The sequence below is a fragment of the Trachypithecus francoisi genome, unplaced genomic scaffold (genome assembly GCF_009764315.1).
Source record: "Trachypithecus francoisi isolate TF-2019V2 unplaced genomic scaffold, Tfra_2.0 Lachesis_group5, whole genome shotgun sequence".
NCBI lineage: Eukaryota > Metazoa > Chordata > Mammalia > Primates > Cercopithecidae > Trachypithecus > Trachypithecus francoisi.
The window spans coordinates 83,296,135-83,435,422 of record NW_022681470.1 but is presented as its reverse complement, the minus strand read 5'-3'; the positions used below and the strand labels follow the sequence as shown (position 1 = coordinate 83,435,422).

Here is a 139,288-nt window from a genome sequence, read left to right as displayed (position 1 = left end):
TAAAACACAGGGACAGGAGCATGACCTGGATAGCCAATTTCAGCACTAAGCTCTCTCTGATTTTACAAACTAGCAGGTGAAATAAAGAGGGTAAGTCGTCTGGCTGGACAAACCCCTCCATTGGTGCTAAATGTTCCCAGGCTCCTCCACCTAAGGGAGGTCCCCAATATCAGGAAGGGATCTCAGTTTCCCAATCGTGGACCACTTGCCTAGGCTACCAGCGGCCCCAGGGCCACCCTGAGCACTATGTCCCAAACACCCATCCCTTCAGGTAGGATCGGTCCTTTTAGAGAGGCTGGATATTGACTGTGTAGTTTCACTTCCCTTTGAGGGTCCTGTGCTAAGAGGCCAATGCATAAATATCAGCGAGACATCTGGAGGAGGCAGGGAATCAAGGTGTGTGTGGGGGGTCCCTCCACTTTACTATCTTCTCTGGAAATGAGGTTTCAGTTTAGCTGGTCTGTTACCCCAGGTATAGAAGGAGCTCCTGAACCCCCGGGGACTTCTAGAGGTTCTCAGCCCTTTGGTGTTTCCTAGCTGGAAGAGAACCTCGCGTGGGCATCTGCAGGTCAGGGAAGCAGCAGCACCAGGGGCCTGGCCTCCCTCAGCCCTGGAACAGCAGGTCCCTGCTGAACCAGAACGGGGGCCTGCGAGGTCTCATTGTGAGCATCCAGTCTCAGGGAGCTCCCAGTGGGTCTACATGTTGGGTTTTTGGGGAGGGGGTAGTGGCATGCAAGGACAGCCTGGGTGTTATATCCTTGGCACCAGTGATAAGCCACAGGGCTTCCTGTCGCCCAGTGGCAAGGGTAGTGGACTATTGCATATTTATGAAACACCAGCCCAGAATAGCTTCCAGAGACTGAGGCCCACAGGTCCTGGCTTGCCTGTAAATGTGACACTTCTGCACCTTTTGGCCTGACTTAAGACCCAGATGTTTGCACCAAGTAAGTCCTTCCCCTGTTAATCACTTGCAAAGGAAGGCAACAGCTTCTCTTTTGAAGAAAGCTACGCTTCTCACAGAGAGAACAGGAAGTCCTGTTTGAACCGGAAACAGTGGTGGGAATTTATATTTCACAGGATGTTCCAACTATGGGAGATGAGTGCCAAGATGGGATTTGAATTCCACCTTGTGAATTACACAAATCCCATGGAAATACACATGGGAGAGAAAAGAAAAGGGAAACAGAGAAGCAGCTGAGGTCATGCGTGATTCTATGACCCCAAGGGTCTCCTTTTCCCACCCTGGGGTCAGCTGTTAGGATTTCTGTATTTCCTCTTACCTTGGCTTGTGGACACATGTGACCAAATCCCTGTTCTTTCTCTTCAGATACCCTGAGCTCTAGCACCTACTATCTGTATGACCTTGGGCTAATAAGACAACAGTTTTATGCTCAGTTTCTTCATCTATAAAATGGAAATAATAATGGCAACTTCCTCCTCAAGTTATGGTGAGAATAAAGAGTTAACAATAAATATAAAACATTCAGAACAGTGCATGGCCCACAAGCACTATTAGCCATTGTGGTTATTATTTATGCTTATCTGTAGAGATGGGGTCTTGCTATGTTGTCCAGGCTGGTCTCGAACTCCTGGCCTCAAGTGATCCTCCTGCCTTGGCCTCCCAGAGTGCTGAGATTACAGGCGTGAGTCACACCACACTCAGCCCATTACGATTATTATCAGTGTTATTCTTATCCCTCCCCCTTCTCTGATGCTAAACACTCCCCCAACACACACACTACTAAAAGCCCCTTCAGACAGTAGAATAGTTCTGCAGTGTGCTCTCCCCAGTGAGCTGGTGGACTGGCTCATGCCACCAGCACTCAGCTGGAGCCCAGGTCATTTCCAGACACAGAACAAGAGACAGAAACCTAGAAAGCAGAGGCCAGAGCTGCCTAGAGGCATGGCCTGTCCAAAGCCACAGGTACTGGGGGCAGATTGAGGTGGGAGCCCCCCCTCGCCGCCTCCTCAAACACACATTTTAGACTGGCTGGGTTCAAATATGAGACTTCCATATACATATACATAAGCAAATGCTTATGTATATGTATATATATATGGTGGCATGAAGTCCCTGGGCTTTCATCCAAAAGAAATTCCAGCTTCGAGCAACAGAAGATTCCCTCTTCCTCTGCCTGAAATGTTTGAGGACAGAAGCAGGGGGATGACATGGAGGGACCTGTCAGTGACACAGCATTCCCAAAAAGGGGCCAGAGTGCCCCCACTTAGAAGGTGAAGGGGGATGCCCCTTGCCCGCCAGCCCCCTCGGCCCAGGGTCCTTGTCCTCCTCCAGCATCCTTACTCACCTTGCATGTGACAGAACATGGGCAAGTGAGGCTGTGGAGTTTTGGGAAGAGCTTTCCCCCTGCACATCCTCAAATCCCCTATGCCAGTGCCAGGAGGAGATACCTACAGAGACAGACACTCCATTTAGCTCCCAAGCCCTTCATTGAGGTTTGGGAGCAGGTCACTTCCCCAGGCAGTACTCTGATGTTGCATCTGCAAGATGCACCTGAAACTGACACCTGCCTCCTAAGGGCTGTGTGAATACACATTCAGAGCTTAGAACAATAACTGGCACATAGTGAGCACTCAGGAAATGTGTGCTATTATTATTGTTGATAGTTTTATAAAAAGCCACGACCTGGCCAGGCATGGTGGTTCATGCCTGTAATCCCAGCACTTTGGGAGGCCGAGGCAGGCAGGTCACCAGGTCAGGAGATTGAGACCATTCTGGCTAACACGGTGAAACCCCATCTTTCCTAAAAATACAAAAAATTAGCCAGGCGTGGCATGCACCTATAGTCCCAGCTACTTGGGAGGCTGAGGCAGGAGAATCACTTGAACCCTCTGCCTCCTGGCAGAGGTTGCAGTGAGCCTAGATCACACCACTGCACTCTAGCCTGGGTGACAGAGCGAGGCTTCGTCTCAAAAAAAAAAAAAAAGCCACGACCCTGTGATTGCAGAATTTAGGCGGATAATAATGATGGCAAACCCTTACAGAGTGTTTACCTGTCACTAGACACTGGTGTTAGCGTCTAGTGAAACAGTGAAACATCCTGCATGTATTAATGCATTTAATCTTCACACAAACCCTATGAGGAAGATCTCACTATCATCACCCTCTTTCTGTAGATGAGGAAACTGAGGCACTGAGAAGTTAACTAACTTGCTAGCAGGTCAAACAGTTAGCAGATGGCAGGTCTCATATGTGAAGACAGTCAGTCTAAAATGTGTGTCTGAGGAGACACAGGGGGGATCCCACCTCAATCTGCCCCCAGTACCTGTGGCTTTGCACAGGCCACACCTCTGGGCAGCTCTGGCCTCTGCTTTCTAGGTTCCTGTCCCTCGTCTGTGTCTGGAAATGACCTGGGCTCCAGCTGAGTGCTGGTGGCACGAACTGGCCAGCCAGCTCACTGGGGAGAGCACACCCCAGAATAATTCTGCCGTCTGAAGGGGGGACTCCTTGCTGTGGTCATGTGACTGCAAAGGCACTTGCTGAAATTGCTGTTCCTGGGACTCCCAAAGAGAGTAGAGCTGCCAGATTTGTGTCCTGACAGTGTCTAGCATCCTCTGTCATGCGGGGAGGGCAGGGATGGTGAGACAACCCTGAGGGACCCCTGGTGCGGGGAGAGGCAGGGGGTGTGCAAGGAGTGTGGGTTGGAGAGAGATGACCAAGGGGCTTCTGTGAACGTGGCCCAAACCAGCAGAAAGGCAGAATCCTTCCCGCCCTTCCTTTATGATTTGGAAACCTGGACCCAGCCCAGGCTCCAGAAGAGACTCTTTTTTTTTTTTTTGAGACAGAGTCTCGCTCTGTCGCCCAGGCTGGAGTGCAGTGGCCGGATCTCAGCTCACTGCAAGCTCTGCCTCCCAGGTTTATGCCATTCTCCTACCTCAGCCTCCCGAGTAGCTGGGACTACAGGCGCCCGCCACCTCGCCCGGCTAGTTTTTGTATTTTTTAGTAGAGACGGGGTTTCACCATGTTAGCCAGGATGGTCTCGATCTCCTGACCTCGTGATCCGCCCGTCTCGGCCTCCCAAAGTGCTGGGATTACAGGCTTGAGCCACCGCGCCCGGCCAGAAGAGACTCTTAAAGAGATTTAAGCAGCTGGCTAGCAGGACTTTCTTTTACACAGAATAGACTAACTTTTTCATAGAACGGGGGTGGGGTAAGGCCAGGAAAATTAAACAAGCACTAAAAATATTGTCAAGCTGCTGACAGCACAGTCACAAGCCCCAGGCCTGGGTGGCATCCAAACAGCCCTGGTCTTTCTAGACAGCCCCCTCCTCCAGGCTCAGGGACCTGTCTGGCTGTGAGCTCCCAGGAGGTCCCAGGGGTGTGACCTCCCTCCCTCCCTCCCTCCCTTTTCCCTTCACCCCAGGCCAGTCCAGGGCCAGCTATAAAGCTGGCCCAGCCTGGCTCTCAGCACGCCCAGCTGCCTAAGACCCTCCTTCAGTCTCCTTAGAGGACAGCTCCATTCTGCCTCCTGCTCCTCCAGAGCAGTACCATGCGGCCCCTGTGGCTCTGTTGGGCACTCTGGGTGCTGCCCTTGGCCGGCCCGGGGGTGGCCATGACTGGAGAGCAGCTCCTGGGCAGCCTGCTGCGGCAGCTGCAGCTCAGCGAGGTGCCTGTACCGGACAGGGTCGACATGGAGGAGCTGGTCATCCCCGCCCAGGTGAGGGGCCAGTATGCGGCCCTGCTGCGGCGCAGCCATGGGGACCGCTCCCGTGGGAAGAGGTTCAGCCACAGCTTCCGAGGTGAGGCCCTCCCTCCCTGCTGCCCCCAGTCCCATGGTCAGGGGCAGGCCGGTTGTGCCCACTCTGGTGGTGCCAAAGGGCCCCTGGCCTTTTGGGACTCTGTGGGAGGCTGTGTGAGGGCCACGGTCCAAGGAGCAGTGAGGAGGGGCCAGGCCTGGGCCCAGGGTCTCCAGCTGTGCACTGAGGGCCCCCCTCTAGCCCAGGGGAGGTGCACCAGGCTAGACCTGCTGGAAAAACCAAGGCATCAGAGAAGGGGAGGGTAGAGGAGAAAAAGTAGAGCTGGGGGAGCGGGTGAGTGTGTGCCTCAAGGCACTTGGTGCAGCTGGACTCCCGGGGTCTGTTTTCACACTGCCACTCTAGTCTGAGCCTGACCTTGAGTAAATGGCTTTAAAATCCTCTCTCCACCATGTGCTCATCTGGAACAGGGGTATGACTATGTCTTAGCCATCTCCCAGCACTGTGAACATCAAAGTGAGTTCTTGTGGATAGAAGCATGTTTGGATAACTGAAAAATACCTAAGTAGACTATCTGGGTTATACTTGGCTGTCAGGGGTGCAACTGGGCCTGAATCCTCCCACAGCCTCTCGCCTCCCTAGCTCCTCAGTGCCCAGAGCTAGACCCAAGGCCGGGCACCTGGGTGAGGATTCTGCTCCTAGCATCTCAGCTGAGGCAAACTTGCTAGCCTGGGGTCCCACAGTCGCCCCTGCATGCTGGATGTAAACTGTTACTAAACAAGGCCCAGATCCAAGGGAGATTTTTAAACTGAGCTTGCCCCAGAGATAGAACAGGGACGATGTCTCCTGGCCTGGCTGCCAGCTCATTGTCCCTGCCATCGTCAGAGCTTCCCTGGAGTCCGGGGAGGCTCTGCTGACCCTGCTCTTGTCCCCAGAGGTGGCCGGCAGGTTCCTGGCGTCGGAGGCCAGCACGCACCTGCTGGTGTTCGGCATGGAGCAGCGGCTGCCGCCCAACAGCGAGCTGGTGCAGGCCGTACTTCGGCTCTTCCAGGAGCCGGTCCCCAAGGCCGCGCTGCACAGGCACGGGCGGCTGTCCCCGCGCAGCGCCTGGGCCCGGGTGACCGTCGAGTGGCTTCGCGTCCGCGACGACGGCTCCAACCGCACTTCTCTCATCGACTCCAGGTGGGGGTCGCGCGGGCGCGCAGGGCAGGGGGAGGGGGCTGCTCGGCCTGGCTTGGGGGCGGGGACGCGGGGAACGGGGCGGGGCCCTGGGGGCCCGTCCCAGTCCCCGCCCTCACGCGGCGCTGGGTGTCTGTCGTGTCTCAGGCTGGTGTCCGCCCACGAGAGCGGCTGGAAGGTCTTCGACGTGACCGAGGCCGTGAACTTCTGGCAGCAGCTGAGCCAGCCCCGGCCTCCTCTGCTGCTACAGGTGTCCGTGCAGAGGGAGCACCTGGGCCCGCTGGCGTCCGGCGCCCACAGATTGGTCCGCTTTGCCTCGCAGGGGGCGCCGGCCGGGCTTGGGGAGCCCCAGCTGGAACTGCACACGCTGGACCTCAGGGACTATGGGTAGGTGCCGGACTGTGCAGACCAGAGACAAGCAGCCACTGGGTGGTCCGGACCCCCGTCCCCAGGACTGTCTGGGGTACCGGATGGTGGCGGTGGGCGAGCAGTAGGGGGAGCGTGGTGCAGACTGTCCCAGGATGCCAGCGATTGCCCACTACATGTCAGGGTTTGTAATGGTAGAAATTGTATTATTGGCCAGGCGTGGTGGCTCAGGCCTGTAATCCTAGCACCTTGGGAGGCCAAGGTGGGTGGATCACCAGGTCAGGAGTTCGAGACCAGCCTGACCAAATGGTGAAACTCCGTGTCTACCAAAAATACAAAAATTAGCTGGGCGTGGTGGCGCACGCCTGTAATCCCAGCTACTCAGGAGGCTGAGGCAGGAGAATCGCTTGAACCTGGGAAGCGGAGGTTGCAGTGAGCCAAGCTCACACCACTGCACTCCAGCCTGGGGGACAGAGCGAGACTCCATCTCAAAAAAAAAAAAAAGAAAAGAAAAGAAAAGAGAAAGAAATTGTATTATTCAGGCCAGGCGCATGGCTCATGCCTGTAATCCCAACACTTTGGGAGGCTGAAGTGGAGGATTGCTTAAAGCCAGGAGTTTGACACCAGCCTGGGCCACACAGTGAAATCCTATCCTTAAAAAAAAATTTTTTTTTTAAGTTTTAAAAAAACGACAAAAAAAGAAAAAAAAATGTAAGGCCAGGTATGGTGGCTCACGCCTGTAATCCCAGCACTTTGGGAACTGAGGCCAGCGCATCACCTGAGGTCAGGAGTTCCAGACCAGCCTGGCCAACATGGTGAAACCCCATCTCTACTAAATATACAAAAATTAGCTGGGCATAGTGGCGGGCACCTGTAATCCCAGCTACTTGGGAGGCTGCAGCAGAAGAATTGCTTGAACGCGGGAGGCAGAGGGTGCAGTGAGCCAAGATCGCAACATTGCACTCCAGCCTGGGCAACAAGAGCGAAACCCTGTCTCAAAAAAAAAAAAAAAGAAAGAAATTGTATTATTCATTTTATTTAAAAATATCTTTGATAATTTTCAATGGATTTTTATGTTGCCATTGACTCATATACACTTTATTGTAATCACCTACTTTCACTTTATCCTTCTCCGTGATTAAATTTTTGAAAATCCTAGCTTTAGCGGTTACTAGGGGAGATGAGATTCCCTCCTGCTTTGGTGAATTCTTTCCTTATGGACAAGTTAGCTCTCTGGAGCAGACAGGGGCTGCATAGCACAGTGGTTAAGAAGAGGCCTTGGAACCAGTTGGCCTGGCCTCCATCTAGCTCTGCCTTCCACTGGCTGCAGGTCCTCTGGCACGTCACCAAACACCTCTGGGTGTCAGTGGCCTCAGGTGGAATGGGGATAATGTTGGAACCTACCTGAGGATGAAATGCAGGCATCACCTGAGATAATACATGTGAAGTACCCAGTTCAGTGTCCGGCCTGTTAGGAGACCTTTAATTAATAGTAGCTGATTTAATTATTTATGTTTCAGATATGTTTATTCATTCATCTTCTCACAAATGTCCAGCTTTTAAAACAGTGACAGCTGGATCATAAATCTCCCTCCCAGGTGTCCACTGAGCTGTGCCCCAGGCCTTCTGACCTCAGCCTTCCCAGCTGACCTCTGACCCTGCTCTCCTTGCCCACACAGAGCTCAGGGCGACTGTGACCCTGAAGCACCAGTGACCGAGGGCACCCGTTGCTGCCGCCAGGAGATGTACATTGACCTGCAGGGGATGAAGTGGGCCAAGAACTGGGTGCTGGAGCCCCCGGGCTTCCTGGCTTATGAGTGTGTGGGCACCTGCCAGCAGCCCCCGGAGGCCCTGGCCGTCAAGTGGCCATTTCTGGGGCCACGACAGTGCATCGCCTCGGAGACTGCCTCGCTGCCCATGATCGTCAGCATCAAGGAGGGAGGCAGGACCAGGCCCCAAGTGGTCAGCCTGCCTAACATGAGGGTGCAGAAGTGCAGCTGTGCCTCGGATGGGGCGCTCGTGCCAAGGAGACTCCAGCCATAGGTGCCTGGTGTATCCATTGAGTCCTCTAACTGAACATGTGCATAGAAGTGGTCTAATGTAGGTCTTAACTTTATACTTAGCAAGTTACCCCATCCCAATTTAGTGCTCCTGTATGACCTTTGCCCTGTGTCCTTCCATTTCCTGTATTTCCTATCCATCACCCATCCTAAGCACTTACATGAGTAAATAATGCAGCTCAGATGCTGAGCTCTAGTAGGAAATGCTGGCATGCCAATTACAAGATATAGCTGAGCAATGCACAAATTTTCAGCTGGGAGTTTCTGTTCTCTGGCAAATTCTTAACTGAGTCTGGAACAATAATACCCTATGATTAGACAGAACTGAATTGCTCTATTATATAAAGAATTAAAATTTTCAAATCTCTATTTCCCCCAAATACTGACCCATTCTGGACTTTTGTAAACATACCTAGACCCCTGTTCCCCTGAGAGGGTGCTAAGAGGAAGGATGAAGGCTTCAGGCTGGGGGCAGTGGACAGGGAATCAGGATGCCTGGTTTCTGGATCTCACAGGGCCACAAGCTAGGGTCTCAAACAAACGCAGAAGGCTTTGGGTTGTCATTTCTTCTTAAAAAGGAGGAGCTGGGCTTCAGCTCTAAGACTTCATTGCCTTGGGGATCAGATAGCCCCTACCTACCCCTGCCCACCCTTCTGGAGACTGAGCCTTGCCTGTGCATATTTAGGTCATTTCCCACACTGTCTTAGAGAACTTGTCACCAGAAACCACATGTATTTGAGTGTTTTTTGTTAATTTAGCGAAAGCAATTGAATGTAGATACTCAGAAGAAATAAAAAGTGATGTTTTACTCTGTGTCTATTTTTAATTTCCAGGAGCAATAATGGGGAATGAGAGCAGCATAATGATCTGAAGAAAGGACCCCCCAATCCCTAAGGGGCACTGAAGACTATAATAGCTAAATTTAGATGAGGACTTCATTTATTATATTTCTATTTTCTCACACAACTCTCATTCCAAAAATAGTAAACAATCCCTCACATATGCCTCCTCTTTAGTTATTGTGCTGTCAAAGCGAGCACTGCCGCCTCTTTTTTTTTTTTTTTTTGAGAGGGAGTCTCGCTCTGTTGCTCGGGCTGGAGTGCAGTGGCCGGATCTCAGCTCACTGCAAGCTCCGCCTCCCGGGTTTACGCCATTCTCCTGCCTCAGCCTCCCAAGTAGCTGGGACTACAGGCGCCCGCCACCTCGCCCGGCTAGTTTTTTGTATTTTTTAGTAGAGACGGGGTTTCACAGTGTTAGCCAGGATGGTCTCGATCTCCTGACCTCGTGATCTGCCCGTCTCGGCCTCCCAAAGTGCTGGGATCACAGGCTTGAGCCACCGCGCCCGGCCTATTTTTTTTTTTTTTTTTTTGAGACAGAGTCTGGCTCCGTCACCCAGGCTAGAATGCAGTGGCATGATCTGAGTAGCTGGAATTACAGGCATGTGCCACCATGCCCAGCTAATTTTTTTTTTTTTTTTTTTTGAGACGGAGTCTCACTCTGTTGTCCAGGCTGGAGTGCCGTGGCATAATCTCGGCTCACTGTAACCTCCTCCTCCTGGGTTCAAGCAATTCTCCTGCCTCAGGCTCCCGAGTAGCTGGGACTTATAGGCGTATGCCACCATGGCCAGCTAATTTTTGGGGTTTTGTTGTTGTTGTTTTTGAGATGAGTCTCGCACTGTCAGCTGGGCTGGAGTGCAGTGGTGTGATCTCAGCTCACTGCAACCTCCGCCTCCCAGGTTCAAGTGATTCTCCTGCCTCAGCCTCCCAAGTAGCTGGGATTACTGGCGCCCGCCACTATGCCCGGCTAATTTTTTTGTATTTTTAGTAGAGACGGGGTTTCACCATGTTGGCCAGGCTGGTCTTGAACTCCTGACCTCGTGATTTGCCTGCCTCGGCTTCCCAAAGTGCTGGGATTACAGGCATGAGCCACTGCACCCGGCCCTTGGCATTTTTTTAGTAGAGACGGGGTTTCACCATGTTGGCCAGGCAGGTTTCAAACTCCCGACTTCAGGTGATCCGCCCACCTTGGCCTCCCAAAGTGCTGGGATTACAGGCATAAGTCTAATTTTTGCATTTTTTAGTACAGACGGGGTTTTGCTATGTTGGCCAGGCTGGTCTCGAACTCCTGACCGTAAGTGATCTGCCCGCCTCAGTTTCCCAAAGTGCTGGGATTACAGGCTGAGCCACCGTGCCCGGCCTGCCTCCTCTTTAGAAAGCACCGTAACTCCTACAATAGTGGTGATGGGCAATGGGGGTTGACAATAGTGTGGTAAGCGAGCTAACATTTCTTGAGCATTCACTATGAAACAGGGAACTGCGCTAGGCATTGTCACATGTCACTTAATTCTTGCAGCTATCCCATGAGGTGGGTATTATTCATCCTATTTTTTAGATGAAGAAACAGCCTGAGGTAACGTGAGTGTGTTGAATCTCTATCCCACCGAATGGGTTATAAACTCCTTCCCATGCCAGTCCCTGATAAGCTGCTCTGCTGATGACAGAAGCATTAGGTTAAAATGTCATTTGGGAGCTGTCTTATGCAATTCCCCGCCATTTAGCTTTCCCATTCAGCTAGGTTTCCTTATGCTTGTCTATGGAGAAAGTTAACAGTCATGTACTGCAAAATGATGGTTCGGTCAATGACAGACCATATACACAATGGTGGTCCCATAAGATTACAATGGAGCTGAAAAATCCCTATGGTCTAGTGACATCATAGTCATTACGATGTTCTAGCACAACCCATTACTCACTTGTTTCTGGTGATGCTGATATAAACACACTTACTGTGCTGTCAGTTGTATAAAAACACAGCACGTGCTAGGCCGGGCATGGTGGCTTACGCTTGTAATCCTAACACTTTGGGAGGCTGAGGAAGGTGGATCACCTGAGGTCAGGAGTTCGAGACCAGCCTGACCAATATGGTCAAACCCCATCTCTACTAAAAAAATAAAAATTAGTCAGGCGTGGTGGCGGGTGCCTGTAGTCCCAGCTACTCATGAGGATGAGACAGGAGAAGAATCACTTGAACCCAGGAGGCAGAGGTTGCAGTGAGCTGATATCACACCACTGCACTCCAGCCTGGGTGACAGAGCCAGACTCCATCTCAAAAAATAAAATAAAGTAAAATAAAATAAAGCACAGCACATGCAATTATACATAGTATATAATACTTGATAAGTGACTGTTACTGTTATGTATTTACTATACTTTTTATTATTTTAGAGTACTCTTTCTACTTATTAAAAAATAAAAGTTAACTGTAAAACAGGCTCAGGCGGGTCCTTCAGGAGGAATCCAGAAGAAGGCATTGTTATCGTAGGGGATGATAGCTCCATGTGTGTTAATACTCCCGAAGACCTTACACTGGGACAAAATGTGGAGGCGGAAGACAGTGATATTGATGATCCTGACCCTGTGTAGGCCTAGGCTACTGTGTGTTTGTGTTTTTATTTTTTAACAAAAAACTTAAAAATTAGAAAAAAATTAAATTTTTTAATAGAAAGAGCTTATAGAATAAGGATAAAAGCTTATAGAATAAGGGAAAAAAAAGGATAAAAATAAGGATAAAAAGAGTGCGGTGGCTCACGCCTGTAACCCTAGCACTTTGGGCGGCCACGGCGGCAGATTGGCTGAACTTAGGAGTTTAAGGCCAGCCAGGGCAACATGGTGAAACCCTCTCTCTACTAAAATACAAAAATTACCTGGGTATGGTGGCGCATGCTACTCGGGAGGCTGAGAAAGGAGAATCACTTGGACCCAAGAGGCAGAAGTTGCAGTGAGCCGAGATCACACCACTGGACTCCAGCCTGGGTGACAGAGCGGGACTCTGTTCCTCTCCAAAAAAATAAAAGAATAAGGATAAAAAGAAAAATATTTGTATACATCTGTACAATATGTTTGTGTTTTAATTGTTATTACAAAAGAGTCGACTAGGCATGGTGGCTCATGCCTCTAATCCCAGCACTTTGGGAGGCTGAGGTGGGCGGATCACCTGAGGTCGGGAGTTCAAGACCAGCCTGATGAATATGGTGAAACCCCTTCTCTACTAAAAATACAAAATTAGCCGAGCATGGTGGTACATGCCTGTAATCCCAGCTACTTGGGAGGCTGAGGCAGGAGAATTGCTTGAACCCGGGAGGTGGAGGTTGCAGTGAGCTGAGATCACGCCATTGCACTCCGGCCTGGTGACAGAGTGAGACTCTGTCTCAAAAAAAAAAAAAAAAAAAAAAAGAGTCAAAAAGTTTCTTTTTAATTTAGAGTTATAAAAAAGTTACAATAAGCTAAGGTCAATTATTAAAGAAAGAAAAATTTAGTTTTACAAATTTAGTGTAGGCTAAGTATACAGTGTTGATAAAGTCTACAGTAGTGTACAGTAATGTCCTAGGCTTCATATTCACTCATTACTCACTCACTGACTCACCCGAAGCAACCTCCAGTCCTCCAAGCTCCATTCATGGCAAGTGCCCTATAGATGTTGTGCCATTTTAAAATATTTTATGCTATGTTTCTACTGTACCTTCTCTATGTTTAGGTATGTTTAGATACACAAATGCTTACCATTGTGTTACGATTGCCTACAGTTTTCAGTACAGTAATATGCTGTACAGGTTTGTAGCCTAGGAGCAATACGCTACACCACACAGTCTAGGTGTGTAGTAAGCTCCACCGTGTAGGTTTACGTGAGTGTACTCCACGATGTTTCCACAGCAACGAAATCGCCTAACAGTGCATTTCTTAGAACATATCCCCATTGTTAAGTGAGGCATGCCTGTACTTCAGAATAAAGGACTATTTCTAACCTACAAAGCTAATTAATAGTAACTAAATAATATGAGAAAAATAGGCTGGGCGTGGTGGCGGCTCATGCCTGTAATTCCAGCACTTTGGGAGGCCGAGGAGGGTGGATGGCTCTAGGCCAGGAGTCCAAGACCAGTCTGGCTAACATGGTGAAACCCAGTCTCTATTAAAAATACAAAAATTAGCTGGGCGTGGTGGCACACACCTGTGATCCTAGCTACTCAGGAGGCTGAGGTAGGGAATCACTTGAACCTGGGAGGTGGACGTGGCAGTAAGCCAAGATCACACCACTGCACTCCAGCCTAGGTGACAGAGCAAGACTCTGTCTCAACAACAACAACAAAAATTAAAATTAAATACTAACAAAGAAAAATAGAGCTAAAAAATGTCTAAAGACAGCCAAGATTTGAGATTTGGCAAGAATATTGTTGAAGACAGTGGGAGAGGATTTGGCTCTGACTTATAACTGGCCAGATCACTTCCATAAGACATCAGAATGAAGCCTTTCCACTTGGGGTATTATAAATACCAGGGCATATGGTTGCTTTGTGTACTAGAATGATATCAATATCCACCTGAAGAACTCTACCAGCTACACAGTGATATATCTGTGGCTCTAAAAGATCCATGGATTCCCAGGCAGTCACATGCAATCAGTGGCAAAGATGGGCCTGCTCACACCAGGCTGAGTGTGAGCTAAAATTAAAAAAAAAAAAAAATGCAGGAGATTGACTTCATTTCAAAATGTAAGGTATACTCATTAGGGCAGGGAGACAGTGTGGTAGACAGAACGCTCTCCCCAAAGACACCCAGGCCCTAATCCTTGCAACCTGTGACTATGTTATGTTACATAGCAAAAAAGACTCTGCAGATGTAATTAAGGTTACAAACCTTAAAATAGGGAGATTATCTTGGATTATCCGAGTGTGCCCAATCTAATCACATGAGCCTTTCAAAGCAGACAACTTTCTCTGGCTGGAGGCAGGAAAGATGAGGTAGAAGGGGGACGTCAAAGAGATCTGAAGCAGGAGAAGGACTTGCCCTGCCATAGCTGGTTTGAAGATGAGGGAAGCCATGAGCTAGGGAAAGTAAGTGGCCTCTAAAAGATGGACTGACTCCCAGCTGATAGCCAGCAAGGAAAGGGGACCTCAGGTCTACACCCACACGGAAGTGAATTCTGCCAACACTTGAATGAGTCTGAAGGTGGATCCTCCCCCAGAGCCTTCAGATAAGAGCCCAGATCATCAGCTGACATGGGGATTTGTCTTTGTGAGACCTGGAGCTGAGAAACCAGCTGAGGCTACTCAGACTGTTTTTTTTGTTTTGTTTTGTTTTGCTTTGTTTTGTTTTATTTTAAAGACAGGGTCTTACTGTCACCCAGACTGGAATACAGTGGCACGATCATAGCTCACTGCAGCCTCGATCTCCCAGGCTCAAGTGATCCTCCCCTCTCGCCCTCCCCAAGTAGCTGGGACTACAAACTCACACCACCATATTGGCTAATTTTTAAAATTTTTGTAAAGACAGGGGTCTCCCTATGTTGCCCAGGATAGCCTCAAACTCCTGGGCTCAAGCGGTCCTCCCACCTTGGCCTCCCAAAGTACTGGGATTATAGGCGTGAAGCTACTGTACCTGGCTCCTACTCAGACTTCAAATCTACAAAATGTGAGATAAAGTTGTTTCGTTTTAAGCAGCTAAATTTGTGATGAATTAATACAGCAGCAATAGAAAATTAATAAGAGATAATGGGATAAGTAAGCCAAATCCCATTAGAGGTGGGATGTAATTACAATTTTTTTCACTTAAAAGGTGAAATAAAGGGCCAGGTACAGTGGCTCAAGCCTGTAATGCCAGCACTTTGGGAAGCCAAGGCAGGCGGATTGCTTGAGCCTGGGAGTTCAAAACCAACCTGTACAACATAGTGAGACCATCCCCATCGTCCATACTTTAAAAAATACAAAAAATTAGCCAGGAGTAATAGTTGTAGTCCCAGCTACTTGGCTGAGGTGGGAGGAGTGTTTGAGCTGGGAGGTTGAGATTGCAGTGAGCTGTGATGGTGCCACTATACTTTAGCCTGGGTGACAGAGCAAGAACTTGTCTCAAAAAAGAAAGAAAGAAAGAAAAAACATGAAATAATTTTTAATGTATTGAAAACTACCCATAATCCCACCATCCTAAAACAAAATGCTTTTTGCATATCACATGTTTCCATGCAGCATGAGTAAATACTTATTTTAAAAATCAAGGTTTTGCCTGGGCGCCATAGCTCACGCCTGTAATCCCAGCACTTTGGGAGGCTGAGGCAGGTGGATCACGAGGTCAGGAGATCGAGACCATCCTGGCCAACATGGTGAAACCCCATCTCTACTAAAAAAAAGAAAAAAATACAAAAAATTAGCTGGGCGTGGTGGCGGGTGCCTGTAGTCTCAGCTACTCGGGAGGTTGAGGCAGGACAATGGTGTGAACCTGGGAGGCAGAGCTTGCAGTGAGCCACAATCGCGCCATTGCCCTCCAGCCTGGGTGACAGGGCGAGACTCATCTCAAAAAAAAAAAAAAAAAAATTAAGGTTTTGACCAGGCATGTTGGCTCACCTTGTAATCCCAGCACTTTGGGAGGCCAAGACAGGTGGATCACCTGAGGTCAGGAATTCGAGACCAGCCTGGTCAACATGGTGAAACCCCGTCTCTACTAAAAATACAAAAATTAACTGGGTGTGGTGGTGCACACCTGTAGTCCCAGTTCTTCAGGAGGCTGGGGCAGGAGAATTACTTGAACCTGGGAGGTGGAGGTTGCAGTGTGCGGAGACTGCACCACTGTACTCCAGCCTGGGTGACAAAGCTAGACTCCGTCTCAAAAAAAAAAAAGGGGGGGGTTCTTTCTTTTCTCTTTTTTTTTTTGAGACAGGGTCTCACCCTGTTGATCAGGCTGGAGTGCAGTGGCAGGATCTTAGCTCACTGTAACCTCCACCTCCCAGGTTCAACTGATCCTCCCACCTCAGCTTCCTGTGTAGCTGGGACTATAGGCACGTACCACCACACCTGGCTAATTTTTTATTTTTATTATTTATTTATGTGTTTGTTTTGGTAGAGACAGGGTTTTGCCGTGTTGCCCAGGATGGTCTCGAACTCCTGAGCTCAAGCGATCCGCCTGCCTCAGCCTTCCAAAGTGTTGGAACTACAGGCATGAGCCACCGCGCCCGGCCAAAATCAAGTTTTAATGTGCCTACTGCATAGGAAAAAGAAGTGAAGAGAGTTAAACTCCAAAAGGGTCACATTGGTTCTAAATCTTTGTGTGGTAGGATTGAAAACAATGTTTTTCCATTTGTTCTCTCTCTTTTTTTTTTTTTTTTGGCAGAGTGTCACTCTGTCGCCTAGGCTGAAGTGCAGTGGCATGATCTCGGCTCACTGTAACCTCTGCTTCCTGGGTTCAAGCGATTCTTGTGCATCAGCCACCAGAATACCTGGGAGTACAAGCATAGGCCATGATGCCCGGCTAATTTTTGTATTTTTAGTAGAGACAGGGTTTTGCCACATTGGCTAGGCTTGTCTGGAACTCCTGTTTTCAAATGATCGCCTGTCTTGTTCTCCCAAAGTGCTGGGATTACAGGCATGAGCCACTGCAACTGGCCTTCCATTTGATCTCATTTCTATTTTTTCTAAAATAAACACATATTATTTATGCAATAACAAAAAGAATGCAAAAATGCACTCAAAAATGTGCCTCTTTGGAGAGGCTCCTAGGACAGGGAGGATTGAGGGCCAAGGCACTCGCCATCTGTTTATCTGGGAGCAGCACAGGCTTCTCTCTCATTTCCTAGGTCATCTCAGTTCTTAGGAGAGACTGGCCTGCTGTTTAGAGATAGGAGAGACTGGCCTGCTGTTTAGAGGGAGGCCCTGAGGCTCTGATAGTGAAGAAGCAGAAGAACTAGACAGAAGTGAAGCAGCATCCATTTTGTCTGAGACAGCTGGAGGGGGCCATCAGGCAGGACAGAGGGGAGTGAAGAGGGAGGAAGGGCACGAACAGTTGAACGTGACTGGTGGATGAGAGGATGGGAGTAGAGGGGTGAAGGTGGGCAGTCCTGGCAGCCTTGTGGACATGTCTGTTCAGAGACAGCAAAAGAGTAGCAGGTGCCCAGGAGACAAGTGCCAGCAGGGACTGAGTATGTCCCATGGCAGGATGGCAGTGCAAGGCTAGGGGTGTCCTTTAGGGTGGCTGGGTGGGAATGAAGGGCTTCCTCTCTCCTCTCCTCAACTTCGGTTCAGAGGAACTCCACAGGTATCAGATGTGATTGCCTTAGAAACCAAGGCAGAGGCCACAGCACCAAGGAAATGGGTCTTTAGAGTCAGCAAGGTCATTAAGAGAATAAAATGGGCTTACCTACATATAAAATAGGTAACAGACTGGGTGCAGTGGCTCATGCCTGTAATCCTAACACTGGGAGGCCGAGGAGGGAGGATTGCTTGAGGTCAAGAGTTCAAGATCAACCTAGACTGACATAGTGAGACCTCATCTCTACTATATATTTTTTATATATATATATGATATATATTTGTTTTCTGTTTTCTTACTTTGTTTTTATTTTTTGTCATTGTTTTCTCTTTTGTTCTTTTTTATTTCCATTTTATATTTTTTAAAAAATAAAATATAATAGATAAACTTTGTATATATAAACTTTAAACTTTGGAGATGAAAAAATAATAGATCAAAACTACCACAGGAAAGAACAGTTTGTGGTCAGTGACTCACTTGCTGCCCTAAGTGCAAACTGAGGGGAGCAAGTGCCTTTGCTACTCTGTCTCTTATGTGGCCAGTCCTGGCTGGGGATCAAGCCAACACTGGGTGTCACCAACATGGCCTCTTTTTTTTTTTTAGACAGAGTCTCACACTGTCACTCAGGCTGGAGTGCAATGGCACGACCTTGGCTCACTGCAATCTCCACCTCCCGGGTTCAAGCAATTCTCCTGCCTCAGCCTCCTGAGTAGCTGAGATGACAGGTGCCTGCCACCATGCCTGGCTGTACTTTTAGTAGAGATAGGGTTTCACCATGTTGGCCAGGCTGGTCTCGAACTCCTATTCGCCTCAGCCTCCCAAAGTGCTGGGATTACAGGCATAAGCCACTGTACCTGGCCATCCTTTCTTAGGCTTTTGCAGTTCTCCTATTTCACCCTGGCTCCTGGAAGCGGAAGCGAGAGATATCAAGGCAAGGCAACCAGGTAAGGGATAGGTTTTTGTGAGGGGTCGGAAAGCAGTGAGACACAAGTGTCCCCCGACCCCACTCCAAAGCACACATTCAGCTTCAGCACAACCTCGTGGATTGGAGATCAGATCCAGAGCTCCCCACAGCCAGGAAAAGCAAAGGGCCCTGCAGTGCCCTGGCGGACTATGGGGAGGGTGAGTATCCTGCAGAGGAGCAGGTAGCATTAGGAAGCTGTGAAGGAGGGTAGACCCCGAACTTCCTCACTACCTGACAAAGACTCCTCTGTAACAAAAGGGAGGCCAAATGCAGGCAAACAGAAATGAGACAAGGAGAAGAGAAGTGCTGGCAGCACAGTGTTCTAGTTCCATTTCTGAGGTCCTGTACTCTGTAGGTGCCCGTTCTGGTCTGTGAGCGCCCCTGTGCCTCTCCCAAGCACTGTACAGAAGTCCCCCTTTTCCTTCAGCCAGTTTGAACTGCTGGGTTTCTGGTTTCAGAGCTTTATGCTGGTAACCATTAGGCGATGTCACAACATAGCAGCTATGAGAGCTCTTAAAGCCCCAAACCACTGGACCTTACAAATCTCACTTCTGGGAGTCACATTAAGAAAATAATGAGTCAGGCAAAGATTTTATCACAATAGTATGAACAAAACTTTAAAAAATTGAAGGCCGGGAGCGATGGCTCACGTCTGTAATCCCAGTACTCTGGGAGGCTGAGGTGGGTGGATCATGAGGTCAGGAGTTTGAGACCAGCCTGGCCAACATGGTGAAACCCCATCTCTACTAAAAATACAAACTTTGGCCGGGCGTGGTGGCTCACGCCTGTAATTCCAACACTTTGGGAGGCTGAGACGGGCGGATCACGAGGTCAGGAGATCGAGACCATCCTGGCCAACATGGTGAAACCCCGTCTCTAATAAAAATACAAAAAATTAGCCGGGCGTGGTGGCAGGCGCCTGTAGTCCCAGCTACTTGGGAGGCTGAGGCAAGAGAATGGCGTGAACCCGGGAGGCGGAGCTTGCAGTGAGCTGAGATCTGGCCACTGCACTCCAGCCTGGGCAACAGAGCCAGACTCCGTTTCAAAAAAAAAAAAAAAAAACAAACTTTGGCCGAGTGTGGTGTCGCATGCTTGTAATCCCAGCTACTCGGGAGGCTCAGGCAGGAGAATCACTTGAACCCGGGAGATGGAGGTTGCGGAGAGCTGAGATCGTGCCATTGTACTCCAGCCTGGGCAACAAGAGCGAAATTCCGTCTCAATAAATAAATAAAACAGAAATAGAGCATTATTTTCCTTAATAGTAAATATTATATTTGGTCCTCACTTTAAAAGGTGCACAAACTGAGGGCCTGGGGACTTGCTCAGGGAAGCTCACAGAAAGCAGCCCCTCGCCTGGAAGTGGGGGTGTGCATTACACGAAAAGGACTAGAAATGCTAGTAGAGAGACCATGGGAACTAAGGGTCCCCAGCTCTTCTGAGTCCCCTAGGAACGCCACCTTCTTCCTCTCCATTTCTGTCATTTTTCCCTGCGGCCTCTTATATTTACTACTGATGGAAAAGTAAACATCACATTCGTGGAGCTTTTTAAAGCAAGAGACAGGTCGGGCGCGGTGGCTCATGCCTATAATCCCAGCACTTTGGGAGGCCGAGGTGGGCGGATAACCTGTCAGGAGTTGAAGACCAGCCTGACCAACACGGTGAAGCCCCGTCTCTACTAAAAATACAAAAATGATCCGGTCGTGGTGGCGGGCGCCTGTAATCTCAGCTACTCGGGAGGCTGAGGCAGAAGAATCGCTTGAACCCGGGAGACGGACGTTGCAGTGAGCCGAGACAGCGCCACTGCACTCCAGCCTGGGTAACAAGAGTGAAACTCCGTCTCAATAAAAAAAAAAAAAAAAAAAAAGGCAAGTGACAGCAAGGGGCTGAGGGCGCGGGCTCGCGAAAGAGTCGAAGACTCGAACTTGTCCTTCTTGTATCTAGTTTGGACAAATTCGCGGGAACCACCCAAGTTCAAGTGAATAAGCCGTGGCTGACCACCCTGGTGCCGCCTCTCCGCCACCCTGTCTGAACCTACGCCAGGAGGGCCTCGTTCATCCCCGCAAATCGGCAACCTGGAGAATTCCTCTGGGCCATGAGGGGCATCTGATGGCCAGCGCCAGAAATAATATTAGCCAGGCCTGGGTCGGGCCTCAGCCCTGCGCCCGAGGTGGCTTAGGGACAACGACCTCAGCCTTGGGGTGGGGTGTCTGGCGTCCCTGGGCCGGCGGGGGCCCGAAGCTCACGCCTAGCTGCCACAGGAGCTTCCGGGACTAGAGCCCGGAGTTCCGCCCTCCAATTGCGAGCGGAAGAGGCGGATACGCGGCCCGTGCGCGGCCGCGGATTGGCCCACCCCGAGATCCTGGCCGCGGACTGGTAGTCCGGCGGGGCGGGGCCACATGGCCTAAGGCGCCATCTGTAGCCCGAGAGATACCCGCTGGAGGAGTCCAGTGTTGCACCATCCCGGAAACCGCTGTTAGCTCGCCCGCCCTCGGCGCGCCGCCCGTTGGCCACTGCGCTGTCCGCCCTTCCCCTAGCGTTATTTCCGGGCCCGCGCTGAGGGGGTTCCTGCGGCTGCCAGGGGGTGTGAGCCGCAGGCCATGAGCGTGGGCATCATCGGAGCCGGCCAGCTGGCCTATGCTCTGGCGCGGGGCTTCACGGCCGCAGGCAAGCGCGTGGAGGCGGGAGGCGGCTTCGCGGGCGTCCCGAGGCCCGAGCGGGCCTCCGTCCCACTGGCATGAGAGAATGAAAGGGGAGTTTGCGTCCGGTGTGGTAGATGAGACTCTGGTTGAGCAGCAAGTGCGTCTTCTGTCCTCGTAGAGGGTTGATGGGGAGAGGGAGACTGACACTGTTAGGGCGGCTCTGGGTTTTAGAGCCAGGGAAAGCGTGATAACAGGCTGGACCGCGACCCCTAGTTAAAAATCTCTGTCTTCTGCAGGTATCCTGTCGGCTCACAAGATAATAGCCAGCTCTCCGGAAATGAACCTGCCCACGGTGTCCGCGCTCAGGGTAGGTGGAGCGGGGCGGACTGGGAAGCGGGTGGAGGCCCTGGAAAAGGATGACCTGAGATGAAGTGAGTCCGTCCGTCCCTGCGCCCAAGTGCTGGTCTTTGGCCGGCAGTGACATTCACTCCAGGAACATCACAAGCTTTCCACCTTCTCTTGGGCAGCTCAGTGTGGTGGCAACACCAAAGCAGACATACTGGGGGTCAGATCCAGACACTGGAGTGGTAGAGGATCAACTGAGGTAATATGATGAAAGCACCTGGCACATAGTAGGTACCCAATAAACACTCATTTAAAAAACTTTTTTTTCAGACAGGGTCTTACTCTGTCGCCCAGGTTGGAGTGCAGTGGCGCGATCTCAGTTCACTGCAGCCTCCGCCTCCCGAGTTCAAGCGATCCTCCCACCTCAGCCTCCCAAGTAGCTGGGATTACAGACACTCACCACGCTCAGCTAATTTTTGTATTTTTAGTAGAGAATACTGTTGTCCAGGCTGGTCTCAAACTCCTGGCCTCAAATGATCTGCCCGCCTTGGCCTCCCAAAGTGCTGGGATTACAGGGGTGAGCACCCTCAGCCATTTTTCTTAATAGACTAGTTATATGACCTTAAAGTACTCAGCCACTTTGAGGCTATTTCCTCGTTTTACAACAGTGGCCACTTTGCTGTTATTCTGAGTTGTGAATGAGCATATTGGGAAGAATCTGGTGAGTTAGTTGTTCTGCTCTCCAAAAACATATTCCAAGTCTTTACCCAAAACCTGTGCTCTGTGGGAAAGGATGGTTGATGAGGCAGGTGACAGGCAGTGTCTGTGTCTAGGGTGGGCTGATGTCCCTAGAACTGGAGGGTCTTACTTCTCAGTTTGGAGTCATAGAGGAGTGGATGACTTCCAGCCTAGCCCTGGACCGCATGGAGACTGTGCGTTCCCCAGGAACAAGCGGCCAGAGTTAGGATGGGGCCTGACTCAGCTATTCTTCTGATGACCAGGTATTAGCATTTCCCTTTGCCCTGCCACTTTTCATCATAGGGCCTTCTTACCTAGCAGAGGAGTGCCTTAGATGCCAGAAGATTGGCAGGGAAGAAGGGCAGCCACTTCGTGGTTACCATGGAGAAGCTTGTCATCCTCCAAGCCTGTGCTTACTTGTCCAGTAGCAACAATAGGAAACTATATCATTTGGGATAGGGGCAGAACCCTGAGGGCATGCAGCTAAGAATTCCAGACTGCATCTGGCAGAATGGGTTTGGCAGGGGTTCAGCTGCTCCCTGGGAGGCCTTGGCATAGCCAGGCTGCTCCAGCACTGTGAGCTGGGAGTTTCCTCTTGCAGAAGATGGGTGTGAACCTGACACGCAGCAACAAGGAGACAGTGAAGCACAGCGATGTCCTGTTTCTGGCCGTGAAGCCACATATCATCCCCTTCATTCTGGATGAGATTGGGGCCGACATACAAGCCAGACACATCGTGGTCTCCTGTGCGGCTGGTGTCACCATCAGCTCTGTGGAGAAGGTGCCCATCTCAGCCCTGATGCCCCTTGTGTGAGGGGAGGGTTGACCCAGGAATGGCAGCTAATGGGTGGGTGCTGATGGGAGCTGTGCCTTGGCCACTCACGTGGCTCTCTCCCTCACCCTAGAAGCTGATGGCGTTCCAGCCAGCCCCCAAAGTGATTCGCTGCATGACCAACACACCTGTGGTAGTGCGGGAAGGCGCTACAGTGTACGCCACGGGCACCCACGCCCTGGTGGAGGATGGGCAGCTCCTGGAGCAGCTCATGAGCAGCGTGGGCTTCTGCACTGAGGTGGAAGAGGACCTCATCGATGCCGTCACGGGGCTCAGTGGCAGCGGGCCTGCCTATGTGAGGCCCTCATTTGCTCACTCAGCCTTCCAGGAACCCAGGCAGCAAGTTGGGCTGGCAGGCAGGCTTGGACTGGGGGTGGCGCCCGCCTCTTGGTCACAGCTGGCTGGTACAGGATGCTGACCCTTGGAGCTAGTTCCAGTCATCAGAAAGCAGACCTTAGGAAAGGTCCTTCAGTGCCTTTCGCCTGGGTCTTAGTGAGTGTCTCCACAGGCATTCATGGCTCTGGATGCATTGGCTGATGGTGGGGTGAAAATGGGTTTGCCACGGCGCCTGGCAGTCCGACTCGGGGCCCAGGCCTTGCTGGTCAGTATCTTTCCCCCGCATGTTCAGGACCAGGGTGTGGAATGGGGGTTCTTGGGCGTCACTGAGCTGGGGCGAGAGTTGGTTGGGAAACTGGGGTAGCAGTTGGGCAGGAGCAGTGGGTGTGGGGAAGCCTGTTCCAAAGTACACCAACAGCTTTCTCCTAATGTGCCCTTCCCCATAGGGAGCTGCCAAGATGCTGCTGGACTCGGAGCAGCATCCATGCCAGCTCAAGGACAATGTCTGCTCCCCTGGGGGAGCCACCATCCACGCCCTGCACTTTCTGGAGAGTGGGGGCTTCCGCTCTCTGCTCATCAATGCAGTTGAGGCCTCCTGTATCCGAACACGGTGAGTCCATCCCGCTGACCTCTGTCCCAGGCCCTTCACTCCTAGTTGGTCCCTGGGCTGGGTTGAGCACCATTGGCAGAACCTGCTGTCTTGGGTCCCATTTAGCAGTGCTGGAGTCTGTGCTCTGTTAATAACCACAACTTAGTAGATTTTGTTTACCTAAGAGTTTGCAAGCCTTACTTCACTTAATTCTCACTGCATTTCAGATGGCCAGGATTAACTTTGACTTATAGATGGGAAGTTGAGGCTCAGAGACAATTTTCCCAAGGTCAAACAGCTAAAAAGTGATGGAGACAGGATTCTAATTTGAGTCTATGACTCCAAACCCTGTCACTGTCCCCATATGATCACAGATACCACTTGGGGCTCTATGTCTAGCTCAGATCAAACAAGATAAATAAGACAAACCCATACTTAGTTAACTAGTACTTCTTAGAAGTACTAGTTGGGAAGTGTTTGTCTTGGGGCTCTAATTTTTGGTGGTGTCAGATCAACAAGCTTGAGGGTTGTGTGGATAGTGGAGACTCAAAGCTCTGGCCCAAGGGTTTATTGCCTTCCTTCAGTCCTTCTGGGGTTTTGTCTGCAGAGAGCTACAGTCCATGGCCGACCAAGAAAAGATCTCCCCAGCTGCCCTTAAGAAGACGCTCCTAGACAGAGTGAAGCTGGAATCCCCCACAGTCTCCACACTGACCCCCTCCAGCCCAGGGAAGCTCCTTACAAGAAGCCTGGCCCTGGGTGGCAAGAAGGACTAAGGCAGCATCTACCCCCTCTGTGATTTAGAGCCCTCAGTTGAGAGCCCCTGCCCCACCCCCTCCATTGCTCCTCCTCACCTTTGCAAGGAGAAAGCAGGCTTAGGTAGTTTTCAGGGCTTTGTGATAAAACCTCCTTAAATCTGTTCAGACCAAGCAGTGCGAGCTTCCTCTCCTGTGCCATGTTGGAAGATGTTCTGAAGGGGTGATAGATGCTGGAAGCCAGACACAACCCTGCATACCCCACTCAGTTGGCGGAGGCTGGGGCTGGGACTGGAGTCAGCCCAGCTGGGAGGAAGGGCTAGGGAGGATCTGCAGCTAAAGCCCAAGGCAGGGTTGGTTTGATGCCAAGGCAAAGTGGTGAGAGAGAAAATAGGAAAGGGGCTTTTCTCTGAATTGGTAAATGGGAACGAAGGGAGCAACTTAAGATTGTCACAATCACAAGTATACAGGATTAGACTGTATTTATATTTAACTCTTGCTTCATAGGTGTACCATTTAAAGAGTGTACCATGTAATGCTAAGTTTAACTGCTTTAATAAAGTTTGTTTTTAAATATCTTGCTTTTGTTAGGCTTAATCTTAAATAATCATCCTGGAGAACTCGATGCCCTTGTGAGGTCCTCGCCGCTTCTCTGCAAGAGCACTGTCCAAGGGCTAGAAGTAGGGATGAGAGGAAGAAGGGGCCAGGCCCTTGGTCTGGATCAAAGTGTTGTTCTCGAATGAGCCAAAGCTAGTGGCAGGGAAGAGCCAAGTGGGCTGCATGAGCTGTGGGTCAGCAGAGCCCAGAGTAAAGGGGAGAGCCACCTGCTTCGGTATGGGGCAGGCACTGCTGAGCATTTGATCCTCACAGCTGCCCTCTGAAGGAAGAACTGTTCTTTTCTCACCTTATAGAAGATGTCGAGGCTGGCTGGGCGTGGTGGCTCATGCCCATAATCCCAATACTTTGGGAGGCCAAGGCGGGCGGATCACGAGGTCAGGAGATCGAGAACATCCTGGCTAACACAGTGAAACCCCGTCTGTACTAAAAATACCAAAAAAAAAAAAAAATTAGCCGGGCGTGGTGGTGGGTACCTGTAGTCACAGCTACTTGGGAGGCTGAGGCAGGAGAATGGCGTGAACCTGGGAGGCGGGGCTTGCAGTGAGCTGAGATCACGCCACTGCACTCCAGCCCAGGTGACAGAGCGAGACTCCATCTCAAAAAAAAAAAAAAAGATGATGTCGAGGCCTAGAGGGATAAGCAACTTATCCCTAGTTGTACTACTGGTCAGTGGTGGGACTGTCTGTGTTCTTAGCTATCAATTCTGCAGCTTCCCAGAAGTAGCTGGGCATGCCATTCACACAGTCAGACATCCAGTGTTTCTCTAGGCAGGCCGGCGTGTGCCTGGTACTTGTTCCTGGGAGCTCCCTGCCTGTGCAGCGGGGCTCTTTGAAAAGGCGTGGGAGGCTGGGCACAGTGGCTCATGCCTGTAATCCCAGCACTTTGGGAGACCAAGGTGGGCATATCATGAGGTCAAGAGATCGAGACCATCCTGGCCCACATGGTGAAACCCCATCTCGACTACAAATACAAAAATTAGCCAGGCGTGGTGGTGTGTACCTGTAATCTCAGCTACTTGGGAGGCTGAGGCAGGAGAATTGCTTAAACCTGGGAGGTAGAGGTTGCAGTGAGCCAAGATTGTGCCACCGTACTGTACTCTACCCTAGCAAAAGAGCAAGACTCAATCTCAAAAACAAAAAAAAAAGAAAAGGCATGGGCATTGGCATCAGCATCAGCTCTGGGTTCAAATCTTAGATTCTCCTGCTTTCTACTCCACAGCCCTGGAGAAGTTACCGAATTTCTCTGATCTCAGGGTTTCATCCCTTATAAATATGGAGCCCATGCTTCATCAAAAGGTTGTGGTGGGTGTTAAATGAGATCGTGTGGCAGTGCTCAACAGAACATCTGGAACACCATGGCCCCTTTGTGTAAATGGTGTTCTTCCTTTACCCTCCTGCTGAGAAGAGAGGAGAGCCTTGTTCCATTCCACTGAGTCAGGGCAGCCCCCGTTCTAACTCCAAAACTGAGAGCACATGGGAAGTCCTTCTTCTGGGCCGACACAGCAAATGCAATACTAAAAACTCATTTAAAACCCCCAGTATGTGGCAGGCACCTTGCAGACACTTCACATAGAATCTCATGGCCTTAGGAGCTGGATATAATTTTTTTTTCCCCCAGAAAAGTGAGGCTCAAAGAGGTTAAATACAAGTTGCCCAAAAAGATTTGAACAGACATTTCACCAAAGAAGATAAACAAATGGTGAAGAAGCACATGAAAAGATGCTCAATCTTAAAATAGTTATTAGGGAAATACAAATCAAAGTCCAATGAGATAACACTTCACACCCACAAGTATGACTGTTCTTGGTTTAAAAAATATATAGCAAATGTTGGCAAGCATGTGGAGAAATTGGAACCCTTGTGCATTGCTGGTGGGGATGTATAATGATGCAGCCACTTTGGGAAACAGTCTGGCACTTCCTCAAAAGATTAAATAAGCTGGGTGTGGTAGTGCACCCCTGTAGTCCCACCTACTCGGGAGGCTGAGAAGGGAGGATGGCCTGAGCCCAGGAGTTCAAATCTAGCCTGGGCAACATAGCAAGAGCCTACCTCTTAAAAAAAAAGAGTTACCAAATGACTCAGCAATTTCACTCAAAGTTATACACTGAAGAGAAAGACTTGCTTGTGAATGTTCATGACAGTACTATGAAGTAGCCCCAAGGTAGAAATAACCCAATTGGTCATCAGCTGGTGAATGGGTAAATGTGTTACACCCACACAATGGAATACTCAGCAGTAAAAGAGATAAGAGTAGAGACACATGAACCTGTAAGACATGTTGAGTAAAAGAAGCCAGTCACAAAAAGGCCATGTATTATATGATTCCATTTATATGAAATGTCCAAAAATTGCAAATCTATAGCGACAGAAATAGAGGTTGCCAGGGACTGTGGTGGCAATGGGAAGAGCGCAGAGTTTCTGTTGGAGTCATGGCAATGATGTAAAATAAGATCACAGTGATGGTTTGCACAACTCCGTACATATGGTCATTGAATTGTACACTTAAAATGGGTGAATTTTATGGCATGTAAATCATACACAATAATGTTTTAAAAATGAAATAAGCTGCCCAAGTTTTAATTAGCTAAGAAGTGGTGCCAGGATTCAAATCGGTATCTGATGCCAAATCCTATCCTCTCTGTGCTAGGCCTGCTGGCAAGTCATCCTAGATGACAAGAGATTGTTCCCCACATTTTCCTCTCCTCCATCCCCTGCAAGGCCACCCCTTTCCCCAGACCTAAATATACCAACATACATTTACTGATGACCTACTAACTGCCAGGCCCTGTCTTATGTCTTGGTGCATGGGGTCACCCTGGCTGAGGTGTGTCCTCACCTGCGGATCACTGCTGCCCTTCCCTTCTGAACTTCAGTCAGGTGTGATCAGGGCCAGATGGGAATGAGGGTGGCTGAGGCCCTGGTCCTTCTTCAGGGAGAGGAGGAGAGGGCCATTCCTTGGAGAAAATTTTCAGTCATCTCTCCCCAAGACCTCAGGCCTGTCTGGGGAGGTCAGAAAGTACCCAGGACTTCCCCCTCCCAGCTGCCCACCTTCTCACGGGGCTGATGAGCCTTGGGGCCAGAGCTGCCTGCAGTCAGTGAGGGCTGGCAACTCCCTAAGGTGGTCAAGAGAGCCCCCAGTGTGTCAGGCCCCAGACAGAGGCACTAGAGCTTGCATTCTAGTCTCATCAGGTGTCCAAGCCACCAGGAAAGCATCCAGATACCCCTGCAAGAGCTGGCATTGGGGGTTAGCACAGCCTTTTCACTAAGGATTTGCTGAATGCTCCTCTCAGTGCCCTGTGAGGCCTGGGTCTGTCCTAGGCAGACCGTCTTGGCCCAGCGCGATGGCTCACGCCTGTCATCCTAGCACTTTGGGAGGCCAAGGCAGGCAGGTCGCTTGAGACCAGCAGTTTGAGACCAGCCTGGGCAACATGGTGAAACCCTGCCTCTACAAAAAAAAAAATTAGCTAGGCATTGTGGTGCATGCCTGTGGTTCCAGCTACTAGGGATAGAGGTAGGAAGATCGCTTGAGTCCTTGAGGCAGAGGTCGCAGTGAGCCGAGATGGCATCACTGCACTGCAGCCTGGCCCACACCTGTCTGAACAACAACTAAAGACTGTCCTTGTTCAGAGTTGTACAAGGGCTAAGAATAGATGTGGACACCACAATGTGGCAAACATGGGAAGCGAGAGAAGGCAGCCTGGAGTGGACTGAGAGTAGGGGAACATGCCGTTGGGAAAGGCAGCCTCAACCTTTCTGCCTGCTCTGAGAGGCCACATGAGAATGGGCCTGGAGCATTCCTCACAAAGAGCTAAAGCATTCTCAATTCTGTGGTGGACTTGTCACTTTGCATGGGCGCGTCTTTGCTGTTTAGACTTGATGTATATTCCTTTAGTCTGCTTAAGTGTGCATCACATGGCACCTGGCCAAGCCCACCACTATATCTGTTCCCTCTGGGGAGGGGCAAGGTCCTTCTGCTGCAGCACAGAGAGGTGTGTGCAGGCCAATGGTCCTGGGTCAGTGCTGGGAGGGACCTGCTGACCATGGGGACCGACACCCACCACCGAAGCCGTGTTCACTGCTCTTCTCTAATGTGAGTAAAGTGGAGTAGCCCGGGCTTGACTGTGCTGTTTCCCCTGGCAACTCCAGTAATGAGACTCAGTGAGCAGAAGTGCTAGGATTTCTTCTCCGATAATAGGCAATAGATGCCACTTGCTCACAGGAACCAGCCCCCTCTCCCTGTTCCCAGCTCCCTGCACTGCCCTCTTCTCAGGACCCGTGAGCAGCCCAGCCTTGAGTAACCCCCAATCCCGATTTCCCAGTGGGTGTCTCTTAGGACCCCAGAAAAACGCTTCCTTGCCCATTGCCTCCATGTTAATCCCCTGTAAAATGGGGCAAACTACTGCCCCAACTGTTAATGATTCTTACTTTGGGGAAGTGGGATTGAGATTGACTTTTCACTTAATTTCTTGATGTCTTTATTTTACTTTAGATTGTTGATTGCAGTAGGCAGGCATGATTTTGGTGGTTAAAAGATCTAAAGATTTTTCCCACTGCTCCCACTCATGGGGCATGCTAGAAAACAAACGCGCCCTCCCTCATCTCCTTCATCCTTCTTTCATCCCCTGTCTATGTGTGTCCCCTGCAACTGTTACTAAGCAACACTCTCCAAAGAAACACCGAGAGTCAGCCTGAGCCCAAGGGGCTGGCTGTGCTTTCCTTCACCATTCTAGGCAGGAGAGCTAGTCCTTTCTGCACATCTGAGCAAAATACTTGTAAAGCCTTGACTTGTGTTCACTTTTACCAATAAACTAGATGGAACACAGAAGTGGATATTATGATTATATGAAGTCAGTAGCATTTTGAAAATGAAATACCCCTCTTTTCAAGGCCCAAGCCAGTGTGGGTAGTATACTACCTTTATGTAAGAAAGGGGGAAAATACAAAATTGGATAAAGAAACTATAGAAGGATACACAAGAAACCACTAAAACAGCACCTGGTCGTGGGGGGCCAGTGGGAATGTGGCAGATGGGGGCAGGGCAGGAGGGAGACCTTTCGTTACACACCTCTTTGTACGGTATTGATTTAGGAATCACATGAGGGTATTGCTTAGTTACAAAATGCATTTGGACAGCCTTTAGGGGGTGCCAGGCTGCCCTGGCCATGCAGTACTTAAGCAGGATGCGTGGCCCCACGTGGTCAGTCAAGGTGGGAGCACGTCCTGTGTGCCCTGCTTTGGCCTCGAGCTATGTCTCAGAACACTCCAGCAGGAACACTTAGCACGAGAGCTGGGTTGCAGGCCATCTTCCCAGTCCTAGTACATGGTACCCAATAAACACAGCTGAACAAATGCTTGAATGAATGACAGCTCTCCTTCTTGAATGTCAGGTTGGGCTGTTGCCTCAGTGCCCAACGAGGTCTCTGGTCTATTGGGATGAAAACTCTGTGCAGCTCCCAGACTGTCCTTGGACCTGGTCATTCCTGGTTTGGTTTTTAAAATTATTAATTAATTAATTAATTATTTTTTCACATGGAGCCCAGGCTGGAGTGCAGTGCAGATCTCGGCTCACTGCGAGCTCCACCTCCCTGAATCAAGCGATTCTCTAATTTTTTTGGTAATTTTAATAGAGATGGGGCTTCCCTGTGTTGGCCAGGCTGGTCTCAAACTCCTGACCTCGTGATCTGCCTGCCTGGGCCTCCCAAAGTGCTGGGATTATAGGCATGAGCCACTGCGCCTGACCCTGGATTGTTTTTGACTTTCTTTTACAATCAGCAGGTGTTGACTGAGCACTGAAGGGCTGTGCTTGTGCCCGACTGGCTGGGATGTAGAGAAGCCTAGTACATTTCTGTCCTGGCCACTTTGCCTCAGGGGTGCTCTATGAGTGTGCCTGCTCCTCCTGCTGTGTGTTGCCCAAGAGCCTGTGGATACTTTAGAGGCATCCTCCCAATTCTTACAGCTTTAGGCTGCTTCAGGTAACAGGGAAGTACCTCAGGAATATTCAAGTAAAAAGGGATTGGGAGGCCGGGCGCGGTGGCTCAAGCCTGTAATCCCAGCACTTTGGGAGGCCGAGGCGGGTGGATCACGAGGTCAGGAGATCGAGACCCTCCTGGCTAACATGGTGAAACCCCGTCTCTACTAAAAATACAAAAAACTAGCCGGGCGCGGTGGCGGGCGCCTGTGGTCCCAGCTACTCGGAGGCTGAGGCGGGAGAATGGCGGGAACCCGGGAGGCGGAGCTTGCAGTGAGCCGAGATTGCGCCACTGCACTCCAGCCTGGGCGACAGAGCGAGACTCCGTCTCAAAAAAAAAAAAAAAAAAAAAAAAGGATTGGGATGGTTATCGAATTTATAACAGTTTTCCGTTTTAGGAAGGATTATGTGGCTAAATGTTCTGTCCTCCTTGAAAATAAGTGACTGAAAACACATGCTGATGGACTGCAGCAGAGCATGTGAGGTTTGGCTGGACATCAGAGACTTGTCAATTGAGGTACTTTGATATTGAGTGACGACGAGAGGCTGATAAAACAGTGTGGGGTCCAGGCGCAGTGGCTCATGCCTGTAATCCCAGCACTTTGGGAGGCTGAGGCGGATGGATCACTTGAGGTCAGGAGTTTGAGATCAGCCTGGCCAACATGGTAAAACCCCGTCTTTACTAAAAATACAAAAGTTAGCCCGGTGTGGTGGTGGGTGCCTGTAATCCCAGCTACTCAGGAGGCTGAGGCAGGAGAATCACTTGAACCCGGGAGGCTGAGGTTGTGGTGAGCCGAGATCGCTCCATTGCACTCTGGCCCAGGCAACTGAGCAAGACTGCATCTCAAAAAACAAAGCAAAACAAACAAAGAGAAACCAGTGGGGGTATGTACCTCTCAGTTACTGCTCCACCCTGAATTCTAAGATGTGTGAATATGAAATTGGAATTTCATGTGTAGTATATTTTCAATTAAATTGCAATAAATATTGTTTTTCTTCTACCAGTGTAGTTAATGAACTTCTGGTAACAATAAGAGCAAAGGCCTGAGTTCTAATCCTCACTGCCCAGGTGACCTCAGGCAAGTCATTAGTCTGCTTTGGTTTCAACTTATTTCATTAAAATGGGGAATAAATAATAATTGCTCACCCTTCTCTCAGGGTGGTCAGTTGCTTTGGGTAAAGCCTTTGGGTAACCTGGGTCACTGTGCAGCCGGGAGGCCCCTGGGCAGGTGACCATGTTGCTGTGACACAATGCCTCCCCCTTCTACAATCCCACACGCTGCAAGCTTTCGTCTTTCCTAATATGGGAAGCCCAGCCAATGCTCCTTGTCAAGCAACTTCTCATATATGACTTGAAGTGTAGAAACTTTAAAAACAAACGTGTCTTTTTACACACCAGATATGGTTTTATGCATGCAAGGCCCATGATCTCATTTAATCTTTAATAATTATGATATCATTATTAGGAAAACTGAGGCTGGAGAAGTTGGGAGCACAGCCAGTGAGGGGAAAGGCCTGGGTGCCAATCCAGGTATGTCTAAACCAAGACCCGTTTTCCAGTGCACTGACCTGACCTGCCATGTGCAGGCATTGCTGCCCTCACTGCTCTCACCGAGGGGTCCTCTGGCTGGAAAACAAGGAATGACCCCCCCCAAAACTAGGCTGGGTGAAAAGGTGGAGGTGTAGGCAGAGGGTGATGCTGTGGGGGTCCCTGGACAGGTGCCTGGGAAGAAGGCCCAGAAAACAGAAGGGGGTGGGGACTGGCCTCCATCTATCCTGCAGTGGTGTGGGGACCTTGCCTGAGTCACTGGGAAACCCACTCAGAGAAGCAAATATTTTAATTATTTTTTGTTTTATGGAAACAAATATAACCGTCATACTATCTGCTCTTTGAATTAAGGGAAAGGAACAAGAAATGAGCATTTATAAAGTTATGTCATTGCCCTGATCCCTGCATAATGCTCCCTTTGCCCTAAACAGTGTATCTCTCTGCTAAACCCCACAGCCTTCCCCAGTGCCCCACGCTGTCTTGCCCACACCCCCTCTCCAGGGCTGCCTCCTCCTTCTCTCCCCAGCTCCTTCCCCCAGGCCCAGGGCCATTGGTCTGTGGCATCCTGAACTGTCAGTTATTTTCTCATGAACACAAGTCTTTGCTCTATAGTAGCGCTTCTGGGCTGACAAGGGGCTGTCACTCGTCTCATCCAGCAGGAGTCCCACGGCGATCTGGAGGCAAGTAGAGAGGGGGCATCCCCATCCCTGTCCCCATCCCCATCCCCATTCCTGTCCCCCATAGGAAGAACTCAAGGCACCCATCCAAGATGACTGGGGAAGCTGGTGCCAAAGCCTCAGCCTCCAGACTCGAGTCTTCTTTCCTGTTTTACCCACTCAGCTCATGGACGAGTTCCTAAGACCCTCGAGGACAGCATTTTATTTTTAGTAGAGGCGGGGGTTTCACCACATTGGCCAGGATGGTCTCGATCTCTTGACCTCGTGATCTGCCCGCCTCGGCCTCCCAAAGTGCTGGGATTACAGCCGTGAGCCACCGCGCCTGGCTAGTGGCTCCTAAAAAACGTCCCTTCGCGGCTAGCAAGGAAGACCTCCCCGCGCCGCCAGAGGGCGCCAGGCGCCACCGCCGAACTCCCCAGGCCACCTGCCCGGGCCGGGTTAGGGAGAAACCGGATGCAAACCCTAGCCCCGGCTGGGTGCCCACCTGCTAGTTGTGGCGGGTCATTTCCTGAGTTCACATAGCAAAGCAGCTCAGAGTTGGGTCGAGGGAAAAGCGCTGGAATCCACGCTCCGCTTCCCCCACGCAACCTCACCTGTGGCTCCGGCAGCGCCCTCTGCACACCAGAGGTCAGGCAGCGTAGCGGAACTCCCCAGTCAGGGACTCAGGCCTCACCAGGGGCCCGCGTGTCCAGCCTGCCGTGGGCCATCTGAGTTGACACACACCCATCTTGCTAGACGAGGCCTAGCGAGTTAGTCACTTTAACGACAGGTGACCTTGGGCGAGTTATTCAACCTCCAAGAACTTATCTGTCAAGTGAGGGTGAGAAGGGTCCCCACCTCGTGGGCTGAGATGAGGATTCAATGAGATAAAGGCTGGGCTTGGTGTCTGGCAGGAGGACAGCACTAATAACCAGGGGCTGCTGTTGTATTGATTATAACCGTTAGGGAAATTGAGGCCCAGAGAGGTTAACTGGAAAGACAGGACCCAGCACCGGAAGTGGGTCAGGCTGCAATGTGGGAGGGTTCAGAGTCCCTGTTCCCCAGGGCACCGCTGGCTCCAGACGTGGTTCCCAAACCTAGTTGATCATCTGCCTTTTTAAATTAAGGGAAATATAGAGGAAACTAGCATTTATTGAGTTCTGTTTCCAACCTTATTACCCTTGACTCCTCAAAATGCTTTTTCTATCTGAAAACTAGACCTGTGCTTAACTGTATGACGCACTGTTTCTAGTCACCTCATTTTATCCACCAGAAATGCCTTCTCCTTGTCTTTTCTGCCTCTCTGAATGTGACAGACCCTCATCTCCCACCCCAAAGCTTGGAATCAGAATCTCTGGAGGTTCCACTGTAGATTCTGACCCTCAGCTGGGTGTGGGGCCACTGCCCGGCACTGCCTGTGGAGCTTGATGAATGCTTGTTAAATTGAATTGAGCTGGTTGTGGCCTGCAGCCAACATTCCTAGGTGTCCAAAGAGAGACCAGAAAGAAGGTGAAGAGGAAACACTGTAATTACCAGTCAATATATATTTACTTAGATCATGGGCACATAAAATGCAAATTATTCATGGACCAGGACCCCCTATGTTAGGGTGTCAATATCCTGACACATTCAGGGCCAGCCCTGGGAAATGGAGGTCCAGGCAAAGAGAAGCCTCAGGGCATTGTGGCGGTAAGGCTGGTGGGGAAGATAGAGAGAGAAGCTGGCCTTCCTGTAAACTTGAACTTCCTCTGCTATGTGAAAATTCAGTGGGGTGAGGTGCAAGAAACACCTGCCTCAACCCGCCCTGCATGCACACATTCATTCATTTATTTCGATCCTCACCTACTGAGTGTCCACTGTGGGCCAGACCGAATGCTACACATACAATCAGACCTGATCACTTTATTCCCCACTGGAGTTCCTGGTCTGGTGGAGGAAATCAGGATACAAAGAAGTGATTGCAAATTCCATATGACAAGGTAATAAATTGAGGCAGTGAGGAGCACTGGGAGCAGGAAGGAGGTGTTCAGGAAGATTTGGCAGAGAAGGTCATGTTGGACATGGGTTAGAAAAGATAAGGGGAATTTTCCAGCTGGAGAAGTGTTAAAGTGCCAGGGTGCTGAGGAGTGGCACCCTGGGTGATGGGCACTGCTTGTGCCCAGGTAGGGTGGCGGGAACCAGTGCCCAGTGTTGGTAAAGTCCTTCACATGACTTTGTGAAGACTGAGTGTGTGCTGGGTGAGTGTGTGCTGGGTATGTGTGTGACTGGACAACAGGTGAGTCTGAACAGTGAAGATGCTGGACTTGGCACAGTGGAAGGCAGTTGAGGCCGCAAGAGGTTGTTTTATTTTGTTTTGTTTTGTTTGAGAAAGTCTTGCTCTGTTGCCCAGGCTGGAGTGTAGTGGCGCAATCTCAGCTCACTGAAACCTCTGCCTCCTGGGTTCAAGCTATTCTTCTGCCTCAGCCTCCCGAGTAACTGGGACCACAGGTGTGTGCTACCATGCCTGGCTAATTTTTGTATTTTTAGTAGAAATGGGGTTTCACCATGTTGGCCAGGTTGGTCTCGAACTCCTGTCCTCAGATATCTGCCCACCTTGGCTTCCCAAAGTGCCGAGATTACAGGCATGAGCCACTGAGCCCAGCCTAAGAGGTTTTTAAGTAAGGAGGGATCAGGCCTAATTTTTGCTTAAGAAAGAAAACTCCAGAAATGTTGGAAAGCAGTGCCTTGAGTCTTAAGATGAGGGAAGCCAGTTGAAAAGGGTAATCCATAAGGCTTAAAGAGCCTTGGCTTCCCCCAGTATATCCCCCTAATATCAATTACTTGTTTAAAATTCAATTTGTTTAACGCAAAGATAAGCTGAAGCCTCCGCAGTCTACAGGGTTCCTGCTGTTTGCTTGGTGCAGAGCACAATGGCTGTTGTTTAGCAGGTATTTAATGGGGATTGTTGAGCCATGAGATGAGGGCAGGTGAGAAAGAAGCAAGTGTGGAAGCCAGGCCAAGGCTTCTGCTTGGTGACACCATTAACTGACCTGGAAAATCCTGGAAGGGGATAGGTTTGAGAGAAATAATAAAAGTAAAAGCTGCATTCATGGAATGCGGGTGAAAGCTGGACTTCCCCAACCTTTCCCAGTCCCCACAAACAACCCTATCCAGTGGGTGTTTCTATCCGACCCCCACTTTCACAAATGAGAAAAATGAGGCTCACTGGGTTGCCCAGGGCCGAGATGAGATGAGCAGCATGGCTGGAGAGTGCACTGAACCCCACTGCCATCAGGAGTTCCTCTTTGAGGGGAGGTGGGCCCCCCATTTTCAGTCCGTAGGGACAGAGGCAGGGCCTCAGAAGAGTCTGGAGGCATAGGTGTGGGTTTGCAACCTGGCACCGTGACTGTGGACTTGGAGCTGAGTCCACATCGGTGCAGGCAGAGTGGCACATCACATTCCCGGGCTGCTACAGCAAAGCTGAAAGTGACCAAGCCTGGGTTACTTAAGCAACAGAAATGTATTTGTCAACCTGGGCACAGTGGTGGCTCATGCCTGTAATCCCAGCTACTCAGGAGGCTGAGGTAGGAGATTGTTTGAGGCCAGGAGTTCTAGACAAGCCTGGGCAACATGGTGAGCCCCGTCTCTACCAAAGAAAGCCGGGTATGGTGGCTTGTTCCTGTAATCCCAGTGCTTTGGGAGGGAGGCCAAGGTGGGAGAATTGTTTGAGGCCAGGAGTTTGAGACCAGCCAGGGCAATGAAGCAAGACCCCATCTCTACAAAAAATAAAAGAAAAAGAAATTTATTTTCTCACAGTTCTGGAGGCTAGAAGTCCAAGACCAGGGACACCAGTCCTACTGGATTAGAGTCCATCCTGTGACCTCATCTAACTTAATTTTCTCTTTAAAGGCCCTGTGTCCAAATAGACACATTCAGAGGTACTAAGGGTTAGAGTTTAAGCATATGAATTTTAGGGATCCACAACTCAGCCCATGACAAGCAGCCTGGAGATCATGAAGAGTCAAGGGATAAGGGAGGAGAAGGAGAGAGAAGGCCTGGGGAAGCAGGGGGAGGACTGCAGGGCAAGGGTGGAGTGGAGGCTCCAGCTGGCCTGGGTGAGAGGGGCAGAGTGAGGAGAGCCACATTCCTGAACCCAGACCCCCGAGATAGGAGGATGCTCAGGAGAAGAATGAGGCTGCATGGCAAATGCACCCGTCAGGCAGACCTACTTCAGACAAAGGTCAGTGTGGCTATGGAGGCCCCGCTGGTCATCCCCAGCCAGAGCTGTGATGCCTTCATCATGGAGAGTAAAGGCCACTCCCCAGAGCTGTGGCATGTGGGGCTCAGGCCGCACTGACCCCTTCCTTGCTGGGCTGAGCAGCCGGAAATCCAGGCTGCAGGGAAGCAGCTTTCTCAGGGAGCCCTCCCACTCCTCACACAGGGTCTGCTTCAGGCCCAGGCCACACCGGGGACAAAGGCAGTCACGACATCCCTGAACCCCTGGCCATAGGACCCAGAGCTCCAGTCAATCCCCACTGCGAGCCACCGTGAGCACTCCTCATCTTGCCTGCCTCTGAAGGGGCCAGTTTTGTTCTTTTCCTTCTCTTTGCTGCCTGTCTGGAATCGGCCTTTGGCAGCTCCCATCTGGTGGTCAAAGGACCTCGGGCTGTAAGATAGGAAAAGGCTGAGCTCTGTTGTTGGACACATTCTGGGGTCCTCCAGGTACCAAGCAGGAGGATCAAACCTTCCCAGGGACCAGCATCTTTCATTAACAAAATCCAAAACCATGTCGCAGGACCCTCAGGAGCCTACTCCATGGGCATGGGGCAGCCACAGAACCAGCCTTGGCCTCAGTGTGCCCTCGGTCAGCTCGTGGTCTGGGAAGGGATCATACACACTAGCACAGTCACAACCTCACACTTACACATGGACACACCCACACATACTCCCACAGGCGCGCGCACACACACACATGCACACACACACACACACCAAAGGATGCTTCTGTTTTGACACCAGACTAGCACATCTTGGAATCTTCTTATGGAAACACCAACAGTAAACATGGAAAGTAGAAATAAAACACACACCCAGGATGATTCCTAATTAGCGGAAACAGCCCTAGTCTAGATTCAGAGACTCTGGAGGGACAGGAACGTGGTGCAGGTCAAATCCCCCATTGTCCAGTGAGGGTCATGGGCTGCCCAAGGCCACACAGCTCACTGCCCTGTGCCGTGTCCAATCCCCTTGCAGGCTCCCTCAGCTCATGCTCAAGTCACACAGGCCAGCCCGGGCCTGCTCTGTCAACGCTGACCCACAAAGAGGCTCACATAATTCTCCCTTCCAGGGGCACAGCAGCCTCGGCTTTGCTCTGAGGTGGGGCCTTTGTGGCCTGAAAGGCGACGTGGCCAACCTTCAGCCTGTCCCCCGTATCACCATCTGCTTTTGGAGACCCAGGGCAGGAAGCTGAAGCCTTATGTAGGAAAATAAGGGCTGTTCCCACAGCAGCCCTGGGGACCAGCTCTCTCCTTCACTTTAGGTATTATTTCATTTTTAATCACAGAATCAAGGTAGCAGAGCCTCTCAGGCTGAGCCAGAAAATAATCAACTTTTTAATTTGATTTTTTGTTCTCCCAAAGGAGAGCAAGGGACTCCAGGGGCTCCATGAGGCCTGGACCTTGGAGATGTGGTTGGATCCTCCAACCTATAGACGCTTGACTCCAGCCTGGCTTACCATCTACAGTGGGGTGACCTCCACAGGCCCCGGTTTCCCTCTCTGTGAAATGAGCGGTTGGACCAAAGCTTCCTCTCAGGTCCCTTCCAGCACCAAACCTCTCTGAGCTCTGAGCAGTCCTCACCACAGATGCATGGCTTTGCAGGTTCTCCGGCCTCTCTTCCATTTCTGAGCTTTCATCTTTTTCTGTAACGGTATAAAAATATCCTCCTTACCTCCCTGTCCCTGATTCTAGCACCAGTCTGTGGCTGTCCAGGGATGGGGTGGGGAGGGTCTCTTCCTGCCTCTCTCAGTTCTTTTCTGTCCCAATTGGTTTTCCCCTTCTTTCCCCAAACCTCTAGCCACTAGTTATTTCCCAGAGTTTTTCCTCTGTGGCCACCCACCAGTATCATCTCTGCTCTTGTCCCTCCGTAGCTGTGCCTGGCCATCTCCTCTCCCTGCTCTCTTACCTCCTACCAAAGACCCCACATCTGACTGTCTGCAGAGTCCTGGATGTGGCCCCTGGACTTCCCATTGGCTCCTCAGACTGTCCCTGTCCAATCTTCTTTCCACTCCCCACTCCCGCACCTGCCTGTCCTCCTCCCTTCCCTGCCTCAATGAATGGTGCCCCTCCTCCTCCACCTGGTCTGTGCCATGGGTCCAGGCAAGTGCAAGGTGTGGCCCTGGGACCAGAAGGATGGGCCTTGACTCGGGATGAGGAAGGACCCTCTTCCTAGCTTCCCCCAAGTAGCTTGATTCACCTCCCTTCTCAGTTACACTGTTCAGCTTTCTTGCTCCAAAAGGTTGGAGACAGTTACTTACTTTTGAAATTGTAGGATCTCTGTTCCTCAGACCCAAGGTGCAGAATGTCTTGATTATGAGTTGGTGACGGAGCCCTGCCAAATCCAGGTCTCTAGACTCCACTCCAGGGGTCTTCCTGGTCTGACACTGCAAGCCGCGGTCCTCGCCAACTTCCCAACATCTGGACTCACTGGGAGCTCCCTGGAGCTGGAAGCATGGGCTGGTTTCAGCAAGGACCTCCTGTCACCGGGCTAAGGAGTCCAGGCCACTGGTGCTGCCCCTCACAGGAAGGTCCATGAACAATGCACTAGGTACCTTCCTGTCAGGAGATGCTCTGGGAATTCCTGGATGGCCAGAGCCCTCCACCCTGGGTGTAGGGAAACCAACACTTAAACTAAAAGCTAGCCAGGCACGGTGGCTCACGCCTGTAATCCTAGCACTTTACAGGGCTGAGGCGGGTGGATCACTTGAGGCCAGGAGTTCAAGACCAGCCTGGCCAACATGGTGAAACCCCGTGTCTACTAAAAATACAAAATTTAGCCTGGCATGGTGGTGGGCGCTCGTAGTCCCGGCTACTCAGGAGGCTAAGGTAGGAGAATCCCTTGAACACAGGAGGTAGAGGTTGCAGTGAGCCCAGATTGTACCACTGTATTCCAGCCTGGGCAACAGAGCAAGACTCCATCTCTAAATAAATAAATAAATAAATAAATAAATAAAAGCTTATTTCCAGAGAAGGAGATGGAGTGGAGCCCACTTATTAAGACCCAGCCGGCAGATGCTGGTCAGCCCAGGAAGGGAGAACCAACTGATGTGCTGTATGGACTCTGAATCCTGTTCCTTGCCAGAACTCAGCCTTGGAAGGCACAGAAACTTCCCAGTCCACACCAAGATTGCTGATTGAGAAACAATCCGGCCTGCAGGCATGGGTCTGGAGCTCAGAGGGCTCTGGACAGCTGACTTCTGGTTGGGAAACTGATTACCCTTCTCAGTCCTGGGAGACCTTCCTTGGCAGAGGCCTGGCAGCATTTAGCACCAATGAGAGTTTATCCAGAGAGAAGTCCCAAGCACCCCTTTTCTCTCTCCTAGTGATTTAGAGCTGAAAGGAATCATCTCGTCTATCTACCTCATTTTACAAAAAAATTGAAATCCAGAGAAGTTCACCAAGCTTCCACAGTGAGAATGCACATCTTTCAATTCATTCAACAAACATTGACAAAGTATCTACCGTAATACCTCATTGTGCTGGTCATTGTTCTAGGCACAGGGACATAGCAGAAAACAGGTTAGACAAATTTTCTGAGCTCCTGGAAGCAACTCTCCAGCAGGGAGGCAGTCAATACATGGTTAAAGAGGTGGAGAAGAAAATTTTAGATAGTACTGAGTACTATGAGGAAGATAAACCAGAATGATAAAGAGAGATAGTAATTGGTAGAGGCAGGAAGGAACATGCAGATATGTATGCACAGATAAAAGAGGCCTTTCTGAGGAGGTGACATCCAATCCTGAATGATAAGAAAACCTGCAAAGGTCTGGGCAGAGACCCTTGCAAGTAGAGAACAGCTTGTGCAAAGGCCCTGAAGTGCAACTGGCATGTCACGTTTGGGGAGAGTAAAGAGGCCTGTGTGGATTGTTCTTAGGAAGCAAGTGAGGAGAGGATGAGAGGTAGGACCTGAGGTAGAGCAGGCGAACCTGGCCCAGGTCAGTTGGGCTTTAAGGACATGGGAAGAAATGTGAAACATGTAATAGGCCGGGTGCGGTGGCTCAAGCCTTTAATCCCAGCACTTTGGGAGGCCGAGATGGGCAGATCACTAGGTCAGGAGATCGAGACCATCCTGGCTAACATGGTGAAACCCCGTCTCTACTAAAAAATACAAAAAACTAGCCAGGCGAGGTGGCGGGCGCCTGTAGTCCCAGCTACTTGGGAGGCTGAGGCAGGAGAATGGCATAAACCTGGGAGGTGGAGCTTGCAGTGAGCTGAGATCCAGACACTGCACTCCAGCCTGGGTGACAGAGCGAGACTCCGTCTCAAAAAAAAAAAATAAATAAAAAACATGTAATAAGAAGTCATTGGAGTTTTTTTTTTTTTTTTCTAATAGACTTTATTTTTTAGAGCAGTCTTAGATTCACAGCAAAATTGAGAGGAAAGCACAAAAAATTCCTATATACTTTCTCCCCCTACATGTATAAACTCCCCGACTATCAATGTCCCCACCAGCCTGGTACAGTTGTTAAATTTGATGAAACTACACAGACACATCATTTTGTTTGTTTGTTTGTTTTTTGAGACAGAGTCTTGCTCTGTCACCAGGCTGGAGTGTAGTGGCGCAACCTTGGCTCACTGTAACCTCTGTGCCCCCCGGGGTTCAAGTGATTCTCCTGCCTCAGCCTCCCAAGTAGTTGGGATTACAGGTGCCCACCGCCACGCCCAGTTAATTTTTGTATTTTTAGTAGAGATGGGGTTTCACTATGTTGGCCAGGCTGGTCTCGAACTCCTGACCTCAGGTGATCCACCTGCCTTGTCCTTCCAAAGTGCTGGGATTACAGGCGTGAGCCACCGCGCCCGGCCACAGACACATCTTTATAACCCACAGTTCAGAGATTACCTTGGGGTTTGCTCTTGGTGGCGCACATTTGATGATTTGAACCAATGTATAAAGGCATGTGTCTACCAGTACAGTAACACACAAAGTAGTTTCACTGCCCTAAAAATTCTCTGTGCTCTGCTGGTTCATCCTTTCCTCCTCTCTAGCCTGTAGCAACCACACATCTTTTTACTGTCTCCATAGTTTTGTCTTTTCCAGAATATCATATAGTTGCAATCATATATATGGCCTTTTCAGATTGACTTGTTTCACTTAGTAGTATGCACTTAAGATTCCTTCATGTCTTTTCATGGCTTGACAGCTCATTTCTTTTTAGCATTGAATAATATTTCATTGTTTGGATGTACCGCAGTTTATTTTTCCATTCACCCAATGAAGGACATCTTCCAAGTTTTGGCAATTATGAATAAAGCTACTATCAACATCTGTGTACAGTTTCTTGTGTGGACATAAGTTTCCAGCTCATTTGGGTAAGTACCAAGGAGCATGATTGCTGGATCATTTGATAAAAGTATGGTTAGTTTTGTAAGAAACTGCCAAACTATCTTCCAAAGTGGCTGTGCCATTTTGCATTCCCACCAGCATGAGTGAGAGTTTCTGTTGCTCTGCCTGTTGCTTCATCAATGTTTGGTGTTGTCAATGTTTTGGATTTTGGCCATTCTAATAGTTATGTAGTGATAGTTGATTGTTGTTCCCCACTGACATATTCCTTAATGACATATGATGGTTAGCATCTTTTTTTTTTTTTCTATCTGTCGCCCAGGCTGGAGTACAATGGTGTGATCTTAGCTCACTGCAACCTCCACCTCCCGGGTTCACACCATTCTCCTGCCTCAGCCTCCTGAGTAGCTGGGACTACAGGCACCCGCCACTACACCTGGCTAATTCTTTTGTCTTTTTAGTAGAGATGGGATTTCACCGTGTTAGCCAGGATGGTCTCGATCTCCTGACCTCGTGATCCACCCGCCTTGGCCTCCCAAAGTGCTGGGATTACAGGCTTGAGCCACCGCGCCCGGCCAATGGTTAGCATCTTTTTTTGGTTTTGTTTTCTGTTTTGTTTTTTTGAGACGGATTTTCGCTCTTGTCGCCAAGGCTGGAGTGCAATGGCGTGATCTCGGCTCACTACAGCCTCTGCTTCCTGGGTTCAAGCCATTCTCCTGCCTCAGCCTCCCAAGTAGCTGGGATTATAGGCACGCACCACCGCACCTGGCTAATTTTTTGTATTTTTAGTAGAGAGGGGTTCGGGCCTGTTGGCCAGGCTGCTCTCGAACTCCTGGCCTCAGGTGATCCACCCGCCTTGGCTTCCCAAAGTGCTGGGATTACAGGTGTGAGTCAGCGCGCCTGGCCGGTTAGCATCTTTTTATATGCTTTCTTGCCATCTGTATATCTTCTTTGGTGAGGTATCTGTTCAGGTCTTTTGCCCATTTTTTAATTGGGTGGTTAGTTTTCTTATTGTTGGACTTTATGAGTTCTTCAGGTCAGGCACGGTGACTCACACCTGTAATCCCAGTACTTTGGGAGGCCAAAGCAGGAGGATAACCTGAGGCAGGAGTTCAAGATGGGCCTGAAACCCACCTACAAAAAATACAAAAATTAGCTGGGCACCATGGTGCACCCCTGTAATCCCAAGACTTTGGGGGGCTGAGGTAGGAGGATCACTTGAGCTCAGGTGGTTGAGGCTATAGTGAGCCATGGTTGTGCCACTGCACTCCAGCCTGGGCAACAGAGTGAGACCCTGTAAGACCCTACTTCAAAATTGCAAGAAAAAAAAAAGAAAGAAAGAAAGAAAAAAGAGTTATTTGTATATTTTGAATAACAGTTCCTTATCAGCTATGTCTTTTCCAAATATTTTCTCCCCGTCTGTGGCTTTTCTCATTCTCTTGATAGTGTCTTTTTCTTTTTCTTCTTGAAAGGTATGACTGAGGGAATGACAGTGTCTTTTGCAGAGCAGAGGTTAATTTTAATGAAGTCCAACTTTATATCAATTATTCCTTTCATGGGTCAAAAAATGTCATTGCCAAACTCAAGATGATCTATGTTTTCTACTATGTTCTCTTTTTGGAGTTTTATAGTTTTGTGTTTTATATGTAGGTGTATGATCCATTTTGAGTTAATTTTTGGAGAGTTTTGATGAATGGAATATGTTTTCTGATTAAAGTTTGTCACAGACCACTGTCGAATCTGAGGATGGAGAATGGGAGCAGGAGGAGGCAGTTGCAGTTGCTCTGGCAGGTGATGGAGAGTCATGAATGGGTATAAAATGTGTTTTGGAAGTGAGACCAAGATACCTGCTGGGGACTGACTCTGAGGGATGTGGGATAGGAAGGAATTAAGAATGTGCCCTGGCCGGGCACAGTGGCTCATGCCTATAATCCCAGCACTTTGGGAGGCCGAGGTGGGCAGATCACCTGAGGTCAGGAGTCCGAGACCAGCCTGGCCAACATGGTGAAACCCTGTCTCTACTAAAAATACAAAAATTAGCTGGGTGTTGTGGCATGCGCCTATAATCCCAGCTACTCAGGAGGTTGAGGCAGGAGAATCGCTTGAACCTGGGAGGTGGAGGTTGCAGTGAGCTGATATCTCACCATTGCACTCCAGCCTGGGCAACAGAGCAAGACTCCATCTCAAATAATAATAATAATAATAATAGTAATAGCAACAACAATAAGCCCCAGGGCCGGGCGCCGTGGCTCATGCCTGTAATCTCAACACTTTGGGAGGCTGAGGTGGATAGATCACCTGAAGTCAGGAGTTTGAGACCAGCCAGACCAACATGGTGAAACCCCACGTCCACTAAAAATATAAAATTAGCCAGGTGTGGTGGCACATGACTGTGATCCCAGTTACTTGAGAGGCTAAGGCAGGAGACTTGCTTGAACTTGGGAGATGGAGGTTGCAGTGAGCTGAGATCATGCCATTGCACTCTAGCCTGGGCAACAAGAGCAAAACTCTGTCTCAAAAATAAAACAAAAACAGAAACAAAAAACAACAGAATGAGCCCCAGGTCTGGAGGTCTGGCTGGGTGTACTGAGATGGGAACAGGTGGCAGTGGAAGGGCATCTGGGTAGATGGTTCTGGTGCCCAATGGAGAGGCCAGGCTGGCGGTGGGAGCCTGGGGAACAGCTGTGAATGGCTGGCCTGTAAAGTGGCACTTGGTATAGAGGAGAAGAGAGAAGCAGGCTCTTTCTATGACCTCTGGCTATTTGCAACACGCAGTTCACACCCTGGGAAACTTCTGGCCAGGGGTTGGAAAGAGAGTGAGACACAATTAATTCACGGTACTGACTGGGTGTAGACCAGGGGAAGGGGGATCAGTAGGGGCAGACTGAGGGCAAAGCCCTCAGACCTATTATCCCTCTGCAAACACAGACCTCTTTCCTGAATGTAGATTTCCAATGGGTTCAAGAATTTTGCTGGGGAAATAAAATAATTGGGCAATCAGCCAGAAGAAAGCATATGTGGATTGGGAGACTGTTTACAATGTACTGTTGCCACCTCAGGAGGGAGGGCAGCCCCGTCCTTTGTCATGCAGAGGAAGGAGCCTGGCCTCCTAGGCCTGTGGGTGGGTGGGGGTGGGGGATCTGGCTGGTCTGCAGGATGTGATAGGGCCCAAAAGGCCAGGAATTGTGAAGTCATCCTGAAGCCAGATCTGCTGTCCTGGAGGGCAAAGGGGCAGGGAATGGGAGAGCGAGAGGAAGCTCACCATCCTGACGGAGGGCCCAGCCCTGGGACTGAACTTGAGGACATGATGCAGGGAGGAGGCAGATGAGTAGTGGGACCTTGTGCCCTCGGGCACCATCCTGCCCCTGATAGGCCAGGATGTGACCCCAACCAGAGGCCAGGTTGCCAGGGGAGGGCCATGGGAAAACATGGGGGTTAGAGGTCATCCTGGGACCTCCATGGGTAGGGCGAGCTGGACTCAGGCCTGGGCTCTGAGGTCAGCAAAGCTATGAGTCCAGGAGTGGAGTGGCTTCTAAGTCAGACCCCAGCATCTGGGGTCTCCAGGGTGGCTTTTGTCCCCTCCCTGGGCAGGGGCAGACACTACTGAGAGTGCTCAGGAAATGCCAAAGGCCAGTCCAGGTGTCTTGGGCTGCTCCAACCCACACCATCAACCTCCCTGATCCCAGGCCTGGGGGCCCATGTGGTTTCCAGACATGCCCTGTGTGGGCCTTCACTGTTGTCCTTGAGTAGCTCAGACTCCCATGGAGGACAGTGGTGAACAAGGCAGGAATAAAGACCCATGTTTCAGGTCATCCAGCCCCTTCCTGGCAAGAGTGAGAGTTCTGAATTCAGTCTCCAGTGTGCCACTCACTAGCTGTGTGGCCCTGGACAAGTCGCTGACCCTCCCTCTGATAGGCCGTCCACAAGTCAGTTGGTGAAGCCGGGAGAGGCTGGATTCCGAAAGAGCTGGACCTTGTTGCCCAAGATGGCTCCGTGTGGTTGGCTGGCATGCAGGTAATCTTCACTACGTGCTCGGGGCATAGATAGAATTGATGCCCCCATCTCATAGATAAGGAAGCTGAGGCACTGGCAGATGATGAATTCGTCCAAGATCACCCAGCTAGGATTGCTCCTTCCCTGCCCCCCATAGTGCTCTCGTTAATAATCTGCAACCTTGGGCAAGGATCTTAGATGCTCTGGGCCTCCTTTATGAAATGTCAACAATGCCTTCCTCTCAGGGCATGGGGGACAGTGAAGGAGAAAAGTGAAGCGAGGGGAGAAACCAGGCTTCCTGAAGGTGACTGCGGAACCAGCCACTGCAAGGGCAGCTCGGGCACCTGTGGGTTCCGGAACTCACCTTTGAGGAGTGCCTGCCTGTCCCAGGTCCCTGAAATGCACCTGTACTTCCTGTTGTTGAGGTTGCCCATGTCTCCTCAGGTTCATTCAGGATACTGAAAAGGGGCAAAATCATCAACAAATATTTGCTTAAGTAATTGAAGAGAAGGGGAGGCCAGAAGAGGAGTTTATGGAGATGGAAGGCTTCTAGAAGTTCCTTCTTCAAGGCAAGATTTGAGGACAGGGACTGGTTTATGTGAGTGTTTTTTTTTTTTTGAACTTTTTTTTTTTTTTTTTTTTTTGAGACAAGTTCTCCCTCTATTGACCAAGTTGGAGTATAGTGATGCGATCTTGGCTCATTGCAATCTCTGCCTCCCGGGTTCAAGCGATTCTCGTGCCTCAGCCTCCCAAGTAAGCTGGAATTACAGGCACCTGCCATCACACCTGGCTGATTTTTTGTATTTTTAGTAGAGACAGGGTTTTACCATGTTGCCCAGGCTGGTCTCGAACTCCTGACCTCAGGTGATCTGCTCACTTTGGCCTTCCAAAGTGCTGGGATTACAGGTGTGAGCCACTGCACCTGGCCTTCTTTGTCATTTATCAATCCTGAAAAGTCTTTTCTTTGAAAAGGGAAAGGAGATGTTTTTGGACGGAGCCAGTGGGAAGCAGCAGCTTTCAGGAGGTGTGGAAGGAGGGAAAGTCGAGGCCAAAGTGTCAGATGTGGAGAGAGTGGCAGGAGCAGCCATCAATCATGAAATCACTTTTACTCTGGCACAAGGTAGTGTGTAGCTGCCACAGAGATGTGGTGGAATCAAAACACCATCTAGGTGTTTTTCCCAGCAGGAAGTGGTTCACTGATAGGCAGAGCTGAGGTATGACTTAAGCCACAAAGAGAACAAACAAACCAAGCCTCACTGCATGAGCCTCGGCAGATGGGGGCAGCTCCCCACACAAAGGGCAGGCCTGGATCTAGGGAGATCGGGAAGCCAGTGGCACCCACTTCATCTGCCAGGGGACAACTTGCTTCTGTTGCTGCTGGGTGGTGTTGAAACGCTGGGCTGGACTGTGGTCGTTCAGGCAGGAGACAGACGTCCCATTGAGGCCCTGGGGCTAGGAGGGCAGAGTGTTGGTGGGATAGGTCCCTAAATAAAGGGGACATAGGTCCTCTTATAATTTCCACCTCCAGCTCTCTGCATGCCTGAGGGTATTTCCTGAAAAGTTTGTATACAATGACTGCAAATAATCAAAATGAGTAACTGTAGAAGAAAATCAGAGGTGTAAATATTAGAAACGAGGAGTAGAGTTATCACTACTAATTAGCAAATGACTTTTTTTCCTTCCCACGAAAGCAAACAAATCCATCTCTACACACTCTACTTCTGCATGGTTTTGAATTTTAAATAAATGGAATCATATTCATCTTTCATGTCTGGCTTCTGTTCAATGTTCTGTTTGTGACATTTGCCAATGTTGTAGACAGTTTTGGTTCATTTTCTTTGCCACAAAGTATTCCATAAGACTACACTACATTTTATTTGTGCTTTACAGTGTTGATGCATATTTTTGGTGAGTTGCTTCAGTTTGGACTCATAAACAATGCTGCTGTATCATCAGTCTTATGCATGCATTTCCAACTGAATGAAATGACTGTGCCTTTTTTCTTTCTTTCTTTTTTTTTTTGAAATGGAATCTCACTCTCTTGCTCAGGCTGGAAGTGCAGTGGCATGATCTCGGCTCACTGCAACCTCTGTGCCACACCCCCCACCGGGGGTTCAAGCGATTCTTTTGCCTCAGCCTCCTGAGTAGCTGGGATTACAGGCACCCGCCACCAGGCCAGCTAATTTTTGTAATTTTAATAGAGATGGGCTTTCACCATGTTGGCCATGCTGGTCATGAACTCCTGACCTCAGGTGATTCGCCTGCCTCGGCCTCCCAAAGTGCTGGGATTAGAGGCGTGAGCCACTGTGCCCTGCCCCTTTTTGTTTTTAAGAGATAGGGTCTTGCTCTGTTGACCAGGCTGCTATATTGTAGTGGTGCAATTATGGCTCACTGTAGCCTAGAACTCCTGGGCTCAAGCAATCCTCCCGCCTCAGCCTCCCGAGTAGCTGGGAGTACTACAGGTGTGTTCTACCACACCTGGATGATTTTTTTTTATAATAGACATGAGGTCTTGCTCTGTTGCTGAGGCTGGTCTTGAACTCCTGGCCTCAAGCCATCCTTACACCTCAGCATCCCAAAGTGTTGGGATTATAGGCATGAGCCGTGTTGCCTGGCCACTGGGTCTTAAGTTTACGTGGTATCTTGAACTGTAGTAAATACTGCCGAGTTCTCTATGTGGTGTAGCACTTTATGCTCTCACCAGTGATATTTGAGAGTTCTCACTGCTCTAGATATTCATCAAATTGGTTTTACTCAACATCCATTATTATTATTATTATTATTATTATTAATTATTATTATTTAGAAACAGGGTCTCACTCTGTCACCCAGGCTGGAGTGCCGTGGCACAATCATAGCTAACTGCAGCCTTAAACTCCTGAGTTCAAGTGATCCTCCTGTCTTAGCCTCCTGAGTAGCCAGGTGCACACCACCACACCTGACTAATTTAAAAAAATTTTTGTAGAGATGGGGGTCTTGCTATGTTGCCCAGGCTGGTCTTGAACTCTTGGCTTCAAGCAATCCTTCTGCCTTGGACTCTCAAAGTGCTGGAATTTAAGTCATGAGCCACCATGCCTGGCCCGTTCTCAATTTTTTTTTTTTTTTTTTGTCACCCAGGCTGGAATGCAATGGTGTGATCTCGGCTCACTGCAACCTCTGCCTCTTGGGTTCAAGCGATTCTCCTGCCCCAGCCTCCCAAGTAGCTGGGATTGCAGGCGCACGCCACTACGCCCAGCTAATTTTTGTATTTTTAGTAGAGACGGGGTTTCACTATGTTAGTCAGGCTGGTCTCGAACTCTTGACCTCGTGATCTGCCCGCCTCAGCCTCCCAAAGTGCTGGGATTACAGGCGTGAGCCACCGCACCCAGCCCGTTCTCGATTTTTAAAAACTTCTATTATGGATTCTTCCTTACCATGATAAAATATATTTAGCTCAACCATAAAGCTCATACTCAATGGGTAAATAGTACAGGAGTCCTATTAAAACCAGGAATAAAACAATGCTATCCACTGTCATCACTTTTACTGACTATTGTTCTAGAAAAGCTACTAACTAATGGAGTTAGACATAGAAAAAAAAAAAAAACCCAGAGGAATAAACTTTGAAAAAGAGGAATTAAATTATTAGTAGCAAATATTAAGATTTTGTACCTAGAAAATGCAAGAAATCAACTAAGAACTATTACAAACAATAAGAAGTTCCAGTCAAGTCTTCTATGTACCAATTTTGAACTCAGTTTACTGGAATGTCTCATTGTTTGTAAGAAATTTGAAGAAGACTTCTATGTACCAATTGGTACCATAGCCTCAAATCTTCAGGCTGGGCACAGTGACTCATGCCTGTAATCCCAGCACTTTGGGAGGCCTAGGCTGGTGGATCACTTGAGGTCAGGAGTTCAAGACTATGAAACCCTGTCTCTACTAAAAATAAAAAACAGCCAGGTGTGGTGGTGTGTGCCTGTAATCCCAGCTACTTAGAGGCTGAGGCAGGAGAATCACTTGAACCTAGGAGGTGGAGGTGGCAGTGAGCAGAGATCGTGCCACTACACTCCAGCCTGGGTGACAGATTGACTCTGTCTCAAAAAAAAAAAAAAAAAAGAAAAAGAAATCAGGCCGGGCGCGGTGGCTCAAGCCTGTAATCCCAGCACTTTGGGAGGCCGAGACGGGCGGATCACGAGGTCAGGAGATGGAGACCATCCTGGCTAACACGGTGAAACCCCGTCTCTACTAAAAAATACAAAAACTAGCCGGGCGTGGTGGCTGGTGCCTGTAGTCCCAGCTACTCGGGAGGCTGAGGCAGGAGAATGGCGTGAACCCGGGAGGCGGAGCTTGCAGTGAGCTGAGATCCGGCCACTGTACTCCAGCCTGGGTGACAGCGAGACTCCGTCTCAAAAAAAAAAAAAAGAAAAAGAAAAAGAAGTCAAGTCTTTAATGACGCAAACAATACTTAAGCAGTGTGATGGTATTAAAAAAAAATCCCATCTCCAATACAAATTAAAAGCAAACTACCCAGGAGATGATTTAACAAATTATATATAAGATGTTTTAACAAGTTATATGCAAGACATAAGACAAACAATGAGGAAAGGCAAACTGTGTTCTTAGATGAGAAAATGCCAATGCTTCCTAATCTGTGAATTTAAAATAATTCAATAAAAACATTAGAGTATGACTAAAAAACAGCATAAACAAAGTATAAAACACAAATTATACATGAGAGAAATATTTGCAATGCATATAACAGAGAAAAGGCTAATGTCCCTGATATATAAAGAGTGTCTACAAATCAGTAAGGAAAAACAACTCAATAGAAAATTGACACAAGATATGAACAAACAGTTCTCAAAAGCAGAAATATAAGCTGAGCATGATGGCACACACCTATGTTCCCAGCTTCTCCAGAGGTTGAGACAGGAGAATTACTTGTGCCCAGGAGTTCGAGACCAGTCTGGGCAACACAGCAAGACTTCCTCTCTATGAAGTATAAAAAATTTTGTCTGGGCACGGTGGCTTATGTCTGTAATCCCAGCACTTTGCAGGGCTGAGATGGGCAGATCACCTGAGGTCAGGAGTTCGAGACCAGCCTGGCCAACATGGTGAAACCCCATTTCTACTAAAAATACAAAAATTAGCCAGGCGTGGTGGTGGGTGCCTGTAATCCCAGCTACTTGGGAGGCTAAGACAGCAGAATCTCTTGAACCCCAGAGGAGAATCTCTTGAACCCAGGAGGTGGAGGTTACAGTGAGCTGAGATCCTGCCACTGCACTCCAGCCTAGGCAACACAGTGAGACTCCATCTCAAAATAACAACAACAACAACAACAACAACAATAATAATAATAATTCAGCTGGGTGTGGTGGTGCACATCTATGGTTCCAGTTACTCGGGAGACTGAGGTGGGAGGACCCCTTGAGCCCAGAAGGTTGAGGCTGCAGTGAGCTGAGATGGCACCACTGCACTCCAGGCTGGACAACAGAGTGAGACCCTGTCTCAAAAAATAAATAAATAAAGATAAAATAGAAATGTGCAGATGAGGAACAAAAAGAGACTGACATTCTTCCATATTCCCTTTCCTATCTTTTGAAAGTTGTGCTATTTGTATTAATTACAAACAAAAACAAAACAATTCAGTTTCAACACCAGAAGACAAAAAAGAAAAAGGAAACAAAAAAAAAGAGAGAAAAGAAAAAAAAGAAACAATGCTAACACACAATTTAAAAAATTTAAACATTTAAAAAATTAGTAACAGTAAGAGAAACTCCTACTATTTATTGAGCACCTAGTGTGTACCAGGAGGCTGTGCTAGGCACTCTGTAGACATCTCCATTAACACAAACACTGCAAGAAAAATACATTATTCCCATTTTATAGGTGGAAACGTATTGAAGAATGTGGAAAACCTGCCAGTGGCTGGGTGTGGTAGCTCACACTTGTAATCCTAGCACTTTGGGAAGCCAAGGTGGGAGAATGGCTTGAGGCCAAGAGTTCAAGACCAACCTGGCCAACATAGTGAGACCCCCGTCTCAGAAAAAAAAATTTAAAAATATGGCCAGGCGCGGTGGTTCATGCTTGCAATCCCAGAATTTTGGGAGGCCGAGGGGGGCAGATCACTTGAGGCCAGGAGTTTGGGACCAGACTGGCCAACACGGTGAAACCCCCGTCTCTACTAAAAATACAAAAAAATTAGGCATGGTGGCAGGCACCTGTAATCCCAGCTACTCAGGAGGCTGAGGCAGGAGAATCGCTTGAACCCAGGAGGCGGATGTTGCAGTGAGCCAGGATCACACCATTGCACTCCAACCTGGGTAACAAGAGTGAAACTCCCTCTCAAAAATAAATAAATAAATAAAAAAGAATAATTAAAAAAAAAATTTTTTTTTGAGATGGAGTCTTGCTCTGTTGCCCAGGCTGGAGTGCAGTGGCGCGATCTCCACTCACTGCAAGCTCTGCTTCCTGGGTTCACACCATTTTCCTGCCTCAGCCTCCCAAGTAGCTGGGACTACAGGCGCCCGCCACCGCGTCCGGCTAATTTTTTAAAATGTATTTTTAGTAGAGACGGGGTTTCACTGTGTTAGCCAGGATGGTCTCGATCTCCTGACCTCGTGATCCGCCCGTCTCGGCCTCCCAAAGTGCTGGGATTACAGGCATGAGCCACCGCGCCCGGCCAATTAAAAAAATTAATTTGAAAAAGTAAAAGAAAACCTGCCAGAGGCCACACAGCTAGTAAATGTGAGTGGCATAGCAAGGTTTGAACTCGCTCTTGCCAAGAAGGGTGTCATGCTGGACCCCCAAGCAGGCAAGCTGGGAAGGTACCACCTTGGAGAGACCAAAGAAAAGACCCAGAGAACAGCAGGTGAGACATGAGTTTTATTCAAGGGACTTACGCACAGGGGGAAGTCCAGGAGAGGCAGGTTGGACAAGAGCAACCACTGCTATTTGTGAAAAGCATGCAAGTTATGTAGAAATCTTTACATTGCAACTTTTGTTTGTTTGTTTGGTTGGGTTTTTTTGAGACAGAGTCTCACTCTGTTACCCAGGCTGGAGTGCAGTGGTGCAATCTCAGCTCACTGCAACCTCTGCCTCCCGGGTTCAAGCGCATCTCCTGTCTCAGCCTCCCGAGTAGCTGGGACTACAGGTGTCCTCCACCAAGCCCAGCTAATTTTTGTACTTTTGGTAGAGTCAAGGTTTTGCTATGTTGGCCAGGCTGGGCTCGAATTCCTGACCTCAAGTAATCCGCTCACCTTGGCCTCCCAAAGTGCTGGGATTATAGGTGTGAGCCACCATGCCCAGCCCAAAACCTTCACATTGCAACTTCCATCTAGCAACCTCTACTTAGCAGCCTCCACCTACCTCAAAACAATGGACCTCTGTTCCTTGTACAGACTGTGTTTCAAGTAACGGGCCAGGGGCCTGATGTTCTTCATAGTTAAACGGAATTAAACATCCAGGTTGGCCGTTCCCAGGGTCCATAGCTTGGAACACTGAACAAACATCACCAAGAGATAGAAGGTCCTTGCCAGGCCATGCTTGAGTTGTTGGTGTCTCACAAGATGTGCCCACCATACAAAGGCGCTGGATGAACTAAAATGAGTCCCTATTCCTGGTTTGTTTCCCACCCTCCTCAGCCCAGATGGAGCCCCAGGGAAGGCCCCCCATGATGCCAGAGTCTGAGCTACTCTGGGAGAAGAGGAACGGCCCACACAGGGGGTGCCTGGAACCACCAAGGAGCCACATGGGCCCCCAGGCCTGGGGTCAGGGAGGTTGATGGTGTGGGTTGGGGCAGCCCAGGACACCTAGACTGGCCTTGGGGCATTTCCTGAGCACTCTCAGAAGTATCTGCCCCTTCCCAGGAAGGGGGCAAAAGCCACCCTGGAGACCCAAGATGCTGGGCTCTGACTTAGAAACCACTCCACTCCTGGACTGTTAGCTTCGCTGACCTCAGAGCTCAGGCCTGAGTCCAGCTCGTCCTCGTCCATGGAGGCCCCAGGATGACCTCTGACCCCTACATTTTCCCATGGCCCTCACTTGGCAACCTGGCCTCTGGTTGGGGTCACATCCTGGACCACCAGGGGCAGGAGTGTGGTCGAGGGCACAGGGCCCCACTCCTCATCCACCTTCCTACCTGGGCCCCCTCCCCCTCTCCCCAGCATGGCCAGCCCACTGCCCTCCAGTGTCCTTAGTTCTGGGCCCAGAGCCAGGTCCAAATGTGCTCTGAGTCAGGGTAGGGATCACTCATTCCCCTGCCCCGCTCTCCTCCCATAGAAGATCTGGTTCTGGGTCCACTTTACCATCTCAAGCCCAATCTGGGCAGACCCAGGTGGGGATGGTTGGGGAAGCCAGGCTCCTTCTTCTGCATGACAAAGGGTGGGGCTGCCCTCCCTCCTGGAAACACTTCAGACCACTGTAAACAGTCTCCCAATCCACATTCGCTTTCTTTTTCTGACCTCTGGCTAGCGTTGCCAGATGTGAAAAATAAGGGCGAGGTGGCTCAAGCCTATAATCCTAGCACTTTGGGAGGCCGAGACGGGCGGATCACGAGGTCATGAGATTGAGACCATCCTGGCTCTACTTTTAAGTGAAACCTCGTCTCTACTTAAAAAAAAAAAAAAAAAGAAAAACTAGCCGGGCGAGGTGGCGGGTGCCTGTAGTCCCAGCTACTCGGGAGGCTGAGGCAGGAGAATGGCGTAAACCCGGGAGGCGGAGCTTGCAGTGAGCCGAGATCCGGCCACTGCACTCCAGCCTGGGCGCTAGAGTGAGACTCCATCTCAAAAAAAGAAAAAAGAAATAAAAATATAGGACTCTGGTGAAATTTGAATGTCAGGTAGACAATGAAGAATTTTTTAGTATAATTATGTCCCAAATAGTGTCTTGTATTTTGTCTGGTAGCCCTACGCCTAGCTGATCACCCAATTGTTTTATTTCCCCAGCAAAACTCTTTAACCAGATCACAAATCCACATTCAAGATAGAGGTCCTCTGTCTTGGGGGATTGTCCCCCTGCCCCAGCCTAGACCTGATCACCTGGATTGAGACCACCTGACTCCCTTTAGGGCATAGGTCAAAACTAGGCTGTAAATAATTTGAGTGTGCCAAGAACTTTGTGAATTGCAAGACCTGACTTTATATGGACATTGATCATTAACTTTGTGAGCTTCAGGAAGTTGACACGTCTCTGAGCCTCAGTTTTTTTTCAACTCAAAAATTGGGAGAGGTTGCCGTGAGCCAAGACTGCGCCATTGCACTCCAGCCTGGGCAACAAGAATGAAACTCTGTCTCAAAAGAAAAAAAAATTGGGGGAGAAGGTAGCCTGGATATTCCTTTCAACTCTAAACTTTAATTCTGTGAACAGCAGGGATGAGGGAGAGGATGAGGCTCCTTCCTTATTGGACAAAACCCCATGGGTACTAAATGCTCCCAGGCTCCCTTGCCTAGGAAGCTCTCCCCAGAACAGTGGGAAGTCTGGTTTCACAGCTGGGGACCACCAGCTCAGGATCTCATGAGGCCCCAGGACCTTCTGAGCAGGGGCCCAGATGCTCATCCCTGCAGGCCGGATTGGCCCTTACATTGCCCAAGTCGTTCTAGTTCCTGTCGATTGGTTGGTTGCAGCAAGGAACAAGACTCTAGGTCCACTTACCAGCAACTGGGGGAACTGAGCCTCTTGCAGAGAATGAGAGCCCCATGTCTACTCTAGGAAATGAGCTTTTTAATTTAACTGGTCAGGCCTCAACCCACATTAGGGGTTCACGACCATTGTACAGACAGCCATACCCAGCTGTTCACAGCCCAGACAGACTTGTCCTATCTAGACAGCCCCTCCTCCCAGCTCCGGGACCTGTCTGGCTGTGAGCTCCTAGGAGGTCCCAGGGGTGTGACCTCCCTCCCTCCTTCCCTCCCCACTCCCTACCTCCTCCCTCCACCCCAGGCTATAAAGCTGCCCAGGCTTGGCTCTCAGCACATCCAGCTGCCTGACACCCTCCTTCAACCATCTCAAGGGACATTCCCATTCTGCCCACTGCTCCTTCCAGACAGTGCCATGCGACCCCTGTGGCTCTGCTGCGCACTCTGGGTGCTGCCCCTGGCCGGCCCGGGGGCGGCCCTGACCGGGGAGCAGCTCCTGGGCAGCCTGCTGCGGCAGCTGCAGCTCAGCGAGGCACCCATACTGGACAGGGCTGACATGGAGGAGCTGGTCATGCCCGCCCACGTGAGGGCCCAATACCTGACCCTGCTGCAGCGCAGCCACGGGGACCGCTCCCGCGGCAAGAGATTCAGCCAGAGCTTCCGAGGTGAGGCCCTCCCTCCCTGCTGCCCCTGGTCCCATGGGGCAGGTCAGATGTGCCCACTCCGGTGGCGTCAAAGGGCTCCTGGCCTTGCAGAGGTCTGTGGGAGGCTGGGTGAGGGCCATGGTCTAAAGGGCAGTGAGGTGGGGCCGGGCCTGTGAGGATGGCAGGGCCTCAGCATGCAGTGGTGGACGCAGTCAGGACTCCCGGGGTCTGTTTTCATACTGCCACTCTGGTCTGAGCTCTACTTGGAGTATATTGCTTTAAAATCATCTCACAACCATTCGCTCATGTGGAACTGGGGTATAGCTATGTCTTGCCCATCTTCCAGCATTGTGAACATCAAAATGAGTCATTGTAAATAGAAGCGTGTTTGGGTAACTGGAAAATACTGCACTTAAGTAGACTACCTGGGTTATACCTGGCTGTCAGGGGTGCAGCTGGGCCTGAATCCTCCGGCAGCCTCTCACCTCCCTAGCTCCTCAGTGAGCAGAGCTAGACCCAAGGCCACGCACCTGGGTGAGGATTCTGCTCCCAGCATCTCAGCTGAGGCAAACTTGCTAGCCCAGGGTCCCACAGGCGCCCCTGCCTGCTGGATTGAGATGATTACTAAACAAGGTCCAGATCCAAGGGAGATTTTTAAACTGGGTTTGCCCCAGAGATAGAACAGGGGCCGGTGTCTCCTGGCCTGGCTGCCAGCTCAGTGGCCCTGCCATCCTCAGAGCTCCCCTGGAGTCCAGGGAGGCTCCGCTGACCCTGCTCTTGTCCCCAGAGGTGGCCGGCAGGTTCCTGGCGTCGGAGGCCAGCACGCACTTGCTGGTGTTCGGCATGGAGCAGCGGCTGCCGCCCAACAGCGAGCTGGTGCAGGCCATACTGCGGCTCTTCCAGGAGCCGGTCCCCAAGGCCGCGCTGCACAGGCACGGGCGGCTGTCCCCGCGCAGCGCCTGGGCCCGGGTGACTGTCGAGTGGCTTCGCGTCCGCGACGACGGCTCCAACCGCACTTCTCTCATCGACTCCAGGTGGGGGTCGCGCGGGCGCGCACGGCAGGGGGAGGGGGCTGCTCGGCCTGGCTTGGGGGCGGGGACGCGGGGGGCGGAGCGGGGTCCTCGGGGCCCGTCCCAGTCCCCGCCCTCACGCGGCGTTGGGTGTCTGTCGTGTCTCAGGCTGGTGTCCGCCCACGAGAGCGGCTGGAAGGTCTTCGACGTGACCGAGGCCGTGAACTTCTGGCAGCAGCTGAGCCGGCCCCGGCAGCCGCTGCTGCTACAGGTGTCGGTGCAGACGGAGCATCCGGGCCCGCTAGCGTCCGGCGCCCACAAGCTGGTCCGCTTCGCCTCGCAGGGGGCGCCGGCCGGGCTTGGGGAGCCCCAGCTGGAGCTGCACACCCTGGACCTCGGGGACTACGGGTAGGTGCTGAGGGTTAAACTGGTGAGCCGGAATAAAGAAACAGAGAGGCAATTAAATTTGTTTTGAAATGGACAACTTTTCAGAGTGCTCTGGGAATGAATGAGACAGTGTATACAATTCTTCCTCTGACTCTTAGGAGGTCCTCAGTAAATATCAGTTATTAATTTTCAAGTTATTTGTAACTGTCTATCCTATATCACAAACATCCAGCTTTTTGAAGTTGAGAGATGGATCATAAATCTCCATCCCAGATGACTGCTGACCCTGCTCTCTTTGCCCACACAGAGCTCAGGGCGACTGTGACCCTGAAGCACCAGTGACCGAGGGCACCCGTTGCTGCCGCCAGGAGATGTACATTGACCTGCAGGGGATGAAGTGGGCCGATAACTGGGTGCTGGAGCCCCCGGGCTTCCTGGCTTATGAGTGTGTGGGCACCTGCCAGCAGCCCCCGGAGGCCCTGGCCTTCAAGTGGCCGTTTCTGGGGCCACGACAGTGCATCGCCTCGGAGACTGCCTCGCTGCCCATGATCGTCAGCATCAAGGAGGGAGGCAGGACCAGGCCCCAGGTGGTCAGCCTGCCCAACATGAGGGTGCAGAAGTGCAGCTGTGCCTCGGATGGGGCGCTCGTGCCAAGGGGACTCCAGCCGTAGGCGCCTGGTGGAGCCACTGAGGGACTTGACTTGTGTGTGTTTCTGAAGGTTCTAGGGTACCAGGAGAGCTGGCGATGACTGAACTGCTGATGAACAAATGCTCTGTGCTCTCTAGTGAGCCCTGAATTTGCTTCCCTTGACAAGTTACCTCACCTAGTTTGTGCTCAGGAATGAGAATCCTTGGCCACTGGGGAGCCCTTGCTCAGTTTTCTCTATTCTTATTATTCGCTGCACTATATTCTAAGCACTTACATGTGGAGATACTGTAACCTGAGGGCAGAAACCCCAATGTGTCATTGTTTACTTGTCCTGTCACTGGATCTGGGCTAAACTCCTCCACCACTATGGACCTAAGACCTGGGGTTAAGTGTGGGTTGTGCAACCCCAATCCAGATAATAAAGACTTTGTAAAACATGAATAAAACACATTTTATTCTGTAATTTTGTAATTTTCTATTTTATTTTAGTTAATTAATTATTTTTGAGACGGAGTCTTGCTCTGTCACCCAGGCTGGAGAGCAGTGGCCGAATCTCAACTCACTACAGCCTCCACCTTCCAGGTTCAAGCGATTCTCATGCCTCAGCATCTTGAGTAACTGGGATTACGGGCATGTGCCACCATGCCAGGCTAATTTTTTGTATTTTTAGTAGAGATGGGGTTTTGCCATGTTGCCCACACTTGTCTGGAACTCCTTACCTCAAGTCATTCGGCAGCCTCAGCCTCCCAAAGTGCTCGGATTACAGGCATGAGCCACTGCGCCCGGCTGTAATTTTCCATTTTAATCAAAGCTCTGTAAATTGAGGAAGGAGCAGAAAGTTCTACAGAGATTAGGTCAACCTAATTGTAAAACTAAGGAAAGAGCTTGAGTTGGCCATGACTTGGTAAAGATCTTGGTTAAGTAATACGGGAAACTAGGATTAAAATGCTTTCAGGGCCAGCACCATGGCTCACTCCTGTAATCGCAGCACTTTGGGAGGCTGAGGTGGGCGGATCACTTGAGGCCAGGAGTTCAAGACCAGTCTGGCCAACATGGCGAGACTGCGTTTCTACTAAAAATACAAAAATTAGCTGGGCATTGTGGTGTGTGCTTGTAATTCCAGCTGCTTGGGAGGTTGAGGCATGAGAATCGCTTAAACCCGGGAGGCAGAAGTTGCAGTGAGCTGAGATCACACCACTGTATTCCAGCCTGGGCAACAGAGCAAGATTCTGTCTCAAAAATAAAATGAAATAAAATAAAAATAAAATGTATTCTGATTCTAGTATCTGTGGTGCCTGTCCTCTCAGAATTGATACAGAAATCTTTCTGTTCTTGACACTTTGACTTTCCTGGGCATAGTGATTGGGCTTTATTTCAATCCTACTTGCATCATAATAAAACCTGTGATCAAAATAATCATCTATAACTTAGAGAAGAAAATAAAGCTCCAGAGGATCTGGAATTTATAGCTATAAGAGCTGTGCAACTGGGCACGGTGGCTCACGTTTGTAATCCTGAGGCTCACCTGAGGTTGAGAGTTTGAGACCAGCCTGACCAACATGGAGAATCCCTGTCTCTACTAAAAGTACAAAATTAGCCAGGTGCGGTGGCACATGCCTGTAATCCCAGCTACTCAGCAGGCTGAGGCAGGAGAATCACTTGAAGCCAGGAGGTGGAGGTTACAGTGAGCTGAGATCACACCACTGCACTACAGCCTGAGCGACAGAGCGAGACTCTGTCTCAATAAGTAAATTAATTAATTAATTAAAAATTAAAAAATAAAATAGTGATTTTACAAACACTTCACACAACTGACATAACAAAGGTTGTGGCTATCTTAACTCACATTCCGATCCATCAAGGCCTTCTCTTGATTTTGAAATAACCTTAACCTACTTAAGAACAAATTTAGAAATCCTTTCTTTCTCTGAAATCTTTGTCAGTGGCTCCAGCATTCTAATTACCAAGACCGGAACCTTGCACTTGCCTAGACCCTGCCCCAATGAATGGTGCCCCCACAGATCAGACGTGGGGGCACCATTCATTGAGGCAGGGAAGGGAGGAGGACAGGCAGGTGTGGGAGTGGGGAGTGGAAAGAAGATTGGACAGGGACAGTCTCAGGAGCCAACGGGGAGTCCAGGGGCCACACCCAGGACTCTGCAGATGGTCAGATGTGGAGGTAAGAGAGCAGGGAGGGGGGATGGCCAGGCCCAGCTTTGGAGGGACAAGGGCAGAGATTATACTGGGTGGGGGTGGGCACAGAGGAAAAACCCTGGGAAATAACTAGTGGATAGAGGTTTGGGGAGAGAAGGGGAAGCCAGATGGGACAGAAAAGAACTGAGAGAGGCAGGAAGAGACCCTCCCCACCCGACCCCTGGACAGCCACAGACTGGCGCTAGAATCAGGGACAGGGAGGTAAGGAGGAATTTTTTTTTTTTTTTTTTTTTTGGAGACAGAGTTTTACTCCTGTTGCCCAGGCTGGAGTTCAATGGCGCGATCTCGGGTCACTGTACCTCCGCCTCCCAGGTTCAAGCGATTCTCCTGCCTCAGCCTCCCTAGTAGCTGGGATTACAGGCATGTGCCAACACACCTGGCTAATTTTGTATTTTTAGTAGAGACGGGGTTTCTCCACGCTGGTCAGGCTGGTCTCAAACTCCCGACCTCAGGTGATCCGCCCGCCTCGGCCTCCCAAAGTGCTGGTATTACAGTCATGAGCCATGGCGCCCGGCCATAAGAAGGATATTTTTATACCGTTACAGAAAAAGATGAAAGCTCAGAAATGGAAGAGAGGTCGGAGAACCCGCAAAGCCGTGCGTGTGGGGAGAGGACTGCTCAGAACTCAGAGTGGTTTGGTGCTAGAAAGGACCTGAGAGGGAAGCTTTGGTCCAACCACTCGTTTCACAGATATGGAAACAGGGGCCTGCGGATGGGGTGGTTTGCTCCTTGATTCCCAGGGCGCGCGGTCCTCCCCGAACCCAGCCTCGCTTCCTGCGCAGCGCCCAGCAGTCCCTGGCGCGGCGGACTTGCGAGCTTGCGGTCCAGTTGTAGAGGCCACCGGCTTCCGGGAAACATCTGGCTCCGGGCCGCGAGGCATGCCGCGCTCTCGTAGCTGGGCTGGAGTAGGTGCCCTTGGCGGCCCTGGCTCGGGCAGTAAGGGACTTGGCCCTAAGGAGCGTTGGAAATGCTGCGACCCGCCCCCACATTTTTGCCCGAACGAAGACCCTCCGGGCTTTCACGGTCCGGCCTTCTACAGCGGCGGGGGAGCCGCGGCCTCTCGCAGGGCGCTCCGCGCGGTCCCCGACTGCCCGGAGCCGAGGTGCAGGCTGAATCCTGTTGAGCTCCCCATGCTACCACCCCGCCACCTCCACTCTCCTGGGGCGGGTCTAAGAGCTCTTCGCGGAAATTCAAAGTACCACCACCAACGTTTGCAGATGCTCTCTCTGCGCTGCGACCACCGTGTGCTTGGCCCAGGTCTCCCGGAGGCGTCCAGAGACTGGGCTCGTGCAGGGGGACGGAAGAGGGTGCGCCCCAACGGATCCCTTCTCAGCCTCTGGACTTGAGCTGGCCGGTCCGGGGCTTGCAGACCTCCGGGAGGACCTGCGGGGCTAAGCGACGATCAGGAGGCCAGGCCAGGGCAGAGGACCGCTGAGGGCCACCGCGGAAGGCGCAGTCGGCTGCGTCCAGGCTCGCGCCGGCGCGGGCGAAGGCTCCAAATTGGGCAAGCTGTGGACGCAGCTCTGCGCATGTGCAGGAGGCGCTGGAGTTTCACTTTGTAACTTTTAAGTGGTCGGAATACGCCCGGCCTGGCTGGGTCCCGCCAGACACGCCGCCGCCGCCGCAGGTACAGGGGACAGGGGGCGTGAAGTGGGGAAACGCGCCCTCCTCCTTTCCCGGGACGTGCGGGGCCGGGTCCACGTCGGGGTGCGCGCCAAGTGTCCGGTTCCGGAACGGCTCCCAGCCTCCGCAGACACCAAAGCCCCCGACCCCAAGCAAGGGGTTGACGACGCCGGATTGGGTGGGAGGAGAGGGTCAGGGCAGGGGTCGCCGCGCCCTCATTCCAGCCCTGCGTTCCTCGGGACTTTCTGGCGGCTTTTCAGGACTTCCCTCTCCGAGGCTCCGACTTTTCGCTTTCAGGACTGGTACCACCTTCACCATCCCTCTCTTTGGGATTTGTCGGCGGAATCCGACCTCTCACCTAACTAGGAGCGCAGCTCTGGGCTCCTCCGACCCTAGACGAGGCCGGGCTGGGAAAGGGCCAGGCGTCCGAGTTTCCTGACGCCAGGAAGGCAGAGGCCACCCTCGGGCTGTCCCAGGGTGACCACTTCCTGCAGCCTTGGCGGAGTCCTGAGGACAGAGGCTGGGGACTCGGGAACTGGGGGGAAGGGCGGGGGCGGGACAGGTGAGGTGAGCTCTGCTAAGAAACCAAATCCGCAAAGGTTCCAGCACCTGGTAAGAATAGCTGCCTGAGTCCCTGGAAGGGCCTTGGTCATTCAGCCCCAGGCAGGTGGTGTCCTCTTCAAGGGCAGGGGTGGACAGCGTGGTGGACCCCTTGACCCTCCCCTGACACCTGTCAGGTCATCCTCAAGTCTGCTGTGCCTTCAGGGGGATATGAACGGAAGCCGGAAGCCGAGGCTCCTTTTCTCTTCACACGCCCCCTTCCTTTGTTTAGTATGGGGGCAAAGGTCTCCCCTAGCTGTTCATTGGGCTCTAACAGAGAAGACGTCAGGTGGGGTCCTGCCCTTGTGTTTCCCATTAGCTGGAGGGGTGACTTAAAATAAAGGCAAACAACTTCTAATTGCTTGCTAGGGCCGGTCCTGGGCTAAGTGCTTTACAGGTGTTGTTTGGGGTCTGTGCCTCCCAACAGCCCCGTGAGAGAAAGTGATCACTCGCATTTCCAGGCCAAGGAAGCCAAGGCATGGAGTGGTTAGGCTGCTGGTCTGAACTGCGTGGTGCTGAGACCCTAACTCCAGAGCCTGCTCACATAATCCCTGAGCCACACTGCCTCTCATTTCAGCCAGGGGCTGTGTCATTTCTTTTGTGCTCCAGGGTAGAGGTAAACAGTTGTCTGGGTTACTGGGTCCTGTTTGATGTTGCCATAAGGTTTACTCTGCAACCTTATTCTGCATCTGAAAGACCAGAGTTAGCTCCTGCGGCAGAAGGCCTGGAGCAGCTTGTAGTTTTGCTATGGTCATCACAGGATTGAAAGATTTGGTGATGATAAAATTACTCTGAATTTGTACGGGCCTTCTTGCAAGAACCAACAATATCCATATACTTCCTGCAGCATTGTGCTGGCATTTCTAGAGCTTGTCAAGTTGGTCACTAGGCCAGTCTTTGCTGCCAGTGGAGACTGGGCAGTGGGTTAGCATAGGTGGTTTACTTTGGCAAGTTCAGACAGCTGTTGGATTTAGCCATCTCCCACTGGCCACAGTCAGACGCTTGCATGCACATGGGTTGAACTTTGGGTTGGCAGCGTGAAGTCACCTGCTGCCCACTCTGGCTTTTGGGCCTCAGCAGTAATTCTTGGCTTTCCTACCCTCAGCATATTAAGTGGGAATAAGGGGATGAATGGAGAATTTCTGGAAGGCACAGATACGTGCTAGGCGTTCACATACATCTAGGATGACTGAATATTCCCTGGGGTTCTCAGCCAGGCGGTGCCACCGCAACCACAGTGCCTAGCTGCTGGTTTGGCCTCCTCCACATAGCTGCCAACTGGGTGCTCCCCTCCCCCTGCCTTCTCCTCAGTCTGGCAGTGCTGCTTCATGGTGTCTGTGTTCTCAGCTGCCCGTGCACAACATGCCTGTTTGTGAAGATGCAGAGGAGCTGTCCTGTTGAGAGCCAGAGGGATGGAGCTGTTTCAGTGGGATCTGGACTTTACATGTCTAATGGGCAGGCACAGGCTGGGACTGAGCTGAAGGGTCTAAGAGAGACTGTGGATCCCCAGAGCTGTGCCCTAACCTGGGTGCTCATCGGAGAGGGCAGACAGGACTGGCCACCTGAACTTACCTCCATCTCAGGCTCATAGTATTTGCTAGCCACCTCCCTGAGTTCTTACCAGACTTTGTCAAACCACCCTGGGAAGCCTATTTGGCAAGAGACAAGTGACTTAGAGGCATAACTGGGGCTGGAGGGGGAAGAGGAGGCACAGGTATTTCCCTTCGCGGAGGCCTCTCTCCTTCTCTGCAGTCCTGGGGAGGGTTTGCCACTCCCAGCACCGCCACAGCACCCTCCCCTTTCCAGGGACAATGTTCCCTCTGTGAGCATTTTATGGGATGTTTTTTCTTTCCACTTCACTTCTCAAGCCTTCCTTGTTCATGCTGCTGTGTTCCTTTTTCCTAATTCTAGCTCTTGGGGAACCTTGGGGAGCCTCCCCAGTAGCACTAGCCCTTGGGGCCCAGGTGAAGTCCTTTGCTTGGGGTCCTACCATGAGCCCACAGCCTCCAGGGCTTCTGTGGGAGAGGGCTGCTCCCCTAGCCCCAGCAGGTCCTTGAGTTATTGGTGAAGAGGAGAGAGGCTGGGTCCGCAGGTGGTGCTGGCTGAGGAAGGAGGAGTAGGGTCGCACAGAGGAGCACTGACGGATGGAGAGCCAGTTCTGGGAGTTTGGGGAGAGATCCAGGCAGGAGGGAGCCCACTGGGCAGAATGTAAAGCTCCATATGGGCAGCATGCATACACGGGTGTGTGCTGGAGGGTTTCCATCCAGACCCCTACGCTGGAAAAGGGTGGCTCCCATGTGATGCTGGGTGTCTGTGATCCTTCAGGAAAGTCTACAGGCTGGTACCCCAGGACTTCCTGGTCAGGAAAGCCCTGCAGGAAATGAGTGTTAGTTCTGAGGCCTGGCCCTTCGCTGCTTAGGAGGTACTGGGGCTGCTTTTGCCTTTGCCAGAGACAGCTCCAACTGAGGACCTCCCCAACGGGTCCATCCACAGTCCTTCCTTCCCCTAGCATCTGGTAAGTGTGGGGACAGGAAGAAGGAGGGGTAGGTGGTGGCCTCAAAGTGTTGGGCTGGGGTGTTCCATTGGGCGGTACCACTGGGTGGTGTTTAAAGGGAAGCCAAGAACATCTGTGTTCCAGAGGTCACTCTTGTGACTGTGTTCAGAGCCAGCAGCCCCATGACTCTGGCATCACAACCCCTACTACCTCCAGCCATTGCCAAGTCTCTTAGAAGGTTGAAAAAGTGACTTGGCTCTCTGGGGGATGCTCCCATGCTCTTGGACTTTCCACTTATTCACCCTTCCTATACTTCCTGTTGTGTGTGTGTGTGTGTGTGTGTGTGTAGGTGTCCATGTGTGATTGTCCCCAGCACTGCAGGCCTAGGGGTTACCCAACATACCCTACCAGCACTACTGGTATCCAAACATCTGTTTGGGTTCTCTATATCTTTTCTTCTTGTTCTCAAGATCTTTGTCCCTATAACAGCTAGAAGCACCAGACTTAGCAGAAATCCCCTGGGAATTCTAGATTTACCAGATTTGGGCAGACGGGATCTTAAGCAAGTCCAGGTTGAACATGTGTTCTGGCCCTTCAGCCACAGCGTGAGAACTTGGACACTAACTCCCGGGCCTCAGGTGTCAGGGGACAGACACTGGAGATTTCTGTTAGCTTCACCAGGGGCACCAGGAGCCTCAGGAAGGAAAAGTCAACAACCCAGCCTGGAGCAGTGTTTGCTTTGGAAATGCTGGGCCTTGCAGTTAGACTGATGGTACCCAGGAGGGGTATGTATGTGTGAAAGGGCAGAGCTGGCAGACCCAGAGGTCCCTGAGAAGGCCTTGGAACTCCTGACTCCCTCCCCCTCCCTACCCTAGACCACCCCCTTTGCTTTCTCCTCTGTGGCAAAGTAAAAAGAGAACTGGCATCTGAGAGTCAGGACACTGGGTTTGGGATTCAATTCTGCCCTGACCAGCTCCTTAACCTTAACCTTGGGGCAAGTTATTAAACCTCTGAGGCTTGGTTTCCAAGTATAGCAGATGGACCCATCTCTGAGGTCCCAGCTCTGACATTCTGTGAGCAGTGGGAGTGAGGTGTTGTCTGTGGTTCGTGGATGGACCATCGTGAATACTTGGATGTTCCCTTCTTCCCTGTTTATCCCTGTGTTTTCCCCTTGCCTTTGTGTGCCTTTCTCCCTCTCCCCTGCCTGTACTGCAGATCTGCCAGTGGCTTCTGCAGGAGTGACTTTCCCAACATGAGTCCTTGAGGCTAGAGGAGCTTTAGGACTTTTTTTTTTTTTTGTGAGACGGAGTCTTGCTCTGTCGCCCGGGCTGGAGTGCAGTGGCCGGATCTCAGCTCACTGCAAGCTCCGCCTCCCGGGTTTAGGCCATTCTCCTGCCTCAGCCTCTGGAGTAGCAGGGACTACAGGCGCCCGCCACCTTGCCTGGCTAGTTTTTTGTATTTTTAGTAGAGACAGGGTTTCACCGTGTTAGCCAGGATGGTCTCGATCTCCTGACCTCGTGATCCGCCCATCTCGGCCTCCCAAAGTGCTGGGATTACAGGCTTGAGCCACCGTGCCCGGCCTAGGACTTCTTAAGTCAGCAGCTGCAGCAACTCTGTCCCTCCCTTACTCCATGTCACCCCCTCTGGGGATCTGTCCACTGTGTCCTGGATGAGCCATCCACTCTGACCATCTGATCCCCCGAGATTGTCCCATAATGGAGCCATTCTCTGTGGACACCACCAGGCACTCAGAGGTCCAATGTCTGGCTCTCCTGGACTCCTTGCTGCTGGCTCCCTGTGCCCGACCAGTCCCTGGAGAAATGCCCACCTTTGGTTCTGCCAGCACTGGTGGGAATCTGCAAGAAATTTGAGCGCTGAACATCTGTCTGCCTTGTTCTGTTGTCCTGTGCTCCAGGGAAGACAGGCACGATGGCGGACTCTCCATTCCTGGAGCTGTGGCAGTCCAAGGCGGTGTCCATCAGGGAGCAGCTGGGCCTCGGGGACCAGCCCAATGACTCCTATTGCTACAACTCGGCCAAAAACAGCACCGTGCTCCAGGGAGTCACCTTTGGTGGCATCCCCACTGTCCTGCTCATAGACGTCAGCTGCTTCCTGGTGAGAGCCCTCACGAGTCGTGTCCTACTGCCTCAGTTATTTGTTTAAATCCCCCGCCAGGGCCTTCTGGAAAACTTAGATGAGAAGTCAGACGTAGCTGGGTTTAAATCTCTACTCTGCTGCTTACCAGCTCTGTGACTTGGACCTGTTACATAGCTTCTGTGCACCTCCCCTTTCTGCTCCGGAAATGGAGATCATAATTCCTGCCTCAGAGGATTTTGGAGATTGGATAAGGCCAAAATACTCACATAGCTACGCCTGTGATTATTACCATGATTGCAGAACTCTCTGCCTGTCATGTCTTTAAGGCCCTTGGGAAGGGTCATCTCAAGGGGTTGAGAAATGTGAATGGAGAGTACGGACTAGAATAGAGCAGCTGCAATTCCCAAGTGTCACCTCCTGTTCCCCTCTGGCATCCCTGGGGTTTTTAAAGAATCGGAAGCTGGGCTGGGTATGGTGGCTCATGCCTGTAATCCCAGCACTTTGGGAGGCTAAGGCGAGTAGATCACCTGAGGTCAGGAGTTCGAGACCAGCCTGGCTAACATGGTGAAACCCTGTCTCTACTAAAAATACAAAAAATTAGCTGAGTGTGGTGGCGCATGCCTGTAATCCCAGCTACTCTGGAGGCCGAGGCAGGAGAATTTCTTGAACCTGGGAGGCGGAGTTGCAGTGAGCCAAGATCGTGCCACTGCACTCCAGCCTGGGCAACAACAGCGAGACGCTGTCTCAAAAAAAAAAAAAAAAAAAGAATCAAAAGCTGATTCTCAGAGCGTGCCTTCAGCAGGTAGCCTTTCTTTAACGTAGATCTCCTTGTTCACAAGGATACCTCCAATTTGAAACATGTCATTATTCTTCCTTATGTAGACTCAACGTTAGCTGGCTGAGATTTATTGGGGTTAAAGTGCCCCTTCTTTTCACAAATGCCATGGGCTGGCCAGTGCCTCTTGATGCTGTCTCCTAACATGTAGCAGAGACCATCTGAATGAAGGGGGCAGATGGCTCTGATGGAGTAAACATCCTTGGACTGCTTGGAGCTGGAGACTAGGCTTGGGTGGGGAACGTGGGGAGGGTGGCTTAGGGTAGCAGGGAGGAGTAGACAGTGGTGTTGGGCTGGATTTCAGAGTTGGTGGGATTAGAGGAGGGTGGCCCTGAGTCTTCAGGGTGGGGAGAGTTTGGCCAAGGTAAGGAGTAAAGAGAGGGGGGCCTGGGCAGGGACCCTAGGTGGGCTGGGTGGGTATTGTTACAACAGTGTTGGTTGAGAAGAGAGTCACCCTCTACTGGAGTGTGCTACTGAAGGTGAATTTTTTTTTTTTTTTTTTTTTGAGACAAGGTCTCACTCTGTCACCCAGGCTGAAGTACAGTGGCATAATCACAGTTCACTGCGACTTCCTCCTCCTGGGCTCAAGCAATCCTCCCACCTCAGCCTCCTGCATAGCTCGGACTACAAGCACATGCCACCACATCTGGCTAATTTTTGCATTTTTGGTAGAGATGGGGTTTCACACCATGTTGCCTAGGCTGGTCTCAAACTCCTGAGCTCAAGTGATTCACCAGCCTTGGCCTCCCAAAGTGCTGGGATTACAGGAGTGAGCCACAGTGCCTGGCCAGGGGTGGGTTTTTATTGCAGTAAGTTTTGGGGGTGGGGGAGCAGGGACACATAAGAGCCAGAGGGCCCTGGAGAGCATGGGTTTGTGGGAAACGTCTGCACTGCACAGGCCAGGGTGGCAGCTGCTGTGGACAGGAAGGGCAGGCACCTGCTGAGCAGGTTTCATGGTTTTCCTACAACACAACTCACCTGCCTTTGAAAATATGTCACCAACTTCCTGATTCACCTGAAGAAAATTCCACGAGAACTCAGTGCCTCTGGGGTTCAGGTCTTCTGGATTTCCTTTAGGAAAACAAAGCCCACCTTCAAAACCCCTGTTTCTGATCAGAGCAGGCAGAGATGTGCTTACTAAGATTTATTTCTCTACCTCCCTGAACCTCAAAGAGAGGGACCCTGTCTAGGGAGGGAAGAGAGGCAGGAACATGGCAGGGAGCCTGCCAAGGTGGACTGTGGGGAGTGAGGACAGTCTAGAGTCTACAGATGTCTAGAGCTAACCGGCTTAGTCCAGCCCTGAGGTTGCCGTTGGACACAAGCTTGCTGAGGTGTCCCAGCTTATGAAGGCTGAGCCAGCCTGAGCACAGGTTCTCGTGGGGCCTTGCTGCCTGCATGCATGCTCTGTGCCTGCGGGGCCTGCCTTCAGGGGAACCAAACTCAGAGGAAAAATCTGATGTTTCTGGCTTAGCCTGAGGAGGCTGTGCTACCTTGGTTCTGTAATTTAAAATGAAATTTCTGGCCAGCGTGGTGGCTCACGCCTGTAATCCCAGCCCTTTGGGAGGCTGAGGCAGGGGGATCACCTGAGGTCAGGAGTTCGAGACCAGCCTGACCAATATGGTGAAACCCTGTCTCTACTAAAATACAAAAATTAGCCGGGCATGGTGGCAGGCATCTGTAGTCCCAGCTACTCTGGAGGCTGAGGCATGAGAATTGCTTGAACCAGGGAGGCAGAGGTTGCAGTGAGCTGAGATCATGCCATTGCACTCCAGCCTGGGTGACACAGCGAGACTCCATCTCAAAAAAAGAAAAAAGAAATTTTCTGTAAAGTGAAGAAGGATACTGGTTCCTGGGACTGCTGTGAGGCCAGACCTTACCCTCCTGCTTAGGGGCCACTGAAGGCAGATCAGGGCCTGAGACTGGGTCCTCCTTGTGGTATCACTGCTGCCTTGAGAGCAAGAGACAGGGCTGACGTGCATAACCAGGCAGGCTCCAGGCAAGCTTGGCATCAGCGCCGGCAGCCTTGGTGGCGTGGGCACAGGTGACAGGAGCTGGTGAAAGGGTGAGCAAAGCATCTAGGCTACTGAGCTGTGTGGCCTTGGGCAGCTCAGCGCCCTCTCTGAGCCTGTGTGTTTTCCTTCTAGCCCTGCTGAGTGCAGGCAGGTGGGTTTTACCCCTGAGACCACTGTGTCTTCTAATGAGAAGCCATCCAATATGCTTTTACTTGGTTTATTTTCTATTTTTAGTTCTTAATCTTGGTGTTTTCCATTATAAGAAGAAGATTCTGGGACTATGGCCGCATTGCTCTGGTGTCAGAAGCAGACAGGTAAAGACATATCACCTAGGCTATGAGCATGCATGTGCGTACGTGTATATGAGTGTGTGTGTACATATATGTGTGTATAGTGTGGGTGTGTCCCTGGAATGGGCTGGGGGCTTATGAAGCCCTCCATGTGGGCAGGACCCACACGTGACACTGCTATTAGATTGTGTTCACTGAGTGTATCTACCTGGCCTGTACCAATAGCTATTCTCTTTGCTCTTCACCACAGACCCATGAGGTCAGCCTCACTACCCTCATTGTGCTCACAAAACCAAAACCAAAACAAAAACAAAAACCTAGGCTTAGATGCTCAGCTCCCTCAGGGCTTCTGTTGGGCCAAGGCTGTGAACCTTATTGGCCTCGAACAGGTTGCTTTAGATACTGAGGGCTTTCATCATCCTCTGAAGAGGATGCCCATTTTCTTTCTCACCTTGAGTGTTTTAAGTGATTATCTTTTAAATTAATTAGCTTGGGGCCAGGGCTGGGTGAGGATCAAGAAGGGCAGCAGAGCCGTCAGGGAACTGCCCCACCCTCCTGCCAGGTCAGTGCCGGCTTTGGATAAGTCTGTTACAAAGCACAGGCTCCCTCGGCTGGGCCTCGGGTCCTTCTAGTTCTGCGTGAGGCTCTAGGATTCTCTGTTCATGTCGCCTGAAGGGTGACAGTGAATTCTGGATCTGCACAACCTGACATTCCAGCTCCAGCTGGCTGTTTGCACCCAGGATCTTGTGTCAGATGTGGCAATAGGAAGTGAGTGATGAAAACTCAGGCACTGGCCCCAGCTGCCACCCAGAGCCTCCCCTGGGGCTCTTCAGGCAGACCCTCCACTCTCGGGCCCCTCCTGACATGTGGCCTGAGTGGCAGGATCCTTTGAACTGGGAAGAGGAGAGGTGTACCTGAAAATGCACCATCCTTTCCCATGATCTCTGCTCTGGGATTTGCTAAAGCCTGAGGTGATGACCTTGGGCTGTTGGGGAGAAACTTTTGGGACATCTGATGCCTTTACGGCACATTCAGCTAGAAGTGGGGGCCATGTACTCTGGTTGAAAAGACCACCTGGGGATCAGAGGGCCCTGCTGCATCTCTGGCTGTGCAACCTTGGTCAAGGCCCCAAACTTATTAGGGTCGGTCTCCTTCTGTCGTCTCTTCCCCATGAGGTCACCTTGAAGGTCACAAGGGACAGAGTCTCTGCAAAGGCTTTTAAAGTTAAGTCTCGTCATGTGTTTTGTCTTTAGCAGGGGAACAGTAGAACCAGGAATAGGAGACTAGAGAAAAGGAGTCACAGCCAGGCATGTTGGCTCACAGCTATAATCCTAGCACTTTGGGAGGCTGAGGCGGGTGGATCATGAGGTCAGGAGTTCAAGACCAGCCTGGCCAAGATGATGAAACCCTGTCTCTATCAAAAATAAAAAAATTAGCTGGGCATGGTGGCGGGTGCCTGTAAGCCCAATTACTCAGGAGGCTGAGGCAGAGAATTGCTTGAACCCGGGAGGCAGAGGTTGCAATGAGCCAAGATTGTACCACTGCACTTCCAGCCTGGGTGACAGAGCCATCTCAAAAAAAAAAAAAAAAAAAAAAGACCGGGCGCGGTGGCTCAAGCCTGTAATCCCAGCACTTTGGGAGGCCGAGACGGGTGGATCACGAGGTCAGGAGATCGAGACCATCCTGGCTAACACGGTGAAACCCCGTCTCTACTAAAAATACAAAAAACTAGCTGGGCGAGGTGGCAGGCGCCTGTAGTCCCAGCTACTCGGGAGGCTGAGGCAGGAGAATGGCGTAAACCCGGGAGGCGGAACTTGCAGTGAGCTGAGATCCGGCCACTGCACTCCAGCCTGGGTGGCAGAGCGAGACTCTGTCTCAAAAAAAAAAAAAAAAAAAAAAGAAAAGCAGTCACATATTGCAAACACCTCAGATTTATAGCACATGGGGTATTTTTATGGGAGTACTCGCAAGAAAGGATTTGATTACAATGCCACAATATAAAGTGCCATCATTTGTCCACTCTAAAACATATGTTTTGACATTTTCTCATCTCCGAAATTGGGAGGCATCTTGTTATTGGTGGGTGGTCATAGGTTATTTGGCAGCATTTTTTCTTTAGCAGTTCATAAAATAATTATGCAAATTACAACCAGTGGTATCTTAGATTTGATAAAATATAGTATTTATTCCAAGTTTTATTTGATAATATTGGGAAATATGCTATAAATTGGCAACCCTTTGAAGTCACTTTAGCTAGACCAGTCACAATGGTATGGTTTCTGAGTGTTGACCCCTTGCTGTTCATCCCATATAACATAGAGTTTTATACCATGCCTGGGAATGGTCATTGTCCTTGTCTCTGTCTTTTACAGAGTGAGTTATATTTTGTCTCAGCCATTGAGGGCTGGTAGCTTTGGTTCTGAGCTCTAAGAGTCAGCAAAATACTGGACATGATCTTTTTGACTCTTTGACTTTTTTTTTTTTAAGGAATTATCTGTCATTGTTTTTCTTTTTTGTGTCTCTAGCGAGTCCAGATTTCAGAGATTGTCATCGACTTCCTCCTCAGGGCAACAAGACTTTGAAAATGAGCTGGTTGGTATCTAAGGAACAGTTGTGGTCATGGCCAGGTGGTGGGGACTGGCAGTCATGGTTTTGGGGAGGGAGCAGGGTGGATCTTGAGTGCCAAGTGCTGGAGAAAGTGCTTTTCTGCATCCACGAAGGCACCTGAACTTGCGAAGTACCACAGGAGAGATGGCAGCTGGATGACCGGGGATCTTGAGACTGGATGAACTTGCAGGCGGGAAGGGCTATGGAATCCCTTGGGCTTCCCCAGCACTTCTCTCTCTTACATGTATGGCTTTGTGTGACAGTTAATTATGGACTTGCCGGCTGGATTATGAGCCAGATGTGGGCAAGAGCCCTGCCTTCTCCAGCCCTGTTCCCCAGCGCCTGATGCCTAGTAGGTGCTTAGTCATTGTTGAATGAATTATTGAACAAATATTTGTCTTTCCTAGCTGGATAACAGCCCAGCTTTAGGGGTATTAAGTTTAAGAGATGTGAAGGACAATAAAACCTACAGACACCCTTTCCCCCTAACAGCCACTCCAGCAGACCATCCAATCCATTAGGCTTGTTTCCTCTCTTTTGCCTCACCTCTTGGTCAGTGATTGTAAACAATCAAACAGCAGCCCACATCACTTTCCCCAGAGCTGCCCTGAGCTTTCATCCGATTTGATCTAAGTTTTGTGATTTGACCACGAGGTTGTCAAGAGATTTTAGCAGGAATTCCAGGCGTGTGGTGTATATTGTGAAGTACTGGGCGCATGCTTGCTGAATATGGGATAAAAGCACTGTTTTTTGTACAACAGGAAGTTAAATGGTTATTTAATGTCAAAGACAATAGTTACCTCTGCCTCCCAAAGACACAGATGTTGGAAGCTAATCCCTGTTCTCTCCGTTTCCAGGGATGCTGTCCCTGGCTGACTGCCATCTTCCGTCTGCAGTAAGTACACTATGGGGCAGCTGCTGGGGGGCCTTTGGGCTGGTTTTTTTGGGTGTTTGGCCAGTCAAGAGGCAAGAGCCAAGATACTTGATCTTAAGATGGGGTATCTTAGATACTTTTCAGCTAATGTCCAAAGCAGTATGTGAGGGGTGAGAATCAAGGTGGCCAGGCAGCCCCCGGGGGCAGGGGCAGAGGAAGGAGGCCTGTAGGATTGGAGCCTCCATGCTGGAGGGCACACAGTCCCTGCTGGAGCCTGGAGCTTCCCAAATTGAGGTGGATCCCAAAAGTTCTTGAAGGTAGAGATGAACTTTATTTATTTCAACATATTCAGTGGAAATCATATGTTCATCTCTCATAATACTGCACAAACTAAAGCTATTTTTTTGCTTTAATTATTCAACTTAATATTTAGTTGAATAAATTAGATGTCCGTGGAAGCTCTCCTAGGCAGGTTTGCCTGTCTTTGAATTAGTGAAAAGTGAAGAAATATAATACATTCAATTCATTTGGTTACAAGTTTTCTTTTTTCAATGGGGCCCATGGAGAGAAATCGAAAAGATTATTAAAGGTGATTAAGAGCCAGTTAGTTACCTCTCATGTGGTGGAGGGAGCCAGGAGGCGGGGACTGATGTGAGTCTTGGTTCTCACCTGCTGCCATATTCCATCGAATCTAAGAAGTCATTGTTGTAAGATGCATGTTGTTTTATATAGCACTAAGAACAAGAAAATGTTGCCAGCTAAGCTACCATCAACTATCACGATAGGATACACCTCATTTCAGAGGAGTTGAAATATGCCTGGCTGCGGTGGCTCACGCCTGTAATCCCAGCCCTTTGGGAGGCTGAGGCAGGCAGATCACGAGGTCAGGAGTTCGAGACTAGCCTGGCCAACATGGTGAAACCCCGTCTCTACTAAAAATACAAAAATTAGCCGGGCTTGGTGATGGGTGCCTGTAATCCCAGCTACTTGGGAGGCTGAGGCAGGAGAATCACTTGAAACCAGAAGGCAGAGGTTGCAGTGAGCCAAGATCACCCCCACTGCACTCCAGCCTGCATGAAAGAGCAAAACTCCGTCTCAAAAAAGAAAAAAAAAGAAATATGGAAATGACATCTTAGAATTGATGAAATGTGGTGGTTATAGGATGTTGAGTAAGTCCCTCTTTCTGGACTTCAGTTTCCCCAACTGTAAAAGGAGGCTGAGGATAACATGTGCTCAGGCTAATTCAAAGGAATGAATATATGCGAGAGCATGTTGTAAATAGTCGATTTGGTAGGAGTTGTTCCCAGGGGAACTGGTAGGAGACAGATCCCTGTGGCAGACAGTCAACTCTGGTCTGGAACAGGAGGAAGCAGGAGGTGAGTTAGTTTATTTAGAAATGAGAACAATGTAGTTAATTGCAAAGCTTTGTCCTCTAGATAAATAGTAATCATGACTCATATGAACAGGCATATTTCTGAGCATCTGCTGATACCACGTACAGCACTAGGTGTTTGATGCTTATTATCTCTCATGAGCCCCTGTTAAGCCAATGAGGTAGGCAGTGGGCAGTTTCCTTGCTTGAGGTCAGAGGCAGGTAAGCCACGTGACCTGCTTACCTCTCAGGTGGAGGCAACTGCGCTGGATTGCACTGTGGTCTGACTGTAAAGCCCACGCTGACATCTTTCAGATCTGCCTTTCTGTGATGCAGCCCTTGCCTCCCTGAGCTCTTCCCAAAGCACTGCTTTCCCAGCCTAGAAGCAGTGCCTTCAGGGAGTGGGAAAGAGCAGAGTGCCCTGCCCCTTCTCCCTCTGTAGCACAGAAGTCTAGCTTGTGTGAACCTGGAATTTTCTGAGTCCCCAGTGGACCCAGAGCCTCCAAGTGTAGCACTCCAAGGGTGGGAAAGGGTGGAGCAAGTCACCTCCCCATATCTGGGGACACAGGGAGGAGGCCAGGGTGGTAGGATAGACTGGGACTCTTGGCTCTACCTCAGGTCTCCACTTGAGGGGGAGACAGGAAACAGGGTGGGGGCCTGGGCATATTCCCAACTTTATTCTTTTTTTTTTTTTTCTTTTTTGAGCTGGAATCTCACTCTGTCACCCAGGCTGGAGTGCAGTAGTGGGATCTCAGCTCACTGCAACCTCCACCTCCCAGGTTCAAGCAATTCTCCTGCCTCAGCCTCCTGAGTTGCTGGGATTATAGGTGTGCACCACCACACTTGGCTAATTATTATTATTATTGTATTTTTAGTAGAGACAGAGTTTCACCATGTTGGCCAGGCTGGTCTTGAACTCCTGACCTCAGGTGATCCACCTGCCTCAGCAAAGTGCTGGGATTACAGGCGTGAGCCACGGCGCCCAGCCCTAACTTTATTCTGAATGTGATTCCTTAGAAGCAGGACAAGGCTGTGAGATGACTGTATTTATGTACCTTTCCCACACACGTAACTTGGGCACAAATGTTTCTAGCAACATCAGATGGAGTGCTGGTGTTCCTTTAGCTCAAGTATGGTACAGGGGCTAAGATGGTGGGCTCTGGAATTTATATCATGTGAGATCCTGAAAGTTATGCAAATTTCCTGTGCCTTTATTTCCTCATATGTGAACAAAAATGTGGGGATAACAATCAAACCATCTCATAAGATTGTGGTGAGGATGATATGAGATGCTTCATGCAGAGCAGTGAGGCCTCTTCCCGCTGCTCATTAAGATTCCACATGTGTCTCGGCCAGTGATGACCAGATCCTGGAATGGTGTGGGGAGGACGCCATCCACTACCTGTCCTTCCAGAGGCACATCATCTTCCTGCTGGTGGTGGTCAGCTTTTTGTCCCTGTGTGTCATCCTGCCCGTCAACCTCTCAGGCGACTTGCTGGGTAATGACCCTCCTCACCCTTGTCTATGTTGTAATGGGGCAGAGTGGCAGTCCTAGGGAAAGGGCTCACTGTGGTAGACCAGAACCCCAGGAATCCTGCTCCAGTTCAGATGTAAGATGGTCTCTGGGTGACTCTCTGAACATTTCCATCTGATTAAAGATCTGGAGAATAATCTACCACAAACCTAGGCTAAAACTGCCCCAATATCAATGTCTGGTTCTATTTAAATAGGGGAAAAAGCCTCCCAAGATTTACAGAATCAGGGGCTGTTGGGGAGTCTTTTATACTTTCCTGCCCTCACCCAAATTAGGAGGTCACAATTAATGGACCCAGAAGATATCCATGATACTTAATTAAACTCAGGGTGTGGCATTATAGCTAAGGGCAACTGCAAGAATCCACCTTACAAAATGCTACCATGAATCCACTTAGGATATACCCAGTGGTTCCCAACGTTGGTTTTGTAACAACGTAGGATGTTTGTAGTTTTCTCAAAACAAAATGAATTCACATTTTGCCTTTACCTGCAATGGAAGGTTGAGAAGTTATCAGGGAACATGTTGGTGTCAAGCAGAGGCCTTGATGGTGTAGCTCTGGAAAGACCAGTCAGGCGTTGTCTTCCTGCTGGTCCAGACATGCTCCTCCTCCCCAGAGCTCCACAAACCCAGGCTGATTGGTTACGCCCCCTTCTGCTTCCCCACATGACTCTGGAACTAAGTATCTGTGCTTCTCTGCAGACAAAGACCCGTACAGTTTTGGGAGGACGACAATAGCAAACCTGCAGACTGAGTGAGTATGGAGCCTGTGGGGATAAGTGTCGATGGGTGAGACCAAGGAGAAGGCAGGTCAGGAGCCCAGGGCAGGCTAAAGGTACTCCAAAGGGAGCCAGCTGGTTCTGAAGGCCCCTTGCAGCTAGTGTGTTGTTGAGCTGTGGGCATGAACACGCTACAGGCAGGCACTGTTTTGCCAGGGTTTTAAGAAACATGGAGGGTCCTGTGGATCTGGAGTTCATTTGTCAGAACAGGAACAGGGACCCCTCTGAAGTGTTCACTGTGGGCTGAGTGACATTGGCCACACAGCCTCCGTGGGAGGCATCTCTTGCAATGAAGCTGTTGGTCCTCAGTTCAGTGCCCACTGAGGGTAACCGGCCCCAGCTCTGCACCCCCAGCTCCCTGCCTGGGATCCCAGCTCTGATGGCAGGCGGTTTCCCCCTCAGCAATGACCTACTTTGGCTGCATACCATCTTTGCCGTCATTTACCTCTTCCTCACCGTGGGCTTCATGCGGCACCACACTCAGTCCATTAAATACAAAGAGGAGAACCTGGTGAGTGAGGTGGGGCGTGGGGACAAGTGCTGGGAGAGACTCAGGTGGGAGCTGGAGTGGAGGGGCCTCCCAGGCTCTGCTGCAGGCCCTGACCACAATGAGCTCTGGGAAGGCCTCAGGAGCCTGGCTTGCTTATTCTTGCTCACACTTGGCATCATCTTTAAAAAAACAATTTCCTGGTGGATTGTTTCAAGATTTGGACAGTTACTGGTGCTAAGTAAAGAAGTTTGGGTTGAGAGCAGCCCTTTCTCTTTACCACCCACAGCTTCACAGGGGAGGGGTGCTTCTGTGGCTTGGTTCCAGGCCTGGGTCCTCCTCTGATCTGCTGTGTGACCACATTTGAGTCACTTCACCTCTTTCTCAGTCTCCTGCCATGTAAAGAAGGCTCATAGAGTTGCTTTGGAAGTGGATTCTTTGTACAGCCTGGAAGAAGATGATGTGTAAATGACATGCTTTGGGGCTCCCCCGGCCACAGAAGGAGAAAACTAGAGCCTTCTAATTTCCTGTTGTTTACTTTCCAGAGGCTGGAGTGGGGTAGGAAACCTGAGCATACCTGCACACTGGCTTGTGGGTGACTTCTATCCCTACTGTGTTTCCTGGACAGGTGAGGCGGACCCTATTCATCACAGGACTCCCCAGAGATGCCAGGAAGGAGACTGTGGAGAGCCACTTCCGGTAAGCAGGCGGGGTGGGAGGAGAGCTGAGCCCCCTCCATGTAGGACCAGCACAGCCCCACCCACAGGGCAAGCACCTTAGGTGAGCGCCTGCTGTCTCTCGCTTGGGTATTCAGATGAGATCTGACAAGGACCTGGCCCTGCCACAGTGTATGGAGTGGCTCCAGTGTGCCAGCCCTGCTGGTGCTGTGCAATGCATGGCACCGTGGTGGCCTATCCTCTTCAAGCAGCCTGTGCACAGTGTCCAGAGCACAGACCAGGATGTAGGTGCAAATAAACGTCTTGAGGCCGGGCGCGGTGGCTCAAGCCTGTAATCCCAGCACTTTGGGAGGCCGAGACGGGCGGATCACGAGGTCAGGAGATCGAGACCATCCTGGCTAACATGGTGAAACCCCGTCTCTACTAAAAAATACAAAAAAACTAGCCGGGCGACGTGGTGGGCGCCTGTAGTCCCAGCTGCTTGGGAGGCTGAGGCAGGAGAATGGCGTAAACCCAGGAGGCGGAGCTTGCAGTGAGCTGAAACCCGGCCACTGCACTCCAGCCTGGGCGGAGAACGAGACTCCGTCTCAAAAAAAAAAAAAAAAAAAAAAAAAAAAAAAATAAACGTCTTGAGAGCATACAGGGGAAAAAAAGTGTTCACCCCGGGGTTCTTAGCATCACCTTTGCAGAGTAAGAGACGTGAGCTGAGCATTTATACAGACCCACAGGGCTAGGGTCTCACAGGTGGAAGGACCTCAGGGCCATCTTGCCTTTGCTGGTTTGTCCACCCACGCAGTGGGTGTCTGTTGAGTGAGCACTGTGTCTGAGTCCAGGCTCTCCCTGGTAGAATCACCTTTCCAGCGGCTCCCTTTGAGGATCTGCAGCACCAATTCCTGCAGATGGAGGCTGGAGGAAAGGCTTTCCTGTGAGGAGATTACGTGTGCAGCCAGGGATGCGGGAGAAGGCCCAGAGCATCAGGAAAGGTGGAGGTGGGGTGCGGGGGCAGGGTAAGCAGGCCGGGAAGGCTCCCAGGACCCCATGCTGGAGGACCTGAAGGCTGGGCTTAGGAGCTGACATTTTATTCTTTGTTCATTCCTTTTTTTATTATCTTATTTTTTTAGAGACAGGGTCATGCTCTGTTGCCCAGGCTAGAGTGCAGTAGTGCAGTCATAGCTCATTGCAACCTCAAATCCTGGACTCAAGAGATCTTCCTGCTTCAGCCTCCCAAGTAGCTGGGACTGCAGACACATGCCACCACACACAGCTAATTTTTAAATTTTTAGTGGAGATAGAGTGTTGCTATGTTGCCCAGGCTCGTCTCGAATTGCAGGGCTCAAGTGATCCTCCTGCCTTGCCCTCCCAAAGTGCTGGGATTACAGGCGTGAGCCACCATGTCCGGCCTCTCTTCATTCCTTATCATTCAGCAGCCACTGATTTGTTGCATGGACTAGGAGCTGGCTACACTTTAACTTTGCACTATTTATGAAGAAAGCACTTGCTAAGGAAATTACTAGACAGAATTGTAAATTGAATGTTTAAAATTAGAACAACTTCTTTAGAAACTCTAAATATTTTAGAAATATTTACTAATATGTAAATACTCCATACCAGAATCTTTTTTCTCCATTTCTTTGAAGCAACTCCTCAAAGTTGCCTGCTAGGCAACACCTGGAAACAGTAATTCCACTTAATGTATAACTTTAAAGAGAAAAAAAAAGTCCCCTCATTCTCATACAAACATTGCATGACTCATGCTTTCCTCTATTTTAGGAGGCCTTTTTAGTGAATGCTGTTGTAATCCGTGGGGATTGATGTATGAATTTGCCTTTCAAGCAGGGATGCTTAAATTGCAGTTTTCTTCCTCACAGCTGTTATTGAGACCAGAAATTGTCCTACTGTTTAATTTCATGATTGGCATACCTATGGGCTCTCTCTCTCACTAAAATGTAAGCACATCCAGGCCCTGTTACCAGCACCTAGAACAGTGCCTGGCAGGTGGTAGGTGGGGATTTACATGGTTCTGGAATCCCCTGGAATTGTATGTATAATTTTGCGTGTACGGTGAGGGGGTATTGCATGGTGGCCACGAGCATTGACCTTGGAGCCAGGTTGCCTATATTCACCTCCTGGCTCAGACACTTACTAGCTGTGTGATCTTGGGCGCAAGCCACTTACCTCTGTGGGGCTCAGTTGACTCATCTGTAAAATGGGGACAAAACCTCACAGGTTATAATGAGGATTAAATAAATCAATATATGTAACAATATCTGGTCAATAGTGAGTATGTATTTTGCTGGTTCTTTTTTTTTTTTTTAGAGACAGAGTCTCACTCTGTCGCCTAGGCGGGAGTGAGGCAGTCTTGCTCACTGCAACCTCTGCCTCCCAGGTTCAAGCAATTCTCGTGCCCCAGCCTCCCAAGTAGCTGGATTACAGGTGTGCACCACCATACCTGGCTAATTTTTGTATTTTTAGTAGAGGTGGGGTTTCACCACATTGGCCAGACTGGTCTTGAACTCCTGACCTCAAGTGATCCACCTATCTCAGCCTCCCAAAGTGCTGGGATTACAGGCGTGAGCCACCGCACCCGGCCTTGCTGGTTGTTAATATGTGTGTAGACATTTTTTGGTCTGAGGGTCCTTTGCTTTCATTAGACTCTCTGAAAGGTGTGTGACCTTAAAAAAGCTTACCTGAATAGGATTTCGGTGAGGGCTCAAGGTAGATACTGACCTAGCACAAACAATAAATCTATTCCTTTGGGTCTTCAGAGGGGATAGTGATATGTTCATTTTTCCCTGGGAGAAGTGCCAGCTGATTGCAAGCCAAGTGGGTATAAACTTGTCAGTTCCAGGCAGTTAGCTGAAACTACTAAAAAAGGCTAGTGGGGTGCGGTGACTCATGCTTATAATCCTAGCACTTTAGGAGGGTGAGACAGGAGGAGTGCTTGAGGCCAGGAGTTCGAAATCAGCCTGGGCAACACAGCAAGACCCCGTCTCTACAAAAAATAAAAATCAGCCTGGTGGCATGTGCCTGTAGTCTGAGCTACTCGGGAGGCTGAGGTGGGACGACTGATTGAGCCCAGAAGGTTGAGGCTTCAGTGAGCCTTGATTGTGCCACTGTACTGCAGCCTGGGTGACAGAGTGAGACCCTATCTCTAAACAAAACAAAACAAAAGCCCTCTTTGTATTAAATTTCAAAATTTCCCCCTTTTGGAGGATCAAAGACAGAAGAGAGGTCTCTGCTGGCACAGAAACCAGCAGCGAGATCACTCTGCCATCCTTTCCCTTGGATCTGTGGGCATGTCTCCTGCTTAGGGTGTTTTCTTATCCAATGGCATCTTTTGCCTCCTTCTCTCCCTGGCCACAGGGATGCGTACCCCACGTGTGAAGTGGTTGATGTCCAGCTGTGCTACAACGTGGCCAAACTGATCTACCTGTGCAAGGAGAGGTGAGTGGCGGGCGGGCTTTGCGAGATGCCCACTCCTTCCTTGCTGGCCTTGCATCCCCCAGCTAGGAGGGGAGGAGGGAAGCCCTGGACTCCTTCTTCTCCCCTAGCGACCGATGGTTGAACTGTAGGTGTGGGGGTCTCTGCCACAGGATTCTGAATCTGAAGTTTGTGCCCCTGCTCCCACCCCTACAGAAAGAAGACTGAGAAGAGCCTGACTTATTATACGAACTTGCAGGTGAAGACAGGCCAGCGGACCCTCATCAACCCCAAGCCCTGTGGCCAGTTTTGCTGCTGCGAAGTGCTGGGCTGTGAGTGGGTAAGGGCCCTGCTCCCTGGCTGGGAGCGCAGGCATTGGCTTGGGGGTGCCCCAGACACCTGCATGGGGCCACATCCTCCCCATGGGATGTGTCTTCTGGCAGGAAGACGCCATCTCTTACTATACGCGTATGAAGGACAGGCTGCTGGAGAGGATCACAGAGGAAGAATGCCACGTCCAGGACCAGCCCCTGGGAATGGCCTTTGTCACCTTCCAGGAGAAGTCCATGGCCACCTAGTGAGTGTGGGCACATCCCAGACCCCTTCTTGGAAGACTCCCTGTTCCCCTCCAGATAACTCACTGTCCCTCTTGGGCAGAGATGGTACTGCTGACCCACCATCCCTGGGATTTATCTGTGGTGTTTCCTTCTCCTCCCTCAGCCACCCACACTCACTTTCGGCCAGCCCAGCCCATGTTTGTGTGACAGGTGGTGGGGTTGTGGGCAGCAGCCATGGAGTGGGTGGTTCTGGCCCACCCCCTCAAGCTGATGTGGCTTGGTCCCACTGCCAGGTTCTTCCCTGCTGCCCTGGACCCATCCTGTTGGCTTCATGTGCCAGCCTTCCCCCGTGGGAGATGGAGGCACCCTCCTTTCAGACATCTGCTCTGGACCACAGATCCTTCTGTCTGTGGCTCCCCACCTTCCCACAAATGCAAAGCTGTGGGGAAGACCCCTGGGGCACGCTGTGGCGCTCACTGCAGTCAGAAGCTCGACCCTGGGGAGTGGCTTTTCACAGTGGCCCCTTGCATGGGACTCTAGGCTCTCATGCCTGTGGTCTCAGTGTCATCTCGCCTTAGGAGCAGCAGGGGGTGGGTTGGAAGAGGGGTGCCGAAAGGAGGTGTCCAGCCACTGCCCCTCCCCCTGCCTTCTCTGCCCCGGGCATTGTGACACTGGGAATGGACTCACACAGGACTTCCTGCCTCTCTGTAGACACTGGGGCAGGAGGAAAGGGGAAGGCATCTGAGGCAGGAGTAGAGGGGCTGCTGGGCTCCTTATGGGAGGTTAAAGGAGGAAAAGCTGTGACCTGTTGAGATGGTGAGGGTCGAGGTGGGAGCCTTGAGGAGGGAAGCTTGGAAACAGGCGGTGTGTAACGTGGTCTATTGCTACCCTTGGGCCTGGGGAAAAAGTGACAGAATGAAAAGGTGAGCCACTGGCTTGACGGTAGCATTGATCAGAGCTCCAGCTTAACAGGCAGGGTGGAGGGGGATGGCCCTATGGAAGAGCAGTGTGTTGGGATGTGTTGCCCTCAGTTTCCTTATCTGTAAAATGGGAATAGTACTCCCTTTCTTGCTGGTGGTTGCGAGGATTAAACAAAATTCTCCACACAATGTGCTAGCATGGTGCCTCTTACATAGCATTACTCATAATACACTAATCACAACAAAGCAAAGGTCCTGTGTCACTGCCTGCCACTCCTACTCAGTCCTCACTTGCCACGGTAACCTGAGTAGCCTGGGCCTGGCTGTTTCTACATTTCCTTGCAGCATCCTGAAAGATTTCAATGCCTGCAAGTGTCAGAGCCTTCAGTGCAAAGGTGAGCCCCAGCCATCCTCCCATAGCAGAGAGCTCTGTACCTCCAAGTGGACAGTCACCTTTGCCGCTGACCCTGAGGACATCTGCTGGTGAGCTCCTAGACCAGTGAGAGGTGGGAGAGAGGCCTGGGTTCCTGGTGGGAGCTGCCCATCACCTGGAGCACAGGTGTGACCTGGCAGTCAATGGAGATCTCCACACATCTGCAACTCTGGGCCGTGATGCTGTGATGTGCTCAGTGTGGCCCAACTGGGGTATCTGCCCAGCCCTTCCCTCCAGTGTTCCTCCCTAGCATTCAGGTGCTACCCAGCAGAAATATAATGCCAGCTCTGGATGTAATTTTACATTTCCTAATAGCCATGCTAAAAAAGTAAAAAGAAACAGTTGAAATTAATTTTAATAATTTATCTCACCCAATATATTCAAACTGTTATTTCAACATGCAATCAATTTTTGAAAAATGTGAGATGTTTTACATTCTCTTTTTCACACTTAGTCTTCAAAATCTGGTGTGTATTTTACACTTCTAGCACCTCTCAATTCATACCAGCCACATTTCAAATGCTCAGTAGCCACATGCAGCTTGTGTAGTCTCACTTAGGTCCAGTGTCAGCCTGGAGCTGTGCTGGTGAGCTGAGCTGTGTCCATGGGGCCATGGTGAGCCTCCAGTGCTGTGCTGAGGGTAAGGGCACCCAGCGCAAGACCCAGCGCAGCTGCCTGTCCAGCTCTGCCTCAGCTCCTTGCACAGAATGAGCTTGAGTTGCTCCTCTCTGCTCGGTTCTAGTTCTGCCTTCGACAGTTTTGCTCTTTGGTTCATAGGGCTTCCTAAACTCAGGATTGCTTTGTGGGTCTGTTCTTTGGGATGAGAGACCAGGGCAGGTGCAAGCTATGCCTTTGCTCCTTTGTCCCTGCCTCCCTTGTCCCTGCACCCCAGCCACAGCCCCCTTGGGAAGAATGTGTCATTAGTCACAAAGCATTGCAGATGTGTCTAAGAAATGCCATGCTGGGGCTGGGCATGGTGGCTCCCACCTGTAATCCTAGCACTTTGAGAGGCTGAGGTGGGGACTGCCTGAGCTTAGGAGTTCAAGACCACTCTGGGTAACATAGTGAAACCCTGTCTTTACTAAAAATACAAAAAAATTAGCTGGGTGTGGTGGTACATGCCTGTAGTCCCAGCTACATGGGAGACTGAGCAGGAGAACTGCTTGAACCTGGGAGGCAGAGGTTGCAGTGAGCCAAGATCACACCACTGCACTCTAGCCTGGATGACTGAGCGAGACTCTGTCTCTAGAAAAAAAAAAAAAAAAAAAAAAAAGAAGGCCTTGTTTGGCCTGCTTGGGTGCTCATGCCATCTCTTTGGGTAGGTTCTGGCCCCCACACTCTAGCTGGGGAGCCACATCTGAGAGAATAACCTTTGTTCCCTCTGAGCTCTCGGGGACCTAAGACTTGGCCTTTCTGTAGTTCAAGGTCAGTGCGGAGAACTTGCCCCCAGGCTAGTCTCTTGGTCTGCCTAAATCTGACCTTCTGACCCACCTAAGCCACAAGCACTGGGAGACAAGTCTGGAGACCTGTGTCCCCTCTCCCCTCTGCAGGAAGAACCTCTCTATCCAGGGCCTCCGCTGGTGGCTACAGTGGCTGGGCATCAACTTCACCCTCTTCCTGGGGCTGTTTTTCCTGACCACACCCTCCATCATCCTGTCCACCATGGACAAGTTTAATGTCACCAAACCCATCCATGCGCTGAATGTGAGTAATTGTTCTGCAAAGCCCCTCCCAGGAGAGCTGGTGAGAAGAGGGCTTGGTGGGTGGGGAAGGAATGGGGACGGGAGTGGGGTGTATGCGGGGAACTAAACCAGGGGGTCATGTCGCTCAGCTCACATCCTTGCTTTTAAGCCCTGAGCAGGCATGGCCATGTTTATTTCAATGTCTTTATAGTAATGCCATACACACACACACACACACACACATTATATGTATATATATACACACACATGCATACATATATGTTTTGATAGACTAAATACTCAATGATGGGGATCCATTTGAGTTGAATGAGGTCTATTCAGTTTGGTAGAATATTAAGCATCCATTAAAAATCGTGTAGATTTTGTGGCACCCATGCAGGGCTCCTGACAGAAGCAGGGATGTACCAGTGAGGCATGTCTATCATGGACACTACCAGGAGGGGCCAGGAAGGAAGGAAAAGAGCTTTGTTGATTGGAGGTGGCAGGATCACAAATTATTTCTTTTACATTTTAGTTGCTAATGACCTTGTTATAAAACTATTCTGGGGCCGGGCGTGGTAGCTCACACCTGTAATCCCAGCACTTTGGGAAGCCAAGGCGGGCAGATCACCTGAGGTCAGGAGTTCAAGACTAGCCTGGCCAACATGGCAAAACCCCGTCTCTACTAAAAAATACAAAAATTAGCCAGGTGTGTTGGTGGGTGCCTGTAATCCCAGATACTCAGGAGGCTGAGGCGGAGAATTGCTTGAACTGGGAGGTGGAGGTTGCAGTGAGCCGAGATTACACCACTGCACAAGAGCGAAACTCCATCTCAAAAAAACAAAAACAAAAACAAAAAAAAACCAACAAAAACTATTTATTCTGTATAGGTAATGAATGATTTTCAAAAATCTTAGATGAGTCAATGAGATAACAGCCAAACACTCAACTGGCATTTACTCAAAAAGCTATTGGTTTCTCATTATTAACTTTGCCAAGCCATCTCCCTAATTTTTTTTTCTTTTTAAATTTCACTTTGCATTTGGTTACTCATTCTCTGGGAAAGCATACTGGGCAAGAGGGCCTCCTTGTCCTCACTTTGCCATTCCCCCCATCTGATGAATTCTGAACCTCAGTTTTTCATCCAAGAACTGGAGTTAAAACACCTGCCCTATTATACAGGGCGCGAGGCTGTTGTCATGATAATCAATGAGCTGATGTGTGGTTGAAGCTCTTATCTGACTCCATAAATAGTTTAAAACTACCTAAGTATAAATTCAGCAGTTTTGTTTAAGATTTCAAGCGGGTATTATAAACATGCATTCCTTTGCCAATCTTTATTTAATAGAGGGACAGGCCTATTCTTTTGAGGATGGATCTGCTGTTAAGAGCTCCCCTTTGTCTATTTTACATCCACTACTCCACTCCTTATTTCATTGTTTTGTGATTCCAGTGTTGCCTTCTTTAAAGTAAAGGAAGAATTTAGATATTTGCAGAGCCATTCTGAATATAGAAACTTCCTAGATCACATATCCCTTGATCTTTTTTTTTTTTTTTTTTGAGACAGAGTCTTGCTCTGTCACCCAGGCTGGAGTGCAGTGGCCGGATCTCAGTTGAACTGCAAGCTCCGCCTCCTGGTTTTACGCCGTTCTCCTGCCTCAGCCTCCCGAGTAGCTGGGACTACAGGCACCCGCCACCTCGCCCGGCTAGTTTTTTGTATTTTTAGTAGAGACGGGGTTTCACTGTGTTAGCCAGGATGGTCTCGATCTCCTGACCTCGTGATCCGCCTGTCTTGGCCTCCCAAAGTGCTGGGATTACAGGCTTGAGCCACCGTGCCCGGCCATCCCTTGATCTTTTATCATTAATGTACTCTCATCTAATTAACAGTGTTTTTTTTTGTTTTTTGTTTTTTTTTTTTTAAGAAATGGACTTTTATCAAGTCTTTCCAAAGTATCCAACTTAGTTTTCAAAGAAAATTTCTATTTTTATGTTCATCTAATAAGTGACAGTAATAAGTCAATCAGCTCATGTAACCACAGTAACAAACAGCAGGATTGTGGATATACACAGTAGAGTCCTGATATGCTGCAGCTGGACCAGTGGGAGCTGAGCAGGCAGGGCACCCCCTGCCTGCCCCACGCCCCCAAGCCAGGACTCCAGGCCTTCAATGTTCAGTCTTCCCATGGCCTCAGTCATTTGTTTTGTATAGGGAGCAGAGAAGGTTATTTAATCTGTTTAGTCAGATAAGTGGCGTTTGCTTGTATGTGAAATTGCTTTCTTTGCTGTGCCGTGAAGAGGTATATAAATATAAGGTGCTGTTAATGATTATTCAGCCAACATTTATGGACTACCAGCTCTGTACCTGGCACAGTGTTGGTTCTGGTGGTCAGAGATGACAAACTCCTACCCCGGGAGTCCACTGAGCGACCGTGCCAATAGGTCATGGCCTCAGAGCCGTGTGGCCCACGGCCCCTGTGACTCTCTCTGCTGTGGACCTTTCTCCTAGAACCCGATCATCAGCCAGTTCTTCCCCACCCTCCTGCTCTGGTCCTTCTCGGCTCTGCTCCCCTCCATTGTCTACTACTCTACACTGCTGGAGTCTCACTGGACCAAGTGAGTACCCAGGAGTCCTGAGGCCCTGCCCCTAAAACGTATGTGTCTGACCGCTCCCTTGTCCACACCCTGTCCCCCAACTGCTCAGCCAATGGGCACATGGCAGGGGCCTCACTGGGGGCACCTGGAGCATCTGGGGGACTATGAGTACTCACCTTTGACTTCCTGCAGGTCGGGGGAAAACCAGATCATGATGACCAAAGTCTACATATTCTTGATCTTCATGGTGCTGATCCTGCCCTCCCTGGGTCTCACCAGGTATATGCCACCACCTCCTGCTATAAATTCAGAATAAGAGTCGTATCAGGAGAGCACTGTCCCCAGGAGAATGCAAATGGTTTGGTAGCAGAAGCGAACCTCTAACAATATCTAAGTGTGTCACAACCTCTTGGCATGCAGTAGGGCTGGGTCATTGATTCTTCTGGCAATATGATTGTTCTTCTTTAAAAAAGAAAATAACACCATATTGGTCAGGCTGGTCTTGAGCTCCTGACTCAGGTGATCCACCCGCCTTGGCCTCCCAAAGTGCTGGGATTACAGGCGTGAGACTCCGTCTAAAAAAAAACCAAAAAACAAAAAAGAAAGAAAAGAAAAGAAAAAACAGCTTGAAAATTTTGTGGCCAGGCACGGTGGCTTATGCCTGTAATCCTAGCATTTTAGGAGGCCGAGGTGGGCAGATCGCTTGAGTCCAGGAGTTCCAGCCTGGGCAATATGGCGAAACCCCATCTCTACAAAAGAAAAAAGAAAAAGAAATTTAGGACCTTCCACTTAGGGAGGGCCTCATTATGGCTTTGTTTATCTCAAGGAAGGAAGTTTCTGTTAAAGCAGACTGTGACAGGTCATACTGTAGTAATGCATCGTTGAGAACAAAAGTCGATCTTGAGCTTTGGCCTGTTTTTAGAGCAAAAGAAAATGAAAGCATATGTAGTGACAATATAGAATGCTGGAAATAAACTCTTAGGGGGTTCCTTTGTTTTTCAGTCTAGATTTTTTCTTCCGGTGGCTCTTTGACAAAACTTCCTCGAAGGCTTCCATCAGGTTGGAGTGAGTATTGCCAAGTTGAGTTTTGGAGCCATGGCTCTGGGTGAGAGTCCCACAGGGGCTGGGGCTACAGTAGGGTGGGTAGGGGTGCTCGTAGCCTATGCTTCCGAACAGGTATCTTTCTCCCTAGACAGCAGGGCTTGGGGCCTCATTTCCACCCAGCCAGGTTCCTGGTAGACACTGTGGGAGCTGACCCACTTTGTGCTATGCTTGCAGAAATGTGGTTAATTTTTTAGGCCAGAACTCAATTAGCAGCTGTCTCATTCATTCTTTGAAACTTACTGAGCACAGAGTCACATGGGGAGAAGGAATTGCTGGGTCTCAGTGGTGCCAGGGAGTGGGGAAAGGAGAATAATAATTAAACATGGCAACCGGGATGCCTCTGGGCTCTGGGGATTATTTTTGCCAGAACAGAATTAAACTTACTGCCGATGTATCCTTGTTAGTATTTTAAACTTACACCATGCCACTTAATAGTAATAGCTATTGTTTAACAAGGCACTACGCTAAATGCTTTATGCATCTTTTTCTCACTGAATCTTTACAATGAGTTATGAGGAAGATACTATTATCCTCTCCATTTTACAGATGAGGAGACTGAGGTTCAGGGATGTTGAATAACTTGCCCAAGTCTACCCAGCCAGTTAAGGAATAGAGCTGGGATTCAACCCCAGCCCCTACAGACTATACGTTAGGTCTTAATATAGGCCCAGAGGCTTGGCATTGACTTTCCTAAAAGAATGCGCTTACCTGTAAGGATGGGGTGAGTTATTTTAAATGAGTTCTTGCTGAGTAAGCTGATGAGTTGGGAGCTAGCAGCTATGACAGACACACATACATACAACCAGCAATAGTCTAGGTTGACAGTGACTTTCAGATTGACAAATCCAGTGACCAACTCAATTCTCATCTTATGATCTATCAGCGACATCTGACATATTTATCCGAGCCTTCCTTCTCGAAGCTCTGCCTTGGCTCGCTCATCTCATCTTGGCATCCTCTTGTCACCCTCCTTGGTGGGTTCTTTACCATCTCCCCAACTCTAGATTTTGGCTGCCTGAAGCCTCAGCTCCCAGTTCTGGGTCCACACTGCCTCTCTAGGTGACTTCAGCTGAACCCATGGCTTCCATGCCATGAGACTGCTCCTGAATTAACTTATGCGGACAACATCCACATTTATGCCTCTAGCCTGCACCTCCAGGCTGATAACCCAACTGCCCACCTCAAATTCCACCTGGAGTTTTACTGGGTACCACGGATGTTACCTGCCCAAAACCAGACTCCTGACTTTTACCCTCAAATCTGCTACTCTATAACTTTCCCCATTCCATATTGTTTTTCTGTTTTGGCAAAAAACCTCAAAGTTCACCTTGTTTCCTTTCTATCCCTCCCGTGCCATACCCAGCCTATCAGCAAATCCTGACAGTTCTCTCTCTAAAGTAGATCCAGAATCCCTCCATATCTCACCACCTCCAACACAACTGCCCTCGCCCCACATGGGGATCACACAGAGGCCATCTGCATAGTCTTCCTGACCCCATCGGAACAGATCCCTTGCCCTTGGGTCTGCTCCCAGCCCCTTTCAGCCTTGTCTTCTGCCTTCCCCCAGCCCACTGCTGTCCAGCCCCACCTGCCCTTTTGTTCTTCCTGGATGTGCAGCAGATGAGGGCATCCTCAGGCATCTTATATGTTGTTCCCTTTCCCTGGAATCCTGTCTTCCCAGGTTTTGGGATGACTTGCTCCTTCACTTCTTCACATCTCTGCACGAATATCACCTTGTTAGAGAGGCTCCTTCAACCCTTGTATAACATAGGAACCCTCCCTGCTTTATTTTCCTCTAGGACTCACCACCCCCGGCATATGGAATATTTGTTTGCTTCTTTGTGCCCCCAGCTAGAATGTGAATTTCAAGAGAGTGGGGGCAGGGGCTTTGTTCTGTTCTCAATGTCTAGAAAGGTACTTGGCACACGGATGTGTTCTCCAAGTATGTGCTGAATGAAGGGAAGACTATACAGCCCTCCCAGGGGCTTTCTGCTCCTGCCCAGCCTAGGAGCCCCTCCTCTCCCTCCAAGAGCGGCTCTCAGCTCACAGACCTGGGTCCCGGTTTCCCCAGGTGTGTCTTCCTGCCTGACCAGGGCGCCTTCTTTGTGAACTACGTCATCGCCTCGGCCTTCATCGGCAATGGCATGGAGCTGCTGCGGCTGCCAGGCCTCATCCTCTACACCTTCCGCATGATCATGGCCAAGACGGCTGCTGACCGCAGGAATGTCAAGCAGGTGCCATCCCCTGGGCCCAGGGCTGTGCCTCTGACTCCCTCCCATGTCCCCCTTCACTGACCCAAGGGCCTCTCACCCCTGCTACCCCTGCTAATGGGTAGCATTTACCCGACTACCCACTAATGCAGGCACTGGGCTAAGTGCTTCTCAAACCCGGGCCCAGGCAGGCGTGGTCTCCTCCAGCCTCCTCTCTAGCTCACAGGCTGGAGGAGAGAGTTTGGGACTCCGGCATTTGAAACAGTTTGATCACACACATACATACCTACAACTCAAACCAACAGACTCTTTTTCCGTGGGTGCCCATTTGCATAAATTCTTAGCCAAACCCCAGATGTCAAAGGGATTTTTGGCTTATGGCATTTATTCCAGGATTCCCTGAACCGGAGGGTGTGGGATTCTCTTTTCTTCTCCTCTGCCATGGCGGGCACTGCGTGAGGAAAGTGGGAGAAGTGCTGCATTCCTTCATTTCATTCTCAGCCCCTTATGAGCCGGGCACTGCTAGTATCCCGATTTCACAAAGGCACAAACTAAGCTGGCCCAGGATCCCCTGCTAGAAGGGCTGGAGTCATGAGGAGTCACTCTACACCTCTTCCCCGACCACCTCTTCTCTCCAGGGGCTCACACGCCTGTTGGGTGGACAGGATTGGAATGAAGGGAGCACTAGCAAACATGCATCACCGTGCCTCAGGAGGGCTGGGTGCGCTGAGTGAAGCAGGGCAGGCTGGGAGGGATGGGAAGGACCTTGGGAGGTGGGGAGCCACGCATCTCCTATTTCCAAAGTCCTCTACCCCGCTCTCCCCTCACCACTTGGAGAGCACAAAAGGGTGTTTGAGGTGGAACAAGTCCATGAGCTCCTCACCACCTCCTTCTCCCAGAACCAGGCCTTCCAGTACGAGTTTGGAGCCATGTATGCATGGATGCTGTGTGTCTTCACTGTCATCATGGCCTACAGCATCACCTGTCCCATCATTGTGCCATTTGGTGAGTGGCCCTGGAGCCTCTCCCAGAGTACGTGGACGGCTGATTGCACCAAGCCTCTCGGGGACAGCTATCACCAGGTTGTGCCCAGGTTGGAGTTCCCAAAACCACAGCCACAAGAGCCATAAGCTGCCAAAGACCCACGTGACACCAAATTTCATTCATTTCTTTCTTTTTTTGTTTTGAGACAGGGTCTCATGCTGATGCCCAGGCTGGAGTGGCATGATCTTGGCTCACTGCAACCCCCGCCTCCTGGGCTCAAGCCATCCTCCCACCTCAGCCTCCTGAGTAGCTGGGATTACAGGTGCCCACCACCACGCCTGCCTAATTTTTTGTATTTTTAGCAGAGACGGGGTTTCACCATGTTGGCCAGGCTGATCTTGAACTCCTGACCTCAGGCGATCCACCCGCCTCAGCCACCCAAAGTGCTGGGATTATAGATATGAGCCACTGTGCCTGGCCTCACTCATTTTTAAATGAATTCCTCCCACTGGCCCTCAGCTAGGACCTCTCTCAGTACTTCTGGTCTGAGGTTCTCTGCCCAGTGACCACGTCGTTCATGGTTGATTGCTTTAGCAGCAAGTAAAACAGTCACAATCACAGCTCTCGTGCTGCTTTCACTTCGGCAGATGCCTGCCTCCAGAATCATCTTGGAAAGAGGTTGTTTCACACTTGGATGTCTGGCCTCCGTTCCTCCCCAGCCCTTCCCATGCAGGGCCCCCGTATGGCATGCTCCCACACCTTATCCTACAAGGCAGGTCTTGTTTCTATTCCCCCTTCACAGATAAAGAACTTCATATGTTGCTAGTAAGCAGGAGAACCAGGATTTGAACTCAGGACTGTTTAAAGACCAAGGTCCTGGCCACTGAAATAAAACATCTGGAGCTGGCAGATGAATGAAAGGCTCTAGAAGGAAACAGAAGACCCAAGAGACTGCTGGCAGCGATAGCTGAGGTTTAGGGGGAGAAGTTGTTTTAGTTTTCACTGTATACTCTCTTGTGTAGTTTTAAAAATTTACAGTATTTACACTTTCAAAACAAAATTTATTTTTTAAAAAAGAACCTGGGCCTGTAATCCCAGCACTTTGGGAGGCCGAGACGGGCGGATCACGAGGTCAGGAGATCGAGACCATCGTGGCTAACACGGTGAAACCCCGTCTCTACTAAAAATACAAAATCTAGCCGGGCGAGGTGGCAGGCGCCTGTAGTCCCAGCTACTCGGGAGGCTGAGGCAGGAGAACGGTGTGAACCCGGGAGGCGGAGCTTGCAGTGAGCTGAGATCCGGCCACTGCACTCCAGTCCCGGCGACAGAGCGAGACTCCGCCTCAAAAAAAAAAAAAAGAACCTGGGACCAGGCACGATGGCTCACTCCTGTAATCCCAGCATTTTGGGAGGCCTAGGCCGTGGATCATCTGAGGTCAAGAGTTCGAGAACAACCTGGCCGACATGGTGAAACCCTGTCTCTACTAAAAATACAAAAATTAACTGGGCATGGTGCCAGGCGCCTATAATCCCAGCTACTCGGGAGGCTGAGGCAGGAGAATCACTTGAACCCAGGAGGCAGAGGTTGCAGTGAGCCAAGACTGCACCACTGCACTCCAGCCTGAGCAAAAAGAGCGAGACTCCGACTCAAAAAGAACCTGGCATAATAGAAAAGGCAGCACCCACTTTCTGTTGGTCCCCCATGTATGCTCTTGTGCCACCCCTGGGGTAAGATCCTCGGGCCTCATTCTCTGTTGACTGATGAGGGCGGGGATCAGCTGGGTGGGAGAAGGCCAGGGGTGTGGGAGCACTGACATACGGGGGCTCAGCATGGGAAGGGCTGGGGAGGAATTGAGGCCAGACATCCAAGTGTGAAACAGCCTCTTTCCAAGATGATTCTGGAATGTTAGTGTTCTGTGGGGACAGGATCACAGACATGTGACTCCCTTGGTGTGGGGTCCGTCCCACAGACCCTGATCCAGCGACGAATGAAAGACATACACTGACAGATATTTTGCCTGTCAGTGCGACTAAGGGGCTCTGCTGTCTGAGTCTGCACCCGTGGATGATCAAAGGTTGGTCTCAGGACCACATAAGTAAACAAGCTATTTGGGTAAACTCCCCCACATTCCTATGTATCTACGCCCTAAGCTTTTGAGAGAATTCAGCTGCCTTCAGCCAAACCCTTTACTGAAGTTATGCAAACCTCTCGGCCTTCCAAGGTTTGTGTCTATTTCCTATAACTTTATCTTAATTTTCTCCCACCACCCTGACCGATCCCCTACACCTTGGGGTCACAGAGAAGTGAGGAAGCGGGTAGGAGGGAGAAAGAAAAAAAACTAGCAGCCAGAGGTGCAGGATGCCTCATTTTGTGTTCAAGCAGTAGAGCAGCAGCCCCAGTCCTGGCTCCTTGCCAAAACAGCCGCCCCTGAGAGGAAGAGGGCAGAGGCGTGTGTGTGGCCCTACAAGGTCTCCAGCTCACAGTTCCATCCCCTGCAGGCCTCATCTACATCCTGCTCAAGCACATGGTGGACCGGCACAACCTCTACTTCGTCTACCTCCCAGCCAAGCTGGAGAAGGGGATCCACTTTGCTGCTGTGAACCAGGCCTTGGCAGCCCCCATCCTATGCCTCTTCTGGCTCTACTTCTTTTCCTTCCTGCGCCTGGGTGAGCGGCCCTTCCAACCTGGGGCCAGTCCTTGGCTTCCCATCCCTGCATCCCCACCAGCCAGTCAGATCCCCCATTGCTTTCACAGCATCAGCTTGGCATCCAGTCAGAATGTGGTGCCCAGCGTGAGGGCTGGTTAGGTGTCCAATCAGAATGTGACACCCAGAATGAGGGTTGGTTACATGTCCAATCAAAATGTGTGCCCAGAGTGAGGACTGTGGTTAGGTGTCCAATCAAAACAGGATACCCAGGGTGAGGACTGGTTGGGTGTGGTATTGACAGCTGAGCTCCTAAGCTAGCCCGAGTGCAGGTGTAACCCTTGTGAAGGGTTGGTCAATTGTCCCGTATGTCCCTGGAGAGAAGACAGTGCCATTATCAGCTGTGCAGGGACTGAACCAGAGGAAATGGGGAAGCTGATCCAGATTGCCCTTTGAGGGTGGTGGTTGGGCCCGGCTCCTTGTATCTCCTGGCATGGAAGAGGTGGGGACATGGGGGAGAGAAAACTGACACTCCTGGGGGAAAGACATGTCTCCCCTGGTCAGACTGGGGGTGTGGGAGGGTCCATCCTACCTAGCCCAGGGCACTGGAGACTGGAGGGAATGGACCCAGCAAGGAGGCTGGTGAATTGCCATTGACGTGGCATCCCAGTGCCTGAAATCCAACCAGGGATGATGCCAGCCATTCAGTGGGTCCCTCTGTGTGCTCCTGGCTGTGAAGGCACCATCCTTGCTGCTGGAGTTGAGGGCTAGGGGTGGGGGTTAGGCCTTACCTTTGTTTTCTGCCTGAGGGAGAAGTCACGGGCAGTTTCCACACCAGGTGTGGCCCCTTCCTCAGCAGGGTGAGGGTAGGTGGCAGCCCCTCCCTACCCACCCCAAGGCTAGCCACCCTCTGTCCCCAGGTATGAAGGCCCCTGCCACTCTGTTCACCTTCCTGGTGCTGCTGCTCACCATCCTGGTCTGCCTGGCTCACACCTGCTTTGGATGCTTCAAGCACCTCAGCCCTCTGAACTACAAAGTAAAGGTCCCCGACCCCACTGCCCCGTCAAGCCCTGGGAGGAACAGATGGTGGGACGGGCTTGCTCTCAACGCCTCCCACCCTTGTCTGTATCAACACAGCAGCAGCCTTCTCCAGATTCTGCTTCTCCATGGGAAAGGCGTGGGTGGTTGGGTGCCATGTGTAGCTTCCCTTGCTCCCCTCATCCCTGCACTCCCCCACCCCCATCTTCTCTCGGGCTGCTGGGGAGCTTGGTGCCAGCTGGTACTATTATTCCGGGTGTTAATAGTCTCTGTGTTTGGAGGGTGTTCATTCACAGAGATCAGTTTTGTTTATCATTGCAAGTTTTTGCTGTTATCTGCAGACAGAAGAGCCTGCAAGTGACAAAGGAAGTGAGGCAGAGGCCCACATGCCTCCACCATTCACAGTAAGCTGTCTGTGCCCCTCAGCCTCCGAGCTTGTCGCCCTTTTTTGCTTTCGTTGTAACAGTCCCAACCAGATGGGCCCCAGCAAATGTGCTTTGATGATCTCTTGCTAAGATCACATGGCAGGCAGGTTTGTGAATTAATGGCAGAGAAGGAATCCCGGTCCCCCTGGGTGTTTTAAGCTGCATATTTGAAACTGTTGAGGAGATAATGAGTCTTGTCTCGGTTCATGGCCATCCCCCTTGGTTTCAGTTCCCTGCTCTGACACCTGGGAGGTGTCCTCTGCATATTTAATGGCTGGTGAGTTTGGGGCTTTAGTGAAGGCACATGGTAAGGCGCTAGGGTTTGACAAAGGTTTGTCGTCAGCAGTGCACCTGCCTATGCGAGGTCCTCCACTAGGTTCCAAGAGGGTGTCAGACAGACTTCCCTTTGAATTCAAGAAATGAACATTGCACCTGCTTCAGAGGAAGACCCCATGGTCTTCCTCTGAAGGCTCCTTGTCTTCCTGGTTCTCCCTGCCTCCAGGGTCCTGCTCCCAGGGTGGGGCTGGTAAGCGAAAACAGAGCCCCAGGGTTCCAGAGCTGTGGCCACCGGCCTTCCTGACAGCTGGGGCCAGGACAGAGCCAACTTCATCTGCAGGGTTCTTTCTGGTGACTGCCTCCCAGGTGTCAGGCTCTCTTATCGGTGTCTGTCCTTGGATAAGTTCCAAAAGAGGGAGGGCCTCAGAAGGACTCATTATCCAGAGACACACCTGTGGCTTTGCTGGCCAGGCAGGGAACACGCAGGACAGGTGGATGATGTCAAGCCCTCACTCACAGTCAGGGTCTCGGGATGGGTGGGGCAGAGCTCTGCACCCGGGGTCAGTGGCTGGAGCCTGGGATTGGGAGGAAATGAGACTCACACAGATATGTCGAGCATCCCAGGGGTCCCAGGGCAGCGTTCTAAGCCCCTACACAAGTAGACTTGTTTCTTCTACAAAGTGAGAAATCCTCCTAGGATCCAGGGCTAGGAAGTTGTTTCCTCTGAGAAACTGCTCTCCTGTACTTCCTTCTGTCATCATGAGAACTGTGTAACTGGGCTTTCTCTTTTGCCCTGGCTGCTAGGAAGTTCCACAGGTGGCATATTTGAGGTCCTAATGTCCTAAATTGATGTTGCTATTTCTTCATACGTCCTTTATGGCCACTGTCTGTGTCCTTCTGTTGGGAGAAGGGCAGGAGGGGAGGGATGCAGTGTGGAATCTCATGCCTGCCCCAAGCCAAGCACGAATCCATTTGCTGACAGCCCTACGTGCCTCGGATTCTGAACGGCTTGGCCTCGGAGAGGACAGCACTGTCTCCGCAGCAGCAGCAGCAGCAGACCTATGGTGCCATCCACAACATCAGCGGGACTATCCCTGGACAGTGTTTGGCACAGAGCTCCATGGGCAATGTGGCTGCTGCCCCACAGGAGGCCTGAGGCCGGGTGAGCTGCCGGCTGGGTCAGGCTCAGGGGAGCCTGTGGGGTGAGAAAGGTGAAGCAGGGTGAGAAGACAGGTGAAGCAGGCTGACTCCCAAGTTCATGACTTCTTCCCATCTGTTTTAGGTCTCACTGCTCTGAAGACACAACCAGAATGGCCTGGGGCTCAGGCCCTTGGCTGAGCGGGAATGTGTTGGGACTGCCCAGCTGAGCCATCAGGTGCCCATCTTTTCTGGTCCCAGCAGTGGTGAGGGGAGCACATGCAGGCCTCACCCCTACCTTGCTCACCCAGTTCCCCCTCCGGCACAAGCTTGCGGCTCTGCAGCTGGGGTGACATCCCCAGTGGTGTGTCGCCAAGACCATGTGGTGGACTTTTTGCCCCCCAAACTGATGAGTCTGGGAGAATATATGGAGACAGAGATGTAACAAGGGGAAGGCCTCCTCCCTTCTGAGCACACACACAACCGATAACCAAAGAGATGCTGCAGTCCAGGTCTGAGATGAGCTGGCGTCCAGCTCCCCGCTCCATGGCCAGTCCCTCCCCAGCCCGGCAGCCCCTCCAGGCTACACCCAGGAGTGAGCTATGAGGAGCAGGCTGGGAGGCGGCCAGTGCGCCTGCCAGCTGTGCACACACCTCTGTATCCCACTACAGTTCTGTGTTTTTGTATCATGTTGTCAGGGACACCCCATAGCAGGCAGGGACAAGGACCACTCATAAGGTGCCCACTGGACCACAGTTAAGATCCAGCCTCTCCCCCCTCTTCAGGGCTGAGTGCATGACTCTGCACCTCCAGGCAGGCTCTGTGCAGTACTCACCCTCTGTCTGCTCCCTGCAAGGTGTGGGGGTGGGCAGTGCTCAGGGCCTCCTCGGAACCAAAGGACAGCGTGGTCGGCACAGAGGAGGGGGTGCCTGGGCTGGGTGCATCCCATTGCCCTTGAGCTGTGGCTCTGGCAGGAAGGAGGGGCTGTCCCTCTTCTCCCTCCTGGAGAGTCCAGGGGATGGGATGCAACTTAAGACTTCTGCCTGCCGGGCGCGGTGGCTCAAGCCTGTAATCCCAGCACTTTGGGAGGCCGAGGCGGGCGGATCACAAGGTCAGGAGATTGAGACCATCCTGGCTAACACGGTGAAACCCCGTCTCTACTAAAAATACAAAAACTAGCCGGGCGAGGTGGCGGGCGCCTGTAGTCCCAGCTACTCGGAAGGCTGAGGCAGGAGAATGGCGTAAACCCGGGAGGCGGAGCTTGCAGTGAGCTGAGATCTGGCCACTGCACTCTAGTCCGGGCGACAGAGCGAGACTCCGCCTCAAAAAAAAAAAAAAAAAAAAGACTTCTGCCTGAGAAGCTTCCTCCCTGAGAAGCCTCCTCCCTGCTACCTGCAGGGGGCACCAAGGCACAAGCCTGTGCAGTGGGGGTGGGAGGGGGTGCGGAAGAGCAGGTCCAGGCTCCTTTCAGCCCAACTGGGCCAGGGCCTTGGCACCTCTGCAGGCCCTGCCTGTGCCTGTCCGCTGACCTGGTGGGCCTGGGCTTTCTGACTCAGGAACCCTGTTGATGCTGACTTGCGCCTGCAGGGGCGGCCAGTGCTGCCTCTGCTCCAAGCTGCCCCTGTGCTGGGAGGGGTGGGGGCGGTGCCATGGGTCTGGTGCAGCACAGCCCTGGCCAGTGGCCTCATCCCCAGTGGGCCTCCTGTGCCTCTGCCAGCAAGGAGGGGCCTGCCAACTCTGCTTGGACAGGGGGCACCATGTGGGGTCAGGGCATGCTTATGTCACTGGGTTCCAGCCGCTGTTAGAAGTAAAGTCATTTATCATCAAGGCCATATTGCTTATCACACAGAGTTTGGGATTGGGGAGTGAGCTTGGAGGGGTGAGGGGGTAAGCGTGGGCTCCCAGCATGGGCAGGGGACGGAGGCAAACTCAGTCCTCAGAAAAGGGGTATCTTCCCAAAGAAAAGCCTGGAGGGCACTTGTGGAGGGAGGTGGGGCGGTGTGGGGTGGTCACTGCTGCTCCAGCACTGACAGGAACTTGCGGATGTCCTGGGCGAGCAGCTCCGGTTCCTCAAAGGCTGCAAAGTGGCCCCCACGAGCCATGTAGGAATAGGAGATGAGCTTCGGGTACTTGAACCTCACCCACTTTTCAGGCGTGTGCATTAGCTCAGAAGGGAAGGCAGAGAAGCCAGTGGGCACGTAGACCTTCATCCTGGAAGCGAAAGAGCCGATGGGAGTTGGGGGGAGGCTGTGGCCCTGCGCCTCTCCGTCCTGCACAGCAGGGGGTTCAAGAGCCTGGGGGATGAGATCAGCTGGCCCACTCACAAGGAGCCATAAAGAAAAGGACAAATCCAGGGTCTCAACCACTCCTCTCACTATCCTCTCTTTTCTGAGAGGGCCACCCAGGCAGGGGCATGGGCCAGCCTCTAAATCCCCACCTTTGAGGGTCTCCATTTGAGACTTGGAAATCCCAGAACCATCAGTGCTACTCAGACCAGCATCCTGGACTGGGGAGCAGTACTGAGGGCCGCCCGGGAGCCAGGCACGTGGTCCCTCCATGAGGGCTTTCTCCAAACCCCTTGACCTTTAGTGTTCCCATCCAAGGGCCCTGGGGCACCCCTGCAGGCAAGGCTATACTTATCCCACCACTGAGGGCCCTTACTGGAGCTCCAGACTGGCCATCCCCCTGCCTCCAGCCTCAGAGGCCCCTGTTCTCAGTCAGCCAGGCTCACCGCTCATGCTTCTGGGTCATCCAGCCCTGTCCCAGGTTCTCCTTGTAGAAGCGCTGGGAGGAGACGATGGTTGCTGTTGTCCAGTAGAGCATGACATTGGTCAGCAGGTCATCCAGGGAGAACTTCCTGGGAACGCAGAACACAAAGCCCCACTCTCAGTGCTAGATGCAGTTGTGTGACAAAGGGAAGCTGGACAGTCCTACAAATGCCAGGCCCTGACCATGCGACTTCCCTCCTCAGACCTCATGCAAGGTGTGTGGTATCCTCATGTCACAGGCAGGCTTTGCCCAGGACACCAGACTGGAGTGCATGGATTTAATCGAAGTGTCTCTTATCACCCCAAGGTCCTCCCCCACACCCACCTTGACTCTACACATCCATCCCCTCTCTCCTGCAACTGACATCTCCTCCCTCCACTCCACCCCTGCACCATGAAACTGCTCAGGGCATCAGCTACTATGGTGACCAGGTACCAGGCAGCATGTTCTAAGCTCCTTACCTTCATTTAATTCATGTTTTCCTCTCAATAGCCTATGGGACATAGGTACTATTATCTCCATTTTACTTATTAAGTGGAGAATCCAAACCTGGGCAACTTGGGTATAGGATGCACACTCCACAGCCCCCACCCTACCTTCCACTGTCCCCAGAGCAGGCGCTCCCAACCCCACCTTCCTCTCTCAAACCCTGGATCTCTAGCAACAGCAGCACGGAGCAGGGACAGAGATAAAGGGAACAGCCTTTTCAATGTGATTTTGGTGGCAAAATGAAAACTAGTTCCAGTACACATGCCAACTCTGTGAGATGGATTTCTGCAAGTCGGCCAAATGCTTCCATCTCCCTTTCGGCTCTGCCCGCAGCTTGAAAACTACCACCACCACCACCATTTCCACTCTTGTGTGTTCCGGTTCTTTCTGGAACACAGATCTGATCCTGTCTGCCTCCTGCTCAGGGCTTTGGTGCTCCCTGTAACCTGGGGCCAGAGCTGCAGGAGTGGCCTAGTGGGACAGTCTGGTGGGGCCTCGCGTCTGGTTCCAGGTATCCGTGTACAAGGAACAGGCCAGACCCCTTGCCAGTGTGGTCCTGCAGGAGCTCCATCGACCCCTGGGTCCTGCTGAATGTAGGGCAGGGGAAGCAGATCTCAGAGGAAGGCCCTGCTGAGGCTCTTGGAGGAGGTGAGGACCTGCCTGCAAGAATGAGTTTGCTTGCAATCCGGCCCCAGCATACCTGCTTCAGCCTCTGGACAAGCCATTCTTTCCAAGCACCCTTTCCTTGCATTTTTAATGGCTTTTCTCTTTGCCTAAATTTCTCTCTTCCATCCAGCAAACTCCTACTCATCCTCCAAGGCCCAAATCAGATACATTCTCCTGGTCATTTCCCCTCTCTGCCACTTAGACAAAGAGAATCCTCCTTACACTGAATTCTCACAGTCCTTTGTGCATTCATTCAACATCTAGGTACTGGGCTCCACTGTTCACCCGGCACTGTTCTAGGTGATGGGGCTAGGGCATGGCCAAGACAGAGTCCCTACCCCTAATGCGGGATTCAGTCTCATTTTACTCTCTTTCCCATCCCCAGCACTATCTGGTCCTCTGTGTGTCACTGAAGGAATAAAGGGATGGGCCCTGGAAAGGGTGGGTCAGAGCTGACCTTGGTGAAGCCTGAGTCAGGCCACAGAGCTGGGAGTCAGGCATGTAGAGGATACAGCCTTAAAGGCTCTGAGAGATGTAACAGCCTCCTGTCTTTCTGCGACCACCCTCCTGGAACACACAGTCATGTGACCCTGATGCCAGGTTCTCCAGGGAAGCAGGAGGAAGAGCCCAGATGCTCTTGGCAATAACGTGGTGCCTGCTGCCCTCTGGGCTCCCTAATCCCCAGAGGGGCCTGTTCAGCAAAAGGAGCACAAGCAGGTGAGCCTGCATCCTAGTCCTGACCATGCACTGTGAGGCTGGGAGCAACTCACCAGGCCGCCTCACCCAAAAAATGCAGCTACGTTGGTCACGGGGTGAGGCTTTGTAAGAAAGTCAACAATAGAATTTGGTGAGCACCCCATGCAGAGCAACCAGACAAGGGGATGAAGAGGGTGAGGAGGTTGGCTGCTGGGCCCAGGGTCACGACTGCAGGGGCAAACCAGGGTCTCACCTTTCCAGGCCTCCATCCTCCAGGTATCGGAATTCCGTATTGGTCCAGGTGGAAAACTTCTCTAGAATATAGGCAGCCAGACCCACAGGAGAGTCATTCAGAGCAGAGCCTGGTGTGGAGGGGAGCAAGGGAGAGACTCAGGCCTGGGGACCAGGGAGCTGGAGCTTCACGTGTGACATGTGGCACTGGCCACAGAGGGCGGGGCTGTGGGCAGGAGGCCACATTCGAGCACAGGTCTGCCCTAACTCCTGATGCTCACACGCTTCGCTTCCTTAACTCTCTGCCTCGGCATCCTCATCTGATAAACAGTTAGCTTCCTTCAAACGGAAGGGCCCATGCCTCTGCATTTGGTGGGGTCCCAGTGAGAAGTGCTGTTTTTAAAAAGGTGGGGTTTTTCAGTCTATGTGTTCTGATTCATGAAAAATGAGAAGCCACCTAAAAAGTCTAAAATAAGGGATCAGTTACAAATAAATATTGATATACTCATAAGCCAAAATACTGTACAGTCATTAAAAATGGCTGGGACAGGCTGGGGGCGTTGGCTCATGCCTGTAATCCCAGCACTTTGGGAGGCCGAGGAGGGTGGATCACTTGAGGTAAGGAGTTCAAGACTATCCTGGCTAACATGGTGAAATCCTGTCTCTACTAAAAATACAAAAAAATTAGTCAGGCATGATGGCAATGCCTGTAATCCCAGTTACTTGGGAGGCTGAGGCAGGAGAATTGCTTGAACCCGGGAGGCGGAGTGTTGCAGTGAGCGGAGATCATGCCACTGCACTCCAGTCTGGGCGACAGAGCGAGACTCCGTCTCAAAAAAAAAAAAAGAAAGTAGGCTGGGACAGGCTGGGTGTGGTGGCTCACACCTGTAATCCCAGCACTTAGGGAGGCCAAGGTGGGTGGATCACCTGAGGTCAGGAGTTCAAGACCAGCCTGGCCAACGTGGTAAAACCCCATCTCTACTAAAAATACAAAAAATTAGCCAGGCGTGGTGGTGGGTGCCTGTAATCCCAGCTACTTGGGAGGCTGAGGCAGGAGAATTGCTTGAACCTGGGAGGCGGAGGTTGCAGTGAGCTGAGATTGCGCCATTGCACTCTAGCCTGGGCAACAGAGCAAGACTTGGTCTAAAAAAAAAAAAAAAAAAAGGCTGTGACAACAGCATAGATGAATCTCACAAACATAATATTGAGCAAAAGAAGCCAGACTCAAGGGTACACACTCTGTGATTCTATTCACAGAAGGAGTTAAACAGGCACAACCAAAACCATCTCAGTCAGAAGTCAGAGCATGTGCCTGGGAGAGAACCCTAAGGGGCATCTGGAGTGTTGGGGCCGTGTTGGTGATATGGACATACTTGACTTGTAAAAATTAATCACCAAAATGTTCACAAGTTCTTTTGAGGGAGAGGAGATGTGGGGAGGGAGGAGAGGTTATACGAGATTGCCTTTAATGTTTTGTACTTTTTGCATTTTTAATCTTTTTGACAATGAACATGTATTTTATAATCAGAGAAAAATACTGATTTTATAAAGTGCCATTATTATGATTATGAGCTGCCTCGTGTGTGTGCGCATGGGACTGCCACGAAAACTATAAAGAACCTCAAAACGGGCAAGACAATTCCTGGATGTCTTCTGAACACGATCTAGGGAGTTACCTAGCAGACCTTCCGGACTTACGTGATTCTATAGAGTTCCCATCTTTCCTTGTCATTGAGCTATTTTACAGTTCTGTGAATTGTAGAGAACCAAGGGTAATGCGAATGACTCGTTCATAGAGGCAAATGCATTTTGTCCCATGGCGATTTAATTGATATTACTCTGTGGATGTTGACAAGTTTTGTGTCTGTCAGCAAATTAATTTCAGTGTTATTTGTCTTTGAATTGTTTCTTTTTAAAATTTTACTGGTTCCTTTATAATTTATCTTTTTGAAAAAGTTTTGTCCTGGACCCTGTTTAACAGGACCCTGGTGGCAGATGTGGTTGCTGGGCCCTCCCTCACTGCCTGGGAATCTCTTTCCCAAGGCCCCAGGGTACCCTCTCCCCTCTCCCCTGCAGCCCAGAGCTGCCCACCCCCAGGATTCCTCCTACCCCAACCCCTCCATCCCTCTGCTTTTCAGTGTAGGATATAGACTCAGGGGTGGGAGATCAGGGGTGAAACCACTATGAGTCGGCTAAACAGAGTTGCTAAATTGGCCTGGGAATCTGCTGAGAGTCCATCCTCTTGATTTTATGGGAAAATGCAGTTTAAAGATCTAAAGGGCTGGGAGGTCCTTATAAAAGGCTTTCTCCTGTGGGCAGCATTGGGGTGGGGTGGTGAGGTTCCCCCGCGGGGTCTCACCACCCCAGTGGAGCCAGCAGTGGGCAAGGCCCCCGAGCATGCTCACCCACGGTGTCGGGCTTGGTGCACTGGATGTGCATGTAGCCGCTCTCCCTCATCAGGCTGTAGAAGACCTTCTCCTTGACGGGGTACAGCAGCTCCACATCCCTCTCAGTGTAGCCAAGAAACCTCCCAAAACGCCGTCCCAGGAGAAGGGTCAGGGTAGAGAAGTTGCTTAAAACCAAAGCCATGTTCAAGTGCAGGCCTTTCACGTGGCTGAGGGCAGAGAGAGGGGCCCAGGTGAGGCTGGGGTGGTGTCAAGGAGAGGGGGAGAGGAGAGATGGCAGAGGAGGAACAGGCCTCAGGGTTGAGGATCGAGCACAGGGCCAGCCTCTTTCAGCACCAGCCCCACTGGGGAGGCCATGGGAGTTGGAGGAGGGAGGTTGGGGGGAAAAATAGAGTTTCTGGGGAGTTCTGCTCAGGGCTGTCCCAGAGCTTGGTCCAGCAGAGGTCTAAAGCCTGACATTTGCCTCCTATCATAGGCCTTCTCTGCCTGGGAACCTGGCCCAGAGCCGCAACCCTGGGTTATAGACAGGAAAATCCCAGTCAACATGCCTCAGGCACTGCTGAGTGACAGGTCACACTCCCTCCTCTCCCCTGGGGGGACCTTGGCCCACCCTGCACAGAGGTCCATCTCTTAGAGGACACACACGCACAAACACACACCCACCACCCCGACAGTGAGCTCACCTGGGCACCAGCTGGGCCATATTGGTGCAGATCAGGGCCCCCCAGTCCCCTCCTTGAATGTAGAATTCCTGGAAGCCCAGCCGCAGCATCAGCTTGTAAAAGATCCTGGCGGTGGCCACCGAGTTGAACCCTGGCGGTGATGGGGAAAGGCATGGAGTCACAGGCAGATTGCTCCATGGGCCCTCTGGGTGTTCTGTGAAATTTCTCAGGCCCGCCTCCTCCCAGGTAGAGGTGAGAAAAGCTCACAGAGACAAGAAGGAATCCTGGAGCCCAAACGTAGGGGTGGCATCTCCAGCCCTGGAGGGTGGTGTGTCTGGGGCCAGCCTCTCTGGCCCCTCCTTTCCCAGCTTCCTAGGGCTAACTCCCTGCTCACCCTCCCGGAAGGAGAGCCTGGTGGGAACATCTGGCCCACCCTTGGCAAGGACGGGGCAGTTATGGAGGCTCTAGCAGCCCCATACCCTTCTTGGAGGATGCCTCTGAAAAGCCGTAGCCAGGGATGGAAGGGCAGATGACTTCAAAAACGTGCTCATCGCTCAGGCCATGGTTCTTGGGGTCAGTCAGGAGTGGGATGATCTTATAAAACTCGTAGAAAGAGCCAGGCCAGCCGTGCACCATCAGCAAGGGCTTCGGGGTACGGCCTGCGGGCAGCTGGGGGGGCTTCACGTGGATGAAGTGGATGTCCAGCCCTGGGGGAGAGAGCACAGTCAGGGTGGAGGGAGAGAAGACCCTGTGTGGTCAGGCTCTGGCATCCCCCAGAACCTGGATATTGAGTACTGCCAGCCTTAGTGCCCCCATCCTCTGACAGTAATGGCTGACACTGGTTTCATATTCACACTGTGCTCCAGGTGCACAGACGTCCTCACTCCCCTTTACAACCTCCCTGCAAGGGAGCTACGATTATTGCCTCCCGGTTTCCTTAGAGGTGCCCCCTGATGGCAGGGCCAGGTCTGTACAGGCACTGCTGGGTTTCCAGGGCTCAGGACAGCTCCTGGCTCACAGCAGGCCTCCATAAATACTTGGTCTATAATTTAAAATCTGGAGGGTAGGGAGAAAGCCCCACATATCCAGCAATACGGGATTAATCAAGTATAGTTTGACAGTATACTGGAGTCCAATTTAGTCATCTAAATGGACAGGGTAGATGTATATTTATTTAACATAGAAAACAGATCAGTAGATATTACTGGGAGGTAAAAGCATATGATCAAGTCATATCCATTGTGTGACCCAGGTTTTATAAAGTCATCTATGCGTATACTGTAGTTATACCATATATTGGTGAGTTTTTAAAATCTGGGAATGTAAAAAGCAGCTCTCTCCGAGCAGCAGATTCCAGTGCTTTTAATTTCTCTTTGAGTTTTATGTACTTTCCATTTTTTCTACAGTGAACAGGTATTAAATGCATAACGTTTTTCATACACAGTGACAAAATGTTACCTTTTTCTAATTACCAAATGACATTTTCTTTAAAGTGGAAGATTTTTGGGCCTGGTGTGATGGCTCATGCCTGTAATCCCAGCACTTTGGGAGGCTGAGATGGGCAGATCACCTAGGGTCAGGAGTTCGACACCAGCCTGGCCAACATGGTGAAACCCTGTCTCTACTAAAAATACAAAAAAATTACCCGGGCGTGGTGGCAGGCGCCTACAATTCCAGCTACTCGGGAAGCTGAGGCAAGAGAATCACTTGAACCTGGGAAGCAGAGGTTGCACTGAGCCGAGATCATACCACCACACTCTAGCCTGGGCAACAGAGCAAGACTCCATCTCAAACAATTAAAATAAAGTGGAAGTTTTTTTTTTTTTTTTTTTAAGTGCAATGCTGGAAACATCATCATAGCCAAGGGCAGGTGAATGGATTCCGGTCTCCTCTGGACTGACTTGGGGCCTCTGTATATCAAAAGAAGGCAGCCCCTTCCCAGGCCAGTGCCCTGGACAGCAACTGGGCCCTTAGGGCACTCATAGTGAGGGTGGCTACCATGCCTGGAACCCTCTGCCACCAGGGCTGGTGCAGTCAGCATGGTGTAGCTAGTGTTCTGTTCTGTCGTTAATATATTATATAAATAATACATATTTACTGTAGAAAACTCAGAAAACACAGATAAGCCAAAGGGGGAAGACTCACAGGTAATCCCCCTCTCAAAAGACAACATGGTGTTGTCTGTCTAAACTTTATTTTGGAACAGTTTTAGATCGCTGAAAAACTGCCAAGAGTCCAGAACACTCCCATATACCTCAAACCCACCGGATTTCCTCCATTATTAATATTTTATGTTAGCATGAAACATTTATTACAATTAACAACCCAGACTGAGATATGATTAACTATAAAGTCCATAGTCTGATTTCCTTAGTGTTTACACTTTTTATTATATGGCGAGGACACTTAATATGGGTCCTACCCTTCTAACAGATTTGTAAATGCCCAGCACCGACAGCGCTCTGCTGTACAGCACATCTCTAGGATGTCTTCGGCTGGCAGGACTCAAACTTTACACAGCAATGATCAGCAACACCGTTTCCCCTATTCCCCACCCCCTGACAACCACCCTTCTACTCTCTGCTTCTGTTGAGTTTGACTATTTCAGATTCCTCCTATAGGTGGAATCATGCGGTATTTGCCCTTCCATCCCTGGTTTATTTCACTTAGCATTATTTCCTCAGAGTTTATTCATGTTGTCACACATTGCAGGATTTCCTTTTCTTCTTCTTCTTCTTCTTCTTTTAGAGATGAGGTCTCACTGTGTTGCCCAGGCTGAAGTGCAGTGGCACCATCATGGCTCACTGCAGCCTCAACCTACCGGGCTCAAGCGATCCTCCCACCTCAGCCTCCCAAGTAGCTGGGACTACAGGTAGGCAACACCATGTCTAGCTCCTTTTTGTTATTTTATTTTATTTTTTTGTAGAGATGGGGTCTCGCTATGTTGCCCAGGCTGGTCTCAAACTCCTGGGCTCAAGCCATCCTCCCACCTTGGCCTCTCAAAGTGTTGGGATGACTGGTGTGAACCACCACACCCGGCCAGGATTTTCTCCTTTTTAAAACCTGGATAATACTGGTAGCTACACACAACAAAATTTTAGCCAGAGTTCCTTAGTTTTTTCCCCTAATGTCCATTTTCTGTTCCAGGATCCCAACCAGGACCCACACTCCACTGAGCTGTCATGTCTCTTTAGACCCTTCTTGGCTGTGACAGTTCAAACTTTTTAAAAAGACTTAGAGAACATAACTTTTAACAAAAATAGAACTATACATACATTCTATTTTAGAACCTCTTTTTTCTTTTTTTTTTACTTAACAATGTATCCTGGGTGTCCTTCTATGTTGCTAAATTTACTCCTATTCTAAAGTTTATTTTAGTAGGTGATCGTATCTCCCTTGGAACACACTGCATGATGTGAGATTCTTTTTAATTCAAATTCTACCACATTGCAATTGGAGTTTTAAATTAGAGAAAAAATACACATCCACGCTTGGGGATGCACAGGCTCTCCCAGGACGCACGAGTAAAACACAGCTGCCTCTGGCCGGCACAGGGGCAAGAGGGAGCTGCTTCTCACTATATTTCCTTCTGTGCTTTTCCATTTTTAATATTTGAATTTTTTTTTTTTTTTTTGAGGCGGAGTCTCACTCTGTCACCTAGGCTGGAGTGCAGTGGCGCGATCTTGGTTCACTGCAACCTCTGCCTCCCAGGTTCACGCCATTCTCCTGCCTCAGCCTCTGGAGTAGCTGGGACTACAGGCACCCGCCACCATGCCCAGCTAATTTTTTGTATTTTTAGTAGAAACGGGGTTTCACCGTGTTAGCCAGAATGGTCTTGATCTCCTGACCTTGTGATCCGCCCGCCTCTGCCTCCCAAAGTGCTGGGATTACAGGCGTGAGCCACAGCGCCCAGCCTTTTTTTTGTGTGTTTTTTAGTAGAGACAGGGTTTCACCGTGTTAACCAGGATGGTCTCAATCTCCTGACCTCGTGATCCGCCTGCCCCTTGGCCTCCCAAAGTTCTGGGATGACAGGTGTGAGCCACAGTACCTGGCCTAAATATCTGAATTTTAAAAATTAAGACTTTTTAAAAATAGAGACAGAGTCTTGCTAAGTTGCCCAGGCTGGCCTCAAATTCCTGGCTTCCTCCTGCCTCAGCCTCCCAAAGTGTTGGGATTACAGGCGTGAGCCACCAAGCCTTGTCAAGACAATTTTTTTTTTTTTTTCTTTTGAGATGGAGTTTCGCTTTTCTTGCCCAGGCTGGGATGCGATGGCACAATCTCAGCTGAGTGCAACCTCCATCTCCCTGGTTCAAGCAATTTTCCTGCCTCAGCATCCTGAGTAGCTGGGACTACAGGCATGTGCCACCACGCCTAGCTAATTTTCGTATTTTTAGTAGAGACAGGGTTTCACCATGTTGGCCAAGTTGGTCTTGAACTCCAGCCATCACGTGATCTGCCCGTCTTGGCCTCCCAAAGTGCTGAGATTACAGGCGTGAGCCACCACACCTGGCAAGACATTTTTTAAAAGCCCATAGCTCATAGTTTGCCTCATGGGTCCGTTTCCCTTTGTGGGAGGAAATACTCTTTCTGACTTTCCCTATAGGTCTGTGGCACCCATAGGATGCTCCATGACAGGGCTGCTGGGTTAGCATCCCGGAGCTGAGGAGGGCTCAGGATGGCAGTGCTGGGCTTGGAGAGGAAGAGGGAAGGGGGTGGGGTATTGGGTGTCAGGGCCAAGGGTAAAGGAAAAAGGGGCAGGCAGGGAGTCTGGAGACCTGGTGCCTCAGGCAGTTCCCTTCTTCCTCGACGTGATGGGGTTGGGCTTATCCAGAGGTCTCTGACACCCTTGTCAGCTCTCAGACTCTGAGGACAGCATCTGGTCTCCTGCGGTGGGAGGCCCAGGATGTGGGATAGATCTGGAAGAGCAGGGAAGTGGCAGGGGCAGGGAGGCTGAACAGTGACGCCAGTGTGGATGAGGACAAAACACTGGGGTGGGGATTGGAGGCTGGGCTATGAGCATCCAGGAGTGCAGGGGTAGTGCAGTGACAGAGAGGACCCTGAAGAAGTTCACTGTGAGAGAGAAGAAGGAGGACTTGGACCAACCCCAGCCTGGGGGCCCAGGACAAGATTCAGGGAGATATTGAAGGTTTGCTGGGCCCACAGACCAGAGGCTGCCCACTCAGCACTGTGGGGGAATGGGCGGAGAATGCAGGAATCCAGGCCCAGAGGAGGGACTCCAAACCACAAGGACCAAGGCCAAGAACAGGCCTCCAGCCCTGGGCAGGGTGCCAGAACCATACATGGGTAACTCCACGATGAATTCAATGCTGGAAACTGGCTCTTTTGGAGCAGTTGTACCTGAGGGAGGTTTTGCACTGTAAACACCCAATGTCAGCTGGGTGTGGTGGCTCATGCCTATAATCCCAATACTTTGGGAGGGCAAGGTGGGAGAACTGCTTGAGCCCAGAAGTTTGCGATCAGCCTGGACGACATGGTGAGACCTCGTCTCTATTAACAATGCAAATAATAATAATAATAAAATAAAATAAATAGCCTAGCTGGGACACTTGGGGAGCTGAGGTGGGAGGATTGTTTGAACTCAGGAGGTTAAGGCTGCAGTGAACTGTGATCACACCACTGCACTCGCGTAGGTGACAGAGTGAGACCCTGTCTCTAAAAAAACCCCAGTGTCATGAGGAACTCTGAAAGGGTCCAGTGGGGTAAGGCTGGCAGCTGCCAGGAGGGAAAGGGCCCTTTAATGCCTCCTGCCTCTGGGCCTTTGAACATGCTGTTCCCCTTTCTTGGACCACCTTCCCCACACACCTGGCAAAGTCCCACTCATTTCAGCTTAGATGCCACTTCCTCCAGGAAGCCTTCCCTCACATTCAAAGGAAGATCGTGGGGCTCACGAAACTCCCAGAACCTCCTCCCTCATAACGCTGCCACTATGTGCTGTAATTGCCCCGGAAGAACCTATGACCTGTGAAGGAGGGACCCTGTCCTCCCTATGTGTCCCCAGCCCCAGCAAAATGCCTGGGTACAGCAGGCGCCCTGTTAATTTCTGCTGGATGGACACTGAAGAGCTGGGACAACACAGGGATCCAAGTCAAACTCAAGGAAGCCAGGCAATTTTGTGCCAGGGATCCAAACAGGAACAGGTAATTGCATACAGCAGTTTGGCTGGGATTAAGTGGCTTGAACCCTCTTGTTAGGCTAATAACGGAAGATATCAAAATCCTGTAAAGAATACAGCAACACTCAAGAGGAGTCCAAATTTGACCAAAAAAATTATTCCAGAATTTTTTTTTTTTTTTTTTTTTAGTGTTCTTGCCTGAGCTCCAGGAAGGGCTGTAGTTCCAGGACACACATCACTGGGACTTAGCTTTTCTCTGACTCAGTCTCCCTCAGGCCTGGCCCACTTGCATCAGGAGAACAAGGATGTTTGCTGCCCAGGCAAGGATGTTTGCTGCCAAGTCAAGGTTTCCATCCATCCTTCCTTTCTCCCTTTTTTTCTGAGATAGGGTCTTGCTCTGTCACCAGGCTGGAGTGCAGTGGCACGATCTCAGCTCACTGCAACCTCCGCCTCCCTGGTTCAAGCAGTTCTCTTGCCTCAGACTCCCGAGTAGCTGGGACTACAGGCACATGCCACCACACCCAGCTAATTTTTGTATTTTTAGTAGAGACGGGGTTTCACCATGTTGGCCAGGATGGTCTCCATCTCTTGACCTTGTGATCCACCTGCCTCGGCCTCCCAAAGTGCTGGGATTACAGGCGTGAGCCACCGCGACTGGCTTGCTTTCTCTTTTTTTTTTTTTTTAGATGGAGTCTCGATCTGTCGCCCAGGCTGGAGTACAGTGGCGTGATCTTGGCTCACTGCAACCTCCACCTCCCGGGTTCACGCCATTCTCCTGCCTCAGCCTCACGAGTAGCTGGGACTACAGGCGCCCATCACCATGCCTGGCTAATTTGTTTTTATTTTTAGTAGAGACGGGGTTTTACCATGTGAGTCAGGATGGTCTCGATCTCCTGACCTCGTGATCTGCCTGCCTTGGCCTCCCAAAGTGCTGGGATTACAGGCGTGCACCACCACGCCTGGCCACTCTCTCTTTTTTTGAGATGGAGTCTTGATCTGTCACCTAGTGCAGTGATGTCCTCATAGCTCACTGCAGCCTTGAATTCCTGGGCTCAAGCGATCCTCCTGCCTCAGCCTCCTGAGTAGCTGGAACTACAGGTGCATGCCACCACACCCAGTTAACACTGTATAATTTCAATTTCTTTTTTTTAGGAACTTTAGTTTATCTGACTGACCAACACGTCTTTCATATACTTTAATTCCCAGAATTTTAACAAATTAAAATTTTAGCTGTTCCTTGAAAAGACCAAATTATCTTAAACATTAAAAATAAGATTCCTAACATGTATAATTTCCTCAATATAAAAAATTAACAAGCTGGGCATAGTGGTGCTCGCCTATAGTACCAGCTATTCAAGAGGCCTGAGGCAAGAGGACTGCTTGAGCCCAGGAGTCTGAGGCTGTGGTGAGCCATGATCACACCTGTGAATAGCCACTGTACTCCAGCCTGAGCAACACAGCAAGACCTTGTCTTTTAAAAAGATTAATTGTAGCCAGGAGCGGTGGCTCACGCCTGTATTTTCAGCACTTCGGGAGGCCAAGGTGGGGAGATCACGAGGTCAGGAGATTGAGACCATCCTGGCTAACATGGCGAAACTCCGTCTCTACTGAAAAAAAAATACAAAAAATTAGCCAGGCGTGGTGGCGGGGGCCTGTAGTCCCAGCTACTCGGGAGGCTGAGGCAGGAGAATGGCGTGAACCCGGGAGGCAGAGCTTGCAGTGAGCTGAGATCGCACCACTGCCCTCCAGCCTGGGCGACAGAGTGAGACTCTGTCTCAAAAAAAAAAAAAAAAAAAAAAGATTCATTGTATGGCAACCCACAGAGTGGGTGAAAACATTTGCAAATATCATATAAGAGATTTTATTCAGAATATATAGAGAACTCCTAAACCCTAACAAAAAGCCCAAAAATGGAGAGAAGACATGTACAGACATTTCTTCAGAGAAATTACAAAGAATCCAATAAGTACCGCATAAAAAATGCTCAACATCGGTAATCATTAGGAGAATGTAACTCAAAACCACAATGTGATACCATTTCATACCCATTAGGATGACCATTACCAAAAAAAAGAAAGGAAAAAAAACATATTGGCAAGGATTTGGAGAAATTGGGATTCTGAGGTATTGTCGGATGGGAAAGTAAAATGGTGCAGCTGCTGCAGAACACAGTATGGCGGCTCCTAAGAAAATTAAACACAGAATGACCTGATCCAGCAAGTCCACTTCTGGGTATAGATCCAAAAGACCTGAGAGCAGAGTCTTTTTTTTTTTTGAGATGGAGCCCAGGCTGGAGTGCAGTGGTGCCACCTGAGCTCACTGCAACCTCTCCTCCCAGGTTCAAGATTCTCGTGCCTCAGCCTCCCGAGTAGCTGGGATTACAGGCGTGGGCCATCATGCCCAGCTGATTTTTGTATTTTTAGTAGAGACAGGGTTTTACCATGTTGGCCAGGCTGGTCTTGAGCTCCTGACCTCAGGTGATCCACCTGCCTCGACCTCCCAAAGTGCTGGGATTACAAGCATGAGCCACCGCACCCAGCCCATATTTAATTCTAAATCTTTTTGGGGTTAAAAAAATGCTTTTTCACTAAGCAAACTGTTACTTCATCCCAATGATCCTGGGGTTACCTTCCCAAGAAAATTCTGAAAGATACCTTCCCTTCCTGGTGACATTGTGTGACAACCTGTGATATAGTTGGGACATGAGGCCTAGAGATGCAGACAGATAGGACAGTGTTTTTTTTTTTTTTTTTGAGATGGAGTCTCGCTCTGTCGCCCAGGCTGGAGTGCAGTGGCCGGATCTCAGCTCACTGCAAGCTCCGCCTCCTGGGTTTACGCCATTCTCCTGCCTCAGCCTCCCGAGTAGCTGGGACTACAGGCGCCCACCACCTCGCCCGGCTAGTTTTTTGTATTTTTTTAGTAGAGACGGGGTTTCACCGTGTTAGCCAGGATGGACTCAATCTCCTGACCTCGTGATCCGCCCGTCTCGGTCGTGATCCGCCCGTCTCGGCCTCCCAAAGTGCTGGGATTACAGGCTTGAGCCACCGCACCTGGCCCCATAGGACAGTGTTTCATAAGATCTTGACTGACAGGCTGAGCATCTTTGAACAGTCATGGTATCATGGACTCCAAAACTTCAAGAATGGGTTGAGCTGACCAAGGCCCTGCCCAGGTCTAAATTTTTTTTTTTGTTTTTGAGACAGATTCTTGCTCTGTTGCCCAGGCTGGGGCGCAGTGGCGCAATCTCGGCTCACTGCAACCTCTGCCTCCTGGCTTCAAGCAATTCTCCTTCAGCCTCCAGAGTAGCTGGGATTACAGGTGCCTGCCACCACACCTGGCTAATTTTTGTATTTCTAGTAGAGATGGGGTTTCACCATCTTGGCCAGGCTGGTCTCGAACTCTTGACCTCGTGATACACCTGCCTCGTCTTCCCAAAGTGCTGGGATTACAGGTGTGAGCCACCCCACTTGGCCTGGGTCTAAATCTCATCTCCATCCTTCCTCTCAAAGACTGCCACATCATTGGACTGGATGGTGCATTTCTTTGGTTTTTAAATTGCATGTATGTGTTCCTGCCTAGCTCTAAGGATGGACAGATTTGCTGTGACTGCAATATTTTTGCATTTAGTAAGGTTACAACTTATAAGTACATCTCAGTGACCTAAAATTGGGTTCTGAATCTCTCCAACTTTATCTGACTCTAAGTTACATTGTGCAAGAAGGCGTTCTTATGACACACATCCCTCTCTGGCTGGCGTTTTGCAAACATACCTTCAATCTTAGTCTTGAAATGAGGGTATCTATTGAGAATCTCCACCTGCTTCTTCCAGTCAAATTCATTCCGCCAGTAGGAGATGACTTTCTTCAGGTAGTTGGAGTTGAAGCCATAGTGGAAGCAGCTGTCCTCCAAAGGTGGGGTGAAACGGAACTTATCGATCCTCTGGTGTAAGTCCTGGAGCAAAATGCAGGACCCCAAGGTGAGAGGGATGCGTAGGTAGGGCACAAGAGCAAAGTTTGTTTCCAGAAAACACAGCAAACCCTGCAGCCACAAGACACTGCACTCTGGTAGTGGCAAGGCAGTTTCCCACATCGTCGTCTGCTCCCAAAGTGGATGTGTTCTTCACTTCTTCCTTCTTCACTGTAGACTTCACATTTCTTTTTCTTTTCTTTTTTTTTTTTTTGACAGGGTCTCACTCTGTTGCCCAGGCTGGATGCAGTGGCGTGATCTCGGCCCACTGCAACCCCCACCTCCCAGGTTCAAGCGAGTCGTGCCTCAGCTCCCAGAGTAGCTGGGATTACAGGTGTGAGCCACCAAAGCATTTTTAGTAGAGATGGGGTTTTGCCATGTTGGCCAGGCTGGTCTTGAACTCCTGGCTTCAAGTGATCTGTCTGCCTTGGCCTCCCAAAACAGTGGGATTGCAGGTGTAAGCCACTGTGCCCAGCCCATCTTTTACTCTTTAAGTGTATAAACAATACACATCTTTAATTTACCCAGGCTTCCCTATAGCGGGAGTTGGCAAACTTTTTCTGTAAAGGGCCAGATAGTAATATTCTAGGCTTTGCAGGCTGCAGTGACTCCACTCTGTCTTCCTAGTGTGAAGGCAGCCACAGGCAATGCACAGATGAATGGGGGTGGCTGTGTTCCAATAAAACTTTATTTATGGACACTGAAATCTGAGTGCTATATAATTTTCACATGTCACAAACTATTATTCTTCTTTTGATTTTTTTCCCCCTAACTATTTAAAGAGGTAAACACTATTTTTGGCATAGGGGTCACGCTAAAACAGGTAGCAGGCTACATTTGGTCTATGGGCCATGGTTTCCTGACCCCTGATATACAACACTGAATGATACATTATAACTCAGTTGGGATAAAAATTACATATCAGGCCCAGCACAGTGGTTCACGCCTGTAATCCCAATGCTTTGGGAGGCTGAGGTGGATGGATCACCTGAGGTCAGGAGTTCGAGACCAGCCTGGCCAACATGGTGAAACCCCATCTCTACTAAAAATACAAAAATTAGCCAGGCATGGTGGAAGGCGCCTGTAATCCCAGCTACTCGGGAGGCTGAGGCAGAAGAATCGCTTGAACCCGGGAGGTGGAGGTTGCAGTGAGCTGAGATCACACCACTGCACTCCAGCCTGGTGACAGAGCCAGACCCTGTCTCCAAAAAATAAAAAATTTACAGACCAGGAGAGAGGGTACAAGCCTCATGGGCATGTATTAGGCTAAAAGGCCAGCCCCAGTAGGAGGAAGTTCATGTCAGCTTAGGGAGCCTCTCAAGTGTCACCATTCTTAGGCTTCTTCTCAAGTGTTTCAGTCACCCCCGAACAGATTTTGGAAATCTCAGACTCCCTTATGAGTCTAATTCCCTAAAGGAGTTTTCCTCAGGACTCAGCTTTGGCCCTAAATAGCAAGGTTGCAGCAAGCAAGTCCTAGCCAGGGAGCCTCAGCCTGGTTGTTCTTGGGTTTAGCCCAGCTTCTGCTTTTAAATCCCTTCTTCCTTGGAACTCTCATGACTTTTTATCCATGCTTTTTATGACATTTATCCTTATCCATCTTTTTTTTTTTTGAGATGGCGTTTCACTCTTGTTTCCCAGGCTGAAGTGCAGTGGTGCGATCTTGGCTCACTACAGCCTTTGCCTTCTGGGTTCAAGGGATTCTCCTGCCTCAGCTTCCCGAGTAGCTGGGATTATTTTAGGTGCCCGCCACCATGCCCGGCTAATTTTTTGTATTTTTAGTAGAGACGGGGTTTCACCATGTTGGCCAGGCTGGTCTTGAACTCCTGACCTCAGGTGATCCACCCACCCTGGCCTTCTAAAGTGTTGGGATTACGGGCGTGAGCCACCGCACCCAGCTGATCCTTATTTATTTTTTAGTCTACTTTTCTTTGTGCACATTCCTTTTCTCATTCACTGGACTGTATGCTGTTGGACGGAAGGGGCTCTCTCTTCTCCCAAGCACTCACTGGGCCTGCACACAGTAGGTGCTCAAAACCCACAGAATGAAAGAAAGGATTGGCAGGGCCATGCCAGGCCTGCCTACTGTCCTGTTCCCCACTTGAGCCTTGCTCCTCCCTGAGGTTGCATTCTCAGGTCACCCCACCTGCCCAGTCACCTCCTTCCTGACTCTATCACTGTGCAGAGGAGGGGCAGTGGCTTCAGGGTTAGACCTGACTTCAAATCCTTCCGCTTGTTAGCTAGGCCGCCTTGAATAAGTTGCTTTATGCTTCTGAGCTTCAGCTTCTGCATCTGCAGGATGGGAACAACAGTCCTCACCCCGCGGGATCACCACAGGGATTGAATGTGACCAGGAATGGCTGACACACAGCTGGTGCCTAACCAGCAGCATCCCTGCCTTCTCAGTGCTTCCTGGGTCTCTGATGGTGGAAACCTGCTCACTTTCTCCCACAACGTCACTCCCAAGGCTTCAGGCAGGGCATAGAGGAGGTGATGACGGCTGCTTTCTGTGACCTTTGATGCAGGTAACTGACTCTGCTGGCACCCCATCTCCTGCCTGAGCACTGCTGGGCCTCCGATAGGGAAAAGAGAAGAGACAAAGTGGGAGGGCTGGGTATCCCTCTCCAAAGCAACCTGCACCTGCCCAGCAGGAGAAAAGCAGACTGAAACATACTCCCAAGTAGGACGGACCATTCCCAAGCCTCCATCCCCTCCCGCATCTGGCCTAAGACCCAACCCCTGTCTCCGAGACACCACCCTCTCCACTGCCCAGTCCGGCCTGGCCCAAGGTGCCTTACGTGGATCTCCTCATCTGACGTTTCCACCTTGAAAGGGTGGATGCTCTCGTCCTCCCTGCCTGCGGGCCTCGTGCCTGGGCCCCACCACCCATCTTCAAGTGGCAAAGTTTCCTCTTTGTCCCGGGAGATGAACCAGTAGATAGCAAAGCCCAGCACTGAAGTCAGGAGGATTTCTAGCCACATGGCTCCTGCAAAATGGGGGATGTCATCAGTAACGGAGCCCGCCCAGCCCAGCCCTGACAGCCCAGAGACTCCGATTCGCAGCAGGCTCTTTCCTGCTGCACTCCAACCCTGTCCCTGATTTTATTTACATTTGACCATACATATATTATGTGTATAATAATATATATATATGTATAACATATAGTACATATATTATAATATATAATATATGTGATATATAATATACGTGATATAACATATTATACATGTTTTATTATATATTATATGTTATATTATGTTATATTATTATATATTATATATGTTATATTTTATATTATATCATAGATTGTTATATGTAATATATATTATAATATATACACACTATATACCTACTATATATAGTATATGTAATATATATGAGAGATATAGAAAAATGGAAAAACAACAGACAATGAGACAAAATCACCCACAATCCTATTAAGCTTTGAAAATTGTTCATCATCCTGGAAAAACAGGAACCTAGATTGGCTTCTGCACAGTCCTGGGTAGGGGGTTTTGGGAGCTGCATTTCTGAGGCTTAATTTTTTTTTTTTTTTTTTTTTTGAGATGGAGTCTCGCTCTGTCGCCCAGGATGGAGTGCAGTGGCACAATCTCGGCTCACTGTAACCTCTGCGTCCCAGGTTCAAGCAATTCTCCTGCCTCAGCCTCTCGAGTAGCTGGGACTTAGAGGCACATGCCACCATGCCCAGCTAATTTTTGTATTTTTAGTAGAGATGGGGTTTCACCACGTTGGCCAGGATGGTCTCGATCTCTTGACCTTGTAATTCGCCCGCCTTGGCCTCCAGGTTTATAGGCGTGAGCCACCGTGCCTGGCGGCCTCATGTTTTTTGCATGTCTGAGAAGGCTTCTGTCAACGCCCTCTGGGTTCCCTCCCCCAGGGGAGAGGAGCACCTTTCCTGAGTGGTGGCTCACAGCCCCTGCTCTGTCCCTCTTGTAGAGGGGCTCATCCTCAGGGCAGACAGGGGGTAATGGGGAGGCCCAAGTGCTGGGAGAGTAAGTTCAATTTAGGGTTGGGGGACACTGCTAGGAAGCCCAGCCATGGCCACCCATCTTAGCTGTGTGTGTAAGAGCTTTACTGAAACATAATTCATATACCGTACAATTTGCCCATTTAAAGTGAACACTCCAATGGTTTTGAGATATTCAGACATGTGCAACCATACCCACAGTCAACTATAGAACATTTTCATCAGCACAGAGAAACTCCATACCCTTCAGCTGTCGCTCCTCTACTGCCCCGCCCCCCCCACGTTAGGTCCTAAGCAGCCTCTAATCTACCTTCTGTGTCCATAGAGTTGCCTATTACATTTCACATCAACTCAGTTGTGTTTTAATCCCCATTTGTCTGACTCCTGTGTCTTTTTTGCTCAGAAAGGGAAGAAACCTTAGTCTCGGCAAAGCACTATCAGGCAGATACCAGCCCAGCATTGTTATCTAGCTCCTCATCTTCCTCATTCCTAGGCAAGTAACCCACAGACTGTTCTTGTTCAGAGTAACCTGCATGAATATGCAGACCGTCCTTATACCTGAGTCAGAGGAGGTTCTCTGGACGCAGTGCAGTTAGGACCCAGGCAGAGGAGAAAGCATTGAGTTTTGACAAGGTCCCTGCAGACCACCCCCTGGCAGCACCCCTGACTCTGTCTTGGAAACCCAAGGCAGGAGGTGGTCCTTGCTGGGAACCCCACCACTTGTATGCTCCATTGGCTGCTACATGTCAGATGTCTGGGACTTTGCTGGGGGGTTGCAGAGGCCCTGGAGTTTGCTCCAGTCAAGAGCTGCCCCTCTAAACCTAGAATTGGGCCACTGGGGGTTGTTCTAAGAAACACTTGTCCACAGTGGTCCAGAGATAGAGCTCCAAACAAATCCACCCAGGGCGATGGCTCTCATCTTATTCCTGCAGTTCTGTAGGAAATCTAATCAGGAAAATCAGCTTGGCACCCCCCACCTCCCTGTTTCTATTAGTGATCCCAGTGAACTCCCAGCTTCCCACCCTCAGGCCCTAGAGTCATCCGATTCTTCCCCCACAGCCTATCACCAAGTCCTGATGCCATCAGATTCAGCCCCCTGCATGCCTTGCCCTCTCCCCTGGACCAGAGCCCTTATCACCCCACATGTGATTATTGAGACACCTTTCAAGAGAGGAAACCCACAACCCCATCTCTCATAGTCACCAGCACACTTCTTAGAACCCACTGCAGCCTTCTTCCTGGGAACCATGCCCAGGTGTCCACCCTTGAACTTCCAATACATCTCCCTCTCTGGATTGTGAAACTCTGAAGTGCCTCAAGGTCTCACTGATCGATGTTTACTCAGTCTACCATGTGCCAGGGAGCAGGCCTTCACTATCCCTGCCAGAGACATGTGGGACACTTTGATGCATGTTCCATCTCCAGCCACGCCAGGCCATTGCTTTTTTTAAATTATTATTTTATTTTTATTTTTGAGACAGAGTCTCAAAGAGTGCAGTGATGCGATCTCGGCTCACTCCTGCTAATTTTTATATTTTTAGTAGAGACAGAGTTTCACCATGTTGGCCAGGCTGGTCTCAAACTCCTGACCTCAAGTGATCTGCCCACCTCGGCTTCCCAAAGTGCTGGGATTACAGGCACGAGCTGCCATGCTTGGTCCTACGGCTTTCATCTTTCAATCCCAAGCAGCAACAGTGCCTGGGCCCCAAAGACCCTATGTCAGCTGATCAGATGGGCAGCTGGGAGCACACTTCCACAATAAAAACAAGGCAGGGAACAGCTGGAAATGAGTTCCTCTTATTTTAAGGAATTCAGAAAAGAAAAAACATGCATCAGCTTCTTTTACTTCCAGAAAGACGTTATGTCTCTGCCAGGAAATCCTGCCCTTTAAGAAGATGGAGAAATGTCAGCTACAAGCTCCTGTGGTATTGAAAACAGGACTAGGTGTTACGGACTGGGAGACACATGGGAGCGTGTGGGAGGCAGCCAAAGGCAGAGAGCAGAGCTTCCTCCAGCAACAGGAGCAGCTAAAGACACTTCACCGGGCAGGCAGATCCCACCACAATAAACCATAGCTTGGGAAGGCAGAGTTGTGCCCATCCTGGGTACTGCCTTGACCCCCAGTGCCCAGCACTGGTCATTGGCCCAGCACAGCGAGGCGCTCCACTAATATTTGTGCCAACTGCATATGCACTAGAAGCCAGTAAGACACATTTTGCATGATGTTTTCAAGGAGGCTGTGAGCAGAATGAACAATAAAGAGGGATCACCCTCCCCAGTGAACCCTCCTTACCTGTACTTCAGCACAGGGAGGAACACCGCTGTCGCTTCCCTCTAGGATATAAATGTGCAACTTTCCCCTTTCTGGGCAGAAAGATCCCAATGCCTTCACCTGTCCACCAGGCTCCACGTTCTCACCCTCGATCACTCCTTGGGAAAGAGAGCTGTGGAGCTCTGCACCTGGCGATGCTCTAGGCGCCTGTGAGAGAGGCAGGGCAGGCTGCAGGCACTGGCCCCCACTCCCCACGGCCTTTTGACGACTGCACAATCCTGCCAACTCAGCCAATCTCACGTGTGCACGGCGTGGTTATCTCCCCTGGACTTTGCACAGCAAACTGAACCACATTGACCTGAGAGATACAGTGCTAAAATGATAAATGCTCGAGTCCCATCTAAAAGAAGGGAATCTGGGACAAGGGGCATTATGATGGCCCCCACCAGCACTACCAGCGGTATCACCCAGGAAAAGGAGAGCAAAGTGACAGATTCAAAGAGAAATTTAAAAACACGATCTCTTGCATTCTAATTAAGATAACAAGAATATTAGTACTTGGCTCAAGGATGGTGCCTTACAGCCACTGATCTCAGATTACAAATAGGCTCTACTGCAGTGTGTTACTTTGCCACCTAGTAACAGCCCTTTATTTAATAGCAGGTATTTAATGAATGAAAGAAAGGTGTTCTTGATTAGCCTGGTGTGACAGCAGGTGTTGACTGTGTGTGGATGGGTTTTCAACCCCACTGCCGCCTTGTGTTCCCACGTGAACAGTCCTTCTCCTTGCTGCAGGCAGTGTTCACTTTCACCAGCGCAACCCCAAGGAGCCCACCCTGGGAAGGACGGAGGGGGTCACCATGACTCCATACCCCCCGTCTGCTTTGTCGGAGAGCTGGCCAGGCCGAGTGGCGCCCTCTTGACTGAGCCTCAAACCTTTGCTTTCCTCTTCAAATAAAGCCGCAGCCCTGGCGAAGGAGCTCGGAGGCCTGATGGCAGCCTGCTGGGCGCTTGGCACTTCCTAGACCCTGGTACATGTAATCCATGGTACATGCAAATCCACCCACTAAAGAGCCACAGTTCATCAAACTTGACTTTCCTTTTCACTTATTTAAGGCAAGAATCAGAGTAGGCAAGGGCCTTACCCTAAATCACACTGCAGTTGTGAGGATTAGAATCTGTGACCACAGAACTCACTCCCGGTCTGTCACTGGGCGTGTCGCACCCCACCTCCCCTTCTTGTTCCCTCTCAGCACCTGTTTGCAGCCTTGAGTCTTCAGGCCAGAAGGGACTCCTAGAGCACAGACCAGCCACTACTACGCGGGAGCCACGGACGTCTCCCAGGCCTGCATAGCTTTTCTCAAAAATATGCAATAAGAAACAACACTCTCCCTGTACTGGTGGGTCAGCCAGTCCTGGGAAGGGCTGCAGGGGGTCTTAGAGTCTGACCAATCAGAGTCCAGGCACCCACTCTCTATCTGCCTGACCCTGCCCACACACCTTGCAGCTCGAGGCAGGGAGAAGTGCAGATGCCCACCGCCCAGGCAGGAAGGGTCTAGGGAGTGCCAGGCACCCAGCAGGCTGCCCTCAGGCCTCCGGGCTCCCTCGCCAGGGCTGCGGCTTTATTTGGAGTAAGGGCAAAGCAAAGGTTTGAGGCTCAGTCAAGAGGGCACCACTCTGCCTGGCCAGATCTCCGATAAAGCAGACAGGGCTGTGGAGCCATGGAGACTCCCTCCATCCTCCGCAGGGTGGGCTTCTTGGGGTTGGGCTGGTGAAAGCGAACATCCCCCACAGTGACAAGGACTGTTCACGTGGGAACCCGAGGTGGCAGAGGACCTGGGGTGGGCTGGGGAGGGGGTGACACTAGGTAGATGACAGAGCCCTCCCCTCCCTCTCATGGCCTCCCTCTCTCACTCAGCGGACGAGCACTCAGAGGACGAGCAGGGCTGCATCACCCCTACATCAACCGGGTAGGCCAGTTGGTAAGTCACTGCCACTGGGCATGGAAGCTGGAGAGGAACTCAGCAGCCTCCAGTCCAAACCCCTGCTCCACAGCCAGGGAAAGAGGGGGCCGAGGAGTGACTGAGTCTGGGGAGGCTTGGTGGCCAACTTGGGCGATGCCATTTAAGGAGCCAGCATGCGTTTCCCGGAGACTCCCCATCCCATGGCTCCCCCCAAAAACAGCAACTCTGACGACCTTTGACTTTAGAAATGAAAATATCTTGGAGGTTACAATGAGAGGGCTTTGGCCCAATGTGGTAGCTCATGACTGTAATCCCAGCACTTTGCGGAGCCAAGGTGGTGAATCACATGTGGTCAGGAATTCAATATCAGCCTGGGCAACATAACAAGACCTTCATCTTAAAAAAAAAAAAAAAAGTAATAAAGGGGTTTCTCGCTTGCTTTCCTCTTTGGGTAGTTCAAATCTCGGCTCCACTATTTATTTGTACTAGTTGAGGGGCTCTGGGCAAGTCATGAAACCTCTCTGAGCTCAGTAGCTGCATCTGTAAAATGGGGATAATAATGTTGAACTACTTATTATCAACGTGTGTGTTCCTTCCTCTTCCCCTAAATCCCTAATTACTGTGGAGAATCTCTGCCTTATAACAGACCCCAGAGGAGCCCCTGTTCCTGTTATTTAGCTCACACCCCAAGGTCCCGCTGCAGCTGTGTGCACATAAACAGGCTGAATGTGAGGGAGTGCATGGTGACAGGCACTGTGGTCTGGGAGCATCTGCTCTCCTCTCTGTGTGCCTTGGACGTGATTTGGGAGGATGACCAAAAGCACAAGGCTATGTACATCTTCGGGTATCAGCGTTTTGCAAGATATGTTCCTGGGGTAATCTCCACCCCTCTTTTCCATCTGTTCAGAGAAGGTGTATTCTCAGCATCAAGGGGCAGAATTCTCGTGGCTAAACCTTCACCTTTCCAAGGAGAGCTATATTTATCTCTTCCCTGTGGTCAGCTCCTGCTGATGTAGCAAACATTAGAACTTCTTCAAAACATCAAAGTTTAGGAGACGCCATGAAACACTGAGAAGTAAAATAATACAAAATGAGAGTACCTGCTTTATTTTGCTAGCACCTGAAATCAAAGCTTCATTGATCTGTCTCAAAAGTTCCACAGATATATTTTATCTGATTAGAGTTTTTGTTTTGTAATGCATTTTTCCAGAATACTGACAAGTTACTGGGCTGAGAGAGTTTGCACGGCAGAGGGTTGGAGGGGAGGCCTTTCAGAATGAAATCATTTTTTTTTTCTTGAAGCCAAGGTACTCTTCCCAACAAAATGGTTCGCTTGCCTAGTAAAGAAAATACAATTTTTGTTGCAAACTAGCATGATATCTTTTTTAAAAAAGTAAGACTGGAAGATAGAGGTCATTTAGCTACAAGATACTGAGCTCAGAGGGGAACGTGATGAACAATTGGCTCCTACTGTAAGAAATGGGATTGCATATATTTTAATTCCAATTCTACACTGAAGTCAAATGTTGGGCGCACATTTGTGGAAACTTGGAAGAAAATCCCAATAAGTTCAAGGTGAAGAAGTTAGATGAGCAGTCAATGGTCTTTACCCTTCAAAGACGGACTAAATGAAACTGTTAGAAAGCAACAAATGATACAAGTAGAGTAACTTGTTAGTTTACTTGTGTTTATCTTTCTGGGTCTGACATATAAAGGACAATTTTAAATACAGGAGAGCAAATAAAGTAGGTGCTTTGTTTTTTGGCAGAGTTAAAATGTAAATCACCTGTAATCCCAGCACTTTGGGAGGCCAACGCAGGCAGATCACTTGAGCCCAGGAGTTTGAGAACAGCCTGGACAACATGGCAAAACCCTGTCTCTACAAATAATAAAAGAAAATTAGCCTGGCATGGTGGTGCATGCCTGTGGTACCAGCTACTCGGGAGGCTGAAGTGGGAGGATTGCTTGAGCCCAGGTGGTTGAGGTACAGTGAGCTATGATCACTGTACTCCAGCCTGGGAGACAGAGCAAGAACCTGTCTCAAAACAAACAAACAACAAAAAGAACCAAAAAACAAAAAACAGGCTGGGGGTGGTGGCTCACGCCTGTCATCCCAGCATTTTGGGAGGCCAAGGCGGGTGGATCACTTGAGGTCCGGAGTTCGTGACCAGCCTGGCCAACATGGTGAAACCCTGTCTCTACTAAAAACACACAAATTAGCTGGGTGTGGTGGTATGCGCTTGTAGTCCCAGCTACCCGGGAGGCTGAGGCAGGAGAATCGCTTGAACCTGGGTAGCGGAGGTTGCAGTGAGCTGAGATTGCCCCACTGTAGTCCAGCCTGGGCAACAGAGCAAGACTCTGTCTCAAAAAAAAAAAAAAAAAGGGTAGATCAGTTTAATAATTTAATGGAACTTAATATTTCTGTTTTACTGGGGTAAAAATAAAAGTTTGCTTTTTAAAAATTTTCTTAAGTGATATCACTAAGTCAAGTTTTAAAACATACAATTCATTTTAAGATTGATACTTAAAGTTCAAATGAACTTTTTCTGTTACTTGAATGTGGTTTTTAAAGTGCCAAGAAGTTATTTGTTTTTTAAAGTAAATAAGAGATTTGGATTGGTGCCTTGGAAAAGCAAGTAGAAACATGCTTTTGGACCAGAGGTTGGTTCAGCAACACTGAGTAGAACTACGGGCTGCGTACTGTGTAGGCACCGGGACTAACACACAACCCTGTAACTGTAGGAGCTCACACTTTAGCAGGGCAGACAAACGGATAACAGATAAACACCCTTCCAGTTAGACACATACTACATGCACACAGATGGAAGAGAAGTGTGCACAAGCAGAAGTGATTAAGTTTTGCCACAAAGGTTTCACAGCGAAGGGGTCATTGAGCAGGGTTTTTAAGTATGAATAGGAGTTTACCAGGTGAAAAATAATGGTGGAATGGGGATAATCCAGGCAGAGAGAAGAGCATGTGGGATGCAATGGGATGGAAGTGAGGAAGCGCATGGCGTGAATGAAATAACACAAGAGTCTCATAGGGTGTTTTCTGGTAAGAGTTGATGATTCTACACTTCAGAGTGTAGTTATCTCATTTATTACTATACTATCTCTTTTAGAAATTGCTATTTCATCATGAGCTGACCAGGAGTTTTAACTTAGAAATTGTGTTTACAATTCAGATTACCCTTCTGTAAATTACATGCTGAAAAGAGTGAGCTAAGAAAACATACTTGGGGATGGGCGCGGGGGCTCACGCCTATAATTCCAGCACTTTGGAGGCCAAGGTGGGCAAATCACCTGAGGTCAGGAGTTCAGGACCAGCCTGGCCAACATGGTGAAACTCCGTCTTTACTGAATATACAAAAATTAGCTGGGCGTGGTGGTATATGCCTGTAATCCCAGCTACTCAGGAGGCTGAGGCAGGGAGAATTGCTTGAACTTGGGAGGCAGAGGTTGCAGTGAGTCAAGATCATGCCACTGCACTCCAGCCTGAGGAACAGAGCAAGACTCCATCTCGAAAAAAGAAATAATATACTTGGGAATGTGAGGATTATGTGGTTGAGTGAAGAAAGGTGGCCCGGACAGGAGATTATGCAGAACTCAACGGTTCACCGCAGCTGTCCTTGATGAGCTGGTGGCTGTGGCAAACATGCCATCAGATTGGGATATTGTGGCAGACTGCCAGCAATGTTCTCTCCTTCTTCCTTAGCAAAGGAATTTTAATTTTAGTTGGAGAAGACCAGCCAAACACTTTACATTTCTTGGCCCCCTCACAGCTAAGTATGACAGAGTGATTAAGTACAGACAAAGAGCTATAAATGTATTTGAGCAGAACCACCTGTGGCCCAGATAGTACCTTGTGTCAAAATTTTCTCCAGTGCATCTGAAATCGCACTGTGATCCTGTTCCCCTAAACTTTGTCTTCTCTTGGCGTTCCCTCCTGCAGTAACTGACACTACTCCCCTTGCTACTGCCAAGCCAAAAACCTAGGCAATGTCCTTGAAACCCCTCTCCTTCACTCTGCCACAGATATCAGCAAGTTCTGGCAGCTGAACTTCCAAAGTACATCTTAAATCCATCTCCAACCCAGTCCAGGTTCCTGTGGCTCTCCCCTGGACTGCTGCCCCTGCCCAGTCCACTCACATCTGCTCTACCCCTTCCAACACAATGGCCACTCTGCAGCCACAGCAATCTTTTTAAAACAATTTTTTTTTTTTTTTGAGACGGAGTCTCTCCCTGTGGCCAGGCTAGAGTGCAGTGGTGCGATCTCAGCTCACTGCAATCTCCGCCCTGGTTCAAGCGATTCTCCTGCCTCAACCTCCTGAGTAGCTGGGACTACAGGCGTGTGCCACCATGCCCAGATAATTTTTGTATTTTTAGTAGAGATGGGGTTTCACCATGTTGGCCAGGATGGTCTCAATCTCCTGACCTTGTGATCCGCCCGTCTCTGCCTCCCAAAGTGCTGGGATTATAGGCATGAGCCACCGCACAAACCCTTTTTTTTTTTTTTTTTTTAAAGGAGACAGGTTCTCACTATATTGCCCGGGTTGGTCTCGAACTCCTCCTGCTTTAGCCTCCCAAATAGCTGGATTACAGGCATGAGCCAGGCCAGAGTGATCTTTTGGAAATGCATATCTGATCATGTACATCCCACCCCCTGCCAAGCCCTTAAAGAGCTTCCCCTTGTCCCTGGGTTAATGTGGCCTTCAAGGCCTGGGTGATCTGACCACTGACCTCTCCCGTAGCCCCTCAGAGTACTACTGGTTTCAATAGTATGGAGAAATAGTTTACTTGAAAGCTAAGTGAGAGTTTTAGGGCTGGGCTCTCACACTGCTCCCCTGATCTTTCAGTTTTACGCTCACCATGCTCTGTCCTACTGTGGGGCTTTATGAAGGCAAATCCCTCTGTCTAAAAGCTATTCCCTCCCCTTCCCACCTCCCTAACTTCTACCCACCTTTCAGATTTCAGACTGACTGTCCCTCTTCTGGGTAGCCTCTCCTGACCTATCCCAGCAAGGCACATCTCTCAGTCCTAGCCTTCGTCATGCTCACAGTTGTCAGGGTGATTATGTGACTGACAGCTGAACAGAAGCTCCTGTAGGCCACGGACCATGTCTGCTTTGGCTCCCATCTGGACTCCCAGTGCCTGGCATTCTAGTAGATGCTTAATTATTTGTTGAATGAATGAATGAATTTAAAAATTCTTTGAATGAGAACATAGAAAATTAATCAGAACTTCTGAACAGGAAGAGCTGGATTCCCCTTGAGGAATAATAAATATAACCTGCTTAGCCTAGTTGGTAGAGACAGACCATAAAATGCAGGAAGAGGGCTGAATAGGTGGCATGAGACACTATGGAGAAAGCCCCCTGACCCCAAAGAAGACTGGAGAACCAGTATCCTAGGTGCACTACAAATATCAGGGTTTTGGGTCTAAAAAGATGGGGTCAGACTCAGATCTGGCCGCACAAAGTAAAGGGGCAGGTCTACTGCCTGTCCAAAGGCTCCCCTCCCCCAACCCAGGCAAGCAGTCAGAACCTCACTGTCAGAAAGTGCTCCTTGAATCGCAGTAAAGTGCTAGCTGGCCATGACTCAGCACTCGCCATGTTCCCGGCCTTGGCTAAGTGCACTGCAGGTCAGAATGCCCAAGTGTTTTTCCAGAACAAAGGCCATGAGGTGGACCCAGGCCTGAGACAGTTGGGCAAGCCTGGCTCTGACTGCGTGTTTCCCTAATAGTGACTGAGACTCGCAGCAGCGTGAAAACCCGGTGCTTCTCCTGGGGGAAGTCTGCCACTTTGGGGAGGAAAATGTGGGGGCAGAGAGGGTAAAGGGAAAACTATGGCATGACCTGCCCCTCAGATGCAAGGCCAGAGAGGTAGGCGGGCTTGGAGGGTCTGCTGCTTCTGCAGGCCTGATCCCAAACCAGCCCCCATCCTGCCCTCCCCAGCACCCCAGCCTCACCATTCCTCCCTGGGGCAAGACAAAGGGAACATCCAGTGGAAAGGGAAAAACAGACGGCTTCCCTCCCATTTCTGGCCTGCCTGCCAAGCGAACACAGGATGGGAGCCTGGGAGCGTTCCTGCTATGAACTCCCTGTCAGCAGCTGCCCAAGCCTCGGGGCTCCCAGGGGCTTCCCAAAAGCCATCCTGAAGCTCTCAGCCTCACTCCCTTGGCTGGCCCAAGAGTGATGGAGGCAAACCCTGGGGGCAACTCCCAGCTTCTCCACCCTCAGCCATTGTCCCTGAACCCCAGGGACCCTCAGAGACTCAGGATGGAAGAGGCCAGATGCAGGCCAGTTGGGCTTGTGCACCAGGCCAGTGGCCGTGTTTATCTCTGCAAGAGGTGGAGCCAAGCCCTGGGAAAACAGCTTACAGCCAGAAACCAAGGGAAAGGAAAAATGTAGTTTACAAACAGGGGGGAAAAAAAAGTGGGGGGAGCGTAAAAGAGCAGTAAAAACTGTTGGGAGACAGCCTTCTTGGGGGCAGGAGTGCCGTTTTGGGGCTCGAGGGACGGGCACATCACCCTCTGTGTGGAAGGGAATTCCCTCCACCTCGATGCTATCTACACATCTGGAGAGATAGAAAGAAAACAATTTGGGATTGGCACTGGGATGCCAATGTGATTGAGGGAGCCCCGAGCCAGCCCGCGGGCAGTTAGGCCCTCACTGCCTGCTTTGCTGCCTGGCCCTGCTGCCTGCCAGCCATGTAGCCTCAGGTCAGTGGCTCCACTTCTCCAGGCCTCTGTGGCCCCATCTGACGTGGAGGGTCTGGAGAGGGGAAGGGGAAGGCCACGCAGGTGGGCTGGCCAGATCCTGTGCACCTTCAGAGAGGGGATGGCTACTTCCACACTCTTTAAAGGCCACACAAACTTTAAGTTACAGAACTCAAGAAGACCAAGAGACGCCGCACATGCTGCAGGGCTCGTGAGCTCTTGGCCTGGAGTTTCATTTGAGGTCCCATTCCATCTCACATTCTGCCAATTAAAATTAGAGCTGTTGAGTTTTTCCACTGGTTCTAAATTAGCAGAGAAAAAGTCCAAGCAGAATCCAGTTCACCACCTAAAAGGAAAAAGCATTGCCCTCCATGGAATTTCAGTCCTTGACATTCTCTTTTTTTATCTTTTAAAATTAAAAAAAAAAAAATTGGAATAACTTTTTTTTTTTTAATTTTAAAGACAGAGCCTTGCTTTATTGCCCAGGCTGGAGTGCAGTGGCTCAATCTCAGCTCACTGCAGCCTACACCTCCCAGGTTCAAGTAATTCTCATGCCTCAGCCTCCTGAGTAGCTGGGATTACAGGCACCTGCCACCACCATGCCTGGCTGATTTTTGTATTTTTAGTAGAGAAGGGGTTTCACCATGTTGGCCAGGCTGGTCTTGAACTCCTGTTCTCAAGCGATCCGCCTGCCTTAGCCTCCCAAGGTGCCCGGATTACAGGCGTGAGCCACTGTGCCAGGCCAGTCCTTGGCATTCTCTATTTGAGTGGAGAGAGGCTCCTATTCCAGGGGATAATAGGAGTAGATCATATAACACACTTACCGGATTTCTCTCCCACCATTAACCACACTCTGCACCTCCCCCTTCTCCCCATCGTGGCTTTTCCTCAACAATGTGCTCCACGATCTGGAAGCTTCCTTGCAGTGTGTAACAGGAGAGCACTGAAAGCCGGGCCTCATGGAGGAACCTGAGCCTGCTGTCTCATCTAGCAGAGCAGCAAGAGGACTAGGGGTGCTTCCTGTAGGGCAGCCCAAGGACCAGGGTCCGAGTTCTGGGTTTTGTCATGGTGGGGGTTAGTTTGCTTGTGGCAATGCTTAGGTTGCAAAAAGGAGTTTAAAAGTCCCAAAAGGCTAAAAATATTTATAGTGTTCAATCATAAGTGCTGAAGGCAACTCTGAAATTAAGATGTTCCATCTTAACCAGGTGCCATGGCTCACGCCTGTAATCCCAATACTTTGGGAGGCGAAGGCAGATGGATTGCTTGAGTCCAGGAGTTCAAGACCAGCCTGGCAACATAGTGAAACCCTGTCTCTACAAAAAAAAAAAATATATGAAAATTAGCCAGGCATGGTGGTGCACCCCTGTAATCCCAGCTACTTGGGAGGCTGAGGATGGCTTGAGCCTGGTGGGACAGAGTTTGCAGACAGCTGAGATGGTGCCACTGCACTCCAGCCTGGACAACAGAGCCAGACACTGCCTCAAAAAAAAAAAAAAAAAAAGTCCTGACAGGGTATCACTGTGACCCTGATAGCAGCCTTCCTGGTAGGGTCTGGAAGTCCTGCCTCAGTGAGGCACACATGGAACCGGAAGAGGGCAGGGCTGCTTTCTTCCACCTGGTGGCTATGTTTTTGTTTTTGTTGAGACGGAGTCTCGCTCTGTCACCCAGACTGGAGTGCAGTGGCACGATCTCAGCTCACTGCAAGCTCCGCCTCCCAGGTTCACTCCATTCTCCTGCCTCAGCCTCCCGAGTAGCTGGGACTACAGGCGCCTGCCACCTCGCCTGGCTAGTTTTTTTTGTATTTTAGTAGAGACGGGGTTTCACCGTGTTAGCCAGGATGGTCTCAATCTCCTGACCTTGTGATCCGCCCGTCTCTGCCTCCCAAAGTGCTGGGATTACAGGCTTGAGCCACCGCGCCCGGCCGACCTGGTGGCTATGTTTGCTGGGCCCACTGCTATTTCCCCACAGGGACAACTTGGCAGCAAGAAGGTCCTGCCACAGCCAGAAAAACTGGAACGTGAGACAGTATATTCATTTGCCCCAAAGAGCTGGTAAGAGAGTCAGGCTTCTCATATCTTATCACTGCAGGATACACTCATACCTGGAAAGATGGCCTTGGGGCTTGGCACTGGGACCAACGTATTTCTCTTACTTTCCCAAAGTCTCTCCAAAATTAGCCAAGTCTCTCCAGTTCTAGCAGAAAGAGGGATACAAATTTGTAGGACCGGAAAGTCACCCCTCAATGCAGCCAGTGTCTCTCATTCCACAGGGAAAGTAAATTCCCAGGCTGAGTTGCCAGAGGACAAGCTGAGGTGGTGGCCTTTCATGAGGGCTGGAGGGCCAATGGCTGCCTGCTCCTGGCCTCTCACAGCACGGCTCTCTGACCCTTCATGGAGGCACTGGGACCTCTTGCTTGCGGTCACCAGCCTCCCACAGCCTTCAAGAGTCACAGTCCAGGCTGCTCTTGGACTAAAGCCAGCCAGGCAGGCCCATGGCAGAGACGCTCAGAAGCTCAGAACATGACCTAGACTTCAGGATGTGTCTGGGCACCCACAGCTGCTCTGAGGAAGGCTAGAGAAGCCCTGAGCTGTGACACTGGGGTGGAAAGACTCTTTAAACACACCATCTCCCATACTACAACCATCCTAAGAAGAAATAATTTTTCTTTTTAAAAATTATTTGAGACAGGGTCTCACCATGTTGCCCAGGGTGGTGTTGAACTCCTGGGCTCAAGATATCCTCCTGCCTCAGCTTCCCAAAGTGCTGGGATTACAGGTGTGCTCCACCACTCCCAGCTAATTTATTCTTTATAGAGATGAGGTCTTACTTTGTTGCCCAGGCTGGTCTCAAAACTCCTGGGCTCAATTGACCCACCCCCTCAGCTTCCCAAAATGCTGGGATTACAGGTGTGTGCCATCTTGCCCAGCCAGTTTTTCTATTTTAAAGATAATTAAAAATGAAGCTCAGATATGTGCAGTTAATCCAGCTCTGAAGTACCAACAAGACATTCAAATTCAGTCAGTCTATTCATCAAACTTCCCAAATGCTAAAGGAAGCAAAAACTCCTGCTCCTGACCTAGGAACAAGACCTGTGATCCTAGTTTGTGGAGTAGCTGGAGAATTTTCCAGAAGTCTCTTCAACTCCTCAGAGAAAAGAACATTTACCCCTCCTACGCAAGCTTGCTCAGTTAAGCCTTGGAGAGCCTAATGGGTGTGGCTGTGTGGGGGCTGGACCATGCACTAAACCACACCCACCCACCCACCAGGCAACAGACAGAGACACAGCATGGCCAGGGGGCATGAGGACTCCATGCCAGGTCTCTGAACCCATCTCCTGGAATGCCGTAGGTCAGGCTGTGACAGTCAAATGGCTGCTTTCTGCTGAGAAAGGATGAACTATGACTTCCCCTGGGAAAGTAAATAAACCTTGACAGTAGGGGAGGCTGCTCAGTGTGAGCTTGGTTTGCACAATCCCAGTTATATAATAGAGGATTGGATTGCACAGTTTTCTCCTTGGAAAGGAGAGGAAGCTCTTCCTGGAACCCCCACCAGCTCCTCCCTCCTCAGGAAAGGGGTGTGGCTGGATCCTTGGCAACGCTTTGGTCCCCTAAGGGAGGAACTGCTGAGGTGCCTTCTCCCTCCTGCAACCCCCATCTTATCCCACAGCCCCTTGGAGACTCTGCTCCTAAGCCACTAGGTCTGGGTCAAGAACCAGTCACAGGCAGCCCAGGGGGCCAGGCGGGCTGGGCAGTGACCCTCCTGCCTTGACTCAGGGCCCTTGAACTCTTAAAATGTTGCCTCCCCTACCCTGTGGCCAGGGCCTTCACTCTACTTGAAGTGTCTTCACTGGACCCAGCAGAGGCTACAGGGCCCACTGAGTCCCATCTAAACTTACTGTTTCCCTCCTACACATTCCTTTCCTGAAATCCCTCTGGACTTAGCCACAGAATCATCACATAGCAGAGCTGCAAGAAGCCTTGTAGATCGCTGAGCCTAACCTCATTTTACAGATGAGGTCCAGAGAGGGGACACATTAATGGCAGAGCTGGGACATGAGCCAAGTCTCTTTTCCAGCCCAATCCTTTTCCCACATCACTGTATTGCCTCTCAAAGGAATGAATTGCTATTGATGGGATCTATGGCCCTAGCAGAGGTGTGATTTGAGTATGAGATCCTAGAGGCCCCTCAAATCACTATCTGTCTACTCCATCTGTGCCCACTCTGGCCCTGAGTGGGTGGGCTTCAAGCTACTTCTTCAGCAAGGGTGACCAGCTCATGCTTGGCTCTCCCTTATTTGGTATACCCAGCTGTGATCCATGTGGTTGAATCTCTTGGCCTAAGAACTGAGAAATGGATCTCAGTAGCCCCTGCCTTCACATGTCTGGGCCTGGTCCAAGATACCACAAGGGGAATCAAGGTGCCAGGTGAGCAATCACCAAGCCTGGGTATGCTGGCTCTCAGGTCGACAGGAGGGGCACTGTGCACTGGTGACCCTGGGCTCCCTGAAAATGCCAGTTAAGACATCAGGCAGGAACCAGGGCACCCCAGGAGGAACCTGAACAGAGTCACTCCACCTCCTGCAGTGGTCAAGATGCCCTTTCTGCAAAGGTCCCTCTGCCCACAGAGCCCTCATTCAGGCTTCCTGAAGATGTTTCCAGCTGCGTAAGTCCGTGCCAGCTAGTGTGCTTCATGCACAGCTGAGAGGCAGGAGGCATCACGCAGAGAGCTTGTGGCTTGTCACGGATGGTGCTGAGGTTCACCCTGGCTGCCTTGCTGAGCAGTTGTTTTCTGTGGAAGGTTCTTCCTTTCCTGGAATTGGGAAGAAGGCCACATAAAGCTCAAGAGTCTCCTCGCCTACAGACTGAGCTAGTTCAGTTTATCCAGTAGGTCACTCACCAGCTTGATCCACACTCTGCAAACACAAACATAAGGCCATCCAAGCTGGGCACACTCCTGCCCCCAGCCTTTGCACCCGCACCCCAGGAAGCAGCTTGGCTGCTCCCTAACTCTTCAGGTCTATGCCAATGCCACCCTTCAGTGAGGCCTTTCCTTTCCACCTGGCACTCCTCTCCCCTCTTTAAAGTTTTATTTCTCTCCATAGCACACTTCATCTTCTAACATACTTGTTAGTTTACAAATGTATTTTATTATCCCTCTGCCCCTAGAACTGCATATCCCAAGAGGGTATGCTCCCCGCTGTGGCCCAGTTCCACAGTGAGCAGTTCCTAAGTACAGCCCACGCTTCCTCAGGGAATACAGGGGCCTCCTAGGTGTGGAAATTTGGGAAAGAAAAACTGCTTGCAGAACACTCCCAGAGTTTTTGCTGCTAAGTCAGAGCAAGTGGGGCCAGTGAAAGGCCCCCTAATATTCCCCAAACCCAGCTCCCTGAAGGAGGCAGCCATTACACCAGAAAACAATGTTACTTTCTGGAGAATTGTGGCTTCCTGAAAATATTTATTTTAAATTATGCTGGATGCAGAGGAGGCTGCACAATGGTACTGAAACAGGCACCAATCCCAAGGTCCTCAACAATTTTCCACCAACAGCTCATCAATCCCAGCAAAGGGCTGTCCTGGAAGCTGGCCTGCTAAGTGCATGGGTCCCCCTCACCTCCCACCTCCAGCCACAAGCTGAGCCCTCACAGAGCTTCCAGGACAGCCAGTGTTGCCTGTGGGGGCGGATCCAGGCTTTGTGGAACTTGAAGTTTAAACAATAGGAGGTGGGGAATGGAGGGGGCATTCAACTTTAAGAGAAAAAGGTCGAAATTAGGATTACAACATTGCTAGGCACCCCTCCTCCAAGGTCTCGGGAGCCGCCAAGGCAAGGAAGGAGCCAGAAGCTCAGAGAAAAACGACACCTGCCAGGGAGGGAGGCAGGCAGCGACTCGGTCTCCGCGGCACTTTTGCTCAGGTTGACCACATTCCCTGGCTTCGACTACAGGGTGAACTCCCGGGCAAGTTTCCTGTTCTGCAAGCGGAGAGGGCTGGCCTTCGATCCCGAGACCAGAGCGAGGGGGTGCGGGGAGGCGGCTGCAGCGGCAGACGGAGATGAAAGCGCGTTTCAACTAAAAGGTGTAATCAGTGTTCGGACTTGGGTGACAAATAAGTGCATTTCACCGCGGAGCGAGCCACGACCTTGGAAGCAGAGCTCGCCCAGGCCAGGAGACGCGGTGCGCTCCCGGAGTCGCGAGCCTCCAGCCCTGCGGCGTCTGCCCGCCCTCTGGGACGTGGAATTCCCTGCGAGAGGTCTGCGTTCGCCTGCAGGCTCCTTCTCCCGGGAGGCGGCACGCGCGGTCTCTTGGCCGGGACAGGAGCTGGGGGCGGACCGCCTACAAGTCCCTCTGCATCCCTGCAGACCGACCGCAGCCCCGACCCCTCGGCGCCCCGGCCCGCAGCCCACCCCGGGCGCCCAGCCCGCGCAGAGCCCGAACCGCGTCTGCGTTCGGGAAGTGCGGGCCTGGCCGACCCCAGGCGCTTACGGTCTCGGCTCGCAGGATCCGGCGGCGGCAGGCGCGCGGTCTCTCCAACTCCCCGGCTCCCCTCCGCTAGTCTCCAGCCGCCCCGGCGCAGTCTCCGCCCAAGCCCGGCCTCCGAGCGGGGCGTTCCCCGGCCCGGAGGACCCGGGTTGCGCACTTCCCCGCCCGTTACCTGAGCGATCCGGGAAAGTCTCTACACCTCCACAGGGTTCCACCTCTGCCGGGGATAAAACAGGCTACTCAAAGGGCGGTCCGCGGCCCCGATGACAGAAATGGAGAGAAGCGTTTAGCAGCTTGTACAGCAGTTTGATCCCATAACTTTTGTCAGTTGAATCTAAAAACAAAAATCCAAACTTGCATGATGTACATCTTTTTATTTTTTTATTTTTAAAATTTTTTTGAAGACAGGGTCTCACTCTATCACCCAGGCTGGAGTGCAGTGGTGCGATTTCGGCTCACTGCAGCCTCAAGCGATCCTCCCACTTCAGCCTCCAGAATACTGGGACTACAGGCTGCACCACCACACCTGGCTAATTTTTAAATTTTTGTAGATACAGAGGTCTCACTTTGTTGCCCAGGCTGATCTTGAACTTTTGGGCTCAAGCGATGCACCTGCCTCCACCTCCCAAAGTGTTGAGATTATGGGCATGAGCCACTGCACCTTGTCGGTGTATGTCTTTTTAATTTCATCTTTCTAGCAATTCATTTTTAGTATATTTAACAAACATATTGGTC

General features: G+C 50.5%; 5 protein-coding genes across 17 annotated transcripts; 4 read left to right on the top strand and 1 right to left on the bottom strand.

Moving 5' to 3' along the window:
- Window positions 1–4,155: 4,155 nt before the first annotated feature.
- LEFTY2 (left-right determination factor 2) lies at window positions 4,156–9,128 on the top strand. Its single transcript, XM_033197526.1, has 4 exons — window positions 4,156–4,757; window positions 5,648–5,894; window positions 6,039–6,278; window positions 7,937–9,128. The coding sequence occupies exons 1-4, from the start codon at window positions 4,508–4,510 to the stop codon at window positions 8,298–8,300; spliced, it is 1,101 nt and encodes a 366-aa protein (XP_033053417.1). The 5' UTR covers window positions 4,156–4,507; the 3' UTR covers window positions 8,301–9,128.
- Window positions 9,129–20,721: 11,593 nt separating this feature from the next.
- PYCR2 (pyrroline-5-carboxylate reductase 2) lies at window positions 20,722–25,158 on the top strand. 8 transcript variants are annotated; one of them, XM_033195386.1, is made up of 8 exons: window positions 20,955–21,013; window positions 21,285–21,355; window positions 21,516–21,592; window positions 22,673–22,852; window positions 22,977–23,198; window positions 23,412–23,504; window positions 23,686–23,849; window positions 24,436–25,158. In XM_033195386.1, exons 4-8 carry the CDS (start codon window positions 22,676–22,678, stop codon window positions 24,599–24,601), a joined length of 822 nt encoding a protein of 273 aa, XP_033051277.1. In that variant the 5' UTR covers window positions 20,955–21,013; window positions 21,285–21,355; window positions 21,516–21,592; window positions 22,673–22,675; the 3' UTR covers window positions 24,602–25,158. The 8 variants fall into 8 exon arrangements, with proteins under 8 accessions (XP_033051270.1, XP_033051274.1, XP_033051277.1 ...); XM_033195380.1 differs by lacking the exon at window positions 20,955–21,013 and adding an exon at window positions 21,021–21,145 and having other exon boundaries at window positions 24,413–25,158; XM_033195378.1 differs by lacking the exon at window positions 20,955–21,013 and adding an exon at window positions 21,032–21,145.
- Window positions 25,159–56,182: 31,024 nt separating this feature from the next.
- LEFTY1 (left-right determination factor 1) lies at window positions 56,183–59,666 on the top strand. Its single transcript, XM_033195377.1, has 4 exons — window positions 56,183–57,182; window positions 57,949–58,195; window positions 58,340–58,579; window positions 58,866–59,666. The coding sequence occupies exons 1-4, from the start codon at window positions 56,933–56,935 to the stop codon at window positions 59,227–59,229; spliced, it is 1,101 nt and encodes a 366-aa protein (XP_033051268.1). The 5' UTR covers window positions 56,183–56,932; the 3' UTR covers window positions 59,230–59,666.
- A 3,257-nt stretch (window positions 59,667–62,923) lies between these two features.
- Window positions 62,924–99,832, top strand: TMEM63A (transmembrane protein 63A). Of its 5 annotated transcripts, none has more exons than XR_004433778.1 (25): window positions 62,924–63,042; window positions 68,051–68,253; window positions 71,317–71,396; window positions 73,898–73,964; window positions 74,837–74,874; window positions 77,582–77,724; window positions 78,462–78,513; window positions 78,941–79,049; window positions 79,654–79,724; window positions 83,066–83,146; window positions 83,339–83,462; window positions 83,566–83,699; window positions 84,945–85,082; window positions 86,583–86,736; window positions 89,221–89,327; window positions 89,499–89,585; window positions 90,309–90,371; window positions 92,482–92,644; window positions 93,520–93,625; window positions 95,574–95,678; window positions 96,103–96,270; window positions 97,169–97,284; window positions 97,628–97,690; window positions 98,214–98,353; window positions 98,970–99,076. XR_004433778.1 is itself a non-coding variant. In XM_033196888.1 (25 exons), the coding sequence occupies exons 2-24, from the start codon at window positions 68,068–68,070 to the stop codon at window positions 99,141–99,143; spliced, it is 2,529 nt and encodes an 842-aa protein (XP_033052779.1). In that variant the 5' UTR covers window positions 62,926–63,042; window positions 68,051–68,067; the 3' UTR covers window positions 99,144–99,149; window positions 99,270–99,832. The 5 variants fall into 5 exon arrangements, 3 of the variants coding, with proteins under 3 accessions (XP_033052779.1, XP_033052778.1, XP_033052780.1); XR_004433777.1 differs by having other exon boundaries at window positions 97,169–97,290; XM_033196888.1 differs by lacking the exon at window positions 98,214–98,353 and adding an exon at window positions 99,270–99,832 and having other exon boundaries at window positions 62,926–63,042; window positions 98,970–99,149.
- A 1,097-nt stretch (window positions 99,833–100,929) lies between these two features.
- On the bottom strand, window positions 100,930–138,674 carry EPHX1 (epoxide hydrolase 1). Of its 2 annotated transcripts, none has more exons than XM_033196891.1 (9): window positions 123,420–123,605; window positions 119,937–120,124; window positions 116,946–117,126; window positions 107,522–107,749; window positions 107,064–107,193; window positions 106,381–106,589; window positions 103,998–104,106; window positions 101,856–101,981; window positions 100,930–101,335 (listed from the first exon to the last, which is right to left on the bottom strand). In XM_033196891.1, the coding sequence occupies exons 2-9, from the start codon at window positions 120,117–120,119 to the stop codon at window positions 101,134–101,136; spliced, it is 1,368 nt and encodes a 455-aa protein (XP_033052782.1). In that variant the 5' UTR covers window positions 120,120–120,124; window positions 123,420–123,605; the 3' UTR covers window positions 100,930–101,133. The 2 variants fall into 2 exon arrangements, with proteins under 2 accessions (XP_033052782.1, XP_033052781.1); XM_033196890.1 differs by lacking the exon at window positions 123,420–123,605 and adding an exon at window positions 138,557–138,674 and having other exon boundaries at window positions 100,931–101,335.
- Window positions 138,675–139,288: the final 614 nt, after the last annotated feature.

Coding starts and splice junctions, on each gene's coding strand:
- LEFTY2 (XM_033197526.1), top strand. CDS start 4,508: ATGCGGCCCCTGTGGCTCTGTTGGGCACTCTGGGTGCTGCCCTTGGCC. Junction 4,758..5,647: donor GTTCAGCCACAGCTTCCGAG/GTGAGGCCCTCC, acceptor TCTTGTCCCCAG/AGGTGGCCGGCAGGTTCCTG. Junction 5,895..6,038: donor ACTTCTCTCATCGACTCCAG/GTGGGGGTCGCG, acceptor GTCGTGTCTCAG/GCTGGTGTCCGCCCACGAGA.
- PYCR2 (XM_033195378.1), top strand. CDS start 21,123: ATGAGACTCTGGTTGAGCAGCAA. Junction 21,356..21,515: donor CCACGGTGTCCGCGCTCAGG/GTAGGTGGAGCG, acceptor TCTCTTGGGCAG/CTCAGTGTGGTGGCAACACC. Junction 23,199..23,411: donor GTGGCAGCGGGCCTGCCTAT/GTGAGGCCCTCA, acceptor GTGTCTCCACAG/GCATTCATGGCTCTGGATGC.
- LEFTY1 (XM_033195377.1), top strand. CDS start 56,933: ATGCGACCCCTGTGGCTCTGCTGCGCACTCTGGGTGCTGCCCCTGGCC. Junction 57,183..57,948: donor ATTCAGCCAGAGCTTCCGAG/GTGAGGCCCTCC, acceptor TCTTGTCCCCAG/AGGTGGCCGGCAGGTTCCTG. Junction 58,196..58,339: donor ACTTCTCTCATCGACTCCAG/GTGGGGGTCGCG, acceptor GTCGTGTCTCAG/GCTGGTGTCCGCCCACGAGA.
- TMEM63A (XM_033196887.1), top strand. CDS start 68,068: ATGGCGGACTCTCCATTCCTGGAGCTGTGGCAGTCCAAGGCGGTGTCC. Junction 83,700..84,944: donor GAGAAGTCCATGGCCACCTA/GTGAGTGTGGGC, acceptor ATTTCCTTGCAG/CATCCTGAAAGATTTCAATG. Junction 89,586..90,308: donor CCCTCCCTGGGTCTCACCAG/GTATATGCCACC, acceptor TTTGTTTTTCAG/TCTAGATTTTTTCTTCCGGT.
- EPHX1 (XM_033196890.1), bottom strand. CDS start 120,119: ATGTGGCTAGAAATCCTCCTGACTTCAGTGCTGGGCTTTGCTATCTAC. Junction 107,750..116,945: donor TTTCAAGACTAAGATTGAAG/GTATGTTTGCAA, acceptor TCTCTCCCCCAG/GGCTGGACATCCACTTCATC. Junction 107,194..107,521: donor AGAGGCATCCTCCAAGAAGG/GTATGGGGCTGC, acceptor CATCACCGCCAG/GGTTCAACTCGGTGGCCACC.